General features: G+C 51.6%; 1 protein-coding gene and 1 long non-coding RNA gene across 6 annotated transcripts; both read right to left on the reverse strand.

Annotated features, from left to right (window-relative positions):
• Positions 1 to 11,799: 11,799 nt before the first annotated feature.
• On the reverse strand, positions 11,800 to 106,960 carry BCL11B (BCL11 transcription factor B). Of its 5 annotated transcripts, none has more exons than XM_060620722.3 (4): positions 105,894 to 106,960; positions 92,001 to 92,366; positions 65,097 to 65,309; positions 11,800 to 15,650 (listed from the first exon to the last, which is right to left on the reverse strand). In XM_060620722.3, exons 1-4 carry the CDS (start codon positions 105,949 to 105,951, stop codon positions 13,588 to 13,590), a joined length of 2,700 nt encoding a protein of 899 aa, XP_060476705.1. In that variant the 5' UTR covers positions 105,952 to 106,960; the 3' UTR covers positions 11,800 to 13,587. The 5 variants fall into 5 exon arrangements, with proteins under 5 accessions (XP_060476705.1, XP_060476703.1, XP_060476707.1 ...); XM_060620720.3 differs by having other exon boundaries at positions 92,001 to 92,369; XM_060620724.3 differs by lacking the exon at positions 65,097 to 65,309.
• A 7,759-nt stretch (positions 106,961 to 114,719) lies between these two features.
• Positions 114,720 to 120,732, reverse strand: LOC132670288 (uncharacterized). The gene is made up of 3 exons (XR_009606574.3): positions 120,095 to 120,732; positions 115,428 to 115,736; positions 114,720 to 115,237 (listed from the first exon to the last, which is right to left on the reverse strand). It is a non-coding gene; the product is annotated as an uncharacterized LOC132670288 (long non-coding RNA).
• Positions 120,733 to 143,312: the final 22,580 nt, after the last annotated feature.

The raw sequence follows: 143,312 nt of genomic DNA on the forward strand, positions 1-143,312 counted from the left end.
TCGGCTCAGGTCACGATCTCGCGGTCCGTGGGTTCTAGCCCCGCGTCGGGCTCTGTGCTGACAGCTCAGAGCCTGGAGCCTGTTTCAGATTCTGTGTCTCCCTCTCTCTGACCCTCCCCCGTTCATGCTCTGTCTCTCTCTGTCTCAAAAATAAATAAACGTTAAAAAAAAAATTTATAAAAAAAAGTAGTGAAGAGGCAACAGTAAGATCACATATATACGTGGATGCTGGATTGAACCCCGACTTTAACCCTGGGCTTCCTGGAAGTTGTGGCAAAAAGGGAAACACAACCAGTTACCTGACTCAAACACAGAAGGCCCCCGTATCGGCAGCGGATAAGTTCCAAGACTCCCAGCAGCTGCCCGAAACCATACATAGTACCGAATCCGATAGACACGGTTTTTTTCTGTATCTACGTATCAATGATAAAGTTTAATTGATAAATTAAGCACAGTGAAAGATGAACCACCATACCTAACCATAAAATGGAACAATTGTAACAATTTACTATAATAGAAGTTATACGAACATGGTCTCGCTCTCTCTCTCTCTCTCTCAGAATATCTTAATGTGCTGTAATCACCCTGCTTGTGACCATGTGAGATGGTTAAATGCCCACGTGGGGGGGCGGGGGGTGAAGCGAGGTGGGTGGGGGAGTGTCAGACTACTCCTGACAGTACAGAGGCTCACCAGCTTCCAGACCGCAGTTGACGGAAGGTAACTGGAACCTTCGAGAACAAAACTGAGGACAAGAGGGACTCTGGTACAAGACAAAACCCACGGACTTATCAAGAGAGATTTTTATTTCCCAATGCCAAGTCCTAGAAATCATGGATAAGACTTCCAGATGAATAAAATGTCACAAACCCTTATCTTATTATATTGTTATACACACACATTTATCTAACTATATATGCAACATATGGCTGTATGGCAGTCTAGTTGTGTATATATATATAACAATATAGTTACAAACTGTATAACTATATAATTATACAGCTGGTGTGTGTATCCATTGGTGCAGATATAGTTATACACACAGGACTATATTGGTAGAGTTATATAATGCACGGTTATAGTATATGGTTATACAAACTGTGTGTGTGTGTGTGTATGTGTGTGTGTGTCTAAATCCGAAAGAAAGGGAATCACTGAAAGTGAGAGAAATTGACTCCGGAGTTGGGAGAGCTGATTCCGTAGCTCGTGGGTTTCAGACCCGGAAGGGGACGGTGTAACCAGGCGCTGGAGTTCGGCATCAGCCCCTGGGAAGCTGGGCACCCCCTGCGTAAAGCCTGGATTTCCGAGAGCTGCTACCGTCAGCGACAACAGAGCAAGACACGCTACACCCGCTGGGGATGAAGCGTGTGGCCCTCCTGGGGCTTGGGTGGGGAAAAAAGCGCCGGAATAAAGCACGTGCGGGACCTAGACCCGCTCTCCCGGCCGAAGACCCCGGGCTCCCACAGGAGCGGGAGGTGATCTGAAGGACATTCTTATAACCCGACCTCATCAGACCCACCCTGAGGGAAAACCCACAAAGATGAGCTCACAATCTGAAACCACCAGCCACCAGGGCATCAGATCCACGAGGAATCCTCGACACGAGAGAACCCGGAGTAGCGGCAGCAAAACCGTAGAACCGATGGCCACGCGGCCGAAAGCATCCTAAACAACTCGCCCGTTGGTTCTCCTTGGCCGTGGTGGAGACAACCGCTAGGTGACAGTGATTGATTCTTCCTGTGGCCAGCCCTGGAAACGACCGTCGTTGGCAGATGAGAATATAACATCACAGCGAACCTGGTGGTGAGGGCTGACGTGGGTAGAGCAGAGCTTCGGTGAATCTCTAGGCGTGCGATGTGCTCCTTGGAAGAGAGAGCCGAACGTCCAGTTCAGAGGGCACGGAGGGTCCGCGGGCTGCTTTCACCGATAAGCGTGGGCTAACGCCGGTGAGAACACCAGACCTGGTCCTCTGAGAAAGGGGGCAGACTTGAAGCCCAGTCACAGTGGCCCAGAGCTTTCCAGGTGCTTGGGTCACCGGATACAGAGGCACATGTGCAAATAATAATTAAGCGCATCCCCGTCATAACCCTGAGTCTGCCTTGATCCCGCTCAGCTGCCATAACAGAATAGTGTGGACTGGGGGGCGGGGAGGGAGAGGGGGGGCTCGCACGGCACACATTTGCTTCCCAGAGTTCCAGAGGCTGCGAGTCCAAGATCAAGGTGTCGGCAAGATCAAGGGTAGACTTCACGCTGAGGCCTCCGAACTTGGCTCCCGTCTCACTGGGTGCTCACATGACCTTGTCTTTGTGTGCCCAGGGAGAGTGAGAGAGCAAGCTTCTGGTGCCTCTTCTTATAAGGGGCTCCGCCCTCATGACCTCACATAACCACCATTACCTCCCAAAATCCCCGCCTCCAAATACCGTCGCACTAGGGGGGTCAGGGTTTTAACATAGGAATTTGTGGGGGACACAAACACTCGGTCCGTAACAGGGCATCCCCATTTTACGGGCCAGGAACTGAGGCACGACCAGGTTATGTGATTGGGCCAAGATCTCCAGCTCATCGGTGTCGGAGCTAAGCTGTGAACACGGGCAGTCTGTACCCCTAGTGTCTTCGGTCACTAACGGTGCCTTGCTGTTGCTCTGCAGATGTTTATTTCTGAATTCCCTTGATAACCTGGTGAGAGAGGCATCACCAGCAATCAACCAGCAGGCACCTCCAGCTTCCCAGGCCAGAGAGAACCCCGAGCCCCTTCCCACCTGCCCCATGATGCCCCTCACCTCCAGCCTCCCCCTAGGTCCGTGAGTGGCCATGCACCTGCTGCTGGGGCCAAGAACGCACCATCATCCTTGATGGCCACCTCTCTTCCACACCCGCAACCAATCCCTCGGCACGTCTCTATTTCCTTCTCTCCATTTCCAGAAGGAGTCCTGAATCGGACCTCTGCTGGCCACCTCCGCCTCTTTTGATGTAAGTCCGAGCTAATCTCCTGTCTCCTTCCCCGACCCTTGCTTTACCTCCTGCCCATGACAGTCGGCCCACCACATGCAGCCAGAAGGGGCTCACTAAAATGTAACCCAGAATCATGGGGCGCCTGGGTGGCTCAGTCGGTCGAGCGTCCGACTTCGGCTCAGGTCATGATCTCACAGTCTGTGAGTTCGAGCCCCGCATCGGGCTCTGTGCTGACGGCTCAGAGCCTGGAGCCTGCTTCTGATTCTGCGTCTCCCTCTCTCTCTGCCCCTCCCCCGCTCTGTCTCCCCCTCTCTCTCTCTCAAAAATAAATAAACATTAAAAAATTGAAAAAAAAAAAAACCCTTTTTGCTTATTTAATCAAAAAAGACACGTTTGCTTCTGTTGCGATCAGTGCTCGGTTATGGGATGTGCGGGCATTTCCATATTGTCCAGTGGTGACCGTGTGCCCCACTTGTGCGCCTCCTGGGGAATGATTAGCCAGAACAAATGGCTCCAAGAGACAGCAAATGCTGGGAAGGCGTTTGGGAGGGCCTAACTCCCAGTGTCCACTCGAATGTTTTCAGTTGCAAAAGCAATAGGGCAAAGCCCCCTGAAACTTCGGGGTAGGAGAAAATACCTCTGTTGAGGCTTTCCTTCCAGCATTCGCATCTGAGAGACATCGACACCGCGTCATGCGGCGATCGTGTGGAATCCTAGCACGCGCACGGTCTCCATTCTTTTGAAAGTGAACATTATCTCACGCACGGTTTTCCTAGTATTACATAAGTCTTCAACCTCTCGTGTTAGGGGGATATAAGCATCCCATAATGGACCTTCTCATTCACTCACTCCTTTATTGTTGAACACAGAGCCTGCTTTGAAAATTTTGCTATTATGTGTCATTCGCTGGCATGTTTTCTCCTCTTGAATCATAAGCATTGTGTCTATGTTTCTTTTTTCCCTTTGCTCCTGAGAAGCTTAGGCTCCAATACATGATTTAAGTGTAGCAACATATAGCCTGTTTCTCTAGGCTATATTCTTACGCAGGTGTTTACATTTTACTCTGTCTTTTCATCTCTCTGCTCCTGATGTTTTACTGCTTTTTTATATTTTACTATGTTTCCTACTGGCCTGCTCACAGCCTTGTGGGGGGAGGAAGGATGGAAATTATTAATAAGGAATTGAACGAAATGTTGAGGCAACCTGTCTATAGGTCTCTCTCAAGAAATCGCTAACTAGTATACTTAGTATCGTTTCTGAGGATTACATCACCAGATCAAAGAGTCAGGATATCATTAGGCTTTTGGTACGCACTAATCCAGGGCTTTTGAGAGAAAAATGGGAGAATGTGGTTGAAACATGATATAGGGAACAAACCTGAACTCGCACGGGTACCTCCAAACAAAGGTCGTGCTGAGCGCCGAAGGTGGTGGGAGACCAGCCTCCCCTTTGGAGCCTGCAGTGCATTTGGAGCCAAAAGAAGTTGCATGTGGCCTGTCTCACCAGCGACCTGCCAGCACCATTATCATATCTGGGGACTGGGACAGGAAGAGTAACCACCACTTCCTCCAGACAGGAGCCTTGGGTTCCCATCCTGGGATGTGTCCTGAAGTGGACATTTCTTACCCTAAAAATGTTTAATTATAAGAGATGGCAGAAACACAAATATATGTTCATTACAGCCTGTGAGGAATAAGCCATAGTAAAGAAAGACAGTTTAGATGGTGGCAGTATGAAATGGGCCGAAGACTGGGTTTCCTCATCTGTAATGAAGAACACTAATGTCCCCTCCAGCTTCCTGCTGGAGCCCATGCTCCCATCCAAAAGAAAGAATGCTGATTGTTCACTTTCTGCCTCCCCAGCTAACTAGAGTCAGCCAGGGCATGACTGTATCCAAGGCCTATGAATGGGGGCACTCTGTAGGAATCCCAGGACAGTTAAGGGAACAAGTAGCTGAATATAATGGTGGGTGTCTTATCCTGCCCGCTGAAAGGGAAACCTCTGGAAGGCAAGGGTGCACCTTATTGATTTGTAGCTCCCCAGAAGAGTCTGTGACACAGCATAGGTCCTTGATAAATGTTTATTAAATGAACTATTTGTGGATGGACGGATGGGTGGATGGATGGATGGACAGATGGATGGATGGATGGATGAGTGAATGGATGGATGGGTGAGTGGATGGGTGGATGGATGGATGGATGGGGTGAGTGGGTGGGTGGATGGATGCGGTGAGTGGGTTGGTGGATGGATGGATGGATGGATGGATGGACAGATGGGTGGGTGGATGGATGGGTGAGTGGATGGGTGGATGGATGGATGGGGTGAGTGGGTGGGTGGATGGATGTGGTGAGTGGGTTGGTGGATGGATGGATGGATGGATGGACAGATGGGTGGGTGGATGGATGGGGTGAGTGGGTGGGTGGATGGATGGATGGATGGATGAGTGAATGGATAGATGGGTGAGTGGATGGATGAGTGGATGGATGGATGGGTGAGTAGATGGGTGGATGTATCGATGGATGGATGGGTGGATGGATGGGTGTGCTATACCTTAGGATTTGGGAGAGGATTCCCATGTTATATGGGATAATACAGGATGACCTTTAAGAGTCTCAGCCAGCTATAAAATTCTGTTTGTCCGTGGGCTTCACTGTGCTTTTCCAATATCCATGCATCTTCCCCTGTCATACCCACTGCAAGACGTGCCTTTTCTCCCTCACTGTCCTCATCATCATGGTGAATCTTTACTCATCTTTTAAAGAGCTGCACAGTTTCCCTACTCCTCCCTCTCCCCAGCTGATCAGCTGTCCTCCCCCTGCGCCCTTCTCACTGCCCACACCACCCCGTCCTGCAGTCTGGTTTCATAGTGCATCTGTCTCATTGAACAAGGAGTTGCTTAAGAGGAAAGACCAGGCCCAAGACCTCCCTCCGTGCCCAGACTTGATATCTAGGTCAGGCCTTGCTTGGGGAGTGAAATAGACTCCTGATCTCAACCAGCTTCAACTTCTTTAGAGCATCCTAGATGGTCTGTAACCAGGATCCAGTAAAAATTGGCTTGAAGGCTATGCCATGCAGGCAGCTGGTAACCCAGACTTCATCTACACACGAGGTCAGAATCCTCGTCTCCCTGGCTCGGAGGTCACAGAAGTTTCGTCATATATTTTAACATGTTAACATTTTTTTTTAATGTTAATTTATTTATTTTGAGAGAGAGCGAGGGAGAGAGAGAAACCCAAGCAGATTCCATGCTCAGCGTGGAGCCCGACACGGGGCTCAGTCCGTGAGATCATGACCCGAGCCGAAATCAAGAGTCGGACGCTTAACCGACTGAGCCACCCAGACGCCCCTCACATTTAACATTTTTTGAAGTTCTATCCACCTCGTTTTCTCTCCAAGGCAGAGGGCAATGTTTTCTAACTTTGAGGAGCTTACAGCTCTGGACTCAGGTGTTCAGCAGCCTGCTCTGATGCCCCAAGTATGAGGAGGAACTCCTTGGAAAACGTCCAGAATCTGTGACCTGCAGCATGGCTGAGGACACCTCACTGCGACCAGCAAAAGCCCAGGAAACTCACTCTCGCCCTGATCTGTGTCATCAGAATGGGGAACATTTCTGACATACACATGCCCTCCGAATGTTGGTATTCTGGGCACACAGAGGTCATCGGGGTCCAACCATTCAAAGGCAAAAGGTGTCCTTCCAGATCGCCTTAAGTCTCCATTTTACGGGTGGAGAAACTGAGACCAGAAAAGGGAAAGGACTGACCTGGGGTGGCAGGGCTACTTATGGGACGACGGTGAGAATCAAGTAGAGCCTTTCCTTTGCCCCCACGGGCAACCCCCAAACGTGGCCTTCTTAGAAGGGCTGAGGGAGGGAACAGGTTACAATACAGCAGGTGAGCCTTTCATGTCTGTCCCTTGCCCGGTTTTCTGGGTGGGAAAACACACAAAGTCTCGGACACCTGCATTTTAAAGCCAGCTGGGAAAAGACTCGGAGCCCAGGGCCCACGGGAAAGAAGAGAATTCCTCTCTAGGGATTCTTCTTCCTTGAGCCCCTAGAAAGCAGGGCAGGTCTTCTCCTGAATGGCTACCATTTTTGGTGCTGCGGTTCAAATCCCACATCTTGTCCTCCAGTGCTTAGGCATGGCCTCGGGAGAACGGTGACCTCTTTGGGGTGAAAACGGGACACAGAGGAACGCGTGGCCGGGTCTCTCCTCCCATCTCTGCGGGCACAGCCCCCACAAAGCATGGCTTCATGGTGTGTGTTCATTTTTTTGCAGCGTCCTTGCCAAGATTCCCCGGGCTGCCTAGGTGGGGACCTGGCTCACGGTGGTGCCCAGTGAGGTTGCCGAAATGACTCGCGTGGAATGTTCTTTGTGTCTTTAAGAGCAGGAAACATAAGAAGAGCGGACAAGAACCCAGGGGACCTTTGATCCCTTTTCACCCAGAGCCGTGGGCTCAGATGCTCACTCCCGAGGAGGGGACGGAAGGGAACTGTGTGCCTAACTGGCTGAGACCCGGAAGAATGCCTTCTTCCTTCTCCACCTTGGCTGCTCCAGGCCGGGCACTAGGAAACATCAAGTTAAAAGCTCTTTCCTTCTGAAAGGTCTTGTTTCCTCTTCTGGCTCTGTGAGATTATCCCCAAAGAACATTTCCTCAAGTCCGTTAACATCTGCCACATGGGATGGGAAGGTAATTCTCTTAAGAGTCACAGGTGGTCAGAGATGCTCTCCAGTCCAACAACCTCGCCTCACTGATGGGGGACCCGGGGGACCTGCCCGAAGGCACAGAGCCATTTGAGAAGGGCTTCTGTCCCACTCTGACCTCTCAGTGCCACACTCAGTGGCTCTCACTGGGGAGTCGGAAAATGTTAGCTGAATTAAACGAGACCTTTTAGAGTGGGAGAGAGCCAAAGCATAAGAGACTCTCAAAAACTGAGGACAAACTGAGAGTTGATGGGGGTTGGGAGGGAGGGGAGGGTGGGTGATGGGTATTGAGGAGGGCACCTTTTGGGATGAGCACTGGGTGTTGTATGGAAACCAACGTGACAATACATTTCAAAAAAAAAAAAAAAAAAGAATTAAACTAGACCCAAGTCTTGCCATTCCCAGACAAGTACCTTTTCTTCTAAACCACTCGTTCTCAACTGTGGCCGGATAGGAAAATCACCCGGATCACTTTCAAAAACCGTGACGTCTGGATCCCACCTCCAGAGATCCTGATAGAAGCTGGTGTGGGTGGGGCCCGAGCACTGGGACTGTCAAACCCTCCCAGGTGCTTCCAATGTGCAGTGAGGACTGAGGACCCCTGATCTAAATCACGCGGCTCCGCAAGATAAACAAAGAGAACTGTTGGTGTCTCGGGCCATTATTTCCTGTCTTCCCAGATGTGGGCACAAGGGGTTGGGTCAAGAGGAAAATGGAGAAAGACCTTCAGTCCCCCCCTTGGAAATGAGCTGTCCACCCCCCACCCACCCCTAAAAGACACAGAAGAGGACCAGGCTAGGAGATCAAGTTAAATGTCCAATTTATTTTTATAACTTGGAACCAGAACAAACTTGGTTTTGAACAAGCGTACAAATGAAATGGCAGACACATGCTGAACTCAACATCGTGACATTAAGGGGAAAAAGAGGCCCAAAATCTTGTACAGAGAATTAAAGGAACAATAAATATTTTACTAAGCAATATTGAAATGACCTCCTGTCATCTCAACATTTTATCCATAATAAAAAAAAAAAAGTGCCCGTTTCTTAAACTGAGCACAAATACCAAGCAATAATAAATAGTTCCAAACTTGTAGTAAAAGACAGAACCTCCAAGTAAACAACAGAAGCTCATACAATAAGTAATAGAAAAGGTAATAAAAATATTTTGCCTTGCCAGTACAAATGCAAACAACTTAAATCAATGGAACTTTGCTTTGCAGGGTTTGAGATACAAAGAGCACCAAAATCACGGGTTTGCCTGTGTGCAACCGAACCTTCGCTACGTCGCTTCGGACCGGGATGAAAGGCTGGCTTCCTTACTTTCTGACATTTTGCTTTAGAGTAGTTCAGCCTCCCCCTCTCCCCGTAAAAGACCCTCTAATGGCAAGTGGCAGGTTCCAATTTGGGGCAACTTTGAACAAAGTTGTGGCAGTATGGAACCCGGCCTGAGGTCGGCTGGGTCACCCAGGCTCGGGGCCCCTCTCACTGCGTCATCTGCTCCAGTGTCGGCTTCTTAAACGTGAGAGAGAAGCATAATGCGCTTTTCTCTGCGGTCGACAGAGACACAATCTTTGTGCTTTAGGATGGCTTAGTCCTGGCATTCTGGTGACTTTGTGTAAGCTGGTGAGGGCTGGCTAGCTTTCGCAATGACAGGAGGACCACCTTGGAGGCTCTCAAGTACCTTAACAGGGCATCCGAAGGGAAGGGCAGCCCCTGGGTCTTCAGGTCGGGTCGGGCAGGTAGGAAACTGACATCTCAGCTTTCTCTCCCCTCCTCCCCATTTCTGTTCACTTTGCAAAGGTAGGTGGCAAGGAGGGAGGGGCGTACTGAACGGAAAAGCTCCCAGAAGAAAGATTTCTGCATTTGGTAAAGAAATTGCCCAAAAAGATGCTTGGTTATACTTTCACAACCTGAAATAATGGTTTTTACAGTTCCTGAAATAAAAAAATGGCTTCCTGATATAGGTATTTTTTTTTAAATGTATTATTCCCTCATCCAAAAAACCACCACTTTATTTCATCTTAAAGCTACTTGGCTTTACAAAAAAAAAAAAGAAAGAAAGAAAGAAAGAAAGAAAGGGAGAGAAAGAAAGAGAGAGAGAAAGAAAGAAAGAGAAAAGGAAGGAAGAAGAAAAAACAAGAAGAGGACGAAGAAAAAGGGGGGTACAGGGAGGGAGAAAGAGAAGAAATTAAATAAAGACGAAGAAGACAAACAACAGGCTGATAGAGAGGGATGGAGAGGAAACGCAGAGGAGGGAGAGAGAGATATGGAAAGGCACCGAATTCATCCCAGGCCCTCGGCACTCGGAAACTGACGGAATGTAGGTTTCAGCGAGAAAAGCAGCAGAGCAGGTAAGAAAGACAACAGGCCAACACTCTCCGCGGCACGAAAGGCCCTGGCTGTGACGGGGACTCCTTCCTGAAATCCAGTGTGTGCTGCTCTCAACAGCAGCTCACGTCACCTGTGCCTAGCTGATTCACCAGCTCTTGTTACATCTTCCGTTTGTCTGGTTCAGGTTTTCCCAAGGACTAAAGAAAGCTCGGTTTGCATTTCTTTCTGCTCTTACGGGCGGGAGATGTGGTGGTGACCGCCACGATGGACGGTAGAGAAGGAAGATGCTCTCGCTCTCTCCTCGGACCCCTGACATCTTACAGATGGCCTCTCAGAGAACAAGAGGACCCTGCGAGATGTCACCAACATCTTTACGAAAACCGATTTTCTCACTCAACGCGAATAAAGGATTTCCCATCCGGTCTGCTGTGGCCACACCAGGGAGCCTTGATGCAAGGTTCGGGGCGTTCGGGGAGAAGCCCTGCTCGAACAGTCCTTTGTATAGGCCAATTTCGACAAAAATATATACAACTAAAAGGATCTGTGAACCAAAGCATTTGACGACTTCCTTTTGTTTCTTTTCCTCAAAGGTTGTCAAACAACCCTCTTTCTCCTGTACAATAGGACTTAACATACAAATTTTTTTTTTGCAACATTTTATCCTGCCAAATTAAAAAAATATATTATGGCAGCCTGTTTGTTTTTGTTTTTTTTTTCTTTTTATTTCCAAATTCACTAACAAAAAGGTACATTAAATCCCTTTAAAAGGACAAGCTTACAGTTAAAAAATTACAAGCTCCAGTAAAAATACAGCAAGTGCCTACATCATATGAACCAACCAATATATCCATTCCAGAGGGGGCAGGAAGAGAAAAATAAGGTCAAGGTCAGAAATGTGATTTTTTTTTCTCTGCAAAGCAATAACAATATTAAGCACTTTTTTTCTACATACTTTTTCTACATGGTGTAGCAATCCCCTTTTAATCCCCAAATACAAGTTTCTATACATTTTTTTTTTGAAATAAAAATTCAACACCCAAGGCAGAAAAGAATTTACTAAAACTCCGACTTTACAGTTACTGTGACAAGAACAAATTTATAGACCCACCATTTAAGTTTTACTGCAACATTTTCAAGGAAAAGAAAAGGGTTTTTTTTTTTTCTTGTTTTGTAAAATGCCCAGGCATTCTCAATTATTACAAATACTGGTCCACTTTTACAGTAATCAAGAAATTTTAATATATATAATATATACTAAAACCCCGTCACCAAAAGAAAACAATATACACGCAGCCACTGTGGCATTTTTTTTTATAACCTATTAAGCAAACTTTGAAAAAAAAAAAATCGCTCCAACACACATACACACGATTTTTTTTACCCTTGTATGTATCCAATACTGTAAACGTATTTTTAAGACAGAGTGCACTAAATTTAACTTTAGAAAAAAAATTAGCCATTGTTCCTGAATTGTTGTTTGTTTTGTTTTTCATTCAACGATATCAGCGTGTAACTTCTGTCACTTGAGTTTTAATTCAGCAGTAAATCACCTCCACGCCAAATCTAAGCAGCGTTGTCCCAAAAAACAAAAGGGGTTGAGGATAATTCAGCTAAGGATGTCCACGGTTGTGCTGGGTTTATTTCTTCATTTGATTGGGTCCTTATGGCATTTTCACGTCCTCTATCTTCAGCCAGGATTTTTAAAATTTAATCTAATTAAAGGTAAAGGTGGCTTTGTTTGTATCTAAAGAATGTACTTTTCTTGTTTTACTCTTAAAAAGTCTTTTCGTTTCCAAAAAAAAAACAAAAAAAAAAACAAAAAAAAAAAAAACAAGGTTTGCATTTGTCTCAAGAGACTCAAATAGGAAGATCAGTTTTCAAGGCACTCACGTCAAATTGAATGGCAGTAGAAAAACTGTCCAATAAATTATTTTATTTTGTTCTTTATAGTGCCAGTATTGTGAATGCCATGCTTAGCAACACTGACACTCGATCTCAGCCGTCCCTTACAGTTTAACCCACCTCTGGGCCAGAGAGAAGAATATGCTGCAATTTCTTGTTTAGAAGCCATTTAATTTAAATGCAAACAAAAGCTTTAAAGTGCGGGTCAACAGAATTCCAATGTCTAATCTTAACAGTCCAATGTTTAGAACCTTCCAACCTAATGGGATAGAAAAAAAAAAAATTGGAAAGTAGCGCTGGGCACCTTCGGATGGAACTCTTTCCCTGCTTTTCCAGTAAAAGGGAACAGAAATTTGCAAGATTTTCCCCCCTGTCCGTACAATGTCATCAGTGTGCATTAAATGAGAGAATACTAACTTCTCTCAATTCACCTCGTCCAGGGCACTTGTCTGCTTGAGACACGGTCATAAATTATCACTTGTAGCAACATAGGACTTGGGACTTTTTGTAGTGGGGGTGATAGAGAGAGAGAGAGAGAGAGAGAGAGAGAGAGAAGCCATCAAGCCAGAAGAAGCCTGAAAGAATACGGTGGCTTTCTTCCTGTGTCACTGCAGATGACCGTCTACCCAAAAAAAGGTACCCTCCACCCATTTTATGTAGCCTAATCTACAGCAAAGAGCCAAGGCGGCACCCCAGGGCACACCCACACCCCAAGAAAAGGACAGTATCTGCTGATGCCACACCACTGTAGAATGCTCTCAGGCCATCCCCCCCGCCCCCTGCCCGCAGCTCTCAAAAACTGGCATTTCTCCAGCAGTGTGGAGTTTTCGGGGTGGGGGCCCCCACCACTCAAACGTTTCCTTGTATCATGTAAAGGTTGCAGAAAAGGCCTCTGTTACTCAGGACATCATCAGTGCTACATCTCCATTCCAACTCTGAAGCAAAGTGCTACGACTTTAAAGATTGTTATCCGCTGTACATCCACCCCCCCCAAAAAAAACCCCAAAAAACCAACAAAAACAAAAACAAAAAAACAAAACAAAACAAAAAAATGCATGCCACTTTTTATTTCAGGACCAAAGAAGGAATTAAAAAAAGTAAACTTTAAAAGTCATTTAAGTGTTGGCTTCTTCACAAGAAATTACACATGCTTAGCTTAAATTTCAAAAAAGCAGCGCCCTCCCCCCCAAATTATAATTTAAAAGATAAGCTTCCCTTCTACACTGCTCGGGAGTCATTGCTCAGGCTACTACTGGGTTTAAAAAAACAAACGAACAAACCAAAAAAAAAAAAAAAAAACAAAAACAAAAAACAACGAAGGGATGGATACCCAACAAAATCTCTTAAAAGAATTTAAACACAAAGAATAATAATAAAAAGTACCTGCACATGCCAAAAAAATTACAAAACCCAATAAATACAGAAATTATTGCACAGTTAAAAGGCTCCACAATTTTTACTGCCTCCATCAACCCTCGGGTTTCCGTAGGACTTCGTAGACACAGGTTAGGTTGGAGCGCCGCCTCCCCCGGGGCCCCCGGGGACGCGCGGGGGTGGGGGGTGGGGGCCCGGGGCGGGGTGGGGGGGAGGAGGGGGGGTGCCGAAGTGGCGCAGACGCGGAGGCAAGTGTCAAGGTCAGCATTCTCGCGGTTGGCAACGGTTCCACTGTACAGGTGCGGGGCGCCGGGGCCCCGCGCGCTTAGCTCCTCTCGGCCTGCTCGATTTTGACGTCGTTAGTCAGCAAGTGCTCCCCGTGCCACTTTTTCATGTGTTTCTCCAGGGTGCTGTAGACGCTGAAGGGCATCTGGCAGATGTCGCAGCGGTACACCTCCTTGCCGATCTGCCCGTGCGTCTTCATGTGGCGCGTGAGCTTGCTGCTCTGTGCGCACGCGTAGTTGCACAGCTCGCACTTGTAAGGCCGCTCGCCGGTGTGGCTCCGCCGGTGCACCGTCAGGTTGCTGCAGTTCTTGAACACCTTGCCGCAGTACTCGCACGTGTCGCTGCGGCGGCCCTCCTTGGAGCTCGGCCGCCCGGGGCCCGGGCCGCCCAGGTGCGGCGTGCTGCCTCCGCTGGCCGTGCCGCTGCGGCCCGACAGCCCGCCGTCCAGCAGGTCCCCGGGCGGCGTGGAGAAGCGCAGGCTGCCGTTCTCGGACGAGTGCTCGGACGACGTGGCGAAGGGCGACTGGCGCGCGTCCGTGAAGCCCAGGAAGGGGTCCTTCATGAAGTGCCGCGACGCCGCGTAGCCCACGAGCCACTGCGAGTACACGTTCTCGGACGGGATGAGCGTGGCGGGCGGCAGCTCCAGGTCCTTCTCCACCTTGATGCGCTTGGCGGCGCTGTTGAGCCCGGGGCTGGGCAGCGGCGCCGGCTTGCGCGGGAACAGGCCCGGGAAGGGCTCGGCGCCCGGCGCGAAGCCGCCGCCGCGCCCGTTGACCGCGCCGCCCGGGCCCGCGTCGCCGCAGCCGCCCGCGTCGTCGTCGTCGCCCGCGTCGCCGCCGCCGCCGCCGCCGCCCGGCGCGCGCTTCAGGAAGGCGCCGCGCTTGGGCTTGTCGGCCAGCAGCTCGCCGTACTGCGGCAGCGCGCCCAGCCCCACGTTCTCCATGACCTTGCCCAGCACCAGCGCCTTCTCGTCGGCCAGCGCCTTGGCCGCGCCGCCCACGCCGCCCGCGCCCGCCACCCCGGCCACCCCGCCGCCGCCGTTCTCGCGGTTGCGGCTCAGCTCCGAGTCCATGCTGAAGCTCGACTCCGGCCGGCTCTCGTTCTCCAGCAGCAGCTCCTCCTCCTCCTCCTCCTCCTCCTCGTCCTCCTCCTCGGGCTCGTGGCCCAGCGACGGGTCGCTCTCGTGGTGGCGGAAGTCGCCGTCGGCCGCCTTGAGGCCCTCGCCGGCCAGCTCGCTGGTGCCGGGCTCCGGGGAGCTGGCGGCCGAGAGGCCGTCGTCGGAGCGGCCGGCCAGCGAGCCGGCCTTGTGCATGTGCGTCTTCATGTGGCGCTTGAGCTTGCTCGCCTGCGAGCACGCGTGGTCGCACAGCTGGCACTTGTAGGGCTTCTCGCCCGTGTGGCTGCGCCGGTGCACGATGAGATTGCTCTGGAACTTGAACGTCTTGCCGCAGAACTCGCACGACTTGCTCTTGGCCGGCGGCTGCGGCGGCGGCGTGCCCCCGGGCGGCATGGGCGGCAGCGGCGGCGTGCTCAGGAACGGGGACTTGGGGCTGGGCTGGAAGGGGTTCAGGAGCCGGTGCATAGGGTTGCCGCGGCCCGGCGACACGGGCGGCGGCGTGGAGCTGTTGCCCGCCAGCTCGCGGAGCCGCCGCGAGAAGTCCATGGCGGGCGAGTCGATGGCCATGGGGTTGAGGCGCATGACTCGGTCAAAGGCACTGGGGTGCTGGGCGACGAGCCCCATCTCCTCGGCACTGAGGCGGTGCGGGTCCAGGTGGTGGCGCGGCGGCGGGCTGAAGAGCGGCGGCGTGCCGGGCAGGCGGCCCTCGCCGAAGCCCGGGTGCTCCCGCAGGATGGGGCCCGTCATGCGCAGCAGGTTGAAGGGGTTGCTGTCGCCCAGGAAATTCATGAGCGGGGACTGGGCCACGGCCTCGGGCCCGAGCGGCGGCGGGATGGTGAGCCGCGGCGTGAGCGAGCTGCTGGCCGGCCCGGGCTCCAGGTAGATGCGGAAGCCGTGCGTGTTCTGCGCGTGCTGCAGCAGGAACCACGCGCTGTTGAAGGGCTGCTTGCATGTTGTGCAAATGTAGCTGGAAGGCTCATCTTTACCTGGGGAGACACACGGACAGAAAGGCAGAGAGAGCGTGAGAAGCGGACGGGGCGCGCGCACCGCGGGGCCACGGACCTGAAGGCGCGCGGTGGGGATGTAGGGGGGCGGTGGGGGGGTGGGGGGGAGGGGCGCGAAGCGAGTCCCGGATCCGCGGGGCTCTGGAGGGCGGCCTCGGGGCCCCTTCGGAGCAGGCCGAGGCCGGCGACGTGTTCGACGCTCCGGCCAAGACTCCACGGGGCTGGAAGGCTGAGGCAAGCTGGCTCTGTGGGCAGGTTGCCCCCGCGGAGCCCAGATCGGCCACACGACCTCAGCGAGCAGCCCCAAATTCCTAGGCTTCTGCTTGCTTCCCCTAAAGAAGAGGCGCTCTTCTCCCCATTGCCTCAGAAGCCAAATGAGGCCGCGTTGGTGAGAATGACTGATGTCAACGATAAAACAGCAGGGACACCACAACCGTGAGGGACCAGGGTTTTATCCACCAAGGCCACTGGTGACATCTGGATCTCGATAACTGTGTTGGGGGGAGGGGGTCCTGTGCCTTGCAGAATGTTCAGCAGCATCCCTGGCCCCCACCCCCTACAAGCCAGTCACACTCCCTTCCCCGGTTATGAGGATCACAGAACTCTCTAGGCGTTACCAAGTGTCCCCTGGTGGGGGCCAAAACCGCAGCTCAATGCCCCCCCCCCCCCTTTAGAACCACTGGTTAGTCAACACTTGATCCAAGGAGGTTCTAAAACACACAAGTCACTCAACTGCCTGGCAGACGTTGTTTTGAAGTGACATGGCTGATCCCTCTGCATCGTTTGGGATTTTTGCTGTAGGACCTTCTAGGGTTTCACACACCACACTACATGCAGAAAGCACCGTCAAATTTAAACGTGGATACGAAGGAACAGAAGGAATTCGGCATAAGAAGATCGCTGCTGTGTGGCGGCTGCCCCCCCCCCTTCCTCCTATGGCCTCACACACGGAGGCCCCCGCCCCATTCCTCCCATGGCCCTAACCACGGAAGCCGGCCTCCACCGGCCGCTGGGAGGGCACTGGATAGGGGGCCACTGGCCTCCATGAAGTCCTTTGCCAGAATGCTAACCGCACGGGGGAATGTCAAATCTGACGGGGTGGTCAGGATGAATGGTGGCAAGTGTGGATTTGTTACATACTGGCTCCCGTGGCGTCGGAAGCAAATCGTAGTGGACACTTGTGGGCACTGAGCCAAAAACGTTACTGTCTTTGTCCATCATCGGGGCCGTCACAAAATGGAGGCTGAATGTTTCAGCCAGAACCTGTCTCGTGGCCGCCCTCCTCACCCTGCGGGTCAAACTCGCTGCCTTTTCCGTCTGAACCTCTGCTCGGGCTTCCCATAAAGGCGCAGGTGCGGGCGGGCCCTGCTTTCTACCGCGAGATTCGCTCGCTGGCCGGGAGGGAAAAGAGAACAAGACATCACAGCCGCGATCTTGAAAAACCCCTTTTAAGAGCTTTCCCGTAGCTGGAAGGTCTTAACGCTGAGAAGGCATGGTAGCCGCAGACTCCCCGGAGAAGCCAAAGGTGCAGACGAATGTCCACGCCCCAAGTCAGGAAGGTGACGTGAGAACACAGCGCAGTGCAGAGTGGAGAAGACCCCTCCATCTCGACCTTTCCCCCAAAGACTTGAGGACTTCTGAAATCCCACGCAGAGATTTATTTTTTATTTTGACTCGTTCGAATTATGTTTCCGGAGGACTTCATGCTTAGCTGTAAAAACCAAGCGACTCGAAGACCCAACGGCCTGAGCCCTACGCAGGGTAGGCCGGACAGCTTCAGGGGGGCAGCGTGCGCACACCCCACGGCGCCGGGCGGAGATCCTCCCAGACCACACAACCAACTAGGCCAGAGCACCCCCCACCAGCAACCAAGACGTGCGTTCCAGGTTTGGTGTCCTCCAAGAATCATCAGTCCACTCTCGTCTCCTAGTCTGTACACACATGTGTGGCGGCAAGGACACCAGCGGGCAGGGGGAAGGACGGAGAAGAAAAAAAAGTATTCTGAGCTTCAACTTCACTTCGCTTTTAAAGCCAGCTCAAGTACATCTGCTGAGGCAATTCTCTCCCTCCGGTGTGCCCAGTACGTCTGGGTAATTCGGTTCCCCGTGTTGGGAGTCCCTGAGGAGACTTTTGCCCACCTGGAAAATGGCAGGGGGCCTCCCAAGGCCCTGGGCCGCCATGTTTCTCCCAGGATGCCGTTCAGCAGGACCAGCCCTGGGCCTTCCCTTCTGGCACACGTCCCTCAGCTGGCAAAGAAGACGCCATCTCCCGTCCTAGCTTATTAGTTAATGTACTTGGGAGAACAGAACCCTTTGCCTCACACTGCCTCACAAGGGAGCTGGCCAGAAGCCATAATATTTAGAGTCCCGCTCAAATCCTTTTCTAGAGCAAGGCAGAATAAATACGTAATAAATAACAAGAAGATAAATAAAATGTCCCTTTCTGACACGGGAGCTAATAACGCAAATGAAGTGCCACATCCCACAAGGTCATAGATCTTCAAATTAAAGAGCGTTTCTGTACCCTTCACCTTGGCTTCAGAAACTCTAATTAATCGATTTATGGCACACAGCTGTTCTTCATGTTTTTAAGTGGGGCCACCTCCTTCCGCCTCCCCCCCCCCCATCTCTTTGTTCATCATCTTCGTTCCTTGGGCTTCAACTCCAGAGCACTTCCTGTTTCTTGTTCTGATGGCCACACGTTTTCTAAAAGTTCCACCGCCGGTGCGGGATGGGGATGTCAGAAGAAAACGCAGAACTCCCTGGCAGGCCAGGAATAAAGACTGCTCTTCAGCCGAAATGGCCGATGAAAACATTTTTGTAACTCAAAATGGCAGCTGCTGGGAAGCATGTAGCTACATGTTCTAAAGAGCTCAGATGTTTCCACTTCTGAAAAGGAAAGAAAAGGGAAAAAAAAAAAAAAGATGCCCGCTAAAATTCTGGAGCGGCTGAAAGAGGGGGTCACCTGTCCGTAAACCACCGTCAGGTGGGGAAGAGCTAGGCGTCTGTCACATCGGATCTCAGGGCCACTCCTCACGCCGGAGGAAGCCCTTTCTTTTCCCGCACCCCTGAATGAACCGCTGTGGTTCGGTTCCCAGACTTTCCTTCTCGCGGAGGCAAGACTGCCAGGGACGGCCTTCCCGGGATCTGACAGCTTCTGACTTTTCTAAAAATCTCACAGCCCTCAGAGGCCCTCCCTAGACGAGTCCCTTTCCACTCTCCCCAACCTTTTTTTTCTTTTTTAATAAAACGTTCGTTTCCACATTACCAGTTCACGGTTCTCTCTTGCCTCGAAGTAGCCTTGAGCACTAGGGGCTGCTCACTTTTCACAAGTGAACAGTGTCAGAAGTCTTTGAAGAGCCACTCGGAACATTTTTCTATTCGAAAACTCGCTAAATATTTCACACTCGCGGCCTACCAGTCACGGACAGCTCATTTTTTAGACGCAAGGGAAGACCCTTGTCCAGAGGGCTGGCCCCCTCCCCTCCCCTCCCCTCCCCGGGACCGGAGGTGATGATCCCCTCCCTCCTCAAGCTCAGGGCCACCTGCCCAGAGGTGAGCCGGAGGCTCCGTGAGGTGATGACTTTGCCAGCAGCCCAGACAGGATCCACTTCCCACCACGCTGCTGCTGGGGCTGCTGAGGTTCCGAGTGACAGGTGGATGCCTAGATTATTCTGAACTGACGTCAGACCCGGCCTAGAGACCTAGAAATGTCAGCTGTACTTGCATCACTAAATCAGGCTTGGCAACTCAGAAGCCAGGGCCCGTGTCTGTCCTTGCTTGCTTGCTTCCTTCCTCAGACATTTTTACTCCTCAGTTGGCAGAAACCCAGACTGGAGCTTCTTCGCTTTAACGGCTCTAAAGGCAGTCCTTACGTTTTTCTCAAGTTCGAGACCCTCCCTTCCCACGAGCCTGGACGGCGGCACGGGTTCACACCTCTGCCTTGACATTTCCAGCTCAGTGAAGTCGATCAAATCACAACCTCCTTGAGCCTCGGTTTCCTCATCAGTAGAGTGGGAATAATACGCCTGCCTCCAAAGAGGGCTGGAGGTATCCAATGGGACCCTGTATGTGGACACACACCGTAAATCGTGCACCACTGTGCAGGAGTTTGTAGGTTTTGGTGTTTAGGGTTCATCCTCATACCTGGCAGGTGCATCCACGTTTCAACGATGCCTTTCTGTGTAAGTCTGGCAGTAATGAAACCTGGGAGGAATTGTAACGCGGCCTGCCTAATGCATTAGAGGTTCCGGGGAAGTGAGAACTTGCAAACGTCGAGGAAACATCATTTTTCATTGTGCCTCTTGGGAACCGACAGGCAACTGGACTCTTGCAGATGAAATGAGAGTCTCCCTCTGCCAGGAGGGGTTTTGTTTTGTTTTGTTTTGTTTCGTTTTTAATGAGCATTTAAATAATTGTTCCTCCTTGGTATGCCGGTTACTCTAATAACACCAATAAAGGTATCGGGGATGTTCAATAAAAAAAGCGCCGGGGTGGCTCAGTCGGTTGAGCGTCTGACTTCTGCTCAGGTCGTGATCTCACAGCCTGTGGGTGTGAGCCCCAGGTCGGGCTCTGTGCTGACAGGTCGGAGCCTGGAGCCTGCTTCGGATTCTGCTGTCTCCCTCTCTCTCTGTCCCTCCCCCCACTCTCACTTTGTCTCACTCTGTCTCTCAAAAAAAAAAAAACATAAAAAAAATTTTTTTTTTAAAAACCACATCTTTAATTGATTATTCAACGAAAAGGCCATAACTGAGCGTGCTAGTTTAACAGGTCCCTCTAAAGGCCAGCTGATACCACCTGGAAGGGCACTCGGACCTGTGGAAGCCACAGTGGGTCACTGCCGCTCAGAGGGGGACAGCAAGGGTACCTGAACTCCCAGCTCGAGCAGGGCCATGTTCTCCAAAGCCGGCAGCAAAATTAGAATCCGGGCACCCGGCCGCAGAGGTCAGACCTGGGTCTTGGCTTCACACAGCCCTCCACAGTTTGCAAAGTGCTTTACAGCTGGTTTGGCATTTTTGCGTGCATTAGCGCATTTCATCGTTACTCACATGGCCTCCGAGGAAGGCCAGGCGAGGGCTGCATCCTGCCGGCACGTGAGGAAACGGAAGCTCCGAGAAACAGGGAGAGTCCCACAGCCAGCAGGGAGAGGGCCGTGCCCGTCCTCAGGGTTTCAGACCCCAGGCTCGGTCCCGACCGTCTCTCCAGCATGCGGTACCACCGAGGGATGGATGGTTCTTTGTACGCTTGTCAGGGCCTGTTTTACAATGAAAATGCCCAAAAAAGAGGTTCACCTGCCACGCTGCGTGTCCCTTCAGGGAAGGGTACCGATCATCTTATGGAACCCACTCGGGGCCACCGCAGGCCTTGCCCCTGGAGGGAGACGTTTCACAAAGCAAATAAGCCCATGGTGGGGGGCGGGGGTGGGGGGAGGGCAACAGGACCCAGGACCCAGATGCAGGGGCAGGATGCTGGATCTCAAGGTCTTCCTACAGCAGGCCCTTCCCGTCTCTGGACATCAGGGTGCACTTGGGTCACCAGCCAATCACCCAGTCCTCCTCCAGTGTCTGTGACTACTAACAATACCGTCCCCACAGTTCCAAAATGATAATAATTATCACCACTATTATCCCTCCAATGTGCAGACCCCTTCTTAGTTTAAATACGGTCGGTCTCCCCTTTCATGATCCCAGAGAGAAAATGCCAGCTGGCCACCCCAGCGGTTTTCGTGGGTTTTGCCGTCTGTATTATTTCTTTTTTTTTTTTTTTTTTAATTTTTTTTTTTTATTTTTGGGACAGAGAGAGACAGAGCATGAACGGGGGAGGGGCAGAGAGAGAGGGAGACACAGAATCGGAAACAGGCTCCAGGCTCCGAGCCATCAGCCCAGAGCCTGACGCGGGGCTCGAACTCACGGACCGCGAGATCGTGACCTGGCTGAAGTCGGACGCTTAACCGACTGCGCCACCCAGGCGCCCCCGGTCTGTATTATTTCTGAGCATGGCCATCTACAAAATCTACAACCACCCCTGCTCGTTCTGAACGTGCTCTGTCAAACCTCAGCCTCTTGGAGCAGGAAGGTACGGCTGCGGGCATAATGGCAGCAGTAACTTAACCGCCATTAAATCCTTACACGAGCCTGCCGCAGCTGACTAGAACGGGACCTCAGCCGAGGCTCCAAACAACCCCCAACTAAGGACATGGTGTCCCAGCACCGTGTCACAGATGAGGACACGGAGGGCTGGAAGAAAGAAGGCGGTCAGCCCCACGGCGTGCTCTTGAGCTACGTGCTGACTGATAAAAGCCTGGTCAAGGGAGAGAATGTACAGACCCCGGCCCTGGCCCAGGCACTTGGACATGGTAATGGGGAGGCTATGCCTTGGTTACCTGACCTTTCATTCCAGCCCGTGTGCTAACTCAAAAGTGGAGATGTGCTGCTTTGGGCTGGCACCGCGGTAACTCTGTGAAGTCACGCTGATGGGGGAACAGATGCACTTTCTTGGTCCTGGTGGTGGTGATAAAAGCCATACACTATCCTGTACGATCTCCCGGGTGCTCAGCCAGCCTCGGCTGGCTCGGTTAGCGGAGCCCACGCCCTCCGCCAGTGCCCGTGGCAGACACGGCCGCTCCATCCCTGCGCTCTCCCTCCAGGCCTCGGAATCCTCTCGACCCTCATCACCACGTAAAGCGTGCCACTGTCTGGGATCTGTGGATCCCGGGCCACAGAAGCCCGGTAAGTGGGGAGCCCGGTGAGACGGGGCTGAATTCAGTAGGCAGCAGTGGGTGTCCTGCTGAGGGCAAAGGCCACGCAGGCTCTTCATTCATTCACTGCACAGACAGGAGCCGGGCACCCTTTATCCACCAGGGACTCTGCCCAGGCGGCCAGAGCTCACGGAACACCTGATGCCCCCTCTCAGTCATTTGATGAAAAGTACGAGCACTGCTCCGTAGGCAGCCGTGGTGCCAGAAGAGGGGAGAATATTTGGGCTCGGCTGCATTTGGGTTCAGAGCCTGCGCTGTGGGGCTCTCGTCTGCAAGGCCCCATTTAGTCCTCGTGTTTGCACGCCAGCTTGCACCCGCCCTTCCCTGTGCCCAGAATACTTGCTTTTGCTTCTCTACCTGCAAAACGTCTTGTGAGAGCCAGCACACCCCCACCCCACCCCCCCGCCGCCAGTATGTTCCCACAGCATCCAGGGAATACTACCTGATACTGATCACTTGTACTATCATAATCTGTCCTTGACCTTGGAGTGTTCAACTTGCCTGCGATCTGCACGTGCCAGTGTTGGACTTGTGCTCTTAGGCAGATGCTCACGGCAACTTTGGAAAGTGGGTTTTAATCCAGACTTGGTGTAAAAAAGAAACTAAGTCTCATCACAGGTGAGTTCACATGGCTTATGGTTCACAGACCCCAGATTCACACAGGGTCTGAGCCCAGGGCCTGTGCTGTGTCCAGACACGCACCTGGCTGCCCCGTCCATGGAACCACAAAGGCCACTATCACCGGCCCCGGGGAGGGACCCGGAGCAGGCACGCAAACCACTCTACCTGCTGGTGAACACCAGCAAGCTGCGGGCTTCATGCAGAAGACAGCACGCGTACCCTGGCTGAGAACGGAGACCTTACACGGGTGGGAAAACTTCACGCAGCCTCGCAGTGTTGGGGGACAGTCCGCCGACCCTGCCAGCGTCCTTGCGGCCCAGGTAAGCTGTGCGCTTCATATGCCTGGAGTTAACTCGGGGCTGGGTGACTGGGCCTCCAGCCTCCCCCACAGCCTCTGTCGTTCCCCTAGACAGCTGGTCGTGCACAAAAACACTACTGAATCTTGCTTCCAGCAAAAGAGGCACACCTGGGAAGTTAGTGAACCCAAGGAAATCTAACTGTGCCCCAAATGCTCTAGAGACATGCCCTTCTTATTCATTCATTCATTCATTCTCCATTCGGCCATCATGCACCAGATGCCAACCTGGCAGGCACTATTCAGAGGGACCGGCCGTGACCCCTCCCTTCCAGGAAGCCACAGGTAGGGGGCTGGGGATGAAAGGAGGTCTTCAATATCATTTAGCCATATGCCCCTCCCCCCTCCTCCCTTTGCTCTACAAATGCAGGACCCATCTGCCACACGCCAGGCCCCATGCTGAGTGAAGGGACACAGAAATGCACATCTGCCCGCATGGAGCCCACAGTTGAGTTCAAGAGCTAATAATTCCACACGTTTCTAGTAAGGCTTCGGGCCACGAGGTCTACGGTGTGACATGTGGCACGGGACCCAGAGGAGGGAGAGATTGGCAGTGTGGGGGGATCAGGAAGACCTCTCAGAGGGGGAGGTCCTAGAGCTGAATTCTGAAGGAAAAATGAGTCTATCTTGCAGAGAAAGGAGAGAAAGGGGGTGCCAGGCAGAGGAAACAGCATGCACAAAGGGTCGTGGGACCCCAGACTCACAGAGGCGAGGAAAAGGATACGGGACTGAAAATGTGGTTTTGGATCAATCTGAGGAGGCTCTGAAAACCCACAAAGAAACTGAGCTGGCTACAGCACAAATTCCATTGCTAGAAATTCCATCACGGTGAAAGCTTTGATATATATATTTTTTTAATATGAAGATTTCTAAACCCACACTCAAGGCCTACTCGAGTCAGAAACTGTTCCATACAGCAAAATGACAGTACAGCCAAAGGACACAGGAGAACCCCTTAGATGGCTCTTTCTGAGACCAGATCCCCCCTTCCCCGACTATGAAACCGTAAGATGTAAAGAAAGGAAGCCAGGGGGGCCTGGGAAATGCAAGGAGGAAGTTTAAAATCCAATCTGTGAGGACCGCTGGCCGGACAAGGTGGCTTCTAAATCACTCTCTCCAGCAGGAGTTCTATCATTCCGGCAAGACTCCCATCTGAACCCCCTGGACCCGTGAGCCAGCCTCAGGAACAGGGCGGGCCACGTTCTCAGCGGAACAAAGTATCAGAACTCAACTACAGCTGCTGACACCACGCACCCCAGATTCCCCCCCCCCCAGTCTCGATTTCAACTGCTCGATTCTGTGGTCAGACCAGGTGTGCACTTCAGGCTCAGGAAACAGCCACCCAAGCCCCGAGACAAAGCAATACTGCTGACCGCGGGGGCATCTCGGGGAAGGGTGAGAACAGCACTGTGTGCTAGTCAGATGGAAGAGCCAGAAGCAGGACACACAGAGTGATCTGAGACGTGGCAACTCACTTACAGCACCCTCAAAAAACTACGGCACATTCCTCAAGATCATCTTTATAGAACTCCCCCCCCCCTTTGCATAAGGCGCTCAAATCAGCTGGAAATAGTATGTCTTCCCCAAAATAGACGAACGCGTCGTCAGATTCCCTTGAAATCTTTCTGCAGACTTCTCTGAAAAGGACCTACAACAGTGGGATGTGGTGGGCCGACAGATAAACGTATTTTGGTGGTCTGGCCCCCCCCTCCCAACCCCCCCCTCCCCCAAATATGAGGTTTTCCGAAAGGATTCCAGCACTCTGGGGACAGGAACTTAGCAGAGGATGTGAAGAGGAAGAAGCATGGTGCAAATCCTCCTTATCATTTAATGGAAAAATAAAGAGTGAATTAAGAAACGAACAGGTAAGAAAAAAAAAAAAATCAAGGCACGCGCCGCGGGTGTGTGTTGAGAGCCGTTGTGAGCAGACGTGGGCACACCTCGTGGTGCCTCACGCACGCGTTCTGGCTGACACAGGAAGTCTCTCTTCTCCATTATTCATGACTTCCTTCACCAGGCAGGAATAAGGCTTCCTTCCTTTCCTTAAATCCACAAAAATCTCCGCATTCCACCCCAAGAAGTATTGCAGGGGCAGTAAATCTCGTTTTAATGGAGTGTACGTTTAGCTCCGAGGAGATAATTGACGTTATGGAGAGCCTCGACGCCGAGTTATATAGGTTAGCGAATGCAGAGGGGACTCATTACCGACACACTACAAACAAGTAGTAATATATGTATATTGTTCAGAGTGGCGTTATAGCAAAAGTGTTCCGGTCCACGGGGATTGATAAAACACAAGAAAACAGCAGACATGCACTTGTAAATTTGTCTCATTTGTCTCTGAAGTTAAAGGTTATTCCCTTGTTCTGAATTTGTAATAAAAACACGCTAGCCCAAGGTTTGTGGAGAATGTTTGAATATTTAAATTGTGTATAATGATAGGCAATTATAGGATAAAAACTGGACCGCGCGAATGGGGGAGCGCTGTCTGGATCACCAAGTGTTTTCCCACCAACCAGTCATCTGTCTTTACTGTGCCGCCCTCCCTCCCCCCACCCCTTCCGAAGGGCTGCAGGGACGGTTACCGGGTCCCACCGCCACTAACCGGCAACCAGCCACGCTTGGGTTTGCCTGGGTGGGTGGGTTCCTCCCCTTCTCCTTCTCTTCTTTTAGTTTTGCTTTCTTCAATATGCACAGTACGCCTCTCCGACCACAGGCTGAGACGGAAGCCATGGCCCCTTGAGGACAACGGGCCACAACATCGTCCTTCCGCAGCCGGTCAGCGCTTCCCCCCGGGTGCAGGGGCAAGGCCAGGCACAGCGAGGGGCCCGCAGGCAGCGCGGGAACCTCCCCTGCCCCCCGAATGGGGCACCCATCTCCCAGGCACCCTCCCTGGAGAACAGCGCGGTGGGGCTGGCGGGGAGCCCCAGCTGTGGCGCGTCCCCTGGGGGGGGGGGGGGGGCACCGCCGCACCCTGGCTGGGGCCGAGGTGCCCGCCTGGCCCCGTCCAGGTTAACCAACTGCAGTGTTTGAGTTACTCCAGCCAGCTTGTCACCGAGCACAAAAGTCATCAGCGAGTGAATGTTCTTTTCTGCACCACAATTAAGACGAATCAATACGACGTGCCACAAATGGTATTTTACTCTCAATAAGAACTCGGGCTGAGTTTATTCAGAATATTTTAGCGCTTCCCCGGGGGATTTTGGGCCGACGCAGATGGCAAATAAAGTACTCAGCCTAAGGCTACAGCACATTATGGTAATTCTAATGTCAGATGTACTTTAATATACAGCTCTATTTAATCACCCCATTATTTCACATTTCCATATGAAAAACCCGCGGCACTTCTGCAGAGCTTCGCCTCTGCCACGGTGCCAGCTTCCTCCAGCCCCGCCGGCAGCCGGGGAGATGGTCATCCTCGCCAGGCGCCGCACCGCGTCCACAGTGCGGGGCGCTCCGCGCGCAGCCGAACTGCCCGGTGCCGCCAGAAAATCAGAGGGTTCAGAGATGTAGCAAGTGCCTCGGAGGTTATGGAAAAGACAGACCGAACCCTTCCACCTCCCAGACACACGGGTTCTCACACACGCGCGCACGCACACCTGCGAAGGGGAGAGAATGACGGGCACGCTTACAACATGGCCCCTCTGGAAACACCGGCTGCCTCGGCGTGGTGGCTGGGCAGGCCCAATGGCCAGAGCCAACCACGGCTCAGGGGCTGGGCGAGATGGGGCTCCTGCCGGTGGCACACCCAGCAGGTGCCAGCTGGTTCTCGTAGCGCTGCCCCCCCCAAAAGGGCACATGAAAGCGGCAGCAATGCCAAGGGGCAGGGGGCCGTGCTAGTGACACAGGGGGTGGGCGGAGCAAGGGGGGCGCGCAGGGGACCAGCAGCCCAAACTGACTGTACAATCTGGGGCCAGGAGGCCCCCAGGGTGGTGCTGTCCGGTCTGCACTGGAGAACCCGAAGCCGAGAAGCCCAGGCCTCAGGGGAGGTGGAGTCCTGTGATTCCAAATGGCTCTCGCACCTCCAGGCTGGCTCTGGTGGCCAGCTGGCGGAGAGAAGCCGGCGGAAGCATGGGTTTTGGCTGAGCCCAGGAAATCGCTCTCTCGCGGTCACACGCATCCTTGGCCACGCACCGCCCCAAGGAAGGCCGGCACGAGACCCGCTGACCACCCACTTCCAGATCCCTCAAAGATGAGTCTGCCGATGGGCGAAATGACCTGGCACCTGACCCCTCCTGGCTGCCCCAGTAATGAGTCAGCGTTCAAGGCCACAGAACGGGATTCCTGCAAACGGGGAACGGCCTGTGTCGTCAAAATGAGGTGCTTGCCAGTGAGCAGGCGACGTCTGATTCCTACCACGGGGGCAAAAATCTCTAAGGGAAGGGGGGAAGTGAAGAGAGAGAGGGAGGAAAGGAGGCAGAGAAGGAAAGAAGAAGGGAGGGAGGGCAATTGTACAGAGCAAGTCCTGGCATATGATGCCAAAACCACTGGCAAGTTCCTCTCGATTGTCGCTTCACTAATACGGTGATCAGTTACCTAACACTAGCAAAGCTGTCTGATAAGCTCAGCACAGGAGACGTTTTAGAGGAAACAGCTTGATTACGTGAAGGCACAGACTCTGGTCATTCTAACCCCTGCAAACAAAGCTGTGAAGGGACAGCTAACCGCCCCTCATCGGCCACACCGGGGGCCATCCCTCAAACCGGGAGCATCCGGCGACTTCTTTTTTTAAAAACTCACTCTGGGGGGTGAAATTCAAGTGGGGACTCATTCTCCATTTCCAAGGCCTTTGCTCCCACCCTATTATTGCTTATTTGTAAACCTAAAAATAGGTCCTAATAATCCCCAGGCCTTTTTCTGCTTGAGAGTTTGGGACAAAAAACAAAAAAAAAAAACCCTCCAGTGAGGACTGGCGATGTCTTGAGACATTTCTGATTGCCACGACTGGGGGAGGTGAGGGTGTCACTGGCACTGGGTCAAGGCAGGGATGCTGTTCAACACCCAACGACAAGAAATCCTCCAGCCTTGTAGGCGCTGTGGGCTGAACTTGCAAAACAGACAGCCAGGGAGAAGTGGGGAGTCGGGGTAAAGGCAGAGAGAGAGGAGGGGTGGGGAGAGAGGGTGGAGAGAAAACAGAGAATCAGAGAGAAGGAGGAGGGGCCGACATCGTTTACTTTTTTGGCAGTCAAGGAGCTGGTGGCAACCCAGTCAGCTTCATTATTGCAGAAATCATCTGAATCCCACAGTCGCCGGGAACGGCGGGTCCGGGGCCCCCAGGGAGCTCTGTGCCTCGTGAAGGGGGACGCCAGGCTGAACGGGCAGCGGGAGCAGGGGCGTCAAAGGTGCCGGCACCCCCTCGCCCCAGCCCTCCTCAAGAAGCCCTTTTGCCTGGGGGACGCCTCCCTCCAGAACTGGGTTCGGCCACCAGAGCAGGGACGTGAGGGGCTGCCCTAGATTCGGCTGCTCAGATGTGAGCCTTGCGACAGCGGCTGCAGGAGATGAAAACCCAAATATACTTCCTGAAGTCAAAGAGATAAAAATACAATTTCTGCTGTGTATGGCACTCTTTCACGCTGCAGCAATACTTGGGGGGGGGGGCGGGGGGGGGGACATGAGCGGCTGGGTTGGGGGGGGCAGGAAGATGACCGCACGGGCTTAAGCAAATTCCTTTTTTTAAAAACCACGATCCAGAGAGATTACATAAAAAGCACAATTAAGGACCGCTCAGAATCCCGAGGCCTTCGAGAACGTGCTGCCTCCAGAATATTTTTAGAACAATCACTCGAGTGGTTCTTCTTAGTTGCAGAAACACTCCAAATCAGAAAGTCAATTTTTCCTCTGTTTGCAGAAGTGAGCTGGCTCCGCTGGACGGCATGCGTGTGTTTTGCTTGGCGGCTGTTCACAACACTGCCTTGGCCGCGTTTCCTTGGAGCGCGCACGGTGAACCTGGCGCTCGCTCACAGTAGCGCTTGCATTTCAAACGCCCCGGCCACGCTTCCCTAATAACAGCCTGGGAACTGCAAAACCCCTGTAAGCCCAGCCCTCCAAATGGGGAACAGAGCAGGGCTTTCGGGGCCCCTCCCGCCACAACAGGGGCTGGAAACGGGGGCTGGGGCTTTCAATAAAGATGTCAAAAGGTGGAAAACGAAACAATGCTGCCACATTCTGGGGACGGGTGCACGCTTCCTTTTCGTGCGCCCCCTGCTCCCCACCACACACACACACACACACACACACACACACACACACGGGCAGAGGCCCAGCCCGGCCGGCTCCTCCTACCCATCTGCCCTCTAGACAGGTACCAGGTTGTCTCCGAGCCTGCTGAAGTTTGTGCAGGAAGGGGCACGAGGGCTTCAGAACCGCACTGGGGGATGTGGGTCCCTGGGCCTGACAGATCCGGTTCTCCGGCTTCTAGGCTCGGCTGAACGTGAATGAGTTACTCAAGTGTGAGCTAAGCTCCCCTCTCCCCAAGTGGCATGAACCCCTGTACGCGGGTCTACAGCGTGCGTGTAAAGAACCCGGCACCTGATCGGTGCTCAGCAGAGGAAGCTACTGCTAAGAATGTGAATGAGTGAATGAATGAATGAGCAAAGGAAATGAATGAGTAAGGGAATGAATGAATGGCAGCAGGACAGAGCTCGGAGGCAGGAAGAGCAGGACCCCTCAGGAAGCTACCCCTCCTCCCTTCACTGATCGGTAGCCATGATCCCGCACCCCTCCCCCAACCGGGGGGATGGGGCAGCGGGGGTCATCACTCAAAAAAGGGACATCCAGGTACAATTTCCACCCCTCCCCGGAATCAAGAAATGTAGTCATTCTGGCCTCTCAGCACTGCCTGTGCTTCACACGTTCCTTCTTTCTTTCTCTCTGTGTTGTTTACAAAGGTTTCATTATGTTTTCAACTAATCAGAAAGGCCCCGCTAATACACAATTAACATGTGATTATAAAAAAAAAAAAAATTAAAATAGCTTCCAGAAGAAGGAAATGTAATTAAGTAGAGAATGCTTTTCAATAAGTGCTTGCTTTAACCCATTGTCAGAACACAGTCTACGGTTCGTCCACAATGCCTAGAACAGATGCCAAGGGCAGAATGTTAAAAGCAAGTTGGAAAAGAAAAAAAAAAAAAAAGGACATTATTTTCTGGGGGAATAATAACCATCGGCTGGGCAGAACATGCTAGAGAACTCAGCTTCTGCCCGCAGAGGGGTGAACTCCCCCATCCACTTCACCACTCCCTTCTGCAAAAAAAAAAAAAAAAAAAAAGCTTCCCTTCTAAGAAATAAGTGTGTACACCCAAATCTAGGATAGGAAGCATAACTGAGTGAAGAAACAATGGTCAAACACACAACATTTACAAACTCCACTGTTAACAAGAGGCTTCAGTCCAGACCACAAAGACAGATTGATGGCACACTTTTTAATCAACCCTATGATCATTTTGTTTCAAATCATTTGGGCCAAATCTCAGAAGGGATCGGTCTTTAAAAACCCCAAGTCGAAAATGGGCTTTTTAACCTCCCGCTCAAGAAGCAAGCTGAAAAGCGAGGGATTTTATTTTCCCCCCTTTCCTACAGCCGCCTCAAACCAGGGCCTTACGGCCACGAGATCCAGCCATTTTCTCGGACCCCGCGCTTGTCAACATGAACGAGGGCACCGCGGGTTTTGATGGTTTCTGCCAATCAATACGGCCCCAGAGCAAATTGCAAATTCAACAGGTTCCCAAAGGAATGGGAACTCTGTGACAAACGTGTATGTCCCTGCACACGAAGCATCTGGTCTCCACCATAAATCTCCTAAACATGACAGGGAAAGAAGCAAAATCAGGAAACTGAGGGCTGGGGGTAGGGCTGCCACACGGGGTGCCTGTCCCCACTCCTCCCCCTCTGGAAGACAAACATTTCCAGTCCCAGAGTGTCCCCAGTGGCAGAGGAAGCTGTCAGTGCATGGCCTGCACCAGTTCAGAAAACACACCCAGGTCTGGTGGGCCAGGCCTGCCAAGGAGCTGGGACTTCTGGATTCCTGTTCTACAGTGGGGGGCAGAGCCAGGGGCCTGGGTGTAAGGCTGGTCCCCCAGGAGTGCTGCCCCATGTGTACTATGGGTTTCTGGTCCAGGCTCAGTAGTTACTAGCTGACGACCATGGATGAGGCACTCAACTTCTCTGTGCCTCTCATTCAGTCCTCATCGGTAAAATGGCCTCAACAGTAAGCTCATCTCTCTCTCGTTGGGGGAGAAAAATAAGACTCAACGGGTTTATTTACGAGGCCCGGGGTCCGAAGGGAACTGCAGGAGCCGAGACCCAGGCCTGGACGGTCTGGCACAAGAGCCCATCATCTCCGCCACAGAGCCGACTGCCCTTGATGACGGTGACCCTCAGAGAGCCGACAGACTTGCATCTCGGGCACCTGGTCAGCAGGGCCCCTCTCCACCCCCACGGCGGTCCCCGAAGTACGGATTTTCACTGAGGTTCAAAGACGAGAAAGCCGAGGCTGAGGATTGACTCACGCCTGCCTGAGGCCACCCAAATCGTGAAACTAAGGGTAGGTGACAAGCAAGGTCGCCCAGTCCCCAACCCCAACCAGTACCAGATGGGGAAACCAAGGCCGCCCGGTGTGGAGAAAGGACTTCCCAAGGTCACACACCAGCCAAGCCCTGGTTCCTGATTCAGGAACCTTCCCAAACCGCCTCAGGCACCAACATGGCGGACCCAGGGCTCCCTCTGGAAGGGAAGGAACAGAAGCTGCCAGTGGCACCCCCGTCACACCCTGCAGGTCGTCTGCAGAGCTCCCCCAGAACCCGCTTCCCAGGTGGGACCAGTACAAAAAGGCAGGTGATACATCATGTCCACATCCGCGGCCCAGCGTCCTGACCTCACCCTGCCCCACCACACTTCCCTGGGACACAGCACCCCCAAAACAATTGCCCGTCCCCTCAATCAGACGCTTCCCGAGTATCTCCGCGTTTTCAGTAACCTTTGCTAGGCTTGTCACCTCGGATCCTGGACAGAGAACCCAAGGCTCAGAGAGGTCTCTGCCTGAGGCCACACGTCCCGGGGCCTGTAACCCAGGTGGCACTCCAAACAAACTGTACCTCTCTGTGTGACAGCACCTGCCTCCCCCTCCTCCCCAGGGACAGCAGGCCTCTCTGTAACAGGAGCCTCGTCCGGTCCATCCGGGCCCCTTCATCACGCGGCGCCGGCTGACAACGCACAGTAGGAGCTTGCTTTCCCGACACCTGCTTGACTCCATTGAAATGCCTGCCCGCCGCCCAGAAGAGCCGTTAACATTCTGCAGTTGGCGCACGCCCCTCGCGTCTGCACAGCGCAGCAAGGACTGACAATTCTTGCTAGATAAATATCTGGAAAGAAGTCGGGAAACAATTAAAACTAGAAGCTAATAAATGATGAAGAAGCCCATGAGCCAAGTCCTGGCCCACTTCCCAGGCTTCATTCATGCATCAAAAAACCCCAGCGGTCCGAGGCTTCAAGAGGGCAGCTGGGCAGTGGGGCTGTCCGACGTAACATAAATGGGAATTAGATATGATCGAATGTACTCACTGCATTCCCAACAGCAGCCACTCTCCCCCGACTCCCCTGCCTGTGGCTCCCCAGCCAAGCCCCTTCTGGGGAACTCTGGGCAGATGATCTTGTAACCAGGCAACCACGAGGAAAGGTTCCAAAGTTCCTCCACAGGAACGAGGAGGCCGCGTTCTGCTATGGTGGCTACTGGGACACAGTGCCGTGACCCTCTCTTCTGAACCTTAAGAAAATGAGGAGGGGGTGCCCTAGCTATCCCCCCAACACGGAGGCTTAGATGCTCTGGCCTTCCCTCTTCCCCTACAAGGCAGGTGGGCCAGCCAGCTCTGCGAGGAGACAGCCCCGTGCCCCCTCCAACAACGACCATGACCATCCATGCGTCCTCAGCCAAAGGTCCCAGGACGCACACAGCCTTTCCAGGCTCCTACTTCGTAGCGGCCCCTTCCCTCTGGCCACGAACCGTTTGCAGCTGTTCTGGCAAATGCTCCCGAGATTCCAGGAGACCCAAAGCTTCAGAGGTTCAGAGGGCTCGGCTGCACTTTGGGGAAATATGTGCCCATGGCCGAGAAGACATACCTTGTGTCCACAGGACAGGGAGAGATGGCAAGGGGATCTTGGGGCCCCTACCGACGACACAGAAGCCCTGTGTGCAGAGAGCGTGTGCACCCATCTACTCTGAAAAATGCAAATGCTTCTGAAGCCATATTAGATGCCTCAAAAGCCCAGCTAGCTCTTTCGATGGGCATCTGGCATAAGCCGGGTGTTTTCACATCCAAGGTGCCACTGGGTCCTCTGCAGTTAGGGAGGTGTTGTGATTATCATGCTGAGCATGGTAATAGCAAGCTCGGAGCTGGAGGGGGAACAAGGAACCTTCACCAGGAGCCTACTCTGTGCTAGAACTTGGCCTGAAGACATGGACATAATCTCGGGAACTTCCTTCTCACACCTGGGAGTACACCCAGACCCGAGATGCAGAACCAGAAGCCAATGGCGGGCCTTCCAGCCTCCCTAGCCCGTGCTCTAAGAAGGTACCCGACACTGCCTTTGCCAATAGTCATCTCTTTGGCGCCTGTACAGGATTACAGATGGAGGTATCAGGTCAGACACAGTAGGCAGATGAGCAAGAAGGAGACCAGAGGCAGACAGGCACATGGGCAGAGGGCCCAGCACGTGCCAGGCACCGCCCTGGGGCCTGCAGGAACCCCCCTCACCCCTTCTTGCCAGTCGGCCGAGGTTGTTACACAAAGGGGGGTCCAGACACTCTGAATTCAGGGCTGACCTGTCATTGTATTTCTTCCCCCAATAACCAATAGTGCACTTAAGAAACAAAATGAGTGGAGCTGGGAAATTAGAAATTGGAAAGAGAATTCCAACCCCCCTCCCCCAAGAAGCAAGCCTCCAGGGAGGACTTGAAGACCCTGTTGAGGCGGGGTGGGTATCACCCGTGTATCTAATGAGGTTCCTCTGACAACACCAAGATGCACATGCACACTTGCACACACGCACACACATACACACATGCACACACACACATGCACACACATACACAGATGCACACATACACACATACACATACAGATGCATGCATGCACACACATACACATGCACACATACACATACACAGATGCACACATGCACACACATACACAGATGCACACATGCACACACATGCACACACATACACAGATGCACACATACACACAGATGCATGCATGCACACACATGCACACGTGCACATACACACATGCACACACACGTACACATGCACATACACAGGCACACATACACACACATGCACACACATACAGATGCATGCATGCACACAATGCACACGTTCACATACACACATGCATACACACATGCACACATACACACACGGAGATGCACACGTACACACAGATGCATGCATGCACACACATGCACACGTGCACATATGCACACATATACACACGCACACATGCACACACGTGCGCACATATACACATATGCACACACATACACACAGATGCATGCATACATACACACATGCACATACGCACACATGAACACGCATGCACACATACACACAGATGCATGCATGCACACACATGCACACGGGCACATACACACATGAACACACGCACATACACATGCACACACGCACACGTGCACATATGCACACACATGCACACACATACACACACGCGCACACGTGCACACACATACACACAGATGCATGCATACATACATGCACACACATGCACACAGGCACATGCACACACATGCACATGTGCACACACATGCACACGTGCACATATGCACACACGCACACACATACACACACGCACACATGTGCGCACACATACACATGTGCACACACATACAGATGCATGCATACATGCACACATGCACACATGCGCACACACGTACACACTACACTTGCTCCTCTAGCTGCATTTAGAGAGTGCGAGTCTAACACGTCTATCTGAACGGAAAGGACCACAGCCAGAGATGTGGTGCGCAGCAGCAGAAGAGGAGATGCAGGGACCAGGGCCACCAACTCAACAGATGTCCCACTTCGGATGCATGCGCCCCAGCCCCAGAGGAGGAAGGCCTGGGCACCACGGAGGCCCTGACTTCCGATTTGGAGCCACAAGCAGAGAATGGAAATAATGTCAATGAAAGAAGGCGCCTCCCGAAGGCGCCTCCCAATGGCGCAAGGGTACTGAGCCCCTTTGGGAAGCTGTCCCCAAGGCTGGGCTGACACAGTCTTCAGCTCATGTAGCCCTGCCACATCAAAGGGCTGGATGGTTTTCTGGGAAGTGCCAGGAGGAGCTAATGAAATCACAGGTGCCCGGCTAGAAACTTCTCTTTCCAATCAGCAAAAGTCACCATAACTTTGGAAATCAACGTGACAGGGTCTTCTGAGTTTTAAAGAAATATCACGTACAGTTTTGCTGTGGGCTTTTCTCTCCTGGAGTTACACTGGGAGCATTTTCCCACATCGCTAGAGACACCGTGAAGTCATTATTTTTGGTTGCTCTGTGTGTCCCACCATACGACCGGGAGACTGCACCTTCTAGCTATCCTCCTCCCTCCTGGGATCTACTTGCTTCCAGAACTTTCCACCATTACAAGGAGCCTGCAGGTGCGTGTACACGTTCTCCCGCACATCCCTGGCGAACCTTCAGGATGGCGCCCCATATGCAGGTCCAGGGGTATGAAGCATCTCACTACGTGTTCCCAGCTATCCCCGGGGCCCCCGTAACCCTGCACCTCTAGACCATTCACCCTGACAGGGTGCAAGAACAGCTGGCTGACCCCACGCCTGGGTCAGCACACGTCAAGAAAACTTCCCATTTGATCACTAATTTTGGAAAAGCGCCCCCGGCCGGCCCGGCAGGCATGTGGTTCTCCTGGTCCCTGCCGGGTGGATGCCCACCGCGTCTGGACAGCAGTCTCCCCGGCACAGCCCAGGAGCTTGCCCAGCGCGGACGACACACCCGTGCGCCTCTCTCCCGACTCCCGGGCTGCCAACTCCCTCCTCAGGATGACGCCGTGCACGGGGCCATTGTCCACAAACAATCATTTTTCAAAAAACAAACAGAAAAGGCGAGTTGCCGATACTTTTGCGCAGTGCTTCTCCGCTTCCTGAAAATGCAAGATAATGAATAAAAATGTTCATTACGGAATTATTCACTTTCCTCCCTGATTCACGTCCTGGTAATTACCGTGACCAGCCTAATAAAAACTGCTACAAACCGAAGGTCAACTGGCAGTTAGAAGTGTTCGTTTTCATTTCAATGTATTCATCTCTGGCTCCTAATGGCCTCATTTTCTCCCGTGCTCCTTAATAAATACCACTGAATTACAGGTTAAATAGCTAAATTAAATTATTGCAATTACAGCGTGCAGAGCCCTGAATCTGGGTTTACCTTTCCCAGTTCAATTAGAGGCGAGGTTTCAACAGCCACGGAATTCTGATCGCTGTCAATATTCTCAATTGCTGAGAATGTGCACGGACGCCCAGATATTTGGTGAGAGGGTTTATTCCCCGGCTTGTTTCTGAGGGGCTGATTGGAGCTCTCGACTGAAACAAAATCACACAATCAAAAGTGGTTTTTGGAAAGCGACCACAAGGCATAATTGATTCCTTTCGACTGAAAAGGGAAAAGACTTAGCAGGGTTCTGGCTAAACGCTGTGTGTGTGCATGCGTGCGTGTGCGTGTGCATGTACACAAAAGAACACACCCCCCGTCTTCTGAAGGGGTGAGTACATTTCAATAAATCTGGATCCCCGCTCCTTCATGCCACTGGCCCACAATTATTCTACAGGTCCACATTAAAGAGCTTCCTCATTATTTAAATATATTCTAACGTTTGTTGCTATTGCCTCGCCACAGGATTAATTATCCGGCATCCCTTATAAGACAGAGTGTCTTAATAATACGGAGTGCCTGGGAAGGAAGGAAGAAAAAAAAAAAAAAGCCTCGCCTGTTCTGTTTCCCCAAATCCCAAGATGTGAGAGTCTATTTCTTGTGGAAGAGCTCCCCCTTACTTCTCTGTCCCTCTGCTTCTAAAGGCACCAAATCCCACCGCAGGCAGGGCTCTTGTCTTTTTTCTTTTCTTTTCTTTTTTTTTAAACCATCTTATTAACACAGCACGGGTGAGCAGTGAAACCCCACTAGGCCCACCCGTGAGTGTTTAGAAATCTGGGCTGTGGCAGGGATCCACGTCATAGGGGAGAGAGAGCCCGCCCACTTCCCTGGCCCCCAAAGCCAGGCCCGGTCAGACTTGAGGGGTGAGCCAGCTCCACCCTGGTGGGCAGGGGAGGGCCCCGCGGAAGTCCCATTTGGAACTCTGACATCCCTGCTCAGAAGGCCCAGAGCTGAGCCGGTGCCAAGTGTGAAAGGCCAGCGCCCACAGCCGGAGGGGGGGGACGCGGGTGGCAACTGAGGCCCAGGCACAGCAGCCATCGGGCAAGGGGTCTACTCAGCACGCTCTGCTCAGGATCCCCGATCTGGAAGCCCTTCAACCATGACAGGCCTATTTCTGGGGTCCAGGCGTTTCATCTGCTCCCCAGAAAGGGAGATGACCCTCTGCCCCAGCCCAGGGAAGCCACCTTGCATGGGACCCTGACTAGGGTGGAAGGCCATCTGTTTTCACCCCACGTGGCCCGCTCCTCCAGACAGGGTCATGGCCAGGGAGGGCCCTGGGCTCCCCTACAAATGCACTTGCCCACGTACAGGGCAGGAGGCTGGCACGGACACTTCCGGACCGACCCACAATGGAAACTGGGAGACCACAATGGTTGCACTCAAGGACAGGGCCTCCCCCAGGCCTGGCAGAGAGCAAGCTTTGGTCAGTATTTGCTGACCCAAACCAAATGCAAAGCACCCCCTCCCTCCCGATCCTCGGCCAGCTGCCTCAGGCAGCCCTTGGAGCCTTTTTCCTCCCAGACCAGACTCCGCTGACACAGAGAAGTTGGCACAGCCAGGCCCAGCATGGTGGGGAGGAGCCCCGGCGTCCAGGCAAGTCAGAGAGTGGACACACATCACCCCAACTTTCAGACACCCAGTGGTTTCCTAAGGGCAGGATCCACACCGCAGAGCACCCAGTTGCCCAAGGGAAGTGGCCAGTGGCCCATGCAAATATTTCTACAAAGGAAAAAACAACTTGAGCCAGAGATTTCTAGTCCTGGAAGCCAAACAAGACTCACTTTAAAGAATGTCTGAGAAACAAATTGACCATCAAGTGCTTAAAGCCAATCAGTAGTTGCAAAGCTCTCACAAAACTGAGGCGCCTGGGTGGCTCAGTCGGTTAAGCGTCCGACTTCGTCTCAGGTCACGCTCTCGCGGTGTGTGAGTTCGAGCCCCGCGTCGGGCTCTGTGCTGGCAGCTCGGAGCCTGAGCCACCTTCGGATTCTGTGTCTCCCTCTCTCTCTGCTCCTCCCCCACTCACGCTCTGTCTCCGTCTCTCAATAGTAAATAAATATTAAAAAAAATTTTTTTTAAGAAAAACTATCACAAAATTTATGCTTCAAATACTAGGGGTTTTGGGGAGTTGAGGGGCCACACGGTATCAGGGCAACCTTCCCAAATACTAGGCACACTCACACTAGACCCTTCTTCAAACCTTCAACCGCCTGATGAAGCAGGAACCATCTTCGTTCTCATCAGCACGATCATCATCTCACTGCGGGGGTGGGGTGGGGGCGGGGTCCCTCCAGTTTACAAATGAGAACCTAAGGCTCAGGGAGGTGAGGTGACTTATCCAAGGTCACACAGCCAGGGGCCCCCAGGGGCCTACCAAGGACTGCCTCCTGGGGAAACAGCAGACCCCCACACCGGGGCCCCAAACACCCTCATCTGCTGCCAGCTTCTCTACCCTCTCTACCCTCATTGACGGGCACCCCACATCGAGCCACTGCAGCTACTCCTGAGTCCCAAAGAGTCTCCTGTTCCCTCACACCCCAGGCGGTCCAGTCCCTCTGCCTCACACGGTCTCTCGCACTCTGTACCACTGGGGAATGTTTCTGCCTCCTTCACGTCCGGCTCAGACCCCCTTCCAGAGCTCCCCGCCTTCCTTGAAGGTCCCCTGGCTCTTTATGTGGCACCTCTGGGCACCGCACCTGTCTCGGGACCCTGGTGCCTCCAGGGGCGGGGGTTTCAGGTACCACCCAGTGGGACGCACCCACAGCACCAGTCAGACACGCTGGCCTCTGTGTGAACACCTGGGGTCGTTTGTTTGTTCTTGTGAAAGCTTTCTATGGGGTAGAGCCCAGGAGGAGCTCACCAAGTCTGCTGGCGTTGGTCAGAGAGGGTGCCGGGGAGCACTTGGCTGGTCAGCCGACTGTGCCTTGGAATGAAAAGGAAAACCCAGGGGCTCCCCGTCCTGAAGCGTCTCAGTCCACTGGGGCTCCCTGACGGCACCACAGACCCGGCGGCTGGCAAACAGCAAACTTTTATTTGTCACGGTTTCACAGGCCGAGAGTCCAAGATCAAGGTACCAGCAGATGTGGGGTCGGGTGAGGGCCCCCTGCCTCGTTCCCAGACGGCAGCCTTCCTGCTGTGGCTGAAGAGACTGGGGGTGCGGGGACGCTCTGGGGTCTCTTACAAAGGGGGCACTAATCCTTGTGACCTAATCGCGTCCTCGAGCCTCTGCCCCCTAATACCATCACTTTGGGAGCTAGGATTAAACACGTGAACTGGAGGCAGGGGGACACAAATATTCAGACCACGGCACCACGTGACAGCTCAAGGGATGGAGGGCGGACTCACGGGGCCGAGGGGAAAGCAAGAGCGCCTCCCCCAAAGGCTCCCCCCAAGGCCAGGGCAGGGCCTGCATCCTTCCAAAGCCCTGGGCAGACAGAAGAAGCCACCTCTTGGCCACTGGAGGCCACGTCCAACAGCCCTCATGAGTGCAGGGCAGTGTGACCCCTGACCCCAGCCTCGCTCAGGCCAGCTCACCACGGGGGCAGTGGGGCAGCAAGGCGGAACAAGCCTGGGGTCTAATGCAGTTCCACCCCTGCTAAGTGACCCAAACAAGACCCTTCCCCTCCCCGGACCTGGGTCTCCGGTGGGGCAGGGAGCTGGACCAGACAACTTGGCCTCGTGGCCCACGTGCTCTGGGGGAGGGGCAGCCACTGGAAACTGCGTCTGCAGAGAATCCCACGGGGCCCCTTCACCCCCGTCGTCGGCCGTTCACTAGCCACACCCGGCTCTGACAGAAGAAAGCCCCAGCGGGCCCAGGCATGAGGCGGGGCCCCTCCGTGTGCTATCTCAAAGATCGCCCATTCCCAGAGAGATTCAGAGACTGGAGAGGACCAGAGAGCAGGACCGCTGCCCACCGGCCCCCTTCTCGTCCCCTGCGGCCTCGGCAGGGCAGAGCAGGTCTCCACGGCAGGCACCAAATGGAGGGTCCGCACCTGTAAATCCTGTCTACACCTCAGCAGAAACAGCGCACACATCCTCAGGATGTGGGATGGACAGAACACACGGTGCTGTGTCCGTGGCCTTAATTTCTCAAAAGCAAGTTCAAAATGGGTTCCTCCTCGGTTTGTTTGTTCAACAAGCATTTCCTGAGCACCTACTACGCGCCAGGCACCGTGGGGATCCTGACAAGACGACCGCCTTCAAAGAGCTCACTCTTTCATTCATTCTCTGCTCTTTCATTTCACAAACGGGTCCATTATATGCACCTTCTGCAGCAGGCTGTCTCAGGTGGGGGATAGGGGCGCGTTATGAAGGGACCTCCCCCCACACACACCCCTAAAAGCATCACTGCAGCCCAGCACCGGAGGAAGTGGCCCTCTCTACCTCTCGAGGACAACCCCAACCTCTCCCACTGCCCCGGCCCCAGCCCACAGAGCACGGGCCCTCTGGGACCCTGCTCAAGTCACATCCTAGCCTTGGAATGGAAAAGGCCATCTCGGGTATGATGGCAGGGGGTGTGCAGCTGAAGGGGGACAGTCACTGTCCCAGGAAGTTGTTGCAGACGGCACCCATGCTTGAGCTGTGTGGGAGGCCCCTGGTGGACTCTGGGGGCCAGCCACTTGTCAGGCATCTGGAGCTAAGGCATCTCCCTCCCTGGCATCATCGGCACAGAGGCTGAGGCAGCTGTGAGCTGCTGGCCTGTACCTGAGCGGCCCCGAGTATCTCCTGTCTGCAGTGACCACAGGTGCGGCACGGGGTGGGGGACGGGGCAGCCGGCACAGCAAGGCAGGTGGCAGATTCAGAAGCTTGCTCCCCTGCCCCGGAATTTCCCCCCAACAGTGCCCAGGAAGGCGGGTGGGGCACTCAGTGACCCCTCAGCTGCCTTCCCAACACATGAGGGCACCGAGCACATCCTCCGTGCCCAGGCCAGTGCTGGGCAGCTGGGAGCTGGGAGCAGACATGAGCCGACAAGACTTCTAAATCCTTCTTCTTCATGGGCAATGCGCCTCATTCCCAGGCAGAGCACGAGCCTGAGCCCAAGCGGACAAAACTGAGCACCAGTGTCCTAATTCCATCCTTGGGTCCCTAAAGGTCATCATGAAGGACACTGTTCAAAAATGTTCAAGGGGGCGCCTGGGTGGCTCATCCGACTCTTGATTTCATCTCAAGTTGTGATTTCATGGTTCGTGGGATGGAGTCCCGAGTCAGGCTCTGTGCTGGTAGCACAGAGCCCGCTCTGGATGCTCTCTCTCCCTCTCTCTCTGCCCCTCCCTTGCTCACACACACGCACTCTATCTCTCTCAAAGTAAGTAAATAAACATTTTTAAAACTGTTCAAAATGTTAAAGAAATTTATGAATGTATCCAAAACAGGGCCGCAAGGGCAAAGTAAAACACAGTCGCTTGGCTTAGAACCTAAATTAAGCCCACTTGGTGCGACAAGACCGTTACTGCCACTGCCTCACCGACAGGTACCTGGGACCAGGTGGGCAGAGTCTCGGATCACCTGCGGGCAGGTGTTCAGAAGATGTGCCTCCAGTGATATTGCTTTTAAAGGGAGGATGCAATGATCATTACTTAATGGAAACGCGATCTTTCGAAGCAGCGGGAAGGGAGAATTAGAATAATGCAGGTCCGTGAAAGTAAGACCATCTGGGCAGCTGAGAGAGAATTCCGGAGTTGCCAGCGACACACAGTGCTTCTACCCGGTGGCCAGAGGTTCTCCCCACCCAGGATGCCAGAGCCAGCTGGGCCCCCAGAGAGTTCCTGTCTACTCTGGTGCCCTCATTCGGGTTTTCTACAGTTTTGGAAAAATTCAAAGATCGTCCCAAAGGCTGCACCACCCACTTCTGACAGTTGTTAGTTAAATGCAACCATACTACAAGGCATTGGCCACTCTAGCACTGAAGGAAAGAAGAAAATTAATTCCTTGCACCTCCTGTGTGCCTGTCCTGTCCTGGTGCTTTGTGAACCTCCATTTTGCAGAGGAAGAAAAAGAGGCAAAACGTACGTCTATGCAGTCCTCACAGCCTCTGTGGAACGGGGGTCAGGAGTGAGTAAACAACCAAACTGAAACGACGTGGTAAAGGGGCTGCCTGGGTGGCTCAGTCGGTTAACGTCCAACTTTGACTCAGGTCATGATCTCGAGGTTCACGAGTCCGAGCCCCACACTGGGCTCTGTGCTGACAGCTCAGAGCCTGGGGCCTGCTTCGGATTCTGTGTCTCCCCCCTCTCTGCTCTCCCATGCTCGCACTCTGGTTCTCTCTCTCTCTCTCTCTCAAAGGTAAATAAAAACATTAAAAAAAAAAAAAGTATGTGGTAATATGTGGAATTCACAGAAATTTCCTATTTTGCCTCCAACAACTGCTGGTCTTCCTTCACGTATCTGTTTTGCAGAAACAAGTTGTTGAAGGAAGATCAACCCCACAGGGACAGCCTGGTCCCACAGGAGGGGAGCCCACAGGGCTGCCTTCCACCTGCAGGCTGAGGCTTTGGGAGGCCAACGCCCGGGCCAGTGGCCCCCGACCGGATATGCATGTAATTCTCTCTCTCTCCAGGGGCAGAATGAGGTCTGGGAGATGGTCTGGACAGAGGAGGTCTGATGGAAGACGGATCAGACTCTCTACTTAGGTTTTGTCTCAACTGCCTCCAAGGTCAATGAGAAGATGCCTGCTTTTTGTGTGTGCTAATGTTAGAACGATCCCTCGGCATCACGTTTATTACTCCTTATCTTGGAGATCCACAAACTACAGGCCATGGACTGGCCACATGCTTTTGTAAATAAAGTTTTACTGAAACAACAGTCGTACCCAAGTGGGTACATACACACTGTCCATGAATACTCTCGTTCTGCGATGGCCGAGCTGATTAGCTACAAGAGAGGTCACTGGCCCGGAGAGCCTAAAATATTTACTATCTGGACTTTCGTGTTAGATAAAGGCCTTACCTGAGCTAACAAACCATGGGAGGAAGTCTCCCAGGATTGAGGTTGATGCAAAAATCTCTCTATCCTGAACCATTTTTCTTTCCTAAGCAAAGCAGAATTCACCAGGGTTCCCCTGTGGCCAGGCTGCCAGGAGGCTCAGAGCCAAATTCTGTGCTCCACTGAAATACAGGTTCCCGGACGAGCTCTCTAGTCCCTTCCTTGCTTGTATGACTCCCATCCTTTTATGGCTGTTTGAAGGCTCCTGCCACTGGTTTACTTAAAGTAAGAGATTTCACATCCCTTTATTATGGAAGCAGCTACGGCACGAATACCAAAAGAGGGCATGGGAACAGGATGGCACTCCAGCTCAGGGGTCCCTCTGCATCACCATAAGCCTTTGCAGACGCCACACTCAGACCTCACCTGGGTTAGACCCCCCACTCCTTCCCTTCCTACCTAAGCCCCCTCCAGCCAAGTCCTCTGGACTCGAATTCTTGCATGTGATGCAACTGAGCAAGCTTCAGGCACTCACTCCAGTCACTTCCAGTCCCCCACCCACCCCTGGTAGCAAGAAGGCTCCAAACACACCCTTCATTCATGCAGACCCTCCTGGGTGCCAAGTCCTGCACTGAGTGCTGAGACCCAGAGGCAGACACGCGAAGCACACCCTGTGCCCTGGGAGCCCTGCTGTCCCGCACAAGGAGGATACAACCTGACCAGCTGGGCCCACAGGCGTGTATTGAGCGCTGCCTGGGGGAGCTTTTCGCCGAGTAGGGTCCCGGCTGCCTGGAGACCCAGGGACTCCCTGGACAGAGTCTGGCCAGGCTGGAGGGCAGAGGTACCCAGGGCCCATTGAGAGAGCGAGAAGCCCACGAGGCCAGGCTCAGACACGTGACAGTAACCTGCCCTGAGCACTGGGGTTCTGGCCGAGCAGGGTCCCACAGCTCCAGCTGGAAACGCGCCATGTGTTAATGGGTGATTCCGGGCGAGTCACAGAGACCCCACGTCCCCGCCTCCTCATACCAATATCACAGTAGCAGCCTCAGGAGGACATGAGATAACAGGTGTACCAGGCCTGGCACAGGGTGGGCATCTTATAACAAATGGAAGCTACGACAGAGGCCTGGCTAGCATGGTTGAGCACAGCAGGCAGCACTGGGAGAGGAGTCCAGCGGGCCCTGGAGGCCGAGAACGCAGCCAGAGGGAGTTCACGCTCCCGTGGGGGACTCTGAGCCCTTCAAAGCCAGAGCCGAAGGACCTCGGCCCTCGTCCTTCTGGGCCACACAGTTTGAACTTGAGCTCGCCCGGGTGCCCCATCCCTTCCCTCTCCGGCAAAGCCAGGCTGACAGCTGGGGTGTCAGCCACAGGCCCTGAGCCCTGGATCCCAGGTGCGGGCGGGGACCAGCCCCCACAGAGCCCAGCGTCTCTGGGGCTGCTGGCCTGATAATCACCACGTTATTTACTTGGGAGTCTGTTTATTAGGAACTTGCTGCCACTGGCTGTTGGCAGGCTCTAATATTTACACCTAGCTTTCTCGAGGTCTCCAGAAGCGCTGAAGTCCTAAAAGAGCCATTCCTTCACGGCCCAGACGGGGAATCAACCAAAGCAAGACCAAGTACGGGGTGGCCTTTAACAAGAGGAAAGAAGGTTTTCAGGTTCCCTGTGGCTCCAGACTTCACGATTCTGGTTATAACGCTCGCCTGGGAGGCGACACATGCAGCTGCCTCCACCCTGTCCAGGGAGGCTGGGGGGCAAAGCCCCTTTCCAGAATTTGGCCGGGCCCCATTTTGACACGTTCCTGGCCCAAGGTACAGTGGGGTAGCACGGAGGCGTGTTTGCTGGAAGAATCAGTCTGATACCCATCCACGACGCTCGTGTCAGAGATACACAGGTCGAAAGACACCGTCCCTGCCTCAGCCGAGGTCCGGTCTAGAGGGGAGGTATGCGCGCGTATGCACACACACACACACACACACACACAGGCACAAACACTGCAGCTGGCAAGTCCAGCATGGACAGGAACAAGGACGCCCAGGCGGAGAGAGGGTGGGGGCAGCTCCACAGGGGAGCCAGAACGTGTCCCGGGCACAGCACAGTGACAGCGGACGAGACTCAGACAGCTGCACGGGATAGGCTCTGCACTCAAACCGTGCCTCACGAGAAGGACAGAAGGGCCGGGACCTCGCGACCAGCATGGAGTCCTTTGCTGCCATTTCCCAGCCATGCAGTTCCAAGGGGAGCCTTGACTCTCTGAGCCTCAGTTTCCTCATCTGTAAGACGCAGCTGCCATCCCACCTCTCTCAGCTCACGTGCACACTAGACCCCAAAACTCTGCTGCTTGTTGTTCAAAACACACAGCCTCACTGACATCAGCAGGGAATTCTCAAGCGACCGGAGAGCAGGCCACGGCCCTGGGGTGGAAATCCACGGAGACCACAGAGGCCATGTGACAGAACAAGCCAAGTCCCAGGCCAGGACAAGGTCAGTGCAAGAGCTCCCGGCTGGGAGCAGAGAACAGCCACGGAAACCCCGTGGCACTGGGACAAGAGGGAACGAGAAGCTCACCCGTCAGGGCTCACAGTGATGTCAACAAGGTGCCACTGGCACACACACCCCTGGGGAGCCTGGCCGGGCCTTGTGGGGGGCAGCCTGGGCCTCAGGCCGGCAGGACCCACTGCTCCCGGAAGCTAGATCAGAGGAAGGCCCAGGCAGGACCTCAGAGACTGCAGCCCAGGGTTGAACTGGCCAGGTCGACCATGCCCTCTGCCTAAGTCTGCACGTCGACTTTTCCTCAAAGGCATACCAGGATGGAAATGAGATTTCAACTTCTGGGCCGGTGTGATCGATGAGTAGTGGCTGCCTCACCTGTCCGCTTGAGGCATCCAGCCCCCCCCCACCCCCACCCCGCCACCAGAGGGAAGAGGTGCTGTGATCAACTAGTGATGTCTGCCACAGGTATAGGGGGCAGCACTGGAGGTGTGCCTGCTATATCCACACAGGACCCTAACACATCTCCGGATCACAGCATCCCCTCTCTTCTGGGAAACAAACAAAAACAGGCACAACAAAGATTGCAGAAAAGAGGAAAGCTGGGAGAGTTAGTGCAAAAGAATGGCTGAAACCAGGGAAGGGGAGGACGAGTTGCCTGGAATTTCCATACATCACTGGGCTTTATCAGCCACAGTAAATGCAAGGGCACAGTTTTCCAGTCCACCTTGACTGCAGAGGTGTTTACTAAGAAGGCTCTCTCCAGGGAGAAGTTACTGAGAATAGAGCTCTCTACTCAGCTAGCCAGCTCCCTGGCTCCAGCCCCTTTGTTCGAGGCCTGGAACAGGCCCCTAAGGAGCCCCAGCGGCTCATACCCGAACACCAAGAAGCTGACAGCTTGAGGTCTGAGTCCACGGTAAGGTGTGGGTGGCCATTCAAGGAAAGAAACAGACACAGGCCAGCAAACTGGGAAGCCGGTACCTCGCAGGGGACTCCAGGTGGCCCAAGCAGAGAGACTGAGGGCAGGGCTCCCCACTAGGGACAAGAATGCCCCCAAAACTGAATCCAGGCACTTACTGCTGCCCCCACAGAACAGCTCACACTGGTCCAGGAGAGGGGACTTGGACACTCCCAAACCTGGGGGCTCCACACCTAGGATGTGGGAGGTCCCTGATGTGGGAGGGAGCCCAGCCCTCGCCAGCACCGGCTCAGCTCGGCTGTAAGCAGCACTGCAGACTGCTGGGTCACCGTGGAGAAGATTCCTTGTCCTCTACCTATGGTGACAACTGTCATCATGAGATCAGTAATCACTCCCCTCGCTGGGGCCTTCTCCATGCCAGGCCCTGTATTTAGCACTGGGCACACACCCTGCACCGTCTCCCTTCAGTGAGTGAGGAACCCCGGCTCCAAGATGGAGATGAAGGGCCAAGGTCACCCAGTGAGGAAAGGGCAGAGTCAGAGCAATCTCAGGCCTGGTGGGTCCCCGGCAGGGCTCTCTGCCCACCAGACTCTGCCTCTGAAAGCAGCCTCAGGGCAGTCTGTGGGCACCCAAAGGGGTAAGGATCCCGGGATCCTCAGGAGAGCCCGTGGTGGCACTTGGGCACCTCACTGCCTCCTGGTCTGCTCCCTGGCCCTTTACAAAGCACCACAGAGCAGCTGGCCAGGAGCCTGGTCCCAGACGTTCGCACACATATGCATATACACCCATACGTGCACATGTACATACACACACACACACACACACTTCTGGACACATGTGGCCATCACTCTTACTCCCCTGACCTCCTTAAGGTTAATGAATGTGCCAACGGAGAGGTCCCACAGCTGACACGCTGGCCCACCTCCCGTCCAGGGGCTCTCATCATGCTCTTCCCTGCTCTCTGGAGCCCCCACTGCTGGTGCCAACATTCTAAGTCCTTGTCTACTTTCTGAGAGACGTAATGAGTAACACAGTCTGCTTTCCGGCCTGACCTTCTCATCGGCTACAGGGGCTTGTTCTTATAAAAAGAGGAAACTTCGGCTGAACAGGAGTAAATGAACTTGACGTCCAGCCCCCTCCAATCTCCCACACACATCACCCCCCCAAAACGTGATGGTTCCAGGGGCACCTGGGTGGCTCAGTCAGTTGAGCATCCGGCTTCGGCTCAGGTCATGATCTCGTGGTTTGTGGGTTCGAGCCCCGCGTCGGGCTCTGTGCTGACAGCTCGAAGCCTGGAGCCTGTTTCGGATTCTGTGTCTCCCTCTCTCTCTGCTCCTCCCCCGCTCGTGCTCTGTCTCTCTTTCTCTCTCTCTCAAAAATAAATAAACATTAAAAAAAAAAAAAAAACGTGATGGTTCCCAACTCAGAAACCACACTTTGTATCCGATTCCAAATCCAAGAGCCTGTCCCCTTCAGGTCAATGACTTCCACTGTCCTGCCGTGCCCCGCTCATCTTCCGTCCTCCACAGATGCATCCCTCAACACTGCTCCTCCTACCAGAGGACTCACCTGAGCAGCGGGCAGGGTGCAGCATCTTGCTGAATAAAGAGAAGCAGAAGCAAAATGGACCCTGTCCCCAAAAAGGTCCAATTTCCAAAACTCAAGCGGCACACCCCAAGCAGGAGAGACAGAACTCCGTCCGGGTTGGTCTGACAGCTGTGTCTTGCTGAACTGCAAGTCTCAGATTTCTCACATACGCAAAGCTGCAGTTTCCCAGAGGCACTCCCTCTCCACCCCCCCCCCCGCCCCCTGCAAGCTGCATCTGGGGCCAAAGGTCAGCCCACCTGTGGCCCAGGCCTGGTGGGTCATGATGGTCAAGGTGAGAGGCGACAGCCAAGGGAAGCTAACCCCAGCCTCACCACCCTCTCCCACTTCCCCGGCATCTCTGGCTGCTTTCCCCCAAAGCAAGAAGTCTCTGGGTCTGTCCCTGCCCCACCAGTGACACCTCCCTATCTTGGTCCCCGACTTGGTTATTGGAGGCATTCTGGGAAGGATACAATAACACCAAATCTACAGACCAGTTTCTTTGAAGGAACAAAAAACCTAGCCTGTCTGCACCCTCACCCGGGCAGGAAACCCACCAGGAAGAGGGGACCCCGGGATTCTGTGCCAGGGCCAGGCATGGAGCAGGGAACCCACTCCACCCCACTCCCATCTGCTTCCGGTTCACGTGGGCAGACAGACATGGAATCTTTGCAAGTGGACATTAATCATTTGCAGCAATTAGATACCCAAGACTCAAGATTCCCTCCTTGCAGAGGGAACGAAGGAAGCCCTGGGGCGCTAGGCAGCAAGGCTCCCGGACCTAGGTGTGCCCACATAAAGGGAAACAGAGGCCCCATGTGCTCGTGCTCGCGCTCTCTCTCTCTCTCTCTCTCTCAGGTGCTGCGTGCAAGCCTCCACAGCGATCAGAGTGCAGAGGTCCGCGATGTGAAACGCCCAGTGGATTGTCAGCAATGAGGTATAATTGAAAAGGATTAACATGAATGCGATGTTTCCCTTCCAAAAATTCGAGGAACGCCACGATGGCTCTCATCTGGGCTGGTATGACTCATGTTTTTAATAGAGGAACTTAATTTTCACTTCTGAGGAATTTGGACTCAGGGAAACATTGTCTAAGAAGCGCTCGTTTTACTCCACCGACAGTAAGTTGCAACACCCCCCGAAGTAAAAATAAAGGTCTCCAGCCTGTCCCTTGTCTCTCAGAACCCACTGTGAGCCATGGGGTGGTCCCCCGTGGGCCTGCCCAGAGGTCTGAGGCCAGCCAGGCAGGCCCTAACTCAATGTGGTGGCCTGGAGCCAGTACCTGCCTGTCTCTGGGGCACTCCGCGGGGGTGCCCACTCGAAGGGCATCCGGTAATGCTGCACAGGGGCCCGGACAGGGCGTGCTGCATGAGTCGGACATGAGGCTGTCCAACAGCATGAAGGGTGCGAGGGCACAGCTAGGCCAGGCATCTTCCTCTTGATCTGGAAGGCTCTGGATAACACAGCTCCCAGCGCCTATTAGAGAGGTATGCCCCCATCATTCCGACCCTACGGGGTCCTCCTCCCAGCAGAGCTGGCTCCGGGGAGACTAAGCCCGAGGACGTGGACTCCTCCCTCTGCTCAGGGCGTGCTCCTCACGCTGGGTACGGGCCAACAAAACCAAGGCTCGGGGGTCAGAACAACCTGTCGCCACCCCCTAGTGGGGGCTGCCTAGTTAGCGGGAGTAATGAGACATCACAGAAGCCCCAGAAACGCCCATCCCTTCATCGATCCCTTCCTCCTGGCCAAGTCCGCATGCTTCCGTCCACATCCCCGCCCCGAGTCTCCACAGAGACCCTGCCTCCCGGGGATGTCCCAGCCCACATTCTACTCCGGATTCCGAGGAGAGTCAAGTTTTGCATAAAAACGGAACCCAGGATGAGCATCTGGGGGGCAGACTTCTTGAAACAGCAGTACCAGGCAAGACAGTCTTTCTGCCTCTGTACCTTTCAGACGCATCTTCTTACTTTACACGGCCCCCAGCAGGTCCCAGAGCTGATGGGTCATTCCTGAGGGGGAAGGGGCATCACGGGAGCCGAGAAGCTGGTCTGAGGCCACAGCGCCCAGGTACCACTGTCGCCTGCTGAGGAGCCCCGCAGGTGAGAACTTCCCCATCGAGCATGCCAGGACGGAGGCTGCACCAAAATACCACTGTTCCTGGGACGCTCGTCGCCACGTCCCGGGAGCTCTGTCACCCAGCCGGCCACGGCAGGATGTCCCTTCTGAGTGCGTGCGGCACACCGCTCACGGAGGTTTCCACCGGACCCCACGGTGCCCAGGACGGCACCCAGTGCCCCAACCCCCATCCTGCAATGAAGAACAGACATCCAGATCCCCTCCCCAACTCCTCCCCACCTCTGCTCCGGCCAAGGGAGAGGCACTCGTTTCTAAGTTGCAGATAATGTCACCCACCATTCATCCAAATGTGTCACTAACATCCCATTAGACTGTAATTATTTTTTAATTAAAACTAAGAAAACTGGCATGCCTGTGCCGACTTTATGCATCTGTTATGGGTTAAAATAGCTTTTAAAAAATGTTTCGGAGACCGCAGTCTATTGTGGCCGCGGCCTCTGCCAAAGAAAACGCAAGCTTGCTTATTTTCTCCATGGGGCGCAACAGCGCCTGTGTGTGCCGGAACAGAATCGGCTGGCCGTGAAAAGAATTCTAAATAAAACACAAACATGGAATTTGGCAACGCCACAGAAGCAAGCTTAAGACTAATTCCAGCATGCGGACGGCTCTCACATAGTAAGTCTGGCTCCAGCATAAATGAAACCAGGCACTGTAAAATACCAAGCAAGTTGGAGTTTCAACTTAAAGGGACAGAACGCCGGTTCCAGGTATAAAAGCTTATTAAGCCGGCTCGCGCTGGCTCCATAAATCCATAGGTTATTAGCTGTTTGCTTTCAGCCAATCCCTCCTTAAAGAGATGCATATTAAGAGAGAGAGAAGGAGAGAGAACAACAAATGAAAACCATCACTTTGCACTTGACTTTTAGTGCAGCGGTTCTGGAAATACTGTGCTCATTATCTCGATTAGAGGAGAAAGACTTTCTGAAAACTCAAATGCACACAGACCCTAAAGTGGGGGAGGGGGGGAGGGGGGATGACAGGGGGACGGGCCAAGGGACGCAAGGTAAGAATGCCCATGCCGTGGGTAGGACGGGATGAAAACGGCCTCCCCGGAAACCAGAGATGTCGGGAGGCGGGACTCGGCCACAAGGGGAAAAGCCACGTGGATGCTGGAATATTTCCACCCAGGGAAATGGCGATGGTGATGACTGTGATAGTAATAATTATAGTTATAATGACAGTAAAAATGTTAGGTAATACCTGCCGCCATTCGCCACCTTTATACACCAGCCGCTGCTGAAGGTGGTAGAAGGTAACCGGGAGAGGTTTTCAAGTCTAATAGTGCAGTTAAGGGTTCTGAAGTCAGGCTGCCTCAGTTTCCACATCTGTAAAACGGGAGCGGCAGTGCCTTCCTTGCAGAGGCCGGGTGAGGGGTGCTGAGGGTGAAGCCCACGCTAAATGGCTAGCCGGCTGCTACCCGTCCCACCAAGCTGCCACCACCTCGTTTCACAGACCAGGAAACCGATGTCCTAAAGGCTAGGTCCCTCGCCAAGGTCAAAGAGCCGGTACATGTCAGAGCCGGGATTTCAAACTCGCCATCTGGATCCAAAGCCCGTGGTCCTCACGCACGCCCTCCTGGGTGGGTCACACCAGCATGGCCACGTCTTCTGGCACTGTGAACAGTGGGTCCTGTCTGAGGCTGGGGCAGGCTCGGGGATGCGGCCTCCCCTGGAAGGGAGTGAGAAGACAAACTCACCCCCAGAGAGATTCGCCCTCAAAGCCTCTCACAGCAGGCCTCGGTACTGAAACACGATCGCACTCCGCGATCCAGGGAGAATTACAAAGTTCAGGAAGGAAAATAATCCAAGTGCTTCCATCATAAACACCCTGCATTGGGCGAGGAGGGGAGGTGACCCTTGCTGTGCCGATAAGTGCCCTGCGCCACCACACACATGCATGCACACACACACCGTACCTGCTCGTCTACACTCACGTGTACGCGTGAAAACACATATGCGTGTGTATATGCGCGTACCCACACACGCGCTCACACGTGCACACGTATGAACACGTGCATGCATACACACACGTTCACATACCCGCCAACGTACGTGCACACACCCACACGCTCACATATACACACACACTACACACGTAGACGCACAGGCACACACACAGAGACACTCACACATAAACACACAAGCACACGGGGCCTTTTATTTCGGGGTCTGTGCCAGGCCCAAGGACACTGGCAGAGGCAATGGGAAAAACCAGGGAGAAAATTACATGAGGCAATGTTTGGCTCCAAATAAAAAAGCCATGGAATGTTTTCCCTCAAGTCTTGGGTATTTTCTTGCAGGCCCACTCAGACCCGGATCAAGCAAGGACGTCAGATCAGGTCAGCCTTGCCCACAAGGAACCCCTGACCACCCCGACCCCCGTGGCGAGCCAGCTGCAATCCTTCTGATGCTAACAGCCCCTGGCCCGGTGGGGCTGGGACGGGACATCCCAGGCAACCGGCACCCACGGAGGCCACAGTCCATCTGCTCGTGGACCATCTCCCCATCAAACACATGCTCAGCAAACCGGGGCCGGGACTCGGTCCTGACCCTCTGACTCCCCCCGCCACACACACACCCCACCCCCGCCCCTGCTCTGCAAGCCTCTGCAGCCTGGCTGGGTGACATCACACTCCAGTGGGCTCCAAGCTGCTCTTCCTGAAAAGATGCACGTCTTAGAAGATGCAGACTAAAAATACTCCTGGCTTCTCAGAGCCAGTTTACAAAAATAATTATATTTTCTTAAAAAAAAAATAGATTATAGGCAAGTATGTGTCCAGCTATTTTTAGTTCCTATTCAGCTCTGCTAATTTTTTCTCATAATAATCACTGCAGACTTTTTTTTAAAGCCACCCCCCCCCCCCTTGTTAATAATTGTGTTCTGATCTGGCACAGGGACAGGACTCGGAGTGGGGGGAGGGGTACACAACCTTCTATAAAACATGGAAGTCTGAGTTTTGCCCAAAGGTGGCGGCATCTGAAAATCACCAAATTCCTGGGGGCAAGGTGGCTATCTCACTGAAGACCAGCTCCAGGCTCAACCCAGTACATCTCTGTCGCATATGCCTGAATCGGTCCCGAAACTTGGTTGTTCACAAGGGACACCAAAATGGGGTTTCTGCCCTGAAGGGGCTTCCAATCCAGCAAGGGGTATGTTGTGGGTTGAAGAGTGCCCCCCTCCCCCAACAAGATGTCCATAACCAAATCCCTGGAATCTGTGATCGTGATCTCACTGGGAAGAAGGATCATTGCAGGTGTAATTAAGTTCCAGATTTGAGATAAGATCGCCCTGGATTATCCGGGTGAGCTCTAAGTGTAATGACAACTGTTCTTTTAGTTTTAATTGTCCAGGAGAGGAGAAGACAGGCCCCAAGGATGAGGCCATGACCACAGCAGCAGAGCTACAGGATGTGGTCACAGCCAAGGAACGCCGGGAGCCACAGAAGCTGGAGGAGACCAGGAACTGATCCTCTCCTGGAGCCTCCAGAGGGAGCAAAGACCTTCCAACACCTTGAGTTTGGACTTGTGGCCAGCAAAACTGCGAGGTGACAAATTTCTGTTGTTGGAAGCCACCTTGCCTGTGGTCATTAGCTACTAGGAACTAATACAGGGCAACAGAAACCACAGCCTTACATAATAATCCTCACTGAGCCCCAGAATCACTTCCCCCAGCCCCCTTGCACAAAGGACCCGAGGCCACCCCATCACAGAGGCAGACCCAGGAAGACGTCCTACAGTGCAACTCAGGGGGCCGCCCCTCCCATTCCTCCCAGCCCCGCGGGGGAAGCAAGGCTGGCATGATGATACCCAAGAGATGGGGACCCAGAGAGGCTCGCAGAGAGGCAGGGCGGGACCCAGGACACCAACAGGCTCTCCCTTGCTCCCAGGTGTCCCCACTCTAAAGTGTGCGGCTCTTCCTGCTACACCGAACCCAAACCAACACCCTGAGGACACAGCAGAAAGGAAAGTGAAAACTGTCCACTTGCAGAATTTTCTTCCCCAAACTCTCAAGCTAGCAAAATGTTTAGCTGACTGCTAAAAATCAGCAGCCTGGGAGACAGGCCGTCCCTGGGAAGAAGCACTTAGAAGAAAAATAAGAGACCCTCACCCCAGGGTGAGAGACCCTCAAAGGAAACATCCTGGGGGACGTGGCCCGGCACGACGGCCACAGGCGCCACGTCTGAGCCCAGCAAGAGCTGGCCGCATCCCAGACCCTCCCGTTTTACCAGGTAACTCGGGCCAGTTGTTGTCCACACCCGAGTCTCGGGGGCGGGGGGGCACAGTATCAGGTGAAGAAGTGTAGAAACCAGGACTCTGGAGCACTGCTGAGGCGGAACGTGAAATACCAGCTCCTCAGTAAGTAAAACTGAGCACAGAATGACCACGTGGTCCAGCGATTCCTCTTCCCCGTGCACGGAAGCACCCTTCGCGACAGCCAGAAACAAGCATCCCTCGCAGGATGAATGAACAAACACAACGCGGCGTAGCCACACGAGGCACTATCATTCGTCCGGCAATTCTGGGGCGCCTGGGTGGCTCAGTCGGTTAAGCGTCCAACTCTTTTTTTTTTTTTTTTTAACGTTTATTTATTTTTGAGACAGAGGGAGACAGAGCATGAACAGGGGAGGGGCAGAGAGAGAGGGAGACACAGAGTCTGAAACAGGCTCCAGGCTCTGAGCGGTCAGCACAGAGCCTGACGCGGGGCTCGAACCCACGGACCGTGAGATCATGACCTGAGTCCAAGTCGGACGCCCAACCGACCGAGCCACCCAGGCGCCCCATAAGCGTCCAACTCTTGATGTGGGTTCGGGTCATGATCTCACGGTTCGTGAGCGCGAGCCCCGTGTCGGACTCTGCACTGATGGTACGGAGCCTGCTTGGGACTCTCCCTCTCTCTCTCTCTCTCTCTCTCTCTGCCCCTCCCCTGCTCGCTCACACGTGCTTGCTCTCTCTCAAAGTAAATATCTTTTTTTTTTTTTTAAGGAAGGCAATTCTGACCTGTGCTACAACATGCACGAACCCTGAGAACATCCAGCTGAGTGAAATACACCAGTCATAGAAGGAGAAACATTGTCTGATTCCTCTTCCATGGGATACTCACAAACGTCAAACTCGTAGAGACAGAAAGTAGAATGTGGGACGGGAGAAGTGGGGGACTTAGCTTTCAATGGGGACGGAGTTTAGTTTGGGAGAACAGACGTTCTGGAGCTGGGCGGGGGCGGGGGTGTAGCACTGGAACGCAGAACAATGTGAATATACTTCATGTCGCAGAACCATACACTTAAAAAACGGCTAAAAGGATAACTTGTGTACGCTTTACCACAGATTACAAAAAAAAAAAAAAAAGATCCAGCAGAAATATCTTCACACCCTTGTGAGAAAGCATCGGCAGAGATGACACTTACAGAGCCCGTGGCACACGGTGGGCCCACAAGCAGTGGCTCCTTTTGCTATCAGATCGAGACTAAAATGAGGGGCACCTGGGTGGCTCAGTCGGTTGAGTGTCCGACGCTTGATTTCAGCTCAGGTCATGATCTCAGGGTTCATGAGTTCGAGCCCCACGTCGGGCTCTGCGCTGATGGTGCGGAACCCGCTTGGGGACCTCTCTCTGTCCCTTCCCAGCTCAAGATCGCGCGCTCGCTCTCTCTCTCTCTCCCTCTCTCTCAAAATAAATAAACTTTCTAAAAGAAGACTAAAATGAGGCACTTGTTAACAAAGCACACGCCAAGCCCAGAAAGGGTGCATCAGGAGGCACGGGCTAAATACAGCTCTCAGGGCCGACGTGTGCATCCGGGGCCCCTCCCATCAGCCATTCCCCACCTCCTATTAACAAAGGCATGGATTAAAAATGTCTGGATTTACGAAAAGATTCCAAATGTCCCTGTCTCTGCAGGTAGTGACTCCATTTCTGCGTTAACCTCTTCCAAGAAGTCCCAAGTCCTCTGACCCCTTCGGCTGAAGTCTTCGGCCTGAAGTACAGGCGTTCTTATTATCCAGGGCTCCGGCCAGCCCTCCAGCACTCCAGGATAATTTCATTAGCTCACGCCTCTCCCTCTGGGGCTCCCACTCACACCTGCCAGGTAGCAGGCCAGCAGGAGGGTGGTCTGGGAGCCAGGGAGCAAGGACAGGAGCAGGCTGTGTCCCCTAGACCCAAGGAGACCTGGGTTCAAATCCCACATCCACTGCCGACCAGCTGTGCAATTTCGGGCACATTCTACCACCTCCCTGGCCTGTCTCCTCACCTGCAAACTACAGAATAGGCTGTAGGGAAAGAAGGTGCTGGGAAGCTTGAAATGTCTAGGAAGGCCCTGCGGAGGGCCTGACACGCAGTGAGGGCCCAGAAATGGTAACCCGACCATAACCGGGTGGCCCCACTGCCAAATGTAAGAAAGACCCTGCCAGGGCTGACGTTCCCACGCCCACTGACCACACACCACTGTTACACGCCCAGCCCCAAGAAGGGGCCTGAAGAGGTGAGCAGGTGGCACTTCTCCTCAGGTGTGATGGCAGGCTGTGTGCGAAATCCCACCCCGAGGGACCCCTGCCCGCCAAGGGTTTCTCCCCACAGATTTTTGGATTAAACCGGCCAGCCTTGATTATGTTTGGATAAACTATATTTCACGGCTTACCCTATTTGGGTTTGATTGTGAAATATGTACAGCACACAGCCCCTCCACCTTGCCTGGCCCTCGGGTTTAAAAAGTCAAGCACAGTTTGCTCCCCTCCACCAAGAAAAAAAAAAAAAAAAAAAAGACAACACCTCGAGCTTTAAGGACGACACAAGTCTGTTTCTCTCCGGTGAAGAAAAACTGCTTCTAGGGGACTGTGTACCAAAAATGAGGCAGTAACTAACAGCATTCTGTGTCTCCTCTTTCCTCTCACAGACACGAACACGACCCCTCCAGGGCCCGGCCGTCTACCAGCATCTCCGGGGCACCTACAGGACCACGGCCACCCGGGCACTGGAAACCCAGAGATGCGGAGTCACACAGACCCGATAGAGGCTTCAATGAGGCCACCTGCCGTCTCCCAGACCCCCAGCCAGACCCCAGAAACCCAATTTGAGGGCGAGGACATAAGAAAAAATTTTACCCATGCCCCAGGCTTCAACCTTCCCTCTGGTGGCCTGAGGGTTGGTTACTCTGTGTCCCTAGCAGTCACTCACAGCTCAGACCTCTCGGGGGCAGCCAGAGCTGGAGGGGGCTCTCTGGGTCAGCAGGACCCCTCCCAGCTGACACCCACATCCACATTTGTCACTGGGCACCCGCTGGAAGAAGCTGCCTGGCCTCCAGCCTCACCTTCCCCATCAGGAAAATCCCAGGTCTGCAGGGACCTCCCTGCTCCTGTAAGCCTGGTCCTTTCAATTTTCTCCAGCAGAGAAAGGGTATCCCAGAGCACGCGGTTCACGTTCATTGTGCACCCCGACCACCGTGGCAAGACCCCCAACTGCGCTCATTCCCGGACCCCCACACCCTGCCCCCGATCAGGCAGCAGCAAGGCCGGCGAATGAAGGGAGACCTTGGGGACGCTCCCAGGCCCATGTCCAAACGTGGTCTGCTCTCCCACCTCGAGCTGCATTCCCGCTGCCCCTGTTTGAGCCACTGTGCACCCCAACGGGAAACAGGAGGGGAGAGCTACAAGCTGGGGGCCCCACGGTCCTCATGAGCAAAAGGAGAGGGGGGCTGCCTCTTCTTAGGGGCGTTAGGAGGATGGGGTGGCCTGAGCAAAGTTTGCCAAGTGACCGGTGGGAAACACTGGCAAGTCACAGGAGCAGGGCCAACGGTAATCTCCCAGGCAGCAAGCACACTTGCAAAGAAATGGCAGCCACGTGGGCATCGGGCACGGGGCACCCGAGGGTTCTCGACAGCCCGGCGGCCTCCTTCTTGTCCCTCCCCTCTCCCCTTGCCTCCGCTTCTGCACACGCTGGTGCTCAGCCGTGGCCACCCCATCGCAGTGGCCACGCGGCGGAGCCTCCGGATGATGAGCAGGTACTTCCAGTGGCTCCATTTCACAGGGAAGGAAACTGAGACCCAGCCCAGGGTCACATATTCCCACCCAGGCACCTTGAGAACAAGGACGGAGCACGGTCCCACAGGGCCCACGGCTCTCCGCACAGTACGCGTCCGCAGTGACATTTCGTTTCAAGCACGAATCGGCACCACAGAGCCCCGAGAAGGGGTGCAGAAGCCAGGAATCAGAGCACAACCACAGAACGTCTCAAGCCTAGGGCACACGGAGGCGTGTCCCAACCGCAGATGGCAACACTGAGGGCCCAAGAAGCTGAACGTTCAGGGCTCCTCGGAGCAAAAACTCTGCCACCGAGTCACATCGTCCGTTTCACGTGGCTTCAGCTAGACGGTGACCCCCTCCCCGGTTTGCAGTCTGAACACTCAAGGAGGTAACAGGGCCTAGCGGGCAGAGCATCAAGGACCCAGAGCTCGTGTCACACGCAGCCTGTGCCCCGGTGACCCACCCAGATGAGGAAGGCATTCGACGGGGTGATCTCTTGCGACCCCTGGTCCTAGGTCAGCAGCCAGGAAGTCAAGCCTCAGGTCCGCTGAGGCGAACCCACGTCTGGACTACTCCACTCCACGTGGAGGGCCCCAGCCTCCTCGGCCACGTGCTCTGAGATGTCTGATGTCGGTGGCCAGCGCTGGCTCCTCACATCCACTGACTGCTTTAAGGCGCTGCATCCAGTGCCGCATTAAAAATTAATTACACATGCTATTTTATTGCCAGTGCATAATGTAATGAGCACCAGCTGTGCTAAACAGCCAAACTCCTTTTTAAGACAGCTATAAAAAAAAAAAAAAGAAGAAAGAAAGAAAAGAAAAAGAAAGGAAGAAAGAAAGAAAGAGAAAGAAAGAAAGAAAGAAAGAAAGAAAGAAAGAAAGAAAGAAAGAAAGAAAGAAACTGCACTTCCAAATGCCTCTCCTGTCAGAGCAGGGAAACAGCAACATCTTGTACGGATTTGAACAGAATTCTTTGATTTAGCTCTGCCTTCAGAACGTCCGAAGGGCCGGCTCAGAGTGAAATGGGATCTGGCGTGGCTGCAGTGGTCTCCTCTCCGGGACGCTGCTGGGACCCCTTTTATCCGAGGACAGTCATGCCGGTAGGTGCCCCTGCCTCAGTCCCGCCCCCCTCCCCCACTAGGCAGCACTGAGCTCTGTCTGGTCCCTGGAGACCCAGCGCCTTTGGATCCCGTAGGTGTCGGAGCAGACGCGACTTCCCGGGTAGAGGGCTTTCCTGGGGTGCTCCCAGGCCCTGCTGCCCTCTGCCCCCTCCCTCCATCCCCGGGGCTTTGCAGCTCTCCGTGGCTTCTCCTGGTACCTCCCCCAGTCACGAAAGGAGGCATCTGGGCTCTAGAGACAGGCGGTCCAGGGCAGCCTCTGCAGCGGTGTGATCCCGAGAGGCAGGAGGACACCACAACAGAACGCGGAACAGGCAAGAATCACTCATGGGTTGTAAATGCTGGCCCACCGGCCCCCTCGGCAAGGTAGACATCGCAAGGCGTACAGATGACTCTTTAAATTTTTAATGACTCCCCTGCGAGCCCTTTTTCTGCAGCGAGCCAGCCCCCATTGACACCGGGACCCGGTCAGCCCAGGCAGACTCACAGCAAATGCAACTTCGCGAAGGAAATCGCAAGAGCACGTCGCGAACCTTCCCCAGACGGAGTGCTTCTGTCCACACGCATTCCCCCAACGCTCACTTCTCTTCTTCACCCCCATACTCACCCCTCCCTCCAGAGTCTCCAGGGAGGCCCTCATGCCCTACTGGGGCGCCCCTGCACCCCCTGCACCAGGAGAGAGGCGGCGAGCCGGTGGGGGCCTGGCTGGTGCTGCCACCCCGGTCGGCATCACCCTCTGGCTTCCCACTGATCCTCCGGTGTTAATCAAACCCAGTCCAGAATGAAACTGCAGCGTGCTTCTTGTTCTGGTATAAAAAGTGCAAAGCACAGACCATATCATTAACATAAAACTTCCAGAAATAAGGCCACTTTCCAGACAGACTGTATTAATTGCATCAAGCTTCCACAGCTAGGGTGGTCTAGTCCACAGTGTCCCATTGGATGGCTCTGGTTATAAAAACCGACACAAATGAACACTGGGATATAATTGAAGGAGGACACGATACCGTCTACTGTTAAACCCTACTATTTACTTACAGGTATTTTTGTATCTTTATTGTCCCTTTAACCCATGCCAAGAAACCCCAGATTAGTTAAATAACACAGCAAGCACAATTTCAGTAGAAAAGTAAATTGAATTTAACTTTACAAGATTGCCCTGTGATTTCAGCATCTACTAATGGCTGCAACTGACTCCTTCCATTAAATCCAAACACTTCCACTCCCGTGAGACCTTGAACTTCACCAGGCGCGTGTATCAATCACTGTGGCTGATGACCGTTTGTGGCTTTTAAATACGCAATGACGTTCCTCGGTTCCCTGTCCACCTCACGATGCTGGTACATGATCTGAGCCAGCCAAGAGGCTGAAGGCCTCTAAGAGTGGAAACTGGAGGTCCAGCTTGAAGGAAAACTCCACACGGCGCGGGACACGTAACGACGTGGTGTTGTAAAACCCGTTCTGCTCGAGCATGAATCAGAACTTCCACAGGGCTTACTCAGCGTGAGGCACTGGGCTCGGCACCTGGCATATATGACCTCATCCGATCCTGAAAACAATCTTGCAAGGCATGTACATGTACTATCATTACCCCCATTTTATAGGTGAGGAAACTGAGGAGCGAGGAGGGAAATGACTTGCCCAAGGTCACAAAGCCATAAAGGGCAGCAGCCTTCACGCAGGCAGTGGGTACGTTCTAACGACTGCCTGCCACTCTTAGAAACCTCAGAAAGGGGAAAGGTTCAGGGGAGCCAAAGCCCAGAGGTTTTCAAACCGTTCTCTGAACACCCCACCCCTGCCCTGGGAACCTTAACCAAGTCACGTGCCCAGTCATCCACAGCAGCCTGTAACTGAAACTGCAATGATCAGTATCGTCTGTTTTAGAAGTCAAACGTGGAGTCTCATTTTTAAACGTCATGTCAATAGATGATATGATGCCTAGGTAAGTGTATATAGGCATATATATTTTTTTATTACAGAAGAGGAAACAGGCCCAGAGAGGGAGACTGGCTTATTCAAGGTTACCGGCCAGGTGGCGCAAAGGCCGGGACCACAGGCCGAGGACGCCACGGGCGCGCCCTGGAGTGGTTCCTACATGAAATTTCTCGGGGGAGAAACTTCAGTTTCCAGGAATGCCCAGACTCAAAGCCCCCCCCCTCCCATTATTTCAGCAGAGTCAAAAAGCAACAAAGAGCCCAAATCCCTTCTCCCCACCGTGACCATCAGGAGGTCTGGGGTTGGGGTCCTGGGAGGCGGGGCTGTCTGGGACACCAGCAGCCAGAGAGATACACAAACACACAAACCTGTGTGGCTTTCTCCCCCATAAAATCACATCCTTCTATAAATAACTCTGAACGCATTCACGGGCATGCAATTAACCTGTGTGAAACACGGTTACTCCGGGGTTTTCCGTATTAATTTGAAGAGATAGGTTCAGTGCATCCTGATCTGCAAAGAGACAAAACAAAGTGAGGACGGTGGCCCCTCTCCGTCTTTACAGAGGACTGCTTCTTCCTAACGGGTTACTGTGGATTTAATGACTGCATTCCAACTACTAATTAAATAGGCACTAAAAACACTTCAGCAAACAGCCCAGTGCCAGGGACAGAAGCCACAAAGGGACAAAAACCTTGGGAGCAGGATATTTTCAGGTATTGAAACTGATCAGAAAGGATGGGGGGAACAACCCAGAGCAGACTAACGAACGGGGACCCGACAGGGAACGAAGACGGTGCTGGAAGTCACGGCCCAGCTAGCACCAGAGGCCGAGGACAGGCCTCTGAAGAGGGTCAGGAAGGGGGGTCCCAGAGACCCCAGGAACAGAGCCCACCCTGCCTCACCCTCCTCCCTGAGCACCGACATCAATTTGGGGGCTGCTCACGGACTCTAAGCCTTCAGAGTATCAAGCTCTAAAACCCAAGAAGGCCTCTAAGCCAGCAGAGCCAGTACGAAAGATGAAGCAGGTTCTGGACGATCAGCCAGGGTCAAATCCCACCTCCGCCCTCCCATCCCCTGCAAAGCGTCCTCTCTGCGGGACCCTGATCCCGCTCTCCCCATCTCCACTCATGCAAGCTGCCAGAGGCCAGGGGTCCACCGTGCCTGACTCCTTGGCTTGCCCAGTGCCACCAACTAGGTGCCCAAGAAAGGGCTTTTCGTGTAAGAATGAATGAATGGATGTGAGCTATCAGACCTCCACATCTCCGAGCCTCATGTCTTCATCTGTAAAGTGGGGAGAGTGACGTCCTAAGGTTCCTATGAGAATTGAATCCAAGAAGGCACACGAAAGGCCCAGCGCACTGGCTACACAGCAGACCCTCCACGCACGGTCCCTAGAAGGAAGTGGGCGGTAGGGCGGCTGCGGGCAAGCGTGTGAGCGCATCCAGCGCGAACACCCCTGGATGCAAGCAGGGGCACGAGGCTCCGTGGGAAGAGGGTGACCTGGGTGGGAGGCATCCCGAAGACAGCCACTCAGCCTCCCGGGACCTCTGCTTCCCCATCTGCAAAATGGGGATGTAACAGCTCCCGCTCAGCACGGCGGCAGCTTCTAAGCAGAGCCAGAGCCAGCAGAGGGTTAAGCAAAGCCCCGGGTGCACCTCTGCCGGGGAAATCATGTTTCTGTACCACAGACCTTGACCGAGTCTAGTCATAAACACTCAGGCTGATCTTTGATAGCGCGACCCCCCGCGTGGTTGCAGGGGCTGCAGCACTAATTACAGGAAGCCACGAGAGCAGGGCAACCGCCCAGACGAAGCAGGCATCGCTCGCTCAGCAAGCAGGGATCACAGCACGGACCTACAGAGCTGGGGCGGGAGCCCCAATCCCCCAGGGGCACTAGGGTGGCCGCGAGCAGGGGGCTGGCTTCTTTGCCAGTGGTGCCGACCCCTTCCCGGACATGTTTAGTCTTTGCTTTGTGACCTCCAGGTATAAGCCCACCAGACATCGGAGCGGGAGCTGCTGAAGGCTGCAGGCCACCTGACCAGCAGGAAGGCCTAGGGACTTCTGGCCCCTGCAGCCAGGGCCACCTGGCTCCACCACGGACAGTCCCTCCAGACAGTTTCAATTAAAGCACAATCTGTCCGGTAACAATCGTTTTCCTTTCTCTACCCAAATCAAGGGAAAGCCTGTAAGACGCCTGGGGACAAAGCTGAGACCAACTGAATCTGCCCCAGCTCTGCACCCACCCTTCTCCTTTCCTGGCCCCTGCCTGGAAACCAGGCCTCAGGACCCTCACCACCACCTGTGTCTACGTCAGCATCCTGGCACCAGGCCCTGACCAGGAGAGGAGGGGGCGGGAGGCCTCGGCCTGCCATTTCCAGGGACCCTGGGCCACAGCACGAGTGCGGGTCGTGTTCGGGAAGAGAGATGGGGAGGGTGATGGAAAACAGGTCTTTCCGCTGTGCTGACCCCCCGTCTGCCCATCTGTATACTGCGCAGCCGCAAAGACCTGCAGAGAGGCGCACAGTAGGCGTGTGCACAGCCCCACCCCACAGGAACCCCACAAGGCTTCACCCCCTCCCACCGCCACAGCTGAAGGGCTCCTTCAGAGTGACTCTTCTGTCTCAGAGTTAATGGGCAACACATTCTGGCCAAGAGAAACTCAGCATTTTGGACGGCTCCAGCGATGGACACGGGCAGCCTGGGAGGGAATCTTCTCCCAGCGCTGCCTTCGGGGAGGGGGGCAGTGACTGGGGTGGGGGAGAGGGGATGGCCGTGGCGGGGGCAGAAGAAAACCTCAGATGTTAAGCGTTATCCAATTAAGGTTTAGCTAAACAGCCCAAAGAGATGAAATCTGGAAGCTGAAGGAATGCATTCTGGGAGTGAGACCCTCGCAAAGGGCGGAGGCGTCCGGGGACCTCCTAAGTGATGGGGACAGGGGCACCAGTGTGCAGTTCCGCTGACGTCCTTCACCACTTCCCCGGTGCCCCACTGGGGTGGGACCACACATCCTCCCTGGGTCCCCACCTTGCCCAGCCCACCTGGGAGAGGCAGCGGCCGGCCCTGCCCAGGGCACACCCCGCCACCCCTGGGACCCCGCCCCCCCCCCCGCCACCGCGGCCGTCTGTTACCTGACAACTGACACTGGCATCCAAAGGGAGCCTCCGTCTGACCCTCACCCTGAGTCCCGTCACCCGAGACCGGGCGTGCGCTGCAGCACGGCAGGGGGAAGCAGGGCGGCGGGGCGCCCAGGGTGCGCAGAGGTGGAGTGATCACGGATGAGTGAGGGTGGGAGGAGGCAGCTATGGGGGCCGTCGCTGGCAGCTGGGCAGGCCTGCACGGCCCTGGAGAAAAAACAATAAAAAAGACTGGTCAGTCGGGCCCTGGACCGTACAAGGGACCCGGGGTGCGGGACAGGGGCCCGGGGCAGAGGGCTGCAGGCCACCCTTCCAGAGTGGGAGGCCCCGGGGTGCCAGGCTTCCCTGCAGGGAAGGCACCTGGGCACAGGCTGGGGGAGCGGGTAAGAGGCCATGGGAAGTGGGGGGTGAGGGGTGAGGGGGTCCTACTTCCACAGCTGCCAGGTTGGGCCGTCTTGGGACCAGACTCCCATCCCTGGGTGGGCGGGGGCAAAAGAAGCTGTCAGGGCCCCTGTACCCAGGAAGACCCCCACCCGCCATGTGGGGGCTTCTAGAGTGTTCTGGATCTGTCTTCCTCTGGGGATTCGTTCCCAGAAATCTGGGCCACCCCCCCTCTGGAAGAGCTGGGAAGCGCCAAGCCACCACCGTTGGCCCTATCAGGACGGGCTGTGTGTTCAGGCCTCGAACACCTCAGTCTACCTCTGAGCACCTGGGCACCAGTTAGCCTGCGGCCTGGCGGACGGCCAGCTGGTGTCTCTCTCCAGCCCAGCGTCCTCTTTAGCAACTTGAGCAGAAAGCACACGGCACACAAGCCCCCAGGCCTTTCGAGAGGCTTTGAACGCTCCCCCCACCCCAGGAAAACCCGGGCACTGCCCACCACCCCTCTTAACACCTCCGCCCTGGCTGGGACGTCTCCGCGCAGCCCCCCCCGCCCCCCAGTCTAACAGCCACGACGCAGGGCCAGGAGCTTGGCTTGCCTCCGCCCAGCCCCACAGCTCGCAGGCTCCCCAGCAAGGCCTGCGTTTGATTTGGCCGTTTATCTTAAATGGCTAAGAGACCACCAGGGCAAAAGTCTGTGTGAAGCCCTTGCCAAAACCACAAGTGAAGAAGCCCGAATTCCCCGGGTAAATAATTGAGCAGGGAAGCATCAGGGAGACAAAAAGAAAACATCAACGAGATGAGGGGCAGCTGGGCCCCGGGCCAGCTCTGCCAAGGAGGCCACCCGAGGCCGCTCACCACCCCGCACGGATCTGCAGGGTGGAGGTCTGCCCACTTTGTGGCCCCCACAAGGGATTCCCCCATCCAGGAGAACCACGGGACCCTGCAAGCCCACTTCGAGCCAGGATCCTGTCAGTCCTCATCCTGAGTGAGCTTCCCAACACGTCCACGGGGCAGGGCTTGGGAGACCCACTGCGCAGACCAGGAAGCCGGTGACGTGACCACAGAAAACTGTAGACGCCAGCAGCCAGCCCCGCCAAACCCTGGCCGCCTGGCTCCGGGAACCAGAACTCTCTAGCTACAGCACCTGCCTCTACAAAACGTGTGCTATCCAGGGCTGGGGGCCTCAGGACCCCTGAGAAGCCCTGCAAATGTCCTGCCAAGAAGCCAAAGCCACGTGGACTCCCCTGGGCCAATGAGGACCTCGGATGAGGCTAAGATCGGGACCCGGGGCGTTGCTGAGCCCAGGACGGTCCCAGGGGGGCACGGCCAATGACCCCACACAGTTCCAGCCACACATTCCGTGCAAGCCCCCAAGTAAGGTAGACACCTAAGGCCAGCGTCACCTGCCTCCTCCCAGAAGCCTGCCCTGGCCAGTCCTTGCCTAAACCCCCACCCCAGCACTGAACACTGCACATTCGGCCCTGTCCTCGTCAGTCTGGCTTCGCCCCACGGAAGGCTCCCGACGCGGCTTTGTGCAGAGCACCTACCACAGCAGGCAGTTCACCACCAATACGTCACTCAGCAGGGAAAACTGTCCCCGTCCCAGAGGGGGTGCTGGAGCTCCGGGAAATCTGAGACTTGAACCCAGTTGCATCTCCAAAGGCCGGATATGTCCCGCCAGCCCTCGGGCTGCAGCTGGGGTGGAGTGACTGGGGTGCCCTGGGATGCTGAGAAGAAGGGCCGCGTGGAGCAGAGGAAAGCTGGAGGGTCCCTGGGCTCAGTAAGGCCACGGGAGGCTGAAAAAGAGCAAACCCAGGCCTCCAGGCTCTGGGTGAAGCAGTGACACAGCCACCACCATTTACCATGGCTAAGAAAGAGTGACAGGAGTGTCCGGGGCCTGATGACTGTCTTCCCAAGCGGTGACGGAGCAGGACCTGGGTCTCCAAGGTTGCGAGGAAGGGTCAAAGGGCAGGTCCAGCCACAAACCTCTCCTTCTGGAAGGGCCAGGCTTAGGCCAGGGCCTGTAAAGGCAAGGTCGTCCCCCAACTCAGGTAGCGGTGGGGGCCATGCTGCCCCCTGGAGGGGCTTCCAAAAGCCTCCTTAAGAATTCCAACCTCACTGAAGACCACCTGCTCTAGGGGCTGGCTCAGCGGAGGCAGGGAGAGGACAGCAAGAGCGAGTGGCTTCTAACCCTAAGCTGCCCACAGAGGACACTCCAGGTGCTCTCCGAGGACCTCCGACCTGGGGGGATCCCCCTCACCCGGAGCAACTTAAACCTGGAGCTCAGTCCAAAGGTGGATACTCCAGAAAACCTCTTCTGAAGCTAGAGCAAAAGCGGAAGGTGACCCCGAAAGCCACCCATCGTGTGATAGTCAATGTCCACAGTATGCAAATCCATAGAGACAGAATGTAGACAAGAGGTTGCCAGTGGCTGGGGGCAGGGGCACGAAGGCTGGTGGGTGGACAAGAGGTGGCCAGTGGCTGGGGTTTCCGCTGGGGGTGATGAACGGTTCTGGAATTAGTGGTGGTGATGGTCGCACAACGCCGCGAATATACTCAAAATCACCAACTGCACACCTTAGGCGAGGACTGTCTCTGGCCTCAGCAGGCCTCCCAGGCCACCTCCCAGCCCTCACCGGTCCTCGAGGAAGAAGTGTCTGCATTCAGAAGTGCAGACAGGAAATCGAGAATGCACCTGACAGAGCACTTGAGGCAACACGCTGGCAACACAGAGGAAGCCCGGAGGCTCAGAAGCAGCCTTGGAGCAGAGGGAGCAGAGGCGTGGGTCCAATCCCCTCTGCCATTTCCTGGCCACGTGACCTGGGGCGAGTCACCTTCTCGGAGCCCTGCCTCTAAAGGAAGGTCAGGGCAAGCCTGGCCGGAGCCTGGCTTCTAGCGAACACTCACTGGATAAACGGCTACTATGGTCCATTTATTTTCCACTCTGGAACTTTTCCTGCTCCCTGTGGGTCTTCCCACAGCCTGGCGGGGAATCCTGCCGGGTGCTCTCCTGGCTCTGGAAAGCACCCGCAGAGCCCTGCAAGACAGTCTTTTACAAACGATTCTAGGTGGGTTCCCCCTCTGGGATTGGAACAGCACCGAGGTATGTGGCACAGGGACACCAAGACGCCATGTCAGCTTTATTCAGGATCCAGGTGGCTTAAAAATAAAGCCCTGGCTGGCTCGATTCCTTGTCATGGAAGTTCACTTTCATTAGGGGAAAAAAAAAAAAAAAAACAACGAATACACGTATCATAGTATTTAGGACCAGTGACCCCCACCCTCACAAATGAAGAAATGGAGGCTCACAGAGGTTAGAATGTTGCTCTAGAGGCCCCAAAAGGTCCAAAAATAAGATCCCTAAAAACGTTTCTTAGGCTCCAAATCAGGATGTAAGGCAGTTTGCAAGGCATCCTTTCCGTGGGGGTCTGGAACCTGCCGCGCTCTCTCCTAGAGGGGCCCTGCAGATAGATGTTCCTGCTTGGTACTCACACATGCGCACTACCCCGCGAGCACGCCCACGCCCACCGGCATGTAGACACAAAAAAACGCGCCCGGAAAAGCCCGAGCCTGGTCGTGAGGGGAGCATGCACCTTTCCCAGTGCTGAATCCTCGGGCGCCCCTCCCACGCGGAGGGTTCCAGATTCCCGGCGAGCGCCAGGCGCTCGGGAAGACGCGGTGCAGGGGACGTGTATTTTTCTCCCTACTGGTGCTTTTCAATTGATACATTTTTTAAGCCAAGAACTCCTACTGATAGCGCAAAAATGAGTCATAGATCAAGGAGGGAGACAGACAGGGAGCGAGCGCTGGTGAGTGAGGGCCACTAGCAAGGAAACCTGACAATCCCCGCGCCCCCTCCCCCCCATGCCAAGACATTAATTCTCACAAGTCGGAGAAAATTACTATGCATGAATGCAAAAAGCATGATCAGGAGTAATTAACATGGCTTCATATGCAAATTTTATTAATGCAGAAGTACAAAGTCATTATGCAAATGAAACTTACGTCAACTCTCTTGACAAATATTCATCTCTGAGGCTCAAGTTTCTCCCTTTTTATTTATTTATTTAATTCCCCCCCCCTTTTTTTTTCCTGGGTTCTTTTTTTTTTTAAGAAGGGGTGCGGGGGTAGTGCTGGTGACCGCTTCAGCAGCAGCAAGCCATGAGGGCTGTTTGACAAGTTTGCAAAGTTGTTTTTCAACCGGAGAAATTTATTCTTGCATTGTTGATTTTTTTTTTTTGTACAAGACAGCTCATAGGAGAAGAGGAAAAAATAAAAAAAATAAAAATTTAAAAAAATTAAAAAAAAAAAAAAGCTCTGGGCAGCAGGCAGCCAATCAAAACGCCAGAGCCTGTAATGAGGGCGATTGATGGCTGTTTGGCTTTTACTGCAGGGTAATGAACTAGAATCCAGTCTGAGGAGGGGGGAAAATATGAATATTCATGAGACTGTGCTCCTGCCTTTGATGATTAAAGAAATTTTTAATATTCAAATAAGCGCTTGCCAAGTGATTAACAAAGAACATGCACGCAGAAATATGGAAATGTGAGCCGGGAAAGATTTGAGAGGCGAAGAGACTGCTGGAAAGGCAGCCCCAAATTTCATAAACAAGATCGGCAGATAACCCAACTCGCACGCGGGCAAATAAAAACATTTCTTTCGGATCGCTTAAATATTTTGCCAGCTACTTTGTCTTAAGGATGATCAAAATGCTATGTATGGGGGGGGGGGGGGGAGAGAGACCGAGGAACCGAGTAAAGTCAAATGCACTGCTCGCATGTAAGAAACATCCCAATTCTAGCCCCCCTCCCCCCAACACCGACGGGAAATCAGGACTCTTTTTCCGGTTTGCTAGACAGAGAGGATGGAGGGAAGCCAGCTCAGGCTTGAAAACCCAATGCTTGAGGTTCAGGCCTGACTGTTTTGGGGCACCCACCGCCCAACAGTGATGGGGCCTGGGTTGGCACATCAGGACGGGTGGTCATGAGTTGCTTCTAGGCTGGCCCAAAGGCCCGAGACAGTGGATGGTGAGATCTAGAGAGCTGAGGGGCTCCCCTGGAATCGGACCCTGGTCAAAACACATAAACAAGGTGGTCACGGCGAATAAACGGGGGCACGTCTTGGGAAGTTGCGAGGACTCAGCCTTCCCACGGGGCCTGGCCTGGGCATCCTCAGAGCCACCGAGGGGAGAGCCCCACCGATGGCGTGCAGGCTTCATTAGCTGTGCGCTCGGGCCGCTGGCTCATACTTTAACAGCTCCACCATGGGTTCACATGGAAGCACATAATAACAGTATTAGCTGGTAAAATGATCCTGCAGTTAAAATACATCTAATTAGCAGCCGATGACATCCATTTTGGCAATTTCCTATTTGAAACAAGTGGAGCACCACCTTAAATGAGACAGGCAATGGCTACTCACCCCACAAGACCCAGCCTTCCCACCATTTGTCTCTCTCAGCTCTCTCTTTGTGGGGGGGAGGGGGGGGCGAAGACAGCAGGAAGAGAGAAGGATTCTAAGCAGCCTTCTTTGTTACTCAATTTCAGAGCTACACCAGTTGGTGGGGGGGGGGGGGGGGGGGGATGGGGCACTCAGAAAATAAATTCCCTCACTCCACAGGTATCATTTAATGTCCTTTTCTTCATTTTTAACCACCAAGGGCTGGTAACCAGCAAACGCTAGAACTTGCTTTTTCATTTCATTATAAAATACATCATCATCATCATCATGAACAACAAAGCAGAAAGGGAATCCAAGCATTTACGTGAACGCCATGTAAGTCACCATGAAAACCCACAGATGTCAGGACAGGTCCCCAAGACAGGCCAAGAGAGCAGGCTGTGTGTGCAGCCCGGCTCAGCTCCGTGCACCAGAGCATTTGGGGGATCGAGAAATTCTCTGCGGGGAGCTGAGGCCACCAAGTCCCCACCTCCCACTTTTGGATCCTCCTTCTAAGTCAGGCCAAGTCTGAGTGCCCATCACGGGTCTCTGGTCCTTGCTGCAACGGCTTTGAGTTCGGGGGTGCACGTGTTAGCGTCCTTTAAAAGACAAGCAACAGAAAGGGGAAATGAGGTCTCACAGGGTTTGCACAGCTGTGTTTAAAGACATCCTCCAGGGCCATCACATGGGGGCCATAAAAACAAAGCTCCAATGGGAGCTGGGCCTTTACTCTGGCTTCCTGCTAAAAACGGCAGCCCTTTCACATGGCTGGGAGGGTGGGGATTCCTTCCCGTGCAGGTGAGAGGGCCTGCCTGGTTTCCCGACGGCCTAGAGAGGGCTACTGCGGGTGCCAGGCAGCGGGGAGCGGTGGGCTTGCCAAGGGCCTCCAAGAACATCTCTGGGCTTGAGGCCAGTCCAACTGCCATTTCCCCAGTGACCATCCAGAGACCCCTACATGCCCTCATGGCCTTCGTGGACACCAGGGTGCCGAGAAGGCTGGGCCACCGAGCGGAGGCCAGAAGCAAATCCCTTCCAGCACCCCGAGACAGGCCACCTTCCGCCTCACGCCTCCCCCTTCGCGCACTCCTGAGATCTGTCACAGTGAATCACCGCTTCAACTATTTTTCGCTCCCCAGCATGCTGAACATTTAATGCATCCCCGAAAAGGGAGAGGCAAGGCAAAGCAATGACCGTGCCCTTCGACAACACTTCCACCAAGGTTTGGAAAGGGAAGGTCGTCCCCGGCCGCTGCATCCTGTAGTCAGAAGCAGGCACACACGCCCACCCCATCTCCGGGTCCAAAAGCACCTGTTTCAATGGCCACCGACCCCAATTTCCTCAAGATGCAAGAAGCCGAAACACTCTGGGGCAACGCCCTGGGCCAAGGATCTGTAAGGGTTACATCACAAATTTCAAAACCTTCTATGGCCCTTCCAAGAGGCCCGGTAAAGTAGCAAAGGAAATGTCAGGTGCTACTCGGGAGGAAGGATGTGTCTGAATCATATTCTGCCAACGCTTCAGGGTAAACTGACCAAGTGCTCGGGGCTGACCACTCCACCCCCAAGTGGACATCTGCCAGGGAAAACGTACAGCTTCAACTCTTCTGCTCATCATTCAGGGAAATCCCTAGAGCCCTCTCAGCTGCTGGAATGCAAATAAACCGCCATCATTTGTCCTCTGGCCGGGATGCTGAGGCCTCTGAACCACGGCTTTGAGACGCACAAAGAAAAACAGACAGGAGTCCTCTCGGGTGACCTCAGCAGTCAGGGTCCACCAGATCGGGGCCCACGCTCCTGGAATGGGCAGGCCTGGGCACAACAGAAGGTGAAACCAGATGTTTCACCCGTTAGAAAAATGTGCATATGCACATCTAGTAGACATAGATGATACATATATGCATATACACACAGACATGCATATATCAGCAACGTAGGCCACGTTCAAATGTCTCCATGCATACCGGGAAATCCACAGAGGCCAAGGACAAAGAGGAGTTGACAGATTCTCTGAATCTCACCATTAAAAACAGCTGGTCAATACCCAGCAGAGAAATTTGCCCCTTTTCCCCAGATTCAGACTTTCTGATCAGAGGCTGGGTAGCTGCTTCAGTCTTCCAGTTTCTGCCCTGGACTGCGATTTACCCAAGATCCTTCAGTCATGGCCTATTACGTTACACTAGGAGCCACTGACAGTACATCACGCACACCTTCCCAAAGCACTCCTGGAGACAAAGCGCATCCTATGAACTGAAGTAAAAAGCTGGATAAGTCATCTGGATTCCAAACATCTAGAATTTGGGACTTGGGGTCAGGACCCCATGCCCCTTTCCCAGATGGGCACTTTGTGGCCAGACTCCAATGATAGCCTTGGCCAGGCATCTCTTAGGCATGTCCCTCCCGATGAACACTCCCCGTGGAGTGCATTAGTTTAGAGTTGGTGGGGGGACAGGGAGGGACCTCAGTCAAGACAGAAGCCACATGTCACAGGAGGGAAATACACCACGAGATGACTCTCCAAGATTTGGTGCCTACAGTGAGTTTTAAACTAAGGACACTCTCCCCCCCACCCCCCCATCAGCATCCACTGTGCCTGACATCTGAGGAATGACCTGGAAACACTGAATCCTGACACTTGTTAAAAAGCTGGTCCTCTACAGAACATGTTTAAAAACTGGTGAGTTCAAAAAGTTGTTGCGGTTTGCAGGCCCCACAAACTCCCAACACTGGCTTTGGCTCAGCCCCCACGCGCAGAGAACGCGATGTAGTAAATAGAAGGGGGAGGTCTGAACTCTGAGCATCCCACAGAATCGAGAATGAAAACAACTCAGCACAGCCAATAAAAAAGCACATCAAGAAAACAGAGTGCCCAGAAAGGAGGTTACTGCAAGGACTCCAAGCCAGAGGCAGCCAGGAAAAGGGACAGCAGTCCCAGGTACAGACAGAGTCGTGGATTTGAGGAATGTTGAGAGCATCATCAACCTTTATTAAGACTGGACTCTAAAATCCCTACCTGCACAGTAAGGGAATGTGCAACCATGAGGGCCAGCAGGGTTTCTTGTTTTAGAGGGAAAGAAATTGAACTTGGTGAGTAGGTGGGGAAGGAAGGAAGGAAGGAAGGAAGGAAGGAAGGAAGGAAGGAAGGAAGGAAAAAAGGAAGGAAGGAGAAGAAAGGAAGGGAGGGAGGGAGGGAGGGAAAGAAGGAAGGATGGAAGGAAGGAGGGGAAGAAGGAGGAGGAGGAGGAGGAGGAGGAGGAGGAAGAAGGGAAGGATGAAAAAAGAAAGGAAAATAGGAGGAAAGAAAGAACAAATTGTAGAAAACGAGTCACTGCTATAGTTTAAATGCATTTGTTGGTTTCGCTTACATGTGTGAGAATTACGTGCAACCATGTCTAACATCAATAAAAAAATCCAGCTCTCCCCTGCCTTTTGCTGTTGACGGAGTCTTTTGTTTTTCTCTCCTTTTTCATTCTTCCTACCTCCTACTAATGGACATAGAGAATACTGAGGCGCGCTGCTTTGCATCCCGTAAGAACAAAATCTTTCTGTGGCCTCTTTATGTTTCCAAGCCAAGTCTGAAATGTCACTGCCTAAAACATTGAGCAGGCCTGTAATTACTTTCAACAAAGTAGCTCCTTTAAACGGAGTTTTCTGCATGTAGACGGCATGTAATATACATATTGTGAGCCTTCCTTTCAGCATGGGTAGCATTTGACGGCTACAATCACAAATTTTCTTCTAAGGGAGCAGGCTGACAGCCACCTTCTTCCTTGTTTTTTGACGTGAAATCCATTTTCTTCTCCTGACACACTGACGGTGATATGCAGTGTGTGCACAACAAAATTTGTAAAAATTAACACTTCGCGGGATTAATTGAATAAAGATTGTTAGCACATTAACACGGGGAATGCTGCTCCTTAGGCTTCAATCTAGCCACGCTCCCCGAGCCACTGCCAGTGTAACAGAGGTTTACAAGCAGCTGAGGTTTATGCCGCTATTTAATGTAATTAAAGAAACCGGTAGCACAGTCCTCCATGGAAATATCATTTCTATTGCAGGGTATTCCCATTAGAAATTGGGGGAAATCATAGCACGCGGACTTTGATTTTGTTGTAATTTTTTTTTTTTTTCCCCTTGGCTGTCTTTGAAACGGAGCCGATGTGCTGGGGCCTCAGACAGAACCCACTGCAGAAACCCAGCAAAGATTCCCGGATAAGACAAGCCTGGGGTAGGAGCGTTCAGCGTTGTCTTTTTTTTTTTTTTTTTTTTTTTAATGGTTTTTGAAACTGCTCAAAAAAAAAAAAATGTTGTGTTTTTTTTTTTTTTTTTAATCTGTTGTCTCGGCTGCAATTCTCTGCCCCAGCAAACAGCATATCATGACAATGACTTTTCAGATTACCCCCCGCCCCGCCCCCCCCCTGCAAAGGACAGGGTGGATAAAGATGCAGAAAAAGGGAGGGGTCTCCCTGGCCACTCTTCTATATAAACAATGATAGCTCCAGACCCGGATCAGGACTAGAATCTAACGGTAACCTCAGAGGAAGAGCACAGAGCAGGCACTGCTCAAGAAGGCCTCAGAAACGAAACACACACAACCAACCAGAAAAAAAGAAAAACAGAATCTTTACACCACATCATCCAAAATGGCAGAGAAAATGAAGTCTTGGGGCTGAAGGGAAGGGAGCCTGACTCAGCTCTCCAGGCCTAAGCATCCTCTCCTATCCGAAGGCTGCCTCCTGCCCTTGGAGCCGCCAAGTGCAGACGAACGTGAGACCTGTCTCTAAACGTGCACCTGCTCCGCGCGTGTCCCTGTGCCACGGGGGTGACTGCATGGGATTTTTTTTTTCTTCCCCAAGTGCATTTTAATGCTCTTATGCTACATCCTAATTTCTTGGGGGGAGGAAAAAAAACATCAGTGTCACTAAAAAAACGTCACTCTGTTTTGCAAAATCCAGCAGCTTCCTTGGCAGCAAGAAAGGCTGGCTGGCATTATCCCCTCATTTGACAAAACTACTATTTCTGGGCATGTGCTCAAAAACAGGTAGGAAGCAAATGCTGAGAAATAAGGAAGTAAAAACAGGCAACAGATTTTTCACTACCAAGAATGCCAAGCGTAAACACGATTTATTTAGCTGTGTTTAACGTGCCTGTCCTCTATGCAACTAGGAGCCCACTTGGGTTGAAGGAAGGGTGGGGAGGAGGGGACAGGAAGAGGGAGCAGGGGACAACGGGGACAGAGAGAGGAGGCAGGCGGTTCTGTACGAGGACTTCCTAAACGGTTCGGTTCAGTTTTAGGAGAACAAGATTCTTCTGCCCCGAAATACACGCATGTGTCAAAAGAAGGCAACACTAATATGCCAGTTAATTAACGAGCCGCCACTAACAAAGATACAAGACCCAGCTCCTGCAAACAATATTCACATGGGCGTCGCGCAGTCTTCTTGCCCACTTCCCCCGTCTTTCTGCAAAGCCTTGGTCTGGGGGCTGGGACAGGCCCTGAGGCCCCTCAAGCTGGTGGGAGGGGGTTCTGAGCTTCGAAGTCCAGACACGGGGGAGAGGGGGGAAGTATCGCTGCCCTCCCTGCCCATCCTCACAGGGCCACGTGGAACTGAGCGAGATCTGTATTCAATTAAGGAGCACCAGACAGCTTCTGGCTCCTTGCCTGCACCAAAGCAGGCTACGGGTATCTGCTGTGCCCCCCCACCCTACCCTGGCTCTAATGCTAGGGAACAAGGGCTCTATCAAGTCCCCGGTGGAGAAGGCAGAGTGCCACGCTGCCCCCCCCCCCCCGCCGCCAACCCCCAAACTCAAGCCTGGGGTCTGAGTCCTGCCGGGGTGAACCAACAAAATACATAAAGCAAGCATCTGTATTTTCTAACTGGTGAGACTAAACCAGAGGTTTTGGGCCCTGCCAGAGGTCCTTCCTTTTAAAAATCTAATTCAGGTTCCACTCAGCATTGGCTGGAAAAAAGGAACCAAGCCTCATCAAAAGATAAACAACAACCCAAAAGTAAGATGGAGACCCAAAAGGACAGTCAGGGCTCCCCGTTTCCCCAGTGAAGGTGCCATTTCAGAACAGCCAGCTGTGTGCTCTGGGAGCATAAATGCCTATTTTTGTTAGCTTTGAGAGGTGGTGGCCAAAAAAAAAAAAAAAAAAAAAAAAAAAGGAGAATTTCCTCACCAGTCTGCACCGACTTCCTTCCTCCTCTGCACCTAACAAGACTGTGCACTTAAATGCTGCCTGCTGTATGCATTCCTCTGCACCCCCAAGTCTACACCCCCTCTACCCAACCCCTGTCCTTCTGGGGCCACACTGCAAACGTCAGTAAAGATACCTCTTCTGGTATATTCAGGTCAAGAGTAACAGCTAACCCCACTCCGTGTTAAGATTCTGAATCACGTGACAGTCCCCAACAGGAACAAAGAGCTGGGGTGGCGTGTCAGTCCCCCAAAATGAATGGCAATCGGGGAGAGGTATTTCCTACTGGTATTAGGTTACTAAATTGAAAATTCAAGCCCTCCCCCTTAGACTCCCCCCTAAATCCCCTAATTCTTCCTCCTTGCATTGAAAATGACATGCTACACAAGTAACTATTTGATTCCTTTCCCTTTTGCAAATTAGACACCCTGCCCCCGTGGACTGAACAACATTAGAGTCTATACTTTTGCGATGTCTCTGAAATCAGCAATTACTTCACTCTCGCGGAATGGTTGGTTTTCGTATCTGGATACGGTGGCAGAAACATAATCAATTGGAGATCCCCATTTTATAGGTGAAGAAACTAAGACACGAACTGATCTGCCTGGGGCCGTTTAGGAACAAACACATCTGAGACTGTGTGAACATCCTGATTCCGGTGCTTCCACGAGTTCAGTGGCCCCTAACACTCCAGTGGCAGCAAAAAGGGGTCGAAAGGCTAACCGGGGCTCAGGTGCGCTGCTCCGGGAGGCCACGCTTCTAGAAAATCCTACACAGAAATCTCGATTTCTCAAATAAAACTGAAGATGTTTAACTGCATCTCCAAAGGAGGACTCTGCGGGATCCCTCTAGATAACAATTCCATTGGTATTTCAACAGCATCAGGGCTGACAAAACCCCCCATTCCCAAGCAAATGTCCCACACGTGGCTCCTGAATAAAGCAGGGCAAATCACCTGCACCTCGCAGACCGGCCTAGTGGCGTAGAGACCACAACACAAAGCAGCCCACCCCGTCATTCAGACACAAACTGGTGTGTGCCCTCAGAAGGCACGAGGGCACCCAGGCAGGGCTACAGAATCCTCTCTTCCAGGAGGATTCTAGACCAGAGAACTTCCGCTGCCCTGCCCCAAGGCTTAACCTAAAACTAGAGAGAGAAATCACCCATAATTTTTATCACTGTGGAGTCGTCAAAATAAAGAAGGCAGAGATAAGCTGGCTTCCTCCTCCTCCTCCGTGTAATAGCCATTAAGTCAGCCAACCACACAGTTACCTGCCAACAGGAACAATTCCCCCCATAGGCACTTTGTTTCCAAAAATCCTAAAATGTATCACATCCCTCTAAAGGGACTGCAGAGACCTAGGATAGGGCCCCTCAAACACACACACATAATTAGTGTTTCATCTTTCTTTCTGTAAAGGAATCCGGTAACATAAATATTAATCAAACACGAGAATCTGCCTTTCCAGTCTGGGACCATTACGAGTGCCGGATTGTGATCTTTACAGATATTTACAGATATTCAAAGGCAGATTCTATCTTGTTGGAACTGTTATAAATGGACGTCTGAGAAATCACCGAGCAAGTTCAGGCAGATATGAAAACCTTCCTGTCCAGGACTGCCAGCAGCTTTGAGTTCCCAAGTGTTGAATTTGTTACCTTTTCTGTAGGCCTTTCAAAAAAATAAATTGACAAATGCCTTCAGATTCCTGCAGAAGAAAAGCAAGCTGCTCAAAGTTCGGGATAGCTAAATCTGAGATTTAAGATTGACTCTTACTCTAAATGCCATGAAGGCATTGTTTACAAAATAGTTTAGCCTTTGATAGCACAGAAAGTGCGATATTCTGTTATGATTTGGGTCAGCCCAAATCATAAATAAATATGTATATACATATTTTTAAAAATTACCTCGACTCCTGTTACAGCAAATGTATTCCGTTTGGTTCAGACCTATTTCTGAATAATGGAAAATAGAGACGTGGTTCCAACTGTAGCCTAGAAAAGCTGTCACAGTGAAGGTAAACTTTTAATCTTCTATAGGCAAACAGCATACATTTTTATTTCTGGAGTAACAGCTTTGGGAAAATGTTTGAACATTTTCTTAAGAGCTTTGTGGTAAATACATTGGGCGTCCAACCACTGCTTTTCTGGGTCTTTAAGGGTCTGTTGGAGTGCTTTAAACAATTGGAGGCCAATTTTTAAGAAGCAAAAATAAAGAGAGACTCCTAGCAAGGTGACCATTTGCATACAAATTCTCTTTCGGGGGGTGCTTATTGTAAGAGAAGTCGGGCTGGAGGAAGGACTGACATTAATTCCCTGTAATTCCACGAGGCTTTGTGCCCTACTCTACTAGAGGGTTCCATTCCCACACAATTGGGAAAACACTTTTGTTCTTGAGTGTTTTAAAATCCCAGCCCCCAGGAATTCCCTCTAGAAAAGCAGGCTCTCCCTCCTCCCCCCACCGGGGGGTGGGGGGTGTGGAAAGCTACAAAGAAAACCACTTTGGGACGGGACTGTTTGCCCTGGATGGACACAAACGCACAAAGGAACTCTTTGAGGCTCCCTACAAACGGGCCTCACCTGGATCCGGGGAACTGCCGGGCTCTGTCGGGCCAAGGTGGGCTGATGCCGGGCTCGGTCGGGCGCGACCCTTTCAGAGCGTTGGCGGCGGGCGGAGAAGGGATTCCGGGGCGCCCCCGGGACCCAAGACAAATGCCCGGGAAGGAACGCCACCCCAGACAGGAGCCCCGCCCCTCGCGCGCTGGTTTTGAGGCTGGGGCCACTGGCGGGAGTTTTCAGGGGTCCTGAAATGCAATTCCCCACGCCCGGGAAGGTCACTAGTCAGGGCGCGCGCCTGGGGGTCCGGGAGGGGAAGGAGGGTGGAGGAGGGGCGGGCCCGAGCGCACAAAGGGGCCCCGGGCCGGCGGGCTCCCCGCCCTTGACCTTGGGTCTCCGCCTCCATCCATCTCCGCCCGCTGCCAGGGAAGGGGGCTGGCCCGGGGCCAAGGGCGAGCTCGCAGGGCTGCTGCCGGGCGGGGGCCGACAAGGGGCCGCCGGGGGCGGGGGGAAGGGGCTCGGAAAAAAAGACTCGAGGGCTGCGGAGGGCTCCGAGGAAACCTGCATTCCAACTCCCCCGGCTCCCTCTGGAGCCAGGTCCCGGGGAGGCTCCGATTCACTGCACGCCTCCCACCCCCCCACCCCCCCAAGCAAAAGTTGCTGGAATGCACCGAGGAAGCCCCCTCCCCTGGGCCAACCCTACGACTCGCCCACTCCCCGCCCCCCTCGGACCCGGGCCGAGAGGGGGAGGGGAGCTGTCACGGGAGGAAGAAAGAAGCGCGCCTTCCCGGCGAGGCCAGACGCGGGCAGGGTCAGCTGCGCCTCCGCCCGCCCCTCGCCGCCCCGCTCGGGCAGCTGGCCCATTAAGCCCCCGAATTATGCATGGACCTGGAGCCCCCTCGGCCCTCCCGCCCCAAGAAGACACAATCAACGTGCGCGGCGGGCCAGGGCCGGGAGAGCAGAAGAGACGTGGCTGATGGTCGCCTAACCGCGCGCCCCGGGGCGCAGGCTGGAGAGGCCGCGGGCGAATCTGCGAGGCCGGCTGCCCGGAGGGGACCAGGCGCGCCCAAAGGCCCGGGAGCGGCGCCTCAGAGCCCCCCGCGGGACCGCAGCCGGCCGGATGGGGGGTGGGCACCGACCGCGGAGAAGGCCCCCCGGTGCAATCACGGTGTTGCCAGTGTCCGACCGTTTCCGCGCGGGGTCCGCCTGAGCCGTGCACCACCCGCCTCGGGTGTGCCCGGGCTTGGAAGTGAGAGGAGGGGAGACTTACGGACCCCAACCCTGGAGCCCCCCCAGGGGCGGGGCCTGAAGTCCCCGACCGGCCTGTCAGGAATTCTGCCCCTGCCCCCTCCCACGTGGAAGGGAATGATTTGCTAAAGGCGGCACCGTCAGGGACGCAGGCGAGGAGGCCAGGCGTGGGGAGGGTCGCTGGAGATCCCGAGAGGGGGCAAGATGAGTCTTGAAAGTTGCAACCGTCGGGGCACAGGGGACATTGCGTTGGTGGTGAGGCAGGTGGCGCCTGGTTTCATGGGAGTAGAAGTTCAGTCTCAGGGTTGGTTGGATTCTGATGTCCAACTCCCCACCGCTCCCCATAGTCTTAGAAGGCGCCCCCCCACCAGGGACCCCCAGCACTAGGCAGCCCCGAGGGTCTCGCGTCCTCCACTAAATGCCATTTTCCGTGTCCCGAATGGCTGTGCTGTGGGAAAGCAAGTCCCGGACATGGGAGTGTGGAACTTGTTTGCTATCTTGGGCCCTGTTTGTTTCTGGAAATGAGTTCCCTCTCGCTTTTCCTTCCCCTCAAAAGCAAAAGCCAGGTCAGGAAAATTATATACTTCTTTTTCCCAGCGAATAAAGGCGCCTCCTTTGCAGGGAAAGTTTTACAAGCCAATGATGTCAATGATGCAAGGAGAAGACCACACTGTTTAGGTTTCTTAATTGGCTGGCTTTGAACTCTCGGTGGGAGGGGGAAGGAATCCACTCTGGCTCCCTTGGAGAACTTAGTTTTGTGGGGTCTACCGACCTCAATCAAACGTTTTAGCCAGTTGCTGGGGTGGGAAGGGGTCATCAAAGCTTTGTCCTGTTTCTCCATAAGGGAAACAAAGAACCCTAGATGGCTAGAGAGGAAGCCCAGGACAGGCAGTCCCTGGCCACCACCACCCCCCCCTCAAGGGGGGACCCCTAGAACCCAGCTGGGGGACTACATTCTCCAGATGCCATGCTCTGCCCGGAAAAGTCTTTAAAACAAAGCCAGTGAGTGCTTTCTCTATGACTTTCAAGGATTCCTTTGGTACCTGAAGTCAGAAAAGCTGAATTGTGCTTTCTGGACACTGCAGGGTTGGACAGATGTCGTCACCGGAGCTTCCTCACAATCCAGGCACGGGGGCTAACAAGGGGCAGGGCTCTGTTCATGGGGGTTCATCATGGGTGGGCACTGATCCACACACCTGTTTGTACCTTTGAGTCTGGATTTATCTGCCTGCATCTAAGGCTGTGTCCACACTTGCAACCGGAAGGTTATGGAAGGTGTGCGGGTACCCAGCCCCGGGGCGGTCAACAGCCCTGATCAAACGTTGCCTTGGCTCAGAAAACTAGGTGGCTGTCCTGAGCTGAGAGGTTCACCCCGCCCTCGGCATTGCATCTGAACAGCTGTCTTCTCTCCACAGCAGGAATGGGGGGTTCTGACTTCTCACCTCCAACAAAAGGCCATTTTGTTGATATCCTTCTACCCAAAGGAGCCTGGGGTCCCAGTTTTCATGCAGTTGGGACCAGCAGCAAGCACTCTCCCAACCTAACTCTCATCAAGTGATTACTCGTTCTCCTGTCACACATTCATCCCCCCACCCCCACCCCAGCACAGAATCATCCTTCCTAAGCCATCCCCTCTCCTCCAGATCAAAACCAGCAGACCACCAGGAGGGCCCTAAGGAAACCCACTTAAAAACAAAATACAAACAGGGGCGCCTGGGTGGCTCAGTCGGTTAAGCGTCCGACTTCAGCTCAGGTCATGATCTCACGGTTCGTGAGTTCAAGCCCCACGTCAGGCTCTGTGCTGACAGCTCAGAGCCTGGAGCCTGCTTTGGATTCCATCTCTCTCTCTCTCTCTCTCTCTCTCTCTCTGTGCCCCTCCCTGCTCACACACACTCTCTCTCATTCTCTCTCTCTCAAAAATGAATAAACTTAAAAAAAAATTGTTTAAAAAAATTTAAAAAACAAAATACAAATGAAACCTAGGGGTACCCGGGTGGCTGAGTAGGTTAAGCGGCCAATTTCAGCTCAGGTCATGATTTCATGGCTCATGAGTTTGGCCCCGCATCAGGCTCTGCTTGGAGCCTGCTTGGGATTCCCTCTCTTCCTCTCACTGCCCCTTAGCCATTCTCATGCTCACACGTGTTCTCTCTCCCAAAACAAATAAATAAAAATGAAAAAAATAAAACAAGGGGCGCCTGGGTGGCTCTGTCGGTCGGGTGTCTGACTTCGGCTCAGGTCATGATCTCGCGGTTTGTGAGTTTGAGCCCCACGTCCGGCTCTAGGGCTGATGGCTCGGAGTCCGGAGCCTGCTTTGGATTCTGTTTCTCCCCTCTCTTTGTTCCTCCCCCACTCACGCTCTGTCTCTGTCTCTCTCTCAAAAATAAATAAACATTCAAACTAAAAAATAAAGTAATTACATAAAATAAAACCTAGAAGCCTTGCCCTCTCCAGAAAGGCCTCCAGGTCCCTGGGTCCAGCTCGGAGCCTCCAAGTCCTGGTCACCTGGAGCCAGGAGCTCCTTCTTGGGCTTAATTTGGGCAAGGCCAATGCCCCTACACCCTTAGGTCAACCGGTCACCACCTAGGAACGCCTGGGTCACGGCTGGCTTCAGGTTTTGTGGGGCTTGAGGTTTATACCATTCGGGAGGGAGGTCCTTTAACAACAACAACAAGGAAAAAAAAAACAACAAACCACACCCACAACATCAGGGTCAGGGCCTGGAAGACATACACGAGTGGTCCCGAGCCCACACTCGGTGACCCTCTCCGTGAAGGCAGCAAATCCTCCCGGAAGGCTCTCTGCAGCTTTGAGCAGAACTAGCTCTCATTTCGGCCACCAGTGTCTTCAAAGAAAGTTACTTCCTAAGCCCAAAGGAGGAAAGCCTTTTGGGCCGCTGGGTGGGAGGGTGTAGGTAGGAAGCTTCCCCTCCCCCACACGTGCGGGGGTTGGGGGAGGGGGGGGGCCCTGCAGCTGTTGGAAACCACTGGTAGCTCCTTCTCCTATTTCAGCTCAGGAAGCTCAGGCCCAAAGAGGGGGAGGGTCCGCTCAAGGTCACACCGCCCGTTAGCCGCAGGGCATGGACACGTACCCCAGGTCTCTGGCCCGAGTCCACTCTGCCTGCCACTCCCCCCCGCATTCAGTAGGCCCGGCTCAGCCCCTAACAAGGCGGCTTTGCACAGCGGTCGGCACAAAACCCACCAACGTGCACAGGACCGGGGTGGGGGCAGGTCCACCGTCCCGACTTCTTCAGCTCCCACGAGACCCCAGGTCTCGTCGCGGAGCTTGCCCCTCAGGGTGGAGATCACTCGTCGTCTGGCTGGCACCAGAAGCGGCCTGTGCCAGCCGCAGTTACAGACCCTCGTGGTCCCCTGGGCTCCCTGTGAGGAGGTCACTGGCCGGGAGTCGGGAGCCTGGCGCCCAGCCTCGCCTCTGCTGCTGCCTCGAGAAGCGTTTATGCAAAAGCCTCTTAACCCCTCTAGGACTCGGTCTCCTCATCTACAAAACGAAAGTAGTAACTGATTTATCACCTCTCATGGGGCAGAGACGGTGGATGGGAACAGAGGACGAACTACGACCACGGGATGCACAGCGGCGCCACAGGAAGAGCATGACTGCCTGAGTTCACACCCTGGGCCCCTACTACCAGCTGTGTGACCCTGGGCAAATTACTCAACGTCTCTGTGCTTCAGTTTCCTCTTTGGTATTGTGGGCTTCATACCAGCACCCTAGCTCCTGGAGGTGTGAGGAGGTTTAAATCAGTCAATAGTTGCCAAGCCCTTCAAACAGCGAGTGGTCCACCGTAAGTTCTTGGAAGTGCGCGTTAAATTCAAAACCCAAATGTGAAAATGCAGTCTTTTTGTTTCTTCAGGGAAAAGATGAACCTGAGGGCACAGGGGTGACAGCCGGACTGCCCTAGTTATAGTTTACTGACAGAGCCCCCTCCTAACAGTTTCTACAGCTAATGGTTATGCATCAATCAGGAATGAAAATTGGCAAAAAAAAAAAAAAAAAAAAAAAAAAAGGCTAGCTGTCAAGTGCCTAATAAAAAACTTACGCCAACTGCTAACTATTTACTGTCAAATGAAAAACCCAATAATAATAATAATAATAATAATAATAATAATAACTGAGGCTGAGGGTTCCCCACCTGAGAGCCAGCGCCTTCCCTCGCTCCCTTCCTTAACTTCCTCTCCTCCTTCCTGAATGGCTCTGCAAGCTTGGAAATCACAGATAATAAGGGCCCCAAGCCTAAAGAAAACCTGAGGAAAAAAACCAAAATGACCCTGTAGCTAACTAGGACTTTTTGTCTGTCTTTATTTATTTATTTACTTATTTACTTTATTTATTTATTTATTTATTTATTTATTTATTGTTAATGTTTATTTATTTTTGCAAGAGAGACAGAGAGAGAGAGAGAGAGACAGAGCATGAGCGGGGGAGGGGCAGACAGAGAGGGAGACAGAATCCGAAGCAGGCTCCAGGCTCCCAGCTGTCAGCACAGAGCCCGATGCGGGGCTCGAACCCACAAACCGCGAGATCATGACCTGAGCCGAAGTCAGACGCTCGACCGACTGAGCCACCCAGGCGTCCCTTGTCTTCTTTTTAATTCAATACAATTTTCAACTACAATTCAGTGCGACGGTCATGTTTACAGCTGCTGACACTCTGCAGCCGTTGGTACCATTTACCTCCAGTCTCTGGCCCCCCCGTTTACAAGTGAGGAAACTGGGTCTCCGCAAGGGAAAAGGGCTTGCCTCCAGTCACACGGCTTGGTGTGGCGAGAGGGCACCTGACTCCAGATAACTGGGGTCTGGGCTCAGCCCTGCCAGTAACCAGCTCCAGGTAAGAATGGGAGGGTCAGCAAGGAGATCCTTCCAGCTCAGGCCAAGAGGCCACAATCCCCACACGGATCCCTCCGGTGGTTCTCCATTATTAATAACAGCTAACAACTCCACAAGGACCTAGTGCGTGTGTACGTGGTCTAAATCAAACCTTGCAACAAGCCTGAAAGGTACCTCCATGCTACAGGAAATGGGGACTTGGAGAGGTGAAAAACTGGTTGAAGGTCATTCAACAAGTCACTGGCAAACCCCAAATCCCAGCCCAGATCCACCCATCTGCATTCCTATCTTATTGCCTTCTTCCCCACTACCCACCTCTCCAAAACCTTCACCACGAAGTACAGACAACAGTATGATGTTACCACGGACCGTGGGTCAAGACCTCTGGGGCCTGAAGGCCCTGGGCCATATCCGCAAGTGTCATACCCTGGGATGCTCTTCGAAGACCTTGGACAGGGTCTAGAGGTAGCGCCTGCCCCCACAGGTCTCGCCAGCCAGGCAGCGTTGGACTACGCTTCCCTAGAAACCTCCATTCCCTGGGCTACCTGAGGTAGCCAGGCAGCGTCGAGGCTGACTCCACTTTGCCGTGTGACCTTGGGCAAGCCCCTTAGCCCCTCCAAGCATTAGCTCAAAGTGGGGTTAGAAATACCTATTTCAAAGCGGGGTTAGAGGTACCTGTTTGAAGGTTGGTATCTATTTCAAGACGACATAAGCCAAGAAAAGCACCTAGCACGATGTGGGTTACCAGGTAGGCCCCCTCTTTCTTCCCCATCGGCCACCGGCCCTGCCCAAGTTCTGGGGTCAGCCCTACTATGCCTAGCCCCAGGGCCATGTCTCTCAGGCAGCACCCTCCACCATTCCTTGGTGCAGACAGAACTAATAATTAGCTGTCACAATTTAATAATACAAAAATATAATCCATGCGACAACACACGCGGATTTAACTAATCTTAATTTGGAGGCAAAATAACAACTCTAAATATATCAAGCGCAAGTTTTTAAAGACACCCTGCAAGTGGGGTTTATCTCCATTTTCCAGCACAAGCAAGTTATTTAGTTTCTTCCACTGGCCAAGCTAATATTCTCCTTTTCACATTTATCTCTCTCTCTTTTTTTTTTTTTTTTTTTAAAGTCTGAAGTGCACATTTGCAGAGCGGCATGTAAATCCTCTGGCTGATCAGAAGCCCTTTTCTGCAACACATTTTGACTAGTGATGGGTCACTGGGACCCCAAACCAAGTCCCCTGCCTGTGTCCCGCCTGCTACGAGGACCCCCTCCCACCCCCCCCTCCTGCCTCCAGGCGCATCCCTGTCCCTTCTTAGGTTCTAGATGAAGATGTGCAGAGCGGGTGGGGCCATCGCAGCAGGGAACTGCCTGCTCCTTCCAGCCCAGGGGGATCTGCCACCTCCTGTCACCCGCTGCCTGCCTCCTGCATTTCTCCAGAAATCTGACATTTGGGGTTTGGGGAAAGGACGGGGAAAAAAGGCAAAAGGCAAACCTATGACTGACAGCTGATGGCTCATTCCTCCGGTTACAGCTCCATTTGGTTATGGAAGGGGTGATAACACGTAAAAACGAATTACCTGTGATCAAGAGCCTTCCCTCCAGTGGCTATAAAATGGGGATTTCTAAGGAGGAATCGGTGTAAATGGCTGAGAGAGATACCCCAGGTGAGTTTTCAAGATTCTCACTGAGGAGCAAACACCTCGTGCTTTCAAGCAGGGTCCACGCTCTTTTAGAAAGCTTTTTAGAAGCTTCCGCCTGTCAGGCATCTGGCTGCAGGGGGACCCTGCATTAGGTGGGTGCCCTATAGGCCTCCGTCCGTCCCTGGCATGGGACTGAAAAGTAGGTACAGGGGAGGAACCCGAGGCCCAGAAAAGTGAGGCGGCCTGCCTGGGTGGGTTCTGGAATCGCACCCCTCCCGACCGCCACCAAAGCCCATGCTGCCCACGGTCCTCCCCAGAGTGACCCGCTATCCGAGCGGTCACCACACGACAGTAACGTGACCAAAGATGACTGGGGGAGAGGGACACACAACAGCTGTGCAGACTCGGTTTCCCACGGCGGAATTCTCTGAGCCCAATGGAAGTTTCTCCCCAGTTCCTGGAAGGCCTACTTTAGCACCGCTAACAGCAGGGAACGATGGAGCTGGGGTAACAGCACCAGCAAGGGAGGAGGAGGAGGAGGAGGAGGAGGGGGAGGAGGAGGAGGGGGAGGAGGGGGAGGAGGAGGAGAAGGGCGGGAGGCCGCAGCACGTGGGCCGGGTGCCAGGCACGCATCATCCGCACCCCACAGTTACTGTTGGGTGAGGAAACTGCAGCTTGGAAGGTCAGGTCACCCGGCCAAGGCTGGCAGGCAGCACGTGGCCTCCCTGGTGCAAGCTGAGAGCCCCAAGCACCCCAAGCCCCCTTCTCCCCACCCTTCCTCAAGTCACCCGTCCCAGATAACGGTTCAGAGACTCCCGCTCTTTGCAAACCACGGAACCCACCTCCTCTCCCCCTCCCCCCACCCCAGGATCTGCTACCCTCACCTCCCAGCTCCATCAGAACCCTCCGCACAGGTGGGAGAATGTAGTGGGAAAGGGACTTAGGAAATGTGAAGAACTCCTACAGAGGCAGACGCCTGCCCTGAGTCGGGTCTCCAGGCCGAAGCCCCCACCTCTGCCCAAGTGCCCCCCCCGCCCCCACCCATCTGTCCCCAGATGGGCCTCAGACACAGGCACCATGGACCTCCCCTGGCCACAGCACACGGCCCAGGTGCAGGGCCCAGGGCCGTAACTGCACACATCGAGAGTGAGGTTGCTACCTACTCATACTCCACCATGTCCCCCAAGGGGGACAGAGAAGCAGCCCAGAAGGCCATGCTCCCACCCCCTGGGGGTTCTGTCACCCCTTGGCCAGGTGGGGAGGCTCTGGGCAGGGGAAGAGCAACAGGTGCTTGTTTAGTAAATGAATAAACGAATGAATGAATGAATGAACGAAGAATGAACGCCCTCCAGGATACAAAGTCCAGAAAGTTCCTCCTGCCACTCTCCTACTTCTCTATCATTAAAAAAAAGAAAAGAAAAGAAATAATTAACTACTTCTTTTATGCCCATCTCCAAACTGCAGTGTCCCAAGGAAAGGGCTGATCCAGAGTCCTACCGGGGTGCAATGACTGACCGAATTTCAACCCCCATCTCACCCTGGGGGGGGCCGGCCGTGCAGGTGGAAGGGAGCCCACATATTTACAGGCCAGCCCCGCCCCTCCATCTCGGGATCCCCGCCTCTGGAAGCATGGAGGGCTAGAACCCGTCTGGACAACACACAGACTGTTGGTTCCAGGAAAGAAAAGGCACTCGGGGTCACCATGAGCACCTCACTCGCGACAGCCAAGCCAGAGACCAACACCCAAGAGGTTAACAGCCACCGGCTCACCGGCAACCGGCCTTGGGAAGCACAGCGGGGCACCGACGGGCTCGAGCGCATCCCTCCCCGGCACAGACGGGAAGCAGGAACAGGGGAGGCCCGGGCGAGGCCAGCGGTGCCACGGGCCTGGGCAGCAGCTGTGCGGATTTCCGGAAGCCCGGGCGGAGAAGCGCCTGTGATTCCTAGTCCCCCTCTTAAAATATAAAGACTCAATTATCTTTGAGCAGCTTGCTTTACACATGAATTGACACATTTATTTTACAATAAATAACTGAAAGTTATCTGTGTTTCCTTTACTGTTAATCTACACAGAGAAATAATAAACAGGGCTTGTCTACAGAAATGCAAGTAATGCAAGTCCTCAGAATTCAATTAAGCTAAAATAATTAATGCTCCCACCATATTAAATTCCTTTACACATTGGAGCCACTGAAGTTTTATTCTTTAATCTTTTCCTTTTTATTAAATGAAGAAGAAGAAGAAGAAGAAGAAGAAGAAGAAGAAGAAGAAGAAGAAGGAGGAGGAGGGGAAGAAGGAGAAGAAGAAGAGGAAGGAGAAAAAGAAAAGTTGGTGCCCAAGTGGGGAGGGGAAAAAGGGAAAAGGGAGACTGGAAAGAAAGCATGATGTCTTTAGACATCGTGGTTGTCTTTAGCTGACACAGCATGGAGACTGTTTTGTGCCTTTGATTAAAATAACATTTTAAATGCTTTGAACAAACATGTCTCTTTAGACTTCTAAGGGATTATTTTACATATTTCTTCGAGAATGAAGAAATCCATTCGTCCTGTTGCTGAACAGAAAAGGCCAAGAATATCTTTCGTCACACATAAAATAAAAATACTGTAGGCTGCTGCAGTATTAGAACCCGAGAAAAGGGGCGCGGGGAGGGGTGGGGGGATGAGGACAAAGCCGCCTTGCAGATTAACTTTTGCCTTTTATGAAATCACATTCAGTGGCTTTCTTAAACAAACCTGCCCACAGTGATCGGCAGGCTCTCGCTGGGAAATACCTTCAACGTAAAACGAGGATTCGGATGGTTTTTGGTGAAAGCAAAATGCCTTTCCATCCATTGAAACAGTAGTAGGGACCAGAGTCTCATGGGCAGAAGCCCCCCACCCCCCGTGCCAGAAAGGTCTGTGGACACTGACGCCAGGTGTTTATTCTACTGGAGAAAACTACGCCCCCAGTGTCAAAGAAAAGAAAGCCACGGGAACACCAACAACACCAACCTAAGGGACCCAGCACCTTTCTCGACCGGAGGTTCCAACCCTAACGAAGGCAGCATCGCTAAGCTCCACAGGGCATTCTGAGAAACCGGGGTTTACGTGACCACGGCCCTGAGCGCGTTTGGACATTCTCCTCAAAGCCCTTGGCAACTTGACAGCGTGAGAGGGGTCACTCCAGGACCCCCACCAGAAGGCAAAGCCCACAGGCCAGTAGGATTTGACGGGGTCTCCCCAGCACCCGGCATGTGCCAGTGGGAGTCTGCACACAACCACAGTCTCTTCCCAAGAGAGAGCTCATTCATCCCATTTTACAGATGGGCACATTGAGGCCCAACCTCTCCAAGCTGCCAGGTGGCTTGCTTGCTGCATCGCCCTGACTGCCTCCTGGGTGATGGGATCCTCTGCTCCAGCAGGCCCACCCTCCGAGGAGGAGCACCCAGAGCCTCGGTCCCTCCAGCACCTCCGCTAGCTGCCATGCCGAAAACTCAGCCGGCACCTACTCGCCCACTGAGGCACCAGAGGGGACCCCGGGGGGAAAGTTCCGCTAGCAAAGCATTTATGGAGCCCCTTGCTCATTCAGTCCTCACACCAGGCCCACCGGTATTTTCACCCACTGTTAACAGATGAGGAAACTGAGTCCTAGACTCATGAAGCAGCTTGTCCAATGTCAACCGGCAGGATCCGAACCCTCATCTGCAGGCACCCTGATGCCATCTTTCTGTAGGTTCCAGGGAACACGGGCAACCAAGGCCCTCTTTCTCTGCTGGGCCTCCCAGGCTCAGAAGTACGAACCAGAAGCTTGCACAGAGCGTGGGCTCCCTGGATGAGGCTCTGGTGTGCCACGGCCACGGCCCGGAGGGTGCCAATTCACTGTGGCGAGCAGACCGAGCTGGAGGACGCAACCCGACCCCTGCTCATCCAGGTGGTCAGCTGGGTGGGCATGCCGAAGGGGAGGGGCGCAGTGCTCCAACACGTCCCCACAGCCCCTTCCTTAGACCTCCTGGAATGATCAGGCAACATCAGAAGGGGCCTCTGAGATCACCTCTTTTTACAGATGGGAATCTGAGGCCAGAGAGAGGAAGAGGAGGAGATGAGGGCTCCTGTCCCAAAGCGCCTGCCAGGCCCTCCCCTCAGGCCACATCTCATCCCACCTCACAACAACCCTACGGAGATAGGTCTCCTCAGCTCCATTTCAGAGATGGAAAAACTGATTTGTCCAAGTCGTGAACACAGACGCCAACCCAAGACTATCTGGCTGCACAGCCAGAGACTGAGCCAAGAACACCAGCAAACCGAGGGCCAGTTAGCCTTCCGAATTTCCATTCCGTACTCCCGGCCACCTATGGACTAGGCCCCACAACACAGTCTCACTGCCAAAAGCAAAGCCACCAGCGGCCAGCTGTGCCTCTCTAAGCCCCAGGCCTGTCTCGTCCTGAGAGTCACCCAGACAGTGGCCCCTCAGAAAGGGCCAGCCCTGGCTGGTGGTCCTATCCCCGTAGGCCCCAGATCCTCCCGGTACCGGCCCCCAGCACAGCGAGGGGGGAGGCAGGCGTGGGACCCGGGAGGTGGCTGCAGCGGTGCCCTGGCCGGTGCAACGCTCCATACCTGCAATGTTCTCCTGCTTGGGGCAGATGCCTTTCGTGGGCGAGACCAGGTGGTCATCTTCGTCGGGGGTGACCTGGATCCCGATCTCCACCGGCTCGGACACTTTCCTGAGCTCGGAGCGCGAAGAGGGCGGCGGGCTGCCCTTGTCCAGGCCTTTGTCATAGCAAGCACCCAGGCTGCCGCCACACTGTTTCTTCTTGTGCTCTATAAAAACCAGGATGTCCCCCAGGGGGAAGTTCATCTGACACTGTCCACAGGTGAGCAGGTCAGGGTCGGGGCCACCCACCATCAGCCCCAGGCTGCTGGGCTCCTCTATTTCCAGACCCTCGTCTTCCTCGAGGATGGCGGCCTCCACATGGTCAGCCTCTGCTGGAAGAGAGAGAGGAGAGGGGGGTAGAGAAGACAGAGATGGGCTTAGGCAATCACAGGCACCCCTCGGCCATCCCAACCCTTCCCCACCAAGAGGGGGCCCCTCCGCTGCAGGATACTAGAGTTCACCAAGTCCGTGCATGACCCCTGGAAGCCACAGATGGGCAAACTGAGGCCCCAGGAGCAACTCCGCAGCTCCCGTTTGTTGCTTAACTTACTGCTGAACTGACTGCTTTGTAGTTTATTTGCTGTCGATTCCCCCCCTCCCTGCACCCCCCCCCCACGACATAGCATGTAAACACATACACGTGCGCGTGCACAGAACACCCATCCCGCTTTCACAAGAGGCTCAGTGTCACGAGTCCAGTGCTTCAAGCTAGAGACGAGTCTTTCCCACTTTACATCCTCTGAGAATCACCCGGGGAGCTCCGAACACCCCCCCCCCCCACACACACACACACACACATACACACAGTGCTCAGACGGCAGCCCAGACCAGTTACAGGGAGATCCAAAAGTCAGATTGTCTTTTTGTTTTTTTAAGACTCCTCAGGTGATTCCAGTGGGCAGCCGGTGAGAGTGAGAGCTTCCAGCCGGTTCCCCCTGCCTGGGCTGGCTCGGCCGCCCCTCCCCCCTTCCCTTCCAGCGTTCATTCATGTCCTCCCCATTCATGGGAGCCTTGCTTGTATTCCTCTACCTCAGACCTGGCTGCACCCCAGACAAGAAAGCAGAACCCCAGACGGGCGTCAGGCAGCCAGTCCTTAGGAGAGAAAGAAGCCCGCATGCTCAGAAAGCAACAAGTGAGTGTTGGTTCAAAAAGAAATGCTGAAGAAAAACACAATGCCGGGGAAAGGACACCGAGAGAGTCGGCTGGCTGAAAGAGGGAGCCGGCTTTCCTGCCAAACACCCTGCTCCTGGTCAGCCCTCCACCACTTTGTAGATTTCCCAACACTCATCAGCTCCCCCACTGTCCTTTCTGTTGGTTGGTTTTATTTTCACTCCCAGAAAAAGAAAAGGAAAAAAAACAAAAAACAAAAAAAAAACTGTTCAGGCTCCAAATGCATTTCTTGGCAGATGACAAGCCACACTTTCAATGGGCTGTACATTTTCACGTTTCTTTAGCAGCAGATATATTTCCTTTTTTTTTTTTTTTTTTGTAGGGGACATAGGACCCAAATATTTTGAAGCCAATAAATGCCTCAAAAAGCAGCAACACCCAGGGGGAAAACTGGAGGGCTCGGCAGCCGAAAGTGTCATAAATAAGGGAAGCGGGCAACGAGGTTGCACACTCCCTCGGGGTCTGAGCAAACTTGGGTTGTAATTTTTCAGGAGCCAACGACTTAGTCATAAAGACAGAGCAAGTGTTGGGGTCCTCAGAAAAGCCAAGGGACAGCCAGAGGTCTGCGACCCGAGGAGGCAGGTAAATTTTCAGTTGTATGGTATTTAGTGAGGGATGATGAAAACCACAGAGGAACAGAGAGAAGGAATGGAAGGGAGGAAAACACATTCCGTGGCAGTGAAGTTACTGACGGGCCAGAGCCAAAGAACAGATAATTTAAGGAAAAAATTCTGTGGCATCTTCTATCCTCCATATAAATCACTGTTCTGTATTTTCTAAACACAGCTTCTTCAGGGCCTGTGAGAGTCCACGGGTGATGCTGAATCTAGAACGGGCAGTGTAATCCACAGAACATGGTCGAACCCGCGTGGACAGGTTGATACGCAGGTGTTGCTGGGAAGGGAAGTTACGATTTGAGATCCTGCCTGTGGTTACAGAAAAACAGACAGATTCCTCCGTGAATTACACGGAGACATGCATTAGACCCATGGCAGCACAAAAATACCACAAGGATGAGGAAATCCTAAATCTGTTGCCGGCATACCTCTAACACAAAGAACCTAAAAGGTAAGAGAAACAGTTTTCACCAAGCCAGCCCTGGGAACCATTAATTACACTCTAAAAAAAAAAAAAAGAAAAGAAAGAAAGAAAAGAAAAGAAAAAAGAAAGAAATCAAGAATTTACTTAAAAAGGAGTTGGATACATAATTAATTTACCAATTTATTTTATGAAAAGATGCTTTGGTATGGCTCAAATGTAATCACAACCCTCACGCCCGAACGGTGGTTGTAGGGGGGACCCAGATTCCTGCGAACGGTTTGTCAGAATGTAAAAGGTAATTATTCGGTGCTTCTTTTCCCTTTAATGATCTAACATTGAGCAATACTGTTTATATTGAAAAGCTCGCACCTTTAATTACCAATTACATATACATAATTTCAGAGCCAAAGGAGAGGGCTGTGAAAACAGTTCTTTAGAAATATAAGGATGTATTGTGCGCCATTTCTAGAGAGGGAGCTCTAATAAATGGGAGGAGGATGTCAAAATATTGTTTTGTTAAAAAAAAAAAAAGGAGAGAAGCACAAAGGAAATGAGATGAAAAGCAAAAAAAAAAAAAAAAAAAGTACAAAATGAAACAGAGCATTCCGACAGACGGGGCAAGCTCCAAGCTCCGTGGTGGGAAGGGTGGCCGGACCCGGTCCTGTCTGAACTGCCACTCGCAAGTAGGCCTGGCAACGTTGCTGCGTCACCGTCACCGAGGCGGCCACCCTTCCAGCGTGACCATCCTCGCTGAGGATCAGGAGGCGTTTCCTGCCGCTCAATAGTTTAATCTTTCTTTTCCTTGTTGTGTTTTGTTTTGCTTTTCATTAACTTTTTCAGCCCTGTCTGTCCGCTCCCCTGGGAGGAGCTCTAGAAAGCTCCAACACCTCCTCTCTGCTCCCAGGGTTTAAGCTACGTAATTTCAATTCGTCCCTTTAATTCAAAAGAAACACAGACTTCTTTCAGAATTAGCAAAGGTCAAGGAAGCCTGCCTGTCCCCAAGCTCCTGACTCTGCCTACTATCCTTTGCTAAGGACTGGGTACCAGCACTTTTTTCCTTTCTCTCTCTCTCTCAACCTCTCTCTCTCTCTCTTTTTTTTTTTTTTGGCAACATCTGGTTTTCTTTCCTTTATTTGGCTCTCTCCGCCTTTTCACTTTCCTCATGCAGCAGGCCCTGTGAATCCCCTGCACCGAGTTTGAAAGTATCCAAAATCCTTCACTGTGCTGCAGTCGTGACTCTGGGCACCGCCCCTCCCCCCAACCCCCCCCCCTGCAGCCAAGCCTCCTGGGCAGCCAGCCCTGCAGGGTGTCCCACAGAACAGCTCTGAACCCGGACTTCCCAGACCCAGGGCCCAGGGCCCAGCTAGCGGCCTCCTAGGGAGGGCCAGGGGCAAAAGAAACAAACAAATCTTCCCTCCCACTGTCAGTGTTGAAAGTCAAACTCAAAGATGACAGCTCCAAGAATGGGGTTTCCTCTCTCCAGCCCTGGGGTGTGGGGCCCTGCCGGGTGAGATACTTCCCAGGAAGGTGGCAACGTCACCCCCAAAGTTCAGGGAACAGAGTCAGCATGAACCCCTCAACTGTCAAGTTTTGGGTCGCAGGGGGTGGACCGAGACAGCTGGCTGAGTCTGGAGGCTTGTGCTCACAGCCCTCGGAGACACCCCCAAAGACGGGCTGTGGTTTCATTTCCGCCGACAGGCGGATACCAAGCCGGGTGTGTGGGGTGCGTGTGCGCGCGCGCGTGTGCGTCCCTTCTTAGAACCGTATCAACGCTGGAAGAAATAAAAGGAGAAAAAGCCACTTGGCCACGCTCAAGGAAGGGTAAAGGGAGACACGTCTGGCCCTCCGGGAACCCTCCTTTCCCTGTCCTGCGGGCACCTGGGGCCTCAGGGCCCCACACAGCTCCTTGACCCCATGCCTCTGCTGGAAGAGCCTGAGCGGCCCAAACGGTCACCCAGAGACAACAAACCACCAGGAGAGAGAAAAGACACACAACAAAAACAGCTTTTCGAATTCCCAGACCCACCCAACAAACCAGCCCCTCAGGCTGCCTTGTCCGGCAAACTCAGGCCTTAAGGAAAGGAGGCAGAGATGAGGTCCTTCCTCTGGGAGGATTTCTGCTTTCGTGAAAAGCTCCCCAACTGTCAGGCGGCTCTGGAAAATACTGCTTGCTGCTCTCACTATTATGAGCCGAATAAAGTACAGGGATTGCTAAAATGTTTGACTTATTAAGAGGAAAAACGAGTGGACACAGGGTCAGCTGTCACATTGGGGTGAGTTCTGAACTACGAAATCCTAAAGCTCCCAGACAAATACATATCCTGCCTCTCTCTCTCTCTCTCTCTCTCTCTCACACACACACACACACACACACACAGAGTTAATTTTCTTTTACAACAAAACCACATTTTATTTACAAGGGTAGGCCTCCTCCCAGCTGATAAACGCATTTAGAAGCAATGAAATCAGGGTTCGCAAATAATAATGGTTATTTGTTGTCAAGTAGATGGGGAAGCGCTTGAGCCTAAGACAAACTCCCCCATGCCTTAGCTCCGCTGGGAAGGAATTTGGGGCAGAAGACAGAAATGGAAAGACATCGTTAACACCGACCCGGCCAAGCAGCCAACAGGACCCCCCAGCAGCTGCAAAGGCTTAGCAGGGCCTTACCTGGCCAGTGATTTCCCCCACACGCAGGGCTCCAAGGGCCCCACCCGCCCTGGTCCATCTGTAACAACTGCCCATGCACCTGCCCTTTGGGGGATTCCAGCCAAGGGGCCGACCGCCTGCTGTCCCCAGAGTGTGTGTGCATTGCTTCACATACAGCACACAGGCCCATGTCGCCCTTACCCTGCACCGATTCAAATCCAAATCCCTAACCGCTAAGCCCCAGTCCAAGAGAAACCTATGAAGAATTATTGTCTCGGTGATGGGGGAGTGGGTAGGAGAAGGATGTGGGGGGAGGGGTGCCAGGCTCTTAAAATCGTGTGCCACCAACGTCACGGCCGCCATCATGATGTGTACGCGCGTTTACGAGAAATGTTCAGCATCTGTCCGCCAGAGCTCTGCGTCCGACTGGAGACTTGACACCTGCTTCCTACGAAGACGGAAGCCATGCTCACCAATAATCTGTGAAGGGATCTTTTCATTCTCCTCCCCGAGAACGTTCCGGGAGGGGCTGAGACTCCAGGCGGCACCGCCACCGCCACCAACACGCACACTCGACGGAGCGCAACACTTTCTGAGCTGCCATCAATTTTTAATTTATTGGATCCAAGAGAAAATAACAACCGTGGGGAGGGGAGGAAGGAGACGGGTGGATGGGAGAGAGAAGGAATCAATTCTTGGTGGAGAAAATAATCTATGACTAGATGGCGCTTAAAGGCACGACAAGAGGTTTTATGAAGTTCTCCGAACATTGGGAATAATGAAGTGCCCGGCAGAGGCAGCCGAGATAAGAGCAGAACATCACCCCAGCCAGGCATGCGTTAGGAGGAATGGCCTCACGGGGCCAGGAGGGGTTAGAACACGTCTGAGGGTGGGAGCCCCAGCCCCGTCTGCCCACCGAATTCCTGCAGCCAGCAAGGCCGAGGGCGGCCTCTGGCCCTGGGAGGACACAGCCTGGCAGGTATAAGCAGGCCGCCTGGCACAGGTGAGCTCCTTCACCTGACCCCCTGCCCTCTCGGGAGGACTGAGCAGTGCAGCCGGTCCAGGTCTCAGAGCTGCTGGCCGAGACCCTGTGCCTCTCCCAGATGCTCCAAAGGCCTCCTGTCTACCGCCCTCAAATCCGCTGTCAGGGCGGGCGCACGCGGGGGCCACCACCCCACCAGGCCCCTTCTGCTCCACACCAACCCCAGCTGGAGCCTCCAGCGAAACTGTCGCGATTTCTGGCAGCCGGGTAGGAAGACAGGGAGAAGACTGTGAAGACACTGCCTTGTTGGGCAACCCGTGGACATGACCTGGGGTCTGGCTGACGGGGCCTGCAGGGGAAGGCCTGAGTCTGGCCTGCATTCCAGGAAGGCGGGGATTCCTGTTGGGGGTACAGGAAGAATCTCAGTCACCCAGCCCTGTGACAGAGGCTGGATGGGGAGGTCTGAGGGTGGGAGGAGGACCCCCCCACATGCACACACTGCCCTACACACCCCAGCCTGGTTTCAACAACAGCTCCTTGAAAAACACCCCAACTTGCACTACAGACCATCACCCGACCTTCCCTTCCCCCCACCGCATCCACCTCTCCAGAACTCCAAAAACTGAGCTCAGGGGGCCTGGTCTCACACATTCAAAGGCAGCCAAAGAAAAAAAAAAGGGCGAAATGAATAAAGAAAACAGCGTTCAGGTGCGCTCACAGATCCTGTCCATGACTAAAAGGTTACTAATAAAAAGCCAACTCCACAAAACCAGAGAATGGAGTGACCTATGTTTTGATAAATAAAATAGTTGCTTTAAAAGAAAAAAAAAAAAAAAAGAAAGAAAGAAAAAAGATTTACCACCATAGAAACCCTTCCAAGCACGTTCAGCAGAGTCCACAGAGCTGCAAATGCCTTAAATCTGCAGAGCCACAACAGGGCTCATAATGACAGGATATAAAAGCACGCTTTGAGGCCAAATGAAGAGATTTGTTTTATTTAATGCTATGCTTTTTCAAAGGTGCTAAGCAGAAGAAAAGAAGGACCCTTACAGGACACCAGCCTGTAAGCCTTTAGCCGGAGGACATTCTCTGAGGCTGAGAGCGACAGAGGAAGGACAGAAGCCATTTTCAACATCTCCTTTCCAAGGTAGAAATTTAAACATGACCCCATGAAAAAAAAATTTTTTTTTTTCTTAGCAGCACATCCATTTCTGAAGCACACGCTAATCACAGCAACACTGGCATTCAACTTTCTCGAGTCATTTATGCGCGTTGTTTTAGTAAAGAACTCACCAGCACATTCACAAATGTATTTGTATTTCTGCAGTTCAGTGGAAGGAGGTCGTAAAAAAAAGTTGTATACAACAGAGGATTTTTTTTTTTTTTTTACTTTGAAGTTACTTAATTTTGTGTGGTCTGGGATTTCACTCTAGTAAAATAACTTGGGCTGGCTAATTCAACACCCAAGCAGATTATCAGCTCTCTTGGAGGGAAAAAAAAAAAAAAAAAAAAGAAAGAAAGAATGAATTTCTTGAATTTCAGCAACTACACAAAAGACTTGCGTGTGTCAAAATGCCGGACGCAAAGTCCCGGTGAACGCAGCACCATTAATCAAACCTCGATCTGGTGTCACTTTTGCCAGTAAAACCGATGCTGTTCCCCACCCCCCGCGCCCCCCCCCCCCCCGCACTGGCTCGTGCAGTAGACGAAAAAAGTGTGTCCCTGTGCTTTCGCGGGTCTCCAAATAGCCTGCTGTTGGCACTTTTTATACACGCCTTGGGGAAAGTACTGCTCAAAAGAGGCAATCAACAAACAGCTTTTCTTGGGGAGGGGTAGAGAAATGGGGACCAGAACACGAGCAGATCTCACTGCCTCCCTGGAAAGGAAGAGAGATCTGTGGGAAGAGGGAACGGGGTGGGGGGGGGGGGGGGCCCACAGGGCACGCAGGACCCCAGACCCGATCATTTGAGTAAATGGAGAGCACTGCGAAGCGACAAAGCCATACTCAGAGCAGCTGGGTGACATTCATTCATTCTCAGTATCTCTCTGTGCCCTCTCCCCATGAAAAAATACGTCAGTGTGCCTACAGCTAACACCACCTTCAGAGAAGGATGCTCAGCCGGCATCAGCAACTTGACCCTGTGGTGCTGGGTGCAGTCCCCAAGGAGCGTTTATTTTTGCTTGTCCTCCCAGATGTGACCCCAGCATTAAACCTGGAGTCCCAAGTCCTCAGAGAGCTTCCGCTAAAAGTAGGCCCTAACGGGACAGCCAGAGGGGCCTTCCTCTAGCCACACGGGATGCAGGAGGCCGTCCCCAAAGGTCAAGAACCCCATCTCTACCCTCCCCACATACACTGTTTTTGTCAAGCACCGTCATATCTGCAGTTCGTGTTTAGTTACAGCTCGTGAAACTCTCCCAAGTTCCAAGGTGAAGGATTGGCTATTTCTAAACTGAATTTTTTTAACGATATTCTGCAGGCCGAAGGCCACTGCCCAGCCCAAGGCTGTGAGGTGACTGTGCCACTTCATCTTGAGTTGTCAAATGAGCCGCGATATGCTCGCGACTGGCTCAATTCAAACATTGAATGAAGTAGAGAAATCTTCAGATAAATTGCTGGCCCTCCGCACTGGAGAGTGAAGCCTCTTTCTCAGCTGATGACAGCACTAGGCTTTTGTCTGACCTAATTTATTTCTCTTTCAGGTTAGAATAAAGCACTCCTTCCAGTCTCAGGGCAACCTCTTCTGCCCATATACTGAACTCAAGCACAAGACTCGGGGTTAACTGTGCTGTCTGCAGATTTCTTGAACTTGGAGAAGACATTATAGATCCAGAAACCCCGTGATCAAAAGCACATATATGCCCCAGCACTAAATTACACGTTTAGGAGAGAAAGAGTCTCATTAAGAGCCATCCATTAAGGGCACTGTTGGGGGTGAAAGGTATTAGCAACGCTGGGTCTAGCAAGCCTATACTCCTTCCAAACAAAGTTTTACACATTATTTGAGTTGGCATTTGATATCTTTGGGGAATGGTGCTATTTCCCTTAGTACAGTGGGAACATTACCTAATAAATGGAATTGAGAATCCAAGTGTTATAAAACCTGAGCTAAAAGGATTTCCATTCATCAAGCTGTTTTAGGAGCATGACTCCCAAAAGCAGTGATTCTCGACTGTTCCCCGGGTCTCTGACATACAACACAGAAATGGACAAAATGATGTATACTCTTCCCAGAGTCCCGCCCTCAATCTGATCACGGATGCCTTAAGAGCCTAATGGAATTTGCAGAAAGTCAAGACCACAGACTAATAGGGGGAAACGCACCCGTTCGAACTAACCATTCTAACTGTTTAAAAAAAAAAAAAAATCGGGAAAAGAAAAAAGAAAAAGGTCCCCCATCTGCCTAGTGAGGGCTTGTAAATCAATGCCAATAGCTTGAAAATGATTTCTCAAACTTATATTCTCATTTTTGTCCCGCTCGAATCTCTGCAGGAAAATCAATATTACAACTTCACACTTAAGACATTTTGCAGCAGCAATGCAAAGTGCTGCGGCAGCGGGTGGAAACCCACGGAAGCTCGCTCCTGGCCCATTGTAGCGAGGCGCCAAGGCATGACACGGGCACCGAGCTCCCCCTAGCTGCCAAGTGGCACCAGGCACGGCGCGGCGTTTCAGGCTTGCCATCAACCAGAAGCCAATTCAACTGAAAGTTTGTTTTGGAAAAGTATTTTATCACAACAAGCAACAGAGAATGCAAAGCAATCAGGAAGGGAGATGAAAAAGGAAAAAAGGAAAGGCTGGTCGAAGACATGCTCTAAGCTCAAAGCGTCGAGAGCTCGCTTGTGGTAAGACGCTAGAAACTGGTGCCCTCCACAGTCAGCAGCTGGCATCTGTAAACGAACCGCTCTGCGTGTTTCCATCTGACCGGAGACCTAACGCCAATAAAGCTGGCCTTCTCTTCGGTCAGGAAGCCCCCTTTGGTCCTGCACTGTGGTCAGCGAAATGTCCCGCCCCAGCCGTCTGACCCCAGCCTCCCTCCATGTTCCTAAGGCTTCACCAAAGCCACCGCATTCGCTCCGGCGCTTGAGAAATGATTCGTTTTCTGTTACGAAATATTTTGAAGGCCAGACAAAAATCGCCAAGGCCAAAGTCCGGGCAGATAGCAAGCTCCCACCCTTAAAGGAAGAAATATGCATATGTACATAATATTCAGGGAGGGAAAGAATACCCTTTAAAAATATTAAGGGTTGTTAAAATACGCTCACGGCTGTTTTCTCTCAGGTGTGAATTACAAATGAATAAAATCAGCCTGGCATAACACCTCTGATGAACACATTTTTATTCTCCCGTGGAATCAGAGCAGCTGACTTATATCACACTTCTAATGATATGGGGTTCCCTTCTGTGCAGAGTGGGAGACAAACTTCACTCCCCCTACCCGCCACCCCCCCCAAAAAAAGAGGGGCCCATGGCTGGTGAAATTTATCGGAGGCCCAATCTTGAAAGACTGTGGACAACTGGAGATACACTATACCCCAGAGAGTTAAGGTCATTGTGAAGCCAGCCACCTCCAAAACACACAGCCACAGCAAAACCCAATTTAAAAGGCAACCATGAAATTAACACAGTTAGCCTAACTTCCCGTGTCAAACCTTGGGTCTCTAGTTGTTTTGCAAAATCGTGAATTCATACAGAAAATCACTGATCTTCCAAGGAAACCTGTTGGTAGGTTGTTGAAAAATCACCTTCGCTAGGGTTGTATAATTTGCCATGGACATCTTATTTTCTCTGAAAAGCCTTGGAGCTCCTTCATGGACTGGACTGCATTTCATTCCCCCTACTCTCCCTGTCTGGCACAGGGGGCTCACAACCCTTCCCTCTGCCTGGTCAGCCACTGCCCCCTTCTTCTTCCCTCCTCACTGTTGTCACTGTGTTGTTTTGTGTTTGTTTTTATTAATAGCTGTGTCTGTCCTCCGGTTCTAAAAGCCATACCCATCTGGGTCAAATATTTTGAAACAAACCAGAAGCCCAGGTTTCCATCCCCAGCTGTCCCCCACACTGGTTTATACTTCTCTCCGTCCCTGTCTGTATATCTAACCAGCTCACTACAGAGCTCTTCTACCACCACCACCCACCCCCCCCCCCCCCCGCCCAAGATTATCTGCTATTTCTGTGCTCTTCCCGTTTCCCAGACCAGCAGTTATGCTAAGTTGCATGGTCTCTAAAGAACCACGGGCTGCCACCCCACTGAAGACACACCACATTTGGGGCAGTTCCTTTCACATTTAAAATCTAAAATGCGAACCCCGGGTCAGGGCTGTGACAGCACTCATTTTGCTGGCCAGGGCTCTCCAGCACCCTAAACCCACAACTCCTGCATCACTGTGTAGAGACACTTCCACAGGCCACACAGCCTAAACTGCATCTAATTCTTGCCATTCCCCTTTCTGCCCTCCCACCTCCCGGGGTGACACAGGACAAACAGAAAAGCCAGCTGCTTTTTGATCATAAATAGCCTTGTCTGAAAACTGGTTGGACCACTCTCTCTGCTTGACCCCCTGCACATGCCCTGAGCTCCATGTGCCCCTGAAAGGCAGGCAAGATTTCCTTCACCCCTCTTTTCCTTTGCCTCTCTCTTCTCCCTCCAGCCCTGCTCCAGTGGCAGCCAGCGGCTGTCTGTCCCCAGCACCACTCCGAGCAAGGCTGAGAGACAGAGGGGGAACAAATGAAGGATGGAAGGATGTTGCACCAGGCACGCCTCGTCCCCCACGCCCAGCTGCCACCAGTCTTCCTGACCAGGGCTTTCTCCTGTTGTCCCAGGAATGCCAGAGGAGGAGAGAGCAAAGGCAAAACAAACCTACCTGCTTCTTCCCCCCCTTAAACACAACTGCAAACACTCCCGACTCCTTTCGCTGCTTCCAGCCTGGCAATGCAGCCCTAAGACTGCTCCCCACTGCCCGAACACCCCCCCTCAACTTCCCCCTCCTCAAAACCCCTCACAATTACACAGAGGGTATGGAGGGGCAAATTGCCTCCTAGAGACATTAACCTCTGCAAATATAGACATTGTAACCACCAGTCCACCATCTAAAGGGGGTGGGGGGTGCAGAGGCATAAGCTGATGGCTACTGGCTTGGTAAAAGGACGGAATGTCAACCGGCCAAAAAGGGACCTTAATCAAACCATGCTCAAGTCTGGTTGTAAAACATTTTGTTTTAAATGCAACCAGTGAGTCTTCAATGGTGCAAAATAAAAGGGAAGTTCTGTTCCCTCCCACCAAAAACGCATCCCTCTCCCAAGGCGAACCCCGCTTTAAAATCTATTCCCCTCCCCAAAAAAACAATAATAAATCCACAAATTCTTACTAATGTATCTGCTGTAACAAAGGAGAGACGGCAGCAGCAAATGCTCCGAGCAGATGGCTCCTATGCTGGGTGTTCAGGGGAGGGGAGAGCCCCTTTATATATTTATTTATTTATTTAAATTTTTTAAAATATAACATAAATATTCGGCTCTCGGCCGCCCCGCAGCCAGTCCTCGGCTGCGGCTGGGCGCGCAGCCCTCTCCACCTCCGCGCGGGCTGCCCGGCCCCAGCCCGACGAGGTGCTCGGACGATTCCAGGAACACAACCTCTCCATGGTCTCGATGGCACCCTGAGGATGTTTTATTTCTATTGCAATTAAAAAAAAAAAAAGAAAGAAAGAAAGAAAGAAAGAAAGAAAGAAAGAAAGAAAGAAAGAAAGCAAGCAACGGCGATCTAGGTAGGCACCGCGAGAGAAAGGACCGCGGGGAGATGTTCGCGCGCCGCGGATCAGCGGCCCCGCGGGCTGCGCCGGGCCGGGATCGCTGCGAGCCGTCCTTCCCCCTGCAACTGTGCGGGCACTCGGGGCGAGCTCCCCTGCAAACACCGTACCTGGCCGGCTCGCGCTCGCTTTTTCCCCTTTCTAAATAAACCCAACTGGGGCGCTGGAAACTGCTGCGTCTCTGCCCCGCTGTCTGACTTTGCCTGCCCGGCCCCTTGCTGGAAATCCACACGATTTCAGCCGGCGGATTTCCACGGCGACCTGCCTTGTTTATTTAGAGAAGCGAGATGAAACATACTGAGATAGAAAGATGGGTAAGAGATTGATAGGTCTCTCTCCTTTTCTTTTTTCTTTTTTTTTTTTTTTTCTTTTTCCTATTTTACAAGCACATCCCTGTCTTACCAATCCTGGCTGGCAATCCTTCTTTTTCCCCGTGGCGGGGTTTTTTTCACCAGCCCCCAATCCCCCCACCTTTTTTTGGAGTGGGGGATAGAAGACAAGATCATCCCAGGAGACAGACGGAGGTGGGGAAATGGGGTGTGGGGGGGGGGGGAGGCAAGAGCCCAGCAAACAGCCGCGCAGCTGGATTCTTTTGCAAATAGCAAGAGGAGGGGAGAGAAAGGCGGCGGCGGAATGCTAGGAGCGGCGTGGCCGGCGCCCTGCCCGGCCGAGTGCAGCGACCGGGGACTCGGAGCCGCCGGCGGCCCGTAGCCCCGCATCTCCCCTAGGCCGGAGCGCACCCCGCTCTCCTCCGCCCGCGCCGTCAGAGCGGACCCACGCGCTCGCCAACTTTTCCCCACTTCCCGGCTCCCCCCTCCCCCTCCGCTCCCCCAGCCCCCTCCCCCTCCTCTCCAAACCCCGCCACCAGCGCCGCCGCCGCCACACACGCCGCTCGGAGGGGCGAGCGTCCAGCCGGGCTCCGCGTGCACACACACCTCCTCCAGCCTGCGCGCCCCCTCCCCGGCCCGGAGCCCGCTCCGCAGGCCCTCGAGCCCGAGGCGCGTCTGCCTGCGCAGCGCTCCGACTCTCGGGGCTGCAAAGAAACTTTCCTATGCCCCCCCCCGCCCCCCACCATGCTCTGGGCCGACGCAGCTGCCTCTGCGAGCCCGCGGGCGGCCCCGGCGCTCGGCCCGGCAGCGCCCGGCTCGGTGTACCCAGCCCCGGGCACCCGGAGCCCCATCCTCCGGCCCCTGGCGCGCACGCAGCGGACACTTACGGGTGATGAGCTCCCTCTGGGACAAGTGCTGCGGGTTGCCCTGTTTGCGGCGGGACATTGCCCCGGCATCTATTCTGGCATCGCCCGGAGAGCTGCACTGATGGGGGGAGCCGGGGGAGGGGGTCCGAGCCGCCGCCGCTGCCGCTGCCGCTGCCGCCGCCGCCGCCGCCGCCGCCGCCGCCGCCGCCGCTGCCGCCGCGCCTCCTCCTCTGCCCGGGTTGGTGTTTTGTGTTTTTTTTTTTCCCCCTTCCTCTCTTGCCCTCTCTTCCTCCTCCTCTTCTTCTTTATTTTGCTCTTTCTTCTATGCTGTTTTTTGCTTTGTTTGCAAAAAGAAAAAGAGAAGGAAAAAAAGAAAAGAAAAATCTCTCGATCTAAAATAGGAGAAAGAGGCAAAAAAAAAAATCTGCTGTTGCTTGCCGCGGACTGGCTGGTTTCTTTAAAAATATATTCTTTTCAAGGAAAAAAAAAATCGCTTACACTTCTTCAAACTGCTTGGCCTCCTGGACTTCCAAATGTCTTCTTGAACTTAAACCGGATTTTGCACCGGCTCCTGACACTTTCTTTCAGGGTCTGGTAGGTGGAAAGCGCACTTCTACCAGGAGGTGGGGGGGTGGGGTGGGGGGGAGGGAGAAAAATGCAAACAAATAAAAAATAAAAGAAGGGAAAAAAAGCAAAGAAAACTTGGGGACTTGTCTCGTACCCCCTCACCCCGCCCCCTCAAAAAACCCAAAGCAATGTAAAACTGCCCGGGTTCGGTTGTTTCTGGGCTTTCTGCGGGCTGCCTGTTTTTTTCTCGGAGACTGACCCTTCCGAGGCTCTGGGGGGACTCCAGGAGCGGCTCCTTCCCAGTTCACCTGGCAGGCTGGCGCCGGCCGGAGAAGCTGCCGGGTCCCCGCGAGCGCTCCCCAGCGCTCCCCTGGCGCCGCGGGCCCGGGGGGAGCGGGGCTGAGGGGCGGCTCGCCCAGTGCGCCTGGGTCGGTGCGGGCGCGGACTGGGAGCTATAGATTGCAACGTGAAGATGGCGGAGTCCGGGTTCTCTGGGAGCTCTCGGTCTCTCTATGGCTGGGGCTGCCTCTGTACAATGGGATAAAATTCAAGTTCAAGTGCGGACGTGACGTTTAATCTGCACTAGAGACAAAAAGACCCAGAGAGTCGGAGCACTGGGGGCGACTAGCGGTGGCTTTTTAACATTGTACCCTGTAAGAGAACAAGAAAGCACACACAGAGACACACGCGCGCGCGCGCGCGCACACACACACACACACACACACACACACACACACACTCGCCCGTGCGCACACTCGTCCAGGCCGGCCACACGTGCAAACAGCGTTTTTGGGCGCTCCTCTTCTCCCTATGCACCCGCAGCGCAAAAGGGGAGGGGTAGGAGGGTATTTTTAAATAAAAGAAAATCCTGTTCATCCCTCCTCCCCTCCGGGGAGCAGGACCCCCTGAGAAGGAAGGAGGAGTAAGGAGTGCGTGGAAGTTAGTTGAATCAACGCTAGTCCCCACCTACCCCGCCAAAAGCTCTTTTGGACTGAAGGGAGGAAGGGCTGTGTTGAGTGGACTGGGGTCGACAAGGGCACATGGTCAGTTTATTTCACCCCCTTGGAGAAGAGCTTAGCTGTTTTTACTTTTGTTTTATTGGGGGGGGGGGGGGTCGGGGTTAAACTTCCAAAAAATGTCTCCTATAGAAATCCTTATATTACACACTCTGGGAGAGCCACGCGGACAAAATAAAAGACAGTAAGAGAAGGAAAGAATTAAGAGCACAACTGGGGGGAAAGGGAACGTGAGACCTTGTGTGAGTCCCATTCCGGAGGGAATATTCATTCACCCGAATCTGTGCCTTTCCCCCATAAACTCATTGAGGTCAAACACGGGTCCCACTCCCTGAGGCCTGGGTCTGTGGGAAGCCTAGGGGTCAGGGGACAGGGTGATCCGCGTGAGAGAGGGACATGCACGGGTTGGCCCAGAAGTGGGCGTGGCCGGATCGCTGAAGATACTCGGGTGGGTGACCCCCTCCGGTCCCCCAGTCCCCTCTCACCCCCCTGACAATTACTGACACCTGCAAGTAAGCATCCCACCCCCACCCCCAGTGCGCCTCCGCCCAGGGCAGGACTTGAAATCTCCCGTCAGACTGGGAAGGACACAGCTGCCTTGTCAGCCGTTTGATCTCCAGCCGGCGAGGACAAGAGGAGTTGTGGGGGCCTGTCCGTGGCCTGGGGACAAGGCCAGGCCTCGGCCGCGTGGACATCTCCCTCACCCCGCGCCCCATCCCTCCGCAGGCCGCGGCCAACTTCGTCTTATGTGATGATCTGCCTCCATGGCTGGGAGCGCCACGCGCTGGACCCCTCTCCCATCTCAGGGTTCCTCTGGTCTGGGCCGGGAGGCGGCCAGGGCGGGTCGGGGCCTGGCTCAGGGCTGGGCTTCGCGGGCGAGCCCAGCTGCACCCACCCCACCCCGCCCCCAGGCCGGGCTCTGGCGGCTGCACTCCAGCGACTGGCTGGGCGGTGACGCCTCCCGGCGCGCCGCCTCCCTCGGGGCCTTTTCCTTGGGGGACACATGGAGTTTTAGCTCGCCCCCAAGGTCTTGGGTGGGGCGAAGGCACCAACAACTTAGAGCGCAGTGAACTCCCAGTCCAAACCCCCACCCCTAATTTAATAACAATAAAATGTGCCCTAGCATGCAATTTTAAGGACTGGGCTGAAGGGTCTGCGTCCGAGGAGGTGAGCACTGGGCAAGGAGGGGGCGGGTAGGAATCGTCATTCCCCCCACCTCGACTACACACAGCTGCCCTCCACCCCACCTCCACGTGGCCCAAAGTCCAGAAGTACCTACCTCTCCCTCCTCCCATCCAGCCCCAACGTGAAAATATTTCCAGGAAAGTGGCCTAAATAAAAAATGCTCACACGCACCTTTAATAAACTTAAGAAAAGCATAAACTGTCATCCCAACCGGCCCAGACTCCTAAATTTGGGAGTTAGCTCTCAGTCTGAGAACCGGCGCGGTGAAGTCCAGAAAGGGTTAGCGCTTTGCCCAAGGTCACACAGCGCCTGGGGCAGGTCTGACTCAAATCGCCGAGGCTAACCTGTTGCTCGGCACCGCCGGTGGCCCGGCGCCCAAAATTCCAACCTGCGACCCTGGCCCTCTTGGGGTTAATTACCAGGACTGGGGACGCGGTCTGTGGCCTGGGGGGGGGGGGGGGGGCTGCGACAGCCCTCTGCAAGAAATGGGACCCCCCCCGGGGACCCCCCACCCCCCCCCCGCGTACTGCGCAGGACGCTCAGGAGCTCCGGCAGGAGCTCCGGCGGCGGGGTCTGTGGACCCGGGCACCCCTGCCCCACCCCTGGCAGGAAGTAGCGGGCAGGGGGCGGCGCGGGCCGCGACGGACCCGGAGAGCACTTCCTCATTGGCCCCGCGCTGCCCCGACGGCGGGAAGAGGGACGCGCGGGCGGGCCGGCGCAGGGCCGGACACGCCGCCACCCGCCGGCGCGCTCCACCTCGCGGCGGCCGGGGAGAGGCCGCCCTGCCCCTGCCCAGCCCTGGGCTGGCCCCTTCGCCCTCTCCTCCCCCCCCTCCTCCTCCTTCTCGCCCTCCTCCTCCCCTTCCTCGTCGTCCTCCTCCTCCACCTCCCTCCTCCTCGCCCGAGAGGCGGCCGGGTGCAGGCAGAGAGCAATCCCAGCTGCCGCTCCAGTCTCCTTTTTTTCCCTCTGCCCGTCTGGCACGGGCATCATTAGCGCTGAAAGCTGTTAATGTCTGGTCTCACAGCTCCCCCTTTAGTCTTGCTGCGCTCTCTGTCTCTCGTTCCACGCAAGATCAATAGCCGCCTCTCCCCCGACCTTACCCTCTCCCTCGACCCCGCCTGGCTTTGGCAGCTAGCCCCCCACTAATATGTCCCCTCTCTTGATGCCCAGAGCACAGACGGTGCCAGAGGGGATGGCCGAGCTTGGGCCCTACTCCTTACTCAGGACCCTAGACAGGCGGGGTGTCCAGTACCCTTCTGAGAAGGTCACTGCGCGCGCGCGCACACACACACCCCACCCCACCCCTTTATCTACCAAGCATTTCTATACATGAAAGTCTGTCCTGTCCCCAAAAAGTGTGTGTGTGTGCGTGTGTGTGCACGCACTTATGCGCACAGGTGCTTAACACAGTAACATATAAAAAGAAAAGTACAGGTACAAATGTGATGCTGAAGTAATATTACCATACCTCAAACTCATTTCTCCAGCACGTGCTGTAGGCCTACTGTGTGCCTGGTCCAGACTGGGGGCTTCGTGCAGACTGGAATTAGATGGAAAGAAATGCCATATTTTCTGCAGGGAAGGAAGGAAGGAAGGAAGGAAGGAAGGAAGGGAGGGAGGGAGGGAGGGAGGGAGGGAAAGGAAGAAGGAAGGAAGGAGGGGAAGGGAATGAGAGAGGGAGGGGAGAAAGAGAAAGAGCAGATGTCAGAAAGCTTTCTGAACTCACAAATATTTCCCTGCTCTTCTTTTTCTAGCTTCACAGTGCATTCCAGCAGATAATCCCCCATATTCTTAGTCACTTTAAATTTCTTTATAGAGGAGTAGTTCAAAAATCATAAATCATTTCATCAAATCAGAGTGCATTTTTATTAACCTTGTGTGGGGTTCGGATTCCCTGTGTGTGCGCATGCAGCATTCCATGCAGTGGGGGCAGATTGAACACACACGTGACCCCCTAAGCCAAGGCTTCTTGTTTGAAATTCTTTGAATGATTCTCAATATTTAGCTCTTAGCCGAGGTGGGGTTCTATTTGAGATCCTACAATGTTATCTTTGCCTTCTGAGCAGTTATATTTTATATTACGTCTTTACAAAAATCTGGAAAGAACCAAGATAAGTCGTGTCAATAGAAATGGGAACTCCCAATGTTTCTGTAGAAGGAAAATCCACATTTCATTTGTTGTTGTTTTTTTTAAACAGGGATCCACCCTCTAAAATGTAGTCAAATAACTTTGTAGCAATACGAAAACTGAGCAACACATCTTACCAAATTACTTTGGGCTTCATTTCGGGTGCTTAAAAAGAAAAAAAAAAATCTGCAAAGAAAAGGCAGATCTTTCCATATTCACGGGTGTAAAGCAAACTCAGAAGCAAACTGCCTGTTAATTTCTTTACTTCAGGATCTATAAACACTATTGACTAAAGATGAGGACATAGAAAACACATCAATCTGATCAGTGGATTGATTGACTTGTTTTAATTTTTGAGGAAACTGTAATCGTGGTACTAATCAAATCATATTAATATACATATTAAATTTTTGTAATGTTTATTTTTGAGAGAGAGATAGAGCATGAGTGAGGAGGGGCAGAGAGAGGGAGACACAGAATCCGAAGCAGGTTCCAGGCTCCGAGATGTCACCACAGAGCCCCACGCAGGGCTCGAACTCACAGACCTCAAGATCATGACTTAACCAGCTGTGCCACCCAGGTGCCTCTTAATATACATATTAATAAAGCTCTCAAAATGGCCCTTATCTCCTTCCTTACAGTTCTAGAATCTCTAGGAGCTCTCAAATCCAGAAGCATAAAAAGACGAAAGAGGCCTTTTGTGCTTCCTGGCATATCTTCTAGAATTATTTTAAGACATTTCTGAAAATTACAGCAAACCTCTAAATGCCATAAGGACTCAATTAAGGCTGTGCTGGATTTGGAGGGGTTTTTTGCATTGTCACTTTATTGCAGAGACAGGACCACAACACTTGCCTTCCAGCAATTGTTCGCTCGATTCTTTCCATGTAATGAATTTAGCAACATTGCTTTTGTTAAAACATGGTTATCATTGCACCTCACTTGTTTCTGCAAGAAACACTTGGGCTTGATACCTTGGTAAATTTCCAACTATTGCTTTAAGGACATGAAGCATAGGTAAGCTCTAGGAAAACTGAGAAACATCACTGCCTGCTGTCTTTATAGCTGCAGCCTGCAGGGGGTTAAACCAAATTCACTGTTCCTGATTCATGTATTATTTTCCTTAAAAATACTTACCCAACTCTCCGTATATGAAAAAGACTCACACCCACATGGAATGTTCCTAGCTCTGTCCCTGTCATCAGAAATGATATTGAATGGCTCAGTACTAGGGGATCTGGAACTATTTCTACTGCTTTCTCACCTCATTTGGAATTTTCTTGCCTTGCTAATTTTAATTCTGAGTCATCAATTCAAATTTGGTAGGGACTGGCATCACCCAGTTGGTCGACTTGGGAAAAAATATTGTTCACGAAGATGATCAAACTCCACCAAATCCCACCCCCCACCCCTACTTATACAGAGTGGCTGAGGGGTGGTGTGTGTGTGTGTGTGTGTGTGTGTGTGCGTGTGTTGCACAGAAAGGGGCTCTATGCTGCTTTCCCTCTAGTCACCGAGCCTACAAATTGTGTAACTGAAAATGCAAAACACACATGCATGCGTGCATACACACTTGCACACGCTAGTCTGAATTTAGTGGTCTAGTGACCGTCGATCTACCCTATTTGGAGCACAGACAAGGAAGAGATAGAGAGTTGAAATGGTTCATTTGGAGAAAGAACCGGGATCCAGAAGGGAATTTTCAGTTCTGAGTCTGGCTGTCAACCGCTGTCGTCAGGACTGGCACTACAATGAGGTGTCTGGTGATAGGAGATGGGGAGGAGCTGGGGTTGGAGACAATAATGATCACCTTCCTAACAAGGGTTTTATGAGGCTGTGAGGATTAATTAGTTTGTATCCTTAAGCAGTTTGAGAAAGAGGAAGTTTCAGGAAATGCTAAACTGGAGTTGTAGGTGAGTGTGACTCAGTTGCAAACTCCACCCGCACCCCCCCCCCCAATCCCAGGCTCTGAATACTCCTGTCTGTGCCTTTATGCGGTCTACAAAGGAAGTGGGGGAAAGGGAAGTGAGAGGGAAGTACTCGCTTAGGGAAAAACAGAGAAGGAGAGAGAGAGAGAGGCATGAGTCAGGCTAGCATCCCTCAGAAGGAACAGCTAATGAAATGCTGCAAGGGGGCGCTTACCAAAAAAATAAAAATAAGAACCAGCCAACACCTTGTTTCAGATATGCCTCCCAGACCCCGAAAAGAAAAAGGGATCTGGGAGGTCTCGTCTGTTGTTTTGTAGTTTCAGAAACAGTCCACAAATGCTTTCCAGTGAATTCAACAAAGGTACTTTGTATGCTAGAAAACACTTAAGTGGATTCCCCTCTGTTTCATAGAGAAGGGGTCAGGGTGCAGGACGACAAGCAAGCCTCTGCGACAAAGTTTGAACTGCAGGCACATAATTGGGGATGGAATAATATAGAGTACACGGAAGTTATAAAAGTTGTTTCATTGTGCGCATATTAAACCATTGCATCTGCTTGAAGACACTCTCTCGGCTCAATTTACAAGGCAGACAATTTGCTACAACAAAAGATAATTAATGCCACCCAGGGAAAACCGAGATGCTGGGTTGCTGTGCATTCTGGCATTAGTTTAATCTGGGTCCTTTAAAAAAGATGATTTCACTGTGACTTTAAGCCTTTGGGAACACTGAAACGACAATGGCTTCTAAAATATGGCTGTGGCAGTAACATTTCCCATTTGAACTCGTGACAAAGCCCCTCGTCCCCTCCCACATGTGTCCTGGAGTGGAACACGAGACGGGAGCATAGGCACCCACCTCTCTCTTACCTGTCTCCAATGGGCTGCAATCTAAACAGGACAGATTTACGGTCATTTTTTTTTTTTTTATCTGAATTTGGACCTCTGTATTCATGCGGGTAGATTCATCAGCTGTTGGGAGTTAGCTCTGGCATCTGCAGTTTCATTATTTGTATCTGCTTAACAGGAACAATTAGAGAACTGAAGAGTGAGGACGCCTGCTTGGGGACCATTTCGGTATTGTACCCAGACCACACATTCCGGCTGGGAAGGAACACAGTAATGCAGAAAGCATTAGTGGATTTAACACTCTGCGTTGTGTTCGGGGAATCGAACTGTCAATGTTTCTGGCAAGAACTCATACTCCAATTGAAATCTATCAAACACCTTAATTAGCTGCGGGTACCTACAGGCACCCAACCCACAGGCAGGTTGGAAAGCATGAGAAGGAAAGGACTAGAGCCGCAGAGGCAGCACGGGCCCCTCGATCCCCCCAGGGCCCCGAGGCCTCAGTTTCCTGACCGGGATCTACGGGCCACCGTTCGAAGCCGGGCAAACCCTGGCTCTGACGGTGGCAGCCCCGGGGGGCACGGTTGAGGATGTTTGGATGGTGCGACGGGTGTTGGCAAACGGGACGGGAAGAGGCCACGGTGACACAAAGCTGTTGCCGATGGTAACTGGAGTCTTTTCCTCAGCCAACCGTTCCACCTGGACCTCGGCACAAATTATTGTTTTCAATTACCACCTGTGTATTCCTTCCCATTCAACTTATTGATGTAAAATTACAGCTACACCGGTATAAATAAGTTATGCTGCAGTTGTAAAATGGAAGAAATTTTGTTGTAGCAATTATGTTCAGCAAGATGACAAAATAAATTTCCAGAGCTGTGCCTGCAGTAACCTGGGGAATTTAAACCTCATAATTTCCATTCATTTCAGATAATTTGGAGTAATTTCTATATGTAATAACTTTGTAATGAAAAACACAGCGGTACTGAAGTGATTTCGCTCCATTTTTTTCTCCTATGGTATACATGGCACAAAATAAGTGATAAAAATAATATTTCCTTTTTATATGTGTGTGTGTTGAGTAATTCCTTCAGCAAAAAATCATAAACTAATACCCAGACTAAATCTCTGTCCACAAAATGAAAAATAAATTGAGTTAAAGAAAGTGAGAAAATATGAAAGGCTTTGGATGTTTTATTGTGAGTTTATTGAATCGTCTCGCTCCCACGCTCCTTCTGATCTCTGAGGGTTACGGTTCCCGAGTAAGGGGCAAATGCACGTGAGCCCCCAGACTCCTGGGCAGAGGCTGCAGGAGACCCCCGAAGCGAAGATGGCCACGCCAGTTGGCACTCTGTCCTCCGGAAGTGTTAGGAAACACCGTCTCCTCCGCGATGCGCTGGGCTGCTCCCCGCTGCCGCTCCCCATCAAAGTCTTTAACTTCAACGTTCCCGGTGACTACAGAGGACCTGCCGGGCTGGGCAGTGGTCACACACAGTGGCACAAGTTCCCTAGCTGCACCGGTGCCCTGCCCGGCCTCTGGTGGTGACAGCCGCCACTGACGTACATGGCCCTTGAACATCCCACGTAATCCGGCGGAAGCTCCCCACGAGTTGTTAGAAGGTGACAAGGACATTGGCTCCCAGCGCCACTCGACTGGCCTCAGCCACCGCCACTGGGCCCATCGAGGGTTCCTTCTGAATGAAAAATGGACATTGGGTCTGGATGAGGCATCCACCCCCTGAGCCCTGCCTGCCAGGAGTGACAGCCAAGCCAATTGTCAGCCCCCTCCCCACCAGCCAAGAGGGCCGCCTGCTGCCCCAAGTCCCCCCGCCCCAGGCCCCCACCCTGCACCATCCTGCGCTGCATGCAGCCGGGGGCACACACCTGACGTCTCACACCACGTGAAAGGCACCCAGCGGCTGGGTGGCCTGAGGAGAAGGCATTTATTTCTCTGCCGGGTGATCTCCCTCATCAGACAGGGCTTCAGAACCCGTGGGAGCAGAGGTGAGCGGGCCTGGCCCAGGCTCTGGCACATGGCAGTCACTTCGTAACATTTCAACAACACACACCGATAGGGTGCCAGCTTGCTAGACACAACGTGGAGGGCTGGGGGCCCAGATGGCGGCATCGTGTGACGGTCAGTACCCGGGTTCCTCATTCAGACAAGCCTGAATTTCACATACCGCCCCTGCTCTGAGGAATACACAAGGAAAAGCAGAAGTCAACGACACAGTGACAGGACTATGCCAGATCTAATAGAGCCCCCCAAAAGTACTCCAGCCCATGTGTCCTAAGTGCCATGGGAGCACAGGAATGGGGGGCAGGGGTCTTTGGTCACAGATGACAGAATTCTCCAAGACCTTCAAGGCCTACTAGGTCAAAGAGCGATGGTCTAATGACATTGTTAGGTCATTTGCCTGATCTAATCCTGGGAAGACAAGGACCTTCATTCCCAGGAAAGCCAAGGCCAGCCACTAAGAGGCAGGGCCAGAATGGACCCCAGGCTGTCTCCACGTCCAACCACACCAGTCTCCACCCAGACTCGGTTTCCAGCCCTCCTGCAGGGCCACAGCAGCGAGCAGCTGGGGACACCGCTAGATGCGGAACCACAGTAGCAAAGGCCAAGTCAGCACAGGATGAGGACAGAGGAAGAAGGAGAAAATTTTGAAAGAAACCAGGTCTACGATGGGATTAGCAGAAGAAGCTTTTTTTTCCCTTTCATTTGGGATGGCAACATCCAGGGAAAAAACATGACCAATGGCTCTGAAACCAAAATAACAGAGGCAGAGAAAAATGGGATGAAGAAGGAGAGAGAAGTAAGATCTGGAGTCCCAAAAAGGACTCACAGAGGCAATGAGCCTCTGCAGGGAGAGGGAGTGGTGTAGACAGGGGTTCTGCTGCTGAAGTTCTGGAACAGACAACTCACTCAGAGTAGTACAGAGCGTCACGGGGGACAAAGTCCCTCCACTTCCCTGACTTGAGTCTGTCCTTCCCGCAACCTTGTGAGATATGCAGGGCAGGGCACAAGCAGCTTGGACGTACACCTCCGAGAGGCGCAGGTCCAGGCCTCACTGTGCCCACTGGTGGCTGGTAGACCTCAGGTCAACAGCCTCTTTTCTTGGTCTTGGCGTCCTAGGTCCTCCTGTGTCACATCTGAGACGATCATGAAGATTACCTCAGGTCACCGATCTGAAAGCCCCAGGCACAGGGCCTGGCCCGCGGTAAGCATTTAACAACTTATATACATTATTAGTTTGGGGCCTCGTGCTGGGCTCTGGAGGAGAACCACATCCAACCCGACCTGCGTGCATTTCAGCACTTCATCTCAGGAAGGAAGAGAGGAATCCTCCCCAGGTTTCATTCATGAACGTATTCAACTAATCCTGATGAAGCCCCTACTATGTGCCACGGATCCGGCTAGCCTCTGGAAACACCCAGAGGAAAACCCCACAGTCTTTATCGGCAAGTGGGTTGCCACACAGCGCCGGGCCTTGATTTCTTCCAAGCAGACAGCCGGGACGTGCCTCTTCTCCCCTGCCCTCGGTGGGCACACAGGTCATCAATGAATGAGCCAGCTAGATCTCACTACAAGACTCATATATCCACAACCTGGAACGGCAGCTGGAAGAGCCAAGCCCGCAGAACAAAGGCCGGGAGGAAGCCTCTCAGAATGTGAGTGGGTGTCACTTGAGAGATGGGGACCAGAGTGCCACCAGTGATTCCCTCTTTAGTCTCGAAATTCCCCAGGATCGGCACTTCTACCCCCAGAAGTTAAAAAAGTTGTGGCAGCAGTGCTTGGAGGGTGGGGGTGGGAACATACAAGCCACCTGTGGGAAAAAAAAAAGAGTGGATAGAGATACCAGAATGGCGGCCGATACTGTGCTAGGGTTATGGGATTAGAAGGGCTTTTAGAAGAACTTGATTTCCCAAACCTCCTAAAACGTCACTGAAGACTCGCCATACATTTTTTATATAGGTTTGTGAAAGAATTAAAAAAGCCAGCACTGGGCTGTGAAGAGCTCCATGGGGGCATCTGGCCTTGAGATGCATGCAGGGTCACAGAAGGGCCCCATCCTGGCATGGGGCCATCCTAGGTGCAGGGGGACTGTCGGACTGGATGAGACCCTTCCCAAGAAGCTGCCTCTTTTTTCCCCCATTCCCTTCCGTTCGGGGGCCTCCAGCATGTGAAACGGCTCTCAGAGCTAAGATTTTCTAAGGTCCGCAGAGGCTGGTTTGAAACGCCACCTCCCCCCACCCACCAGGGATGTGGAGCTCATGCTCTTGGCCCCGGTGGAGCTCAGGCTTCACACACACACACACACACACACACACAGCTTGGGCCTCGGCCTCGGAAAGCAGCCCGGCTGGGCTCTGTGCTGGGTGCACACTAAGTGTGGGGTACTTTTAGACACTCACAATGAAGAATGTCCTCTTGAAGCTTCCCCCTCCTTCCCACCTTCTGTCATCCGGGGAGATAATTCATTTATGCAGCTTTCACAGAAGACTGACATTTTCGACTTTTTTAGCAGAATAAATTTATAAGGTAAATTAGGGGGTGGGAGCCCTAGTGTCCTAGGCAGATTCAAACTGGTAATTACAGAGGGCCTAATTATGTATTCACCACGGAGCCTTCTGGAACAGGGAAGTCTACAGGATGGCTCTTATTCTTCCTGCAGAGGACATTCGCCCCTGGAACCTTCACAACCTGTGTTCGAGATGTTTTGCTTCCAGCCCTGAGCAGTCGTGGGGAAGTGCCCTTGTCATCAGTGCCACTGCTCTGATATTTGCAGAGAACATCCTCACCCTTGTCAAGGCACCCAGATTTTCCCCAGTAATCATGAGGTCAAACAGCTTTCAGGCCAGGGGTCCTGATCTGGATAAAATAAAACTCAAAAAAGGGGCATGTTTAAAAAGAAACAAAACCTTGCTCTGCCACATTTTTGCTAGAGTTCTGTATCTACATCTACCGGCCCAAGGTATCCAAATTATCCTTGTCACAGCTGCCTCCCCTGCTTGCTTGGGAGCTCCTGGGGCGAGCGAAGTGTATCTTACTTCTCAGCTTGGGGTTTGGCCTCAATAGAGTCACTGAATGAATGAATGAATGAATGAATGGCAAAAGTGCACAATGGCCCTCAGAAGAGAAAGACCCTGGGCTTCAGCAAAGTGGTGAACTGGGTAAAAAGCATTTCTCTCTCCTGCATTACGGCGTACCACGGTGTGTGGACTGCTACATAAGCACACTTGCCATGCAAAGCCCATCTCTCTGTGACCCGTTCTGCCTCATTTTCCCATGCCCTCTCTGCTCCCAAACATCTGACCTTTCACTTGGTGGATACGGAATGCGCTCTGTGGTGGGGTGAATTGTGTCCCCCAAAAATACGCTGAGCCCCAACCCCTGTACCAGTGAATATGACCTTATTTGGAAATAGAGCTTTTGCAGCTGTAATTAGTTAAGGTGATGTTATATTGGATTAGGGTGAACTCTTAATCCAATGACTGCTGTTCTTTTAAGAAAAGGAGTAGACACACAGGGGAAAGGTCATATATCCAATGCCAAGGAAGCCCAGCAGCCACCAGCAGCCACCAGCAGCTGGAAGAGGCAAGGAGACACAGGGTTTCAGAGGGAAGCTAGAGTGTTCAGAGGGAGCACAACACTGTCAATGCCTTGATTTCAGACGTCTGGCCTCCAGAACCGGGATACAGTAAATGTCTGTTGTTTTCAGCCCCCTAGTTTGTGATACTTCGGTCACGGCAGCCACAGGAAAGTAATAATGCTCCTGCATGAACGAGGCACAGGGGAGCAGAGCTGAACAACACAGATGAGGACCCTGCCCTCAGGGGGCTCAGAGGCCACAGGCCCTCCCTACAACTCATGAATGTTGCATTTGCAAAAATGTTAATGAGAACTGTTGGCCTCAAAAAAGGGTAGTAATGACTGGACTAGGACTATCTGGAGGCCAAGGTGAAAGCAGACTCATCCTTCCACCCAGAAACCCACTCGTGCATCCCTCGCCAACCTCTTATCCTAGCTCGGAGCTTGGTGCATCCTTCAAACTCCGACTGTAGTGGCAGAAGCTGGGGAAAAGCCACATTTTGGTGGAGGAAATATCCGGGAGCTTCCAGCATCCGTCCAGCAGCCTCCGATCACAGCCCCCAAGGAAGCACACTCAAAACAAGCCAGCACCTCTCTGAAACTCTTCCGCCGCTGGAGGTGTTAGCTTGGTGGGTGGTTGGGTTTCATTTTTCACTTTGGGGTTTAACAAGCAAAGAATTAACCCCCCCCCCCCCCCCCCCACACACACACACAACAGGGACCGACTGCTAAGTGGTAGTGGTAGTAACTGACCATACAGTGCTCAGGAAGACGGAACTGGATAAAAGACAGGTCTCTTGCGTTTCTGCTGAAACCGCTCTGGATGGAATCGAGTCAAGACGCACTGCTCTCTCCCCCAACACACACCCGTGGTATCATTCAGGCAAAGAGACCCAGCCCTGCTCCTGCACATGTGGAAGACCAGGGAGAGGCCTCTCTACCTTCCTCGTCCACCTACCCTCTTAAGAAAGCGGACGCCAAGGGCAGGGCGGACTCCGGATGGCTCCACCGCCTTCGGTCCTGCGTGCGCAGCCGCGGGGGAGGCGAGCGGAGAGTTCACACTTCTGAGAAGTGCTGGGTTCACGCCCAGGCACAGGCGTCTGCACCTTTGACCAAACGTACGCCCGGATGGCAAGCTGATGTCACTGAGCTCTTGGAGGGGCTGGTCTCCCTGCGAGGCCGCGAAGCTCCGGAGGGAGCGGAGAACTGACACCGGTCCGTGCCCCTCCTGGGGCCCAGGCCCCAGCTGGACGTGCAAATCCACTCTTCCGGCACGTCCGCCCTGTCAATGAGACTCCGTATCCCAGTTTGCAGAGGGGACACCCGAGTTTCGGCGCCAGGCCAGCGCCGCCCTGCCCGCGGCAGCAGAGGCGGGGCCCGCAGGCTGCTGTGCCAGGGGCTCGGGAGTCATTCCCTTCCACGTCCTCATGTCCGTCAGGGTGAGCCAGGCTGCGGTACAAACCAACCCCTGGCCGTAAGGCGTCCACACGCCGACGGCCTAGGCTCCGGGGCGGTCGTCCGGCCGCTCCAGCCACACCTCGGGGCCTCGGAGGCCACCGCCGAGGAAGGAGGATGCGGTAGCATCGCGCCAGCTCTCCGGGGCCTCAGCCCGCTCGCACTCAAGCCCATTGGCCAGAGCTCCTCACGTGACCCCGCCTAACCGCAAGGGAGGCTGGGAGATGCGGGCGCGAACGTGGGTGGGATCCCGGCGGCCTGTGCCTCTCGGCCACCGTATCCAGGAACCGCGTGAGCGTCCTGACTGAAAGGGCAAAGGGGGATTAACTGGAAATGTATTCACCAATTTGCGGAGCGGGAGTACGGCTCCGTGACAGTGATAACACGCAGGATTTGTGACATGATTGGACTTAGGCTACTCATGCTGAGCCAGTCGGGGTCTCCCACCCCCCCAGCGCCCGATCCCCCGGTGTTTACTGATGGCGCTGAGTCTTCATCCGACTCTTCCTGTGCTTGGCCGCGCCACACGGAAGAAATAAGGGCCCTTCCGGGTAGTTCAGAGGCCTAACTTTAGGAGAACTTGCTCCTCGCTGTGCAACCTGCCGCCGGGAGCACACAAGCCTGCAGGATTTGGAGGTGACGACCAGTCAGCTCCTGGGCAGAAGAGGCTCGCGGACGGAAACCCTCCGGTCCGGAAATGTGTCCGTTTGCCGCCCGTGCCAATCAAAAGAGACTTTTGAACTCTGGAAGGTGTGAGGTAGGTGTGTGGGATAATGTAAAACACCCAGGCTGCACTTCGAAACCCTCAAAATAGTGTTTGATGGATGGATTTAGAACAGAGAACTTTACAGCTGGGAGGAACCGACAGATGATGCTGTCCACCTACCTCAGGAGAGAGTCTGAGGCCAGGGGAGGAGGCACATGCCCAGAGCGGGTGCCTGAGGCCTCTAGGTGGGCCTTGATGCCCCTGATCCCAGGGCCTGGGGCTGCGGCCCCAGCCATTCCCCAACTCTCTCTTCAATGTGCCATCAACAAATAAGAAACAAGATGTTGAGAAACCATAGGACTTTGTCTCCATTAGGCCCGACAAAGGCTTGGAACAGGCCCATGAATCCCAGTCACCTAGGACAACAGCAGGTGACAGGGAAATGATGGGCGTGGTGGGAATCTTCAAAGATCAAGGAAGGCAAGGGGCAATTCGGTGCTTCTCTGAAGACGCACTGAGATAATGCAGGAGAAAGTACCAAGCTTAGCATCTGGGTGTGGAAGGTGTCTGATACCCAGAAATGGAATCCAGATAAATGACCAATAGAAGCAGAATGAAGCAAGTTCTAAGGAGACAAGGGTGGGGAATGCCGTGCAAAAACAAAGGCAAGATTACCAACCAGAGACTTTAGGGAAAAGCCTCCCCCAGGGTGGAGGCCCCTTCGTCTCCCTTTCAAGTCTCAGCCCAGCACCACTTCCTCCAGGAAGACTTCCCGGATTGCTCAGCTGGTTTCAGGCCCCACGGTGGGGCTCCCACCAGCCCGTGGGCTTCACCCATCGCAGTGCATCACGCATTGGGCTGTCAATCTCTATAGACCCATCTCTGCTGCTGAACTCCACGCGGTCAGAGATGGCATCTTCTGTCACCTCTGAGTCCCCAGAGTGCTGCAGCAATGACAAATCCTAGGCATGGAGAACATGGCTCTTGTATTTGTGGCTTTAATTAAAATATACTGTACTTTCTCCACATTTTCCGCAGGTGCCACCCCAATTCTCCAAGAAGAACAGATTCTTGGAAGGAATTGTCTACACATACTCAGATGAATTACTGTCTTCCCATTCCCTCTTGAAACCACTCTGTCAGCTTTGGCTCTCCAGCTGTGCCCAGCTGCTCTTGTCAAGGTCACCAGTGACCTCCATTGCCAAATCCAATGGCTAGCGCTCAGGCCTCACTGTACCAGACCCATTGGCAGCCTATAGCAAGGCTGACCTCCCTCCTCTTCAGTGGGCTTCAAGGAGGCCACATGCCCCAGGTTGTTTCTTCTTGTTCACTGGTCAGCAATCTCTTTCCTGGCCCCTCATCTCTCGACCTGTGCACATAGGACGGCCCCAGAGTCATCCCTCAGACCTCTTCCGAATTCTCACTCACTCCTTTGGTGACATCCACCTGTCAAACGACTTTAAATGCTTCCCACATGCCAATGTCTCCCTAATTTATATCCCTACCCCGAACTCTGCTTGCACATTCCCAACCACGTGCTCTTAGCTCCTCACTGGGTGTCTAATAATAAACTAATAATACCTTTCCAAGACTGAGTTCTGAACTCTCCCCCAAACCTGCCCCTCCCACAATATTCCTTAACCCAGTAAATGGTCATTGCTCAGGCTAAAACCCTCAGAGTCTTCCCTGTCCCTTTTTCTTTGTCCCACACCCAACATCCAAGCCATCAACACATCCCACTGGTTCTGCACTAAAAGACCTTCCAGACGTGCTAATTCTCACAACCTGCACAGCCACCTCCCTGGACCAAAGGCCTCCTGTGTGGTCTTTCTCTCTCCATCCTTGGTTCTATTCTCAATAGCCAGTCTGACTTTTGGAACATAAGCCAAATCACAACAGACTTCTGCCTAAAACCCTCGGTTACTCAGGGCAAAAGCCAAGGACCTGACAACGGCTTAGATGGTCTTAAGTGGTGTGGGCTCCATTACCTTGCTGACCTCATCTCTATCACTGTCTCTCACTCTCGCTCTTCACTGGCCTGATTATTGTTCTTCAGCACACCAGGCACATGCATGCCTCAAGGCCTTTGCACCTTCTGTTTTCCCTCTCTGGTATACTCTTCCCCAGATATCTTCATGATGTGCTGCCCCCACCCCCTTTTCAGGTCTCTGCTCATATATTGCTTCCACAGAGAGGCTCTCTTGAACCAGCCTATTGTACATTAAAACACTGACAACTTAGATGAAATGGACAAATATCCTTGAAAAACACACCTAATAAAAATTGACAGAAGAAGAAACAGAAAGCTGTAGCAGTCATGTCTGCTAAACATTGAATCTGTAATTTAAAACCTTCCTCAGGGCACCTGGGTGGCTCAGTTGGTTGACCACCTGGCTCTTGATTTCATCTCAGGTCTTGATGGAATTTAATCCCATGTCAGACTCCACATTGAGTATGGAGCCTGCATGAGATTGTCTGTCTCTCCCTCTCCACTGTTGACATGCTCTCTCTCTCTCTCTCTCAAATAATAATAATAATGATAATGATAATAGTAAATAAATAAATAAAACCTTCCTCCTTCCTCTTTCCTCACCTTTCCCCAAACAAACAAACAAGAAAAAAAAAAAAAAAAAAAAAGACCCAAATGACTCTACCGGTGAATTCTACCAAGCATTAAAGGAAGAGATAACACCAATTTTATGCAATTTTTATGCATTTTTTTAGAGAAAGAGGGAACACTTCCCAACTCCTTTGATGAGGACAAATAACACTAATACCAAAACCTGACAAGATTGTCACAAGAAAAGAAAATTACAGACCTTTATCTCTTATGAACATAGATGTGAAAATCCCAAACAAATTATTAGAAAATTTAATACACGTATTAAAAGAATGATACATCATGAACAAGTGGGATTTACTCTAGGAATGTATGGTTGGCTTATTATTCAGCAGTTGATGTACTGATGTGGAGTGATTTCTAGGACATAACATTACAGGAAAAAATGCAAGCATACTATAGTATACTACATTTCATGTAAGAGAAAGGGAAAAATAAAAAAATATGTACATGCCTGCTCATTTGAACAACAATAACAAAAAAAAAACAGGAAAGAAATGAAGGACTAGTGAGGTTGGTTACTGTATGTTTGCTGGGGCTGCATTAACAAAGTATCACAGATTGGTTTGAGGTGGGGGGCACTGAAACAGCAGGGATGTATATCCTCACATGTGAAGGTTGAAAGTCCAAGATCAAGGTGTTGGTAGAGTTCATTTCTTCTGAGACCTCTCTTCTTGGTTTATAAATAACCATCTTCCCTCTGTGCTTATCTGTGTCCTAACCTCCTCTTCTAAAAGCAAAGAGTTCTGTTGCATTAGGTCACACCCATATGACCTCACTTAACCTTGATTACCTCTTTAAAGACCCTATCTCCAAATAACAGTCACATTCTGAGGTACCAAGGGTTAGGGCTTCACCATATGGACTTGTGAGGTACATAATAAGTCCATAACAGCTACATGCAGAGTTTGAGTGAGAATGCAGTGGGAAGAATAGGGAAGATGGGAGGTGGTGGAATGTACTTTTCTGACTATAATATTTTGTATAACCCTGACCATGTTAATGTTTCACATACTCAAAAAAAAAAAAAAAAAAGAAAGAGATAGAGAAATAGAGAAAAAAAGAAAGAAAGGAAGAAAGAAAAGAAAAAGAAAAATCAACAAGGTTGGGGAAGAGGACCTAAATGAGAATATAAACAACAAAGAGCAATGTTTCAGACAACATCACAGAACAATACAAAGGGGAGAACAAAACAAAGGGGAGAACTAAGCAAATTTCGAACTCAGTATTTGCATCATGTGCCCCCAGACAGAAGAAAAAGACTTTAAACAAATCCTGAATTCTAATTAGTGGCCTTCCTTTTTGCAAAGAAACGAATTAGCAATTCTGAAACTACTCTCTGAACGTTCCAGAATGGAACAAATATACAAATATATTGTTGATAGTGGGATCCAGACTCTTCACTGTCAAGAAAGGAGTTACCAATGCAGAGAGGGGATATATAAAATGGACCATGAGGCATTGTTTGGATTTGGTTATTAATATGAACTCATAGTTTTAATACATACAGATAGCTAAACATAGAAGTAAATATAAATGTATATGACTGTGTGTATGAGTGTGTGTATGTATGTACACGTGAAATTCCCCAGGTCTCTGTGCTAACAGACCTGAATAGCAGGGCACCTATGTATAGACCAGATCTCGGCATATAAATGTCATTCTCCACTAAAAGGAGTAAATGGCAGGGAAAGTACGAGATGAGCTTGATACATCTTCCTGTAGCAAAAGGCGAGGAGGTACCTCAAAGTGATGGAAACATGTGAAAAGCACAGAGCCAGATGGGGGGGGGGGGGGGCTTTCACTGGACCAATCTGAGACAACCTGACCATCAAAATAAATAATGGCAGCAAGGGATGATAACCTACAGAATAAAGTAAGAATCTACGAGGCCATTGTGACTCATAAGTAAAAATAAATAAATAAGACCCAAAACTCTTCCTTACAGTAGAAAGCCAACTAAGAAAAGTAGAAGGAATGACCTATTTAGAAAATCACCATTTGGTAACAATGATGACAGGAATAAATAAATCAGCCAGGAATTTATCAATGGATGCCAAAACTAATGGATAAAAGTGTGAGGAATAACACGATATTTACATAGTCTCAAAGTGTCTCCCCATGTGATACTTCTTAATTACAAAAGGTGAAATCGTAACTACACTGGGGACACCTGGAAGACACCATCTTAACCAAATTATCAAAGATAACATCACCACCACTACCATTAAATGACAGTGTATGCCTCTTGATATGGTGCACTGAGGACATGTCCCTTCTGTGATTTTCCCACCAAAAGTGCCCAACCTGAATCTGAATATAAGGAGACATCAACAAGCCCATTGTACAAAATAACTGGCCTATGCTCTTCAAAATGTCAGCATTGGGGCACCTGGGGGGCTCAGTCAGTTGAGCATCTGACTTTGGCTCAGGTCATGATCTCACGGTCCGTGGGTTCGAGCCCTGCGTCGGGCTCTGCGCTGACAGCTCAGAGCCTGGAACCTGCTTTGGATTCTATGTCTCCCTCTCTCTCTGCCCCTCCGCTGCTCATGCTCTGTCTCTGTCTGTCTCAAAAATAAATAAACATTAAAAAAAAATGTTTGGGGTGCCTGGATGGCTCAGTCGGTTGAGCGTCCAACTTCGGCTCAGGTCATGATCTCACAGTCTGTGGGTTCGAGCCCCGCATGGGACTCTGTGCCGACAGCTCAGAGCCTGGAACCTGCTTTGGATTCTGTGTCTTCCTCTCTCTCTGCCCCTCTCCCACTCACGCTCTGTCTGTCAATAATAAATAAACATAAAAAAAATTTTTTAAGTGTCAGAGTCATGAAATAGGAGACTGAAGAGATGACAATGAGTACAATGGATGACCTTGGGTGTTCTTCTACTATAAGGGCATTATAAGGACTACAATTTAGATAATACTTTTATAACGATATCAGTTTCCTGTTTTGATGACTGCACTGTAGTCAGGTAAGAGAAATCTTCATTTTTAGGAAGTAAAGACCCTGATGTATTTAGAGATAAAGCAGCGTCGTATCATATCTACATTTCATTCTTAAATAGTTCATAAGAGAGAGAGAGAGGAGAGAAAGAAAGAGAGAAGTAGAAAGAGGAGAGAGAGAGGAAGTAAATGTGGTAGAATATTAGCATTTGGGCAACCTGGATGAAGAGTGTCTGAAAAGTATTTGGTACTATTCTCACAAATTTTCTGTTAAGTCTAAAATTATGAACTGAGGGCTGATGGGGGGTTGGAGAGAGGGAAGGGTGGGTGATGGGTACTGAAGAGGGCATCTTTTGGGATGAGCACTGGGTATTGTATGGAAACCAATTTGACAATAAATTTCATATATTAAAAAAATAAAATAAAAAATAAATTTATGTCAGATAATTCATTAATCAGTGAGTGCAGTAGATTGTAAAACATTCCTATCACTTCCTGTCTCCTCCCTGTGCTTTTTTTTTTTCTGTAGCAGTTCTTAACAAATCAATATAGCATGTCTCACTTATTTTGTTTATTGTCTGTCTTCACCTGCCAGAATATAAGCTCCATGTGGGCAGAGTGTTGGATCTCTTTTGTTTACTACTGTGTGCCCAGCAATTAGAACAGTAATTGCCACTGAATTTTAATGGTAAGTATTTGTTAAATCTATGTGTCGCACAGTTGTGTTTCATATATATTTGTCGAATGAATGAGTGGGAAAAATGAATGTTAAGCTGAACCTGAGAAATGAGGTCCTCTCTAGCCAAAGACATCTCTCAGGTGAAGGTCTCAAGATTAATACTTAAAAGCAAACAGGGGCGCCTGGGTGGCTCCGTCGGTAAAGCGTCTGACTTGATTTCAGCTCAGGGCATGATCTCACAGTTCATGAGTTCGAGCCCCCCATTGGGGAGCTGTCAGCATGGAGCTAGCTTGGCATTCTCTCTCTCTCCCTGTCTCTCTGTCCCCCCGCCACTTGCTAAATAAATAAATAAATAAATAAACTCTAGAAAAAAAGAGAGAGAGCAAATATGAATGGGGAGATCCTGATAGAAAATCCCCACAGGCTGTCACTGGAGCTTGTGCTGTGAATTAACCTGGTTTTGATGAACCTACCCCCACCTCCAACGGGAGTGAGGCAGCTGTTGGTGTGGCCCCAAGAGAAATGCCTGAGACATGGCTCTCCTTAGCCCCCAAGGTGAAATGGAAATCAACTATCCAGCAGCCACCAGAACCCACCAAGACCCAGGACTATGAGTTAAAACCCCCTAAATATTATCTCTGAGAATACTCTGCTTTTCCTCATCAGCATGACTGGAGGACAAAGGAAGATCCCAGAACACCTGATTTATAACACAAGTTTGGGAACAACTTGGGAAGAGGCAAAGGAATCCAAGGCAGTTACATATCTGTATACCTGTTCCCTCGTCTCTCTCATTCTCTCTCTCTTTCTCTTCCTCATTCTTTCTATCTCCTCCCTTCTAGAACATCTGCGATCTGCTGTTGTGCTTTGGCAATTCTAGTCAATGTGTCTTCATCATCCCAAGCCTTTATTTTATTTTAGAGCAATAGTTTCCCGACTTACAGAAGCATGAGAATCTCCTGGGATACTATTGATTCAATAGGTCTGAGGTAGAGCCCAGGAATGTATTTTGTTTTGTTTTGTTTTGTCTTTTTAGAGAGATAAAGAGCATGAGCTGGGGAGGGGCAGAGGGAGAGAGAGAATCTCAAGCAGGCTCCACACTCAGTGCAGAGTCTGACAGCAGGCTTGATCCCACCACTGTGAGATCATGATCTGAGCCAAAATCAAGAGTCAGATGCTCAAGAGATGAACCACCTAAGCGCTGGAGGAATGTGTTTTTGACAAGATAAAGGGCCAGGATTTGAACCCAGGAATCTGGTTCAGAGCCCATGCCCTCAACCACTGTGCTATGCAATTCTGATTCTCTGATAGAGTCACAGAAGTACACAAAACGGGACTACAAAGATGTCCATTGCAGGGTTTTTAATATTACAGGAGACTAGAAATTAACTAAATGTTTACCAATAGAAGTGTGATTAATTAAATTATGAGGTAATGGAGTTTTGCTTTCAGCTAGGATGAAATTGCTTTCAGGAGACCAATGTGCCTTTGAAGAACAAGTAGAGGGGCGCCTGGGTGGCGCAGTCGGTTAAGCGTCCGACTTCAGCCAGGTCACTATCTCGCGGTCCGTGAGTTCGAGCCCCGCGTCAGGCTCTGGGCTGATGGCTCGGAGCCTGGAGCCTGTTTCCGATTCTGTGTCTCCCTCTCTCTCTGCCCCTCCCCCGTTCATGCTCTGTCTCTCTCTGTCCCAAAAATAAATAAAAAAAGTTGAAGAACAAGTAGAACATCAAGATAAAGTTTAAAAAACATTTTTTAAGACATCAGGACGACGGAGGGCCATAAAGCCATTCTCAACAAATTTGAAAAGATTGAAATAATTCAGTTGTTCTGGGACCCTGGTGGAATTAAGGCAGAAATCAGAGGGAAAAAACCAGAAAACCAGAAAACCTCCAAATGCTTAGAAGTGAAGTAAAAGACTTCTGATAACCACCTGGTTAACAATAAATCAAAATAGAAATGAGAAAATATTCTGAACGAAATGATACCAAAAATAGAACAAACCAAAACATGACACGGAACTGAAGTCGGAGGGAATATATGGTCTCACAGGCAGATACGACAAAAGAAGAAACACTGAAAGACAGAAACAGGAAATAATTAAGAAGAGAGCAGAAATTAATGAAAGAGGGGGAAAATGTAATAGAAAAATCAGCAAAGAAAACAATATTCCTTTGAAAAATATGATTAAAATTGATAAACATTCAAAAAAATCAGGCAAGAAACAATGAATTCCCAACTTAGAAATGAAAAAAATGGGCATCACTACAGATTCCATGGACTCAATATGAACATTGTCCAAAGCATTTGGATATTTAGATAAATTGTCCAAAGTTGTAGAAAAATGAACGTGTTCAAAATTGACATGAGAAGGAATTTTAAATGTGACTACTATATAAATATATTTAAATTATTTAGTAATTTAGGGACGCCTGGGTGGCTCAATGGGTTAAATGTCCAACTTTGGCTCAGGTCATGATCTCATGGTTCGTGAGTTCGAGCCCCACGTTGGGGTCTGTGCTGACAGCTCGGAGCTTGGAGCCTGCCTCGGATTCCGTGTCTCCCTCTCTCTCTGTCCCTCCCCTACTTGTGCTCTGTCTCTCTCTCTCTCTCTCTCTCAAAAATAAATAAACATTTGGGGCACCTGGGTGGCTCAGTCAGTTGAGCATCTGACTTCGGCTCAGGTCATGATCTCATGGTGCCTGAGTTCGAGCCCCTCGTCTTGCTCTGGGCTGACAGCTCAGAGCCTGGAACCTGCTTCACATTCTGTGTCTCCCACTCTCTCTGCTCCTATCCTGCTCACACTCTGTCTTTCTCTCTCAAAAGTAAAATAAAAAAATTTTTTTAAATAAATATACATTTAAATAAATGAGTGAATGAATAAATGAATAAATAATTTAGAAATTTAAAATCTTCCCAAAAAGAAATGTCCTGGCACATACAGTTTCCCGGGTGAATTCTTCCAGGTATTCAAATGAGAAATAGTGTCAATATTACACACATTTTTCCAGAGAATAAAAAAAAAAAGAAGAAGAAATACTTTCCCATTAATTTTACAAGGCCAACATAATCTTGTTGTCGAAAGATGTGATAAGAATGAAAAATTACAGGGGCACCTGGGTGGCTCAGTCAGTTAAGCGTCCAGCTTCGGCTCAGGTCATGATCTCACAGTCCGTGAGTTCGAGCCTCGCGTCGGACTCTGTGCTGACAGCTCGGAGCCTGGATCCTGCTTCACATTCTGTGTCTCCCTCTCTCTCTGCCCCTCCCTTGCTCATGCTCTGCCTCTCTCTGTCTCAAAAATAAATAAAAACATTAAAAAAAAAAAAATGAAAAATTACAGGTCAGTTCCTCTTATGAAGATAGATGCCCAAATCCTAAACAAAGTGTAAGCAAATTGATTTTACAAATCAAATGATTTGTAAAAAGAATAATGCATCATGATCTTATATCATTTACTTCAGAGAGGCAAGGATGGTTTAATATTTGAAAATCAACCCATTTGATCCAGTACATTCTCAGAAAATGCAGGAAAAAATATCATTTGATAAAATTCAACATCCTTTCCTAATTAAAAAAAAGAAAAATCTTACCAAACACAGAATAGAACTAAACCTCCAAACACCAGTGAAGACTATATATTTTAAAATCTGTAATTATCATCATCCTTATCTTTTTCCATTAATATAGAAAAGAAGACAAGGATATCACTGCTACTATTTATATCAGAATGGTTCTGAAGATCCTAGATGGTGTGATAAAGAATGAAAAAAAATAAAGGATGTAAGAATCAGAAAAGATAAAGCTGTCATTTTCTCAGACACAAATATTAAAATTAATAAGGGAAGTTAGCAACATTGCCAACTACTAGCTCAACATAAAGATATCACTCTTATTTCTCTATAACAGCAGCAAACCATAAGATAACATTTTGAGGGGCACCTGGGTGGTACAGTCATTAAGTGTCTGACTTTGGCTCAGTTCATGGTCTCATGGTTCATGAGTTCAAGCCCCACGTTGGGCTCTGTGCTGACAGCTGGGAGCCTGGAGCCTGCTTCAGATTCTGTGTCTTCCACTCTCTCTGCCCCTCCTGCCCATAATCTGTCTCTGTCTCTGTCTCTCTCAAAAATAAACATCAGAAAAAAAATTTTTAGGGGCGCCTGGGTGGCTCAATAGGTTAAGCATCTGACTTCGCCTCAGGTCATGATCTCACAGTTTGAGTGTTCCAGCCCCACATCAGACTCTGTGCTGACAGCCTGGAGCCTGCTTCGGATTCTGTGTCTCCCTCTCCCTCTGCCCCTCCCCCACTCACACTCTGGCTCCCTCTGGCTCTCAAAAATAAACAAAAATTCTTAAAGAAAAAAGAAAATAACACTTTGAAAATGCTGGGCTCCATGCTGGGTGTGAAACCTATTTTAAAAACAAACAAACACAAACAAACAAACAAAAAATTCCACTCTAAACTCTGCCCAAATCCCTGGCTGATCGCTAATTTTATATGCATGGAGGAGAAACCAAGGAGCCCAGCAAAAAAAGCAGGCAGAAATCAGAGAAGAGTCTGCCTTTAAAAGATAGAACTACACTGGAAAAGATTTGTAAGTTCGCTGTATTTTTTACTAAAGGTATCCCCCCACACGGAATGCTCAGGCAGCAGAAAGTTGAATCCTTACTGGCTTTAGAGGTCAGAGCTCAGGAATGGCAGACAGCTAAAATTTTAAGAGAAAAACCAAAGGAACAAGGAAGTCAGAGACAGATTGAATACCAAAATGTGGGCATAAACTCTGTTCAGATCCTTGGCCAACCACCAAACTATGCTGATGCAGCGGTGTGCCCAGGGAACCAAGCTGAAAATACAGCGAGAATTGGAAAAACTGAGGATGGAAGTGATGGTGTTTGAAGATTGAGTACCTGCCAGATCAACTGCCTTCTAGGAAAAAAAAACCCAACAATCCTGAAAAAACGTAGCAGAGTCCAGAATCACTACAATGTATTGTCTATAAAGTCTAGTTTTCAACAACAAAAAAAGTACTAGACAGGCAAATAAACAGGACAACAGGACACACATGCAGGAAAAATAATCAATCAATAGAAACTCCAAATGGGTACAGCCATCAGGTAAGCAAGCAAAGACTTAGAAGCAGCTATTATAGTTATTGAACATGTACAAAGGGAAACGTGGTATTTTAAAAGATTAAGCAAAAATGTGAACTTAGTAAGTAACCAAACAGAATACTTTAACAGAGAAGATGAAATTATTAAAAAGTCAAATATTCTATGAAGGAAAAGTGTGTAACTTAAAAATAAAAATGTAGTAGAGGTGCTTAGCAACATATTGGGGATGGCAGAAGGAAACATATCAGTGAACTTGAAAACAAATGAATAGATACTATCCAATCCAAAGCAGAGAGAAAAAAATTGAGGGAAAATGAACATCAGAGAACTATGGAAACAATATCAAGAAATCCAACATATGTATAATTGGAGTTCAAAAAGAGCAATGACAGAGGAGGTCTGAGAAAAATATTTGAAGAAACAATGGTTTAAAAGTTCCCATACTTGGTGAAAAGTGTTAAGTTACAGAGCAAGGAGCCAAACAAACCCTAAGCAGGATGAATACAAAGAAAATGACACCTAAGTATCCCATAATCAAAAGGCTAAAAGCCAAGATACAGAGAAATTCTTGAAAGCAGTCAAGAAAAATGGCATATTACATAGAGAGGAAAAAGAATAAAATTAAATGCTGACTTGTCATCAGAAACAGTGAGGACTAGGGGCATCTGGGTGGTTCAGTGAGTTAAGCATCTGACTCTTGATCTCACCTTAGGTTTTGATCTCAGGGTTGTGAGTTCAAGCCCTTTGTTGGGCTCCACACTGGGCATGGAGCCTACTTTAAAAAAAAGAACAGTGAAGACTAAAATTCAAATTTTATTCAAATTTTATTCAAATTACATATTCAAAGTACTCAAAGAAAAATAAAACTCTCAACCAAAAAACTGTCCTTCAAAAATGACTGCAAAATAGAGATAAAAAAATTATGTAATTAGTTCCACTTTACAAGAAATGCTAAATGAAACTGAAGGGAAATGACACCAGATGGTAATTTCAATCTATAGGAAAGAATAAAGTGCACCAGAAATGTCAAATATGTGGATAAATTTTAGGATATATATTTTTTCTTGTCTTAATGTCTTTAAAAGGCATATGATTGTTTAAAGCAAAAGTAACAACACTGCATTGTTGAGTTTATAATCAGTACAGAGGTAATATATATGATTATAACATTAAAACATTGTTTCAAGGGTTCTACATTTATCTGAAATTTTTCAATATAAACTCTAAGTAGATAAATAAAAGATGTCCATTGTAATCTCTAGGACCTTAAAAATTAAAATGGTAATACATAGCCATGAAGCCATCAAATGAATTTAAATAAAACATCAGAAAACTTTATTAACCCATAAGACAAAAAAAGAGAAACAAAAGAACAAAGAGGACACATATAGAAAACAAATATCAAAATGATAGACCTAAACCTTACCAAATTGGTAATTAGGGTAAATAAAAATGGATCACACACTAAAATGAAAAGGCAAAGACTGTCAGACTAGGAAAAAAAATGCAAAACCCTGCTAACTGCTATCTGCAATAGATATACATTAAATGTAAAGACATAGTTTGAAAGTAGATGGTGAAAGATTACTTTAAAAATTACAGTGATATAGGCACCTTGGTGGCTCAGATGGTTAAGCATCCAACTTTGGCTCAGGTCATAATCTCACGGTTTGTGGGTTCAAACCCCACATCGGGCTCTCTACTGTCAGGAGGGAGTCCACTTCAGATCCTCCATTCCCCTCTCTCTCTCTCTGCCCCTCACCCCACTCTCAAAAATAAGTAAACATTTTTTAAAAATGATGGTGCGTCTACACTATAAAATGTCACATAACCATTTTTTAAGGGTGTAACTTTCCATGTATGTACTAATTTGAAATGTCCTTGGGGCACTTGGGTGTCTCAGTCCGTTACGCCTCCGACTCTGGCTCAGGTCATGATCTTGTGGTTGATGGGTTTGAGCCCTACATTGGGCTCTGTGCTGACAGCTCGGAGCCTGGAGCCTGCTTTGGATTCTGGATTCTGTGTTTCCTTCTCTCTCTGCCCCTCCCCTGCTCATGCCCTGTCTCTCTCTGTCTCTCAAAAATAAATAAAAATTTAAAATTTTAAAATTTTAAAAATTTTAAAAATTAAAAAAAGAAAAAATAAAATGTCCTTAACACACCTCAAAGGAAAATAACAACAACAACAAAAATCATATAGTATGATATTAAATTTCAGAATGATCTATTTATTATACATTTAAGTGTGTGTATGTATGTACACACACATTCATTTTAGATGGATGGGTAGATGAAAAATAGTTTTGAATGAAGCACAAACATACAATAAATGTGAAATTCAAGAGTCCCAACCAATATGAAAATTTTCAAAGAAAATACCTAAGTCAGTGGCATATCATGACATATCAAGTGTAAGTTTATGAGTATGGTCTACCCTGTGTATAGGCAATTATCTACAGATAATTTTAAAGCAATAATAAAACAAACGAAAAGTTGATCTGCTTGTTATTAACACCATGCATTTGTCATTCTAAATAATGACAATAATAAAATACTTCTGGCAAAAACCCAAAAATTTTTGTTGGTCTAAACTCTAAATAATTGCTGCTATTACATTTGAGTTTTAATAATATGTAGACAAGTTTCAAATTAACACATTTTATTACTTACCCTTTATTGAATATTGCATCCTACAAGGAAGTTAATTCCAAGAACTTCTAGTTAAAAGATTTGTACACAATACACATGAACTCAGTTACATGTGTTCATTTGGAAAATGAATGCATAATGGTTGGGAATTGTCCAGGCTTGCCAATTGAGAGGTCTAGCATTTTCATTTGATAAATGAAAATTTTAGTTCACAAATAAAATATTTTACTGAATTTAAAAGTATTTAATATTGATATTTCTTTTTTAATTGTTTTAGAATGGAAAAACAATCAAGAAAACAGTACTTATTACTGATTATTGTACAATTGTTATTGAAAATAATTTTATTATATGGAGGATGTAAAGTGTTAAAAAATTACCTGCTTCAGGAGTTAAACACACTAGGTATGCTGCTACTGACCACTTCACAAGGGTACTATAAGAGTTCAATAAGAAAACGTATACAGGGGTGCCTGGGTGACTCAGTCGGTTAAGCATCCGACTTTGGCTCAGGTCATGATCTCACGGTCAGTGAGTTCGAGCCCCGCATCAGACTCTGTGCTGAAAGTTCAGAGCCTGGAGCCTGCTTCAGGTTCTGGATTCTGTGTCTCCCTCTCTCTCTGCCCCTCCCCTGCTCACGCTCTCTCTCTCAAAAAATAAATAAACGTTAAAAAAAAATGTGTACAAAGTTCATGGCACAGTGCCTAGTATATAGTAGATACCCAATACATGGTCACCTTCGTTGTTAATATGCATAACTGACTGGTCCCCTGTCCATCTTCCTCAACCTCTTATCCCTCTATTTCCAGGATTTTGAGACTTTGAGAAGTCTTTGAGAAGTAGAGACTTTGAGAAGTAGAGATTCAAATTGAGATCAAAGTTCCAACTATGCACCAAGCCCTGTGATTAGGGTTTTAATGATCTGATTGTTTCTCACATTATCTAATTTATTTTTCACAAAAAAAACCCTGTGAGCACTATTTTTATCCCTATCTAATTTGTCACAAAACTACAGACGGTTCAATTTTTCTCAAACTTATTCAGCTCATTAATGGAAGTTTTATGATCAAGCCTAGTTTTTCTGATATCAGTCCTGCACCCATTCTGTGTACCCACCCTGCAAGCTGCATTCTTCATCATCGTCATTGTCATCGTCATTGTCACTGCAACCACTGATGAACATCTATTCTATATGTACATGCTGGTGCTCCTGTACTTTGTTTTCTATACCCCATATAAAGCCATTTTTACCCACATTTTACACCTACTTAGTTCTTCATTCCTTCCCTCACTTCATACCTTTCATCTGAGATCATTTCCTATCTGCCTAAAGTATATTTTTAAGAGTTCCCATAGTGAGGATCTACTGGTGGAAGATTTTCTGGGTTCTATTTCTCTAAAACTAACTGTATTTATTCCCATTGCTAAAAGATATTTCCACTGGGTATGGAATTGGCTGATGTTTTCCAGTACATGTACAAGGTCATTCCACTATGCCCTGACTCCAACTGTTTCTGTTGAGAAGTCACCTGTCAGCCTGTCCCTCTTTTATGTTCAATCTCTCCACTCTCCTGCTTACAAAATCTTTTCTTTGTTTTAGGTGCCCTACAGTTTCATTGCATTATGTTTTTCTTTTAATTTGGCCTGCTTAGAATTTCTAGGGCTTCTGAGGATTGTTCTTTCCTCAGTTCTGGAAAGTTCTCAGCCGTTACCTCTTCATATTATTGGCTTTGCCCCATTCCCTCCCCTCCCTCACCTCCAGTATTCCTCCTCCTCTCCCTTCTCTCCTCTCCTCTCCTTTGTTTTGGGAGTTGTAATTAGACTACATCTCCCTCCTCACTCTATCTTTTAAGTCTCCTAGCCTCATGTTCATATTTTCATCTTTGTCTCCTTATCCGGGTTAATTATCAATAATTTTACTTTTCCATCTTCAAATTCACTAATTCTCTCTTAACCTTTGTCTAAACTCATATTAAATCCGTCCATTGAGTTTGTAACTCCAATGATTATATATATGTTTCATTTTTAGGAGTTCATTTTCTAATCTACTTTTTACTTACTCATTTTAAACCTCCTGCATTTTCTTGGGATGCCTGGGTGGCTCAATCAGTTAAGCACCAACTCTTGGTTTTGGCTCAGGTCATGATCTTGTGATTCGTGGGTTTGAGTCCCAAGTCAGGCTGCACACAGTGTGGAGCCTGCTTGGGATTCTCTCTCTTTGGGATTCTCTCTTCCTCTCTCTCTACCCCTCCTCTTCTCTCTCTCTCTCTCTCTCTCTCTTTCTCTCTTTCTCAAAATAAATAAATAAACTTAAAAAAATTAAACCTCCTCTTATTTCTTAAATATATTAAATGTAATTTTTTCATTCATTGTATAATCCTAATATCTGAAGCTTTTCAGGGCGCCTGGGTGGCTTGGTCGGTTAAGCACCTGACTTCGGCTCAGGTCATGATCTCACGGTCCGTGGGTTCGAGCCCCGCGTCGGGCTCTGTGCTGACAGCTCGGAGCCTGGAGCCTGTTTCAGATTCTGTGTCTCCCTCTCTCTCTGCTCCTCCCCTGTTCATGCTCTGTCTCTCTCTGTCTCAAAAATAAATAAACGTTAAAAAAAAAAAATGAAGCTTTTCAGTTTGGTTGTCTCATTCTACGTTCTCTGTGTGTGTGTGTGTGTATGTGTGTGTCCTCTTTCCTTGTATGTCTAGTGATTTTTATTTTTTTATTCTTTTTTATAAATTTTTTTTAATGTTTATTTATTTTAAGAGAGAAGGAGAGAGCAGGAGAGGGGCACAGAGAGGGAGAGAGAGAATCCCAACCAGGCTCCCCCACTGTCAGCACAGAGCCCAACACAGGGCTCTATCTCACGAACTATGAGATCATGACCTAAGCTGAAATCACCAGTTGGATGCTTAACCGACTGAGCCACCCAGGCGCCACTGTCTAGTGATTTTTAAATCAGAGTTGCTCATTTTCATGGAGCTTTATAGAAAGTGCTTAAAGCCTAGGATGGACGTGGTTTCGTTTTGAGAGAATTTGTGTTCTCGCCTCTCAGGTGCCTGGGATCACTACCAGGAAGGGGCCACTTTAAGCTAAAGTTTTGGCTTGAAGTTCTTTGGGTTCCCAAGTTGTGTTAATTCAGGCTACAAACTGTCCTTGGTGACAAATTCTCAGAAGAAGCTTCCTTTTCACTTCCACCCGGCCCTGGGTCCAAGACAGGCAGTGCTCCTTGTGGTCTCAGGAGGGGACATTGATTTCCAGTTCACTCTTACTTTTACTTCCTCATCTCAGAATATATGAAATCAATGTGCAATTGTACCTGGTTCAACAAACATCCTCAAGTCCGAGCTGGCTTCACCCTCTGCTCACCTTCCTGAGTCTCCGTCTCCACTTATTTCCTGGCTGAGTATACCTTATTTTCTTGCCAACTCATAAATGCATTTAGGGTTCTCTCAATCCAAGATTTTTAGTTGCTTCCAGTAAGAGAATTGTCCTTTTGGCCCACAGTGTTGCTGGAAATGGAAATTCTGGGGCCTCAGCTTTTCTATCTTCAAAATGGGCCACTATCCCTGCTCTCCAGGTTAGTTGGAGGACCACATGGGCCAACAGTTTTGTAACTAAGCTGTAAACAAATGTTCCTGCTGTGAGAAAACAGGATGGAACACCTCAGAAAGCAATGGGGATGCACAGGAAGGCCCAGTGTCCAGGGCTTCACGGGAATCCAACCCCAAGAAAAGTCCGTCATTTCATGCCACAAAGACCCTTTGCATTGCTTGGTTGACCTCAGCATCTGATGCCACAACACTCTGTTCCCTACAAGCAAAGAACTGTGGGAACACAGGCTTCAGAGACAAGGTGGCCTAAGAGGCAGGCTTTGAAGGGGCTTCAGACAGGGTCAGGAAGAGACTGGGAGAGAGCATGTCAAGCAGAAGGAACAGCACAGACCAAAGCACAGAGGCCTGCAAAGGCAGAGTGATTGTGGGGAACCATGGGTCATCCCATGAGGGGAGTGAGGGTGAGGTTAGAAGGGAAGGGGGGCACTGGATAGTTGATGCCTCAAATGCCCGGCTGAGTAATTTCCTCCCCACTCTTAGACACCAGGGAGCCCTGGCAGGTTTGTGAGCAGGAGAGTGTCACCATCAAGCAAACTGAGGCAGCAGCTATGTCTGCTTCATTCATCAATTTATGTCCAGCACCTAGGACTTTGCAGGTACCCAACAAACATTTGATGAATGGCTGGCAGGCTGGCTGGCTGGATGGGTGAAGTCTTTGGCCTGACCTCTTTAAACTGAGGCCATACAATGCATCTTTGCTAGTTTAGTTTGGCTTTGTTTGTAGCTACATATTTGGGTGGGAGTTTAAATAAATTTTTTAATGTTTATTTATTTTTGAGAGAGAGTGCAAGCAGGGAGGGGGAGAGAGAGAGGGAGATAAAGGGTCTGAAGCGGGCTCTGCACTGTCAGCACAGAGCCCAATGCAGGGCTTGAGCTCACAAACCAGGAGATCACGACCTGAGCCACCCAGGTGCCCCATGGGACATTAAATAATTTTAAATAATTTAAATTATTATTTTAATAATATATTTAATGATATATTAATAATATATTTAATAACATAATAATTTTAATAAACATTTCTAAGCATGAATTCAGGGGCTTCCTGAGGGATCCATCCTGTTAATTGGTTACTCGCTGGCAGTTCCAGATTCCTCGTTGTCCTCAAAGAGCTTCTCTAGACATTCCCAGGCAATTCCCTGGACATCCAGACACTTTTCTGACTCCTCCCATTGTTGCTGCCTTTTCAGCCTAGCACAGCTCCCCAGTTAAGTGTTTGGGAAACAGTCCAGGCTGAGTCCATTGGCCGCTGTAATTGGTCCAAACATGGCCGTGGGATGAAAGATGGCTAGCTGGGTCCTTCTCCAGCCTGTTTTCTGGATGGAGCTTATGGAGAAAGGTCATCTTTCCTCTAGAGTCACTAAACTGGACGGGTGTGATTCTGGAACTGCCTGGGGTCATAACCTCCTCCCAGATCTGTTTTGCACACACATGGAGGCAGCATGCAGAGCGGAATTGAGATTATAAAATGGACAGAGAGAAAAAGATGGGGCGGCGGGGTGGTAGGAGGGAGCAGTACTGCCCAAGCCCCCTACCTCCCATCTCTAAGTATTCTGTACCTGGGCCCTGGAGGACATTTGATCACATTAACTCTTTCCCCCTTAAGACAATTTGAGTTGGAAGTATGTCATTTACAATCAAAAGGATTTCGAGGAATTCAGAAAACCGAGTGCTGTGTTACTTTGACAATATCTGTGGACTTCTTTATTTATTCAATCAACCGCAGTTGAAATGCACAGTTTTTCATTAATTTCCTCTGGCAACTAGTAGCACAGAATTTTTCCAGATACCACATCTACTTTCTTTCAGCTGCCTGTAACCCAGGACCTCAGGCCAGGTGCTCTGACCACCAAGCATTCTGTGTGTGTGTGTGTGTGTGTGTGTGTGTGTGTGTGTGTGTTGTGTGTGTGTGTGTGTGTGTGTGTAGCCACTGAACTTTCCCAAGGCCACTCTGGCTCTGAACCCCACACACACATGCACACCACTCCCATCACCATCACCGCCACCCTCACTATGCACACACACACACACACACACACTCCACTTAGGGGGTGGCAGCTCACCCAGAGGAGTTGCCTGGAGCTCCACCAAAGTGAGAGGCCTGCCCTCTCCAGGTGCATCTAGCATGCTTCCGCATCAAGGTGAACTTATCATGCCTTCTTCTCTCACTGCCCAGGCACCGAGACCGCCATCTTGCAGCTGAAAACACTGAGGCTCGGAGAGGTTCAGGTGCCCCAAATCCTTCCACCAGCAGGAGGTGGAGCTGGAAACCGAGCGTGGGTTTCCCAGTGTGTGTCCAGGATATTTTTTCTGGAGACTATGAGATTCATAGAAGAGGCTGAGGGCAGAAGGCCTTGATGCGGGGGCACCCATTCTGCTGAGTTGACCTCAGGCAATTACCCAACCTCTCTGAGGCTCAACTATGATCTCTTTGGGGCATGAGAAAGTGCTTGGTCAGTGCCTGGCACAGGTTTAGCTATTATTATTTATACACGATGAAGAACAGATTAGTAGGATGGAGGGAGCGGTGACAACAGAGGGGTGTGTGGAACTATGAAGGGTATCACGAGGAGGCTCCTTTGTCCCGAGGGAGAATTCTGTCTCTGATAATGGCGTTACTAATCTACCTGTGTGATAAAATGCCATAGGACTATACCAGAAACATGCCCCAAAGACCAGCGCACTCAAACGCTGGTGAAATCTGAGTTAAAGTCTCTAGTCTAGTTCATCGTATTGTGCCCACCAATTTCCTGGTTTTGATAATGCACATAATTATGTCAGATTTCACCATTGGACCAAGCTGGGTGATGGGTCAGTGGGACCCCTCTATGACTTTTGCAATTTCTTGTGAGTCTATACTTATTTCAAAATAAAATTGTTTTTCAAAGAAATCTAGGCAAAAAAAAAAAAAAAATACGGAAACTGCCTGCAACTTTGCCTTTGTAGATACCATCCAATGTAATTTTCACTCATCCCTACTTTGAAATTACAGTGGTTGATAGATGTAGTGGTTGGTTAGATCTTATTATTTAAAGCATTCAGAACAAAGCACATGCATTTCTATATCTCAAACTTGATTTTAAATATCTCGATAATTGTATTTCAATATAATCCATTTCTTTTCATTTTTTAAAGTTTATTTATTTATTTTGAAAGAGAGAGAGAGAGAGCATGTAAGAGTGGGGGAGGAGAAGACAGAGAGGGAGAGACAGAATCCCAGGCAGGTTCTGCACTGTCAGTGCAGAGACCGATGTGAAGCTTGAACCATGAGATCGTGACCTGAGCCGAAATCAATAGTTGGACAGTTAACCACCTGAGCCACCAGGCGCCCCTAATCAATTTCCTTGGTAATCTTCTGGTTTTATTTTATGCATTAAGAAAACGTGGTTGTAGGAAGGGATCCTTTGGCTTCCACAGCACAGAAAAGCTTAAGAACCTTCCCTGGGGTATGGAGTGTAAGCTGACCACCATGGTCCAGATGAGGAAACTGAGGCCCAGACAGGGGCGTTAACAACACCTCGAGGTCTCTGATTTTCAGACTCACGTGGAAGGAAATCTCTGTTCCAGGAGAAAAAGAGAAAGCTCCTCTCATTGCCACCGGCCACTCTAGATGAGTGTTTACTCTGCCAGGTGGAGTCCATCTGGGTCCACTCAGGGGCCGCGCAGTGGCTTTTGAGACGAGAACAATGCCACATTGTGGCCCTGGCTTCAGATGAAAGAGAAACTTGGCCTGATTGCCCAGGCAGCAGCGACTGTCCTCTTAATATTAATACAAGGAGGGTGTGCCCCTGGCCCACACCCTTGCCACTTTCACCGTTGTGGCGGTTGTGTAGAATGTGATCCCACTGCCTTCTAATGGATGGTCAAAGGCCAGCATGCCGGGCACTTTTATTGTCAGTTGCCTCAATAATCTTTAACCTCCCACTGGCCAAAGGGCTGAAACCCAGAAAGACAAAACAAACATGGGTTGGGCACCAGAGTAGAATGACTCAAGAGAATCAGAACTGGAGGAAGATGGTGCACCCCCCCCCACCCCCGGCCATGCCCTCCCAGCACCCCCATACCGCAGAGCTGGTCTGAATACTGGGGAACAAGTACTGAGGCCCACGTCCTGGATGCCATCACCATGTGTCCCTTGCTGGTGGTGGAATGCAGGATCCTGAGTAGTGGCTATTCGCTTGTCACTGCAGGTTCAGGGAAAGAAGGCAGATGCCACCCCAGCCATGCTCACACCCCTAGCCTGTGGCCGAGATGCAAGGCTGGCTGGGCCTGCTCCAGGAGCAACACTTCTGCTGGGGTCAGTCAAGGTGGGGGAAAGGGGCTGGGTGAGCAGTGGGAAGGGTGGACATCAGACAGGCCCAGCTGACCCAGGTCCACCATTCATCTGACCATCCTCCTGGAGCCTCAGTTTCCTCC

This window comes from Panthera onca, chromosome B3 (genome assembly GCF_046562875.1).
Source record: "Panthera onca isolate mPanOnc1 chromosome B3, mPanOnc1 haplotype 2, whole genome shotgun sequence".
NCBI lineage: Eukaryota > Metazoa > Chordata > Mammalia > Carnivora > Felidae > Panthera > Panthera onca.

Coding starts and splice junctions, on each gene's coding strand:
- BCL11B (XM_060620720.3), bottom strand. CDS start 105,951: ATGTCCCGCCGCAAACAGGGCAACCCGCAGCACTTGTCCCAGAGGGAG. Junction 92,370..105,893: donor CCAGAGGGAGCTCATCACCC/GTAAGTGTCCGC, acceptor TCTCTCTTCCAG/CAGAGGCTGACCATGTGGAG. Junction 15,651..65,096: donor ATGCCAGTGTCAGTTGTCAG/GTAACAGACGGC, acceptor GTGTCTCCCCAG/GTAAAGATGAGCCTTCCAGC.